The following is a 130,298-nucleotide window of genomic DNA, read 5'->3' as shown; positions in this document are numbered from 1 at the left end:
TTAAAGGTCAAAGGTCAAAGTGTAAAATATTTGCCTATTGTTTAATATGGAAGAAGCGAATTAACTTTCTCTTCATTTATTTTTTTTATTTCATTGCAAATAAATGAAAAGAAACATTTTCACCATATATTTCTGTCACTTATTGCAACAGTTTTAAATTTAAGTTGGCTCTATTCCTATATTCTAAGTCTTCTAATTTCCCCATAATTAAGGTCACTACTCACACAAACATACCTCATGGCAAATTATGTAAGGAAGAGAAAAAGGATCATAATTAGCTTATTTTCATGCTTAACATCAATATGAATGTACCATTTTATTCAGAACATCATACATAATTATATGAAAATAAAAAAAAAATAATTGCAAACATTTTTTTATTTTCTTTAAGGTGGCGCTATACAGTTTCGCATTTTGCATAGGGTTAGGATTTTAAAGAAAAAGAATGTCCCCGGCTTTCCTCACTGGTTATACTGGCTATTTAAAAAAGACCTTGTATATCTTAGGTCTAATGCAAAGAACCTTTAATTCCCTTTATTTTGGTGTATGATTGATGGGTGTACTATGGGTTATAGAGTATACAGCTTGGCCTTACTTCAAATGTGCACCTTTCAAAAAAGTGCTAGCTCTACTTGGTCATTTTCACTTCCTGAACTTCAGAGGTAAATTGTATAAAAAAGAGCCGATAACTTTTTTTACATTTTACATATTGGTATTTCATTCACTGCACTTTCAGAAGCTGGTATTGTCTAGTCCTGGCAAAATTCATTTTCCCTATTTTAATAGCTGCTATGTATAGTGTACTTTAGACTAATTCAGACTGATTTTTTAACACAAGGGAGCAGTCATTTTAGTTAGCAGTGTGCTTAAATCATGTAAAATTTCCAAAAGTGCAATATCCAAAAGAAATATCATCCACATTACATAATGTAGCATAGAGGTATGCAAACATTCTCTCCACTGTGCATGTTTTAAATGCGAACTACTTCACCTTACATACGTCACCCTCTCAAAAGTACATATTATCTGGTGAGCGCCACCATAAAGAAGATGTAGGTATTATTTTTGTATGATTTAATTATGTTTATATGGCTGAAACATTTAAGTCGCAAGCATCAAAACAATCCTTATGAATAATTCTCCTGCCTTTTTCCCCACAGAACAGTATTTATGAGTGTCAGAGTCTCTAACAAGTCCAGCCCTCCCCCCCCCCATGATAAAAGTGAGCTATTTTAAGAATGCACATTACATTTTGTAAACATAGCAACCAATGTTATGCTGAATGACAGGAACATGAAACTAGCCAGAATTATTTCTGAGATATCAACAATGAATTTTACAGTTAGAAAAGGGAGGTAACTCATCAGCTTCATAAAGGTCAAAGGTCAAAGTGTAAAATATTTGCCTATTGTTTAATATGGAAGAAGCGAATTAACTTTCTCTTCATTTATTTTTTATTTCATTGCAAATAAATGAAAAGAAACATTTTCACCATATATTTCTGTCACTTATTGCAACAGTTTTAAATTTAAGTTGGCTCTATTCCTATATTCTAAGTCTTCTAATTTCCCCATAATTAAGGTCACTACTCACACAAACATACCTCATGGCAAATTATGTAAGGAAGAGAAAAAGGATCATAATTAGCTTATTTTCATGCTTAACATCAATATGAATGTACCATTTTATTCAGAACATCATACATAATTATATGAAAATAAAAAAAAATAATTGCAAACATTTTTTTATTTTCTTTAAGGTGGCGCTATACAGTTTCGCATTTTGCATAGGGTTAGGATTTTAAAGAAAAAGAATGTCCCCGGCTTTCCTCACTGGTTATACTGGCTATTTAAAAAAGACCTTGTATATCTTAGGTCTAATGCAAAGAACCTTTAATTCCCTTTATTTTGGTGTATGATTGATGGGTGTACTATGGGTTATAGAGTATACAGCTTGGCCTTACTTCAAATGTGCACCTTTCAAAAAAGTGCTAGCTCTACTTGGTCATTTTCACTTCCTGAACTTCAGAGGTAAATTGTATAAAAAAGAGCCGATAACTTTTTTTACATTTTACATATTTGGTATTTCATTCACTGCACTTTCAGAAGCTGGTATTGTCTAGTCTGGCAAAATTCATTTTCCCTATTTTAATAGCTGCTATGTATAGTGTACTTTAGACTAATTCAGACTGATTTTTTAACACAAGGGAGCAGTCATTTTAGTTAGCAGTGTGCTTAAATCATGTAAAATTTCCAAAAGTGCAATATCCAAAAGAAATATCATCCACATTACATTAATGTAGCATAGAGGTATGCAAACATTCTCTCCACTGTGCATGTTTTAAATGCGAACTACTTCACCTTACATACGTCACCCTCTCAAAAGTACATATTATCTGGTGAGCGCCACCATAAAGAAGATGTAGGTATTATTTTTGTATGATTTAATTATGTTTATATGGCTGAAACATTTAAGTCGCAAGCATCAAAACAATCCTTATGAATAATTCTCCTGCCTTTTTCCCCACAGAACAGTATTTATGAGTGTCAGAGTCTCTAACAAGTCCAGCCTCCCCCCCCCCCATGATAAAAGTGAGCTATTTTAAGAATGCACATTACATTTTGTAAACATAGCAACCAATGTTATGCTGAATGACAGGAACATGAAACTAGCCAGAATTATTTCTGAGATATCAACAATGAATTTTACAGTTAGAAAAGGGAGGTAACTCATCAGCTTCATAAAGGTCAAAGGTCAAAGTGTAAAATATTTGCCTATTGTTTAATATGGAAGAAGCGAATTAACTTTCTCTTCATTTATTTTTTTATTTCATTGCAAATAAATGAAAAGAAACATTTTCACCATATATTTCTGTCACTTATTGCAACAGTTTTAAATTTAAGTTGGCTCTATTCCTATATTCTAAGTCTTCTAATTTCCCCATAATTAAGGTCACTACTCACACAAACATACCTCATGGCAAATTATGTAAGGAAGAGAAAAAGGATCATAATTAGCTTATTTTCATGCTTAACATCAATATGAATGTACCATTTTATTCAGAACATCATACATAATTATATGAAAATAAAAAAAATAATTGCAAACATTTTTTTATTTTCTTTAAGGTGGCGCTATACAGTTTCGCATTTTGCATAGGGTTAGGATTTTAAAGAAAAAGAATGTCCCCGGCTTTCCTCACTGGTTATACTGGCTATTTAAAAAAGACCTTGTATATCTTAGGTCTAATGCAAAGAACCTTTAATTCCCTTTATTTTGGTGTATGATTGATGGGTGTACTATGGGTTATAGAGTATACAGCTTGGCCTTACTTCAAATGTGCACCTTTCAAAAAAGTGCTAGCTCTACTTGGTCATTTTCACTTCCTGAACTTCAGAGGTAAATTGTATAAAAAAGAGCCGATAACTTTTTTTACATTTTACATATTTGGTATTTCATTCACTGCACTTTCAGAAGCTGGTATTGTCTAGTCTGGCAAAATTCATTTTCCCTATTTTAATAGCTGCTATGTATAGTGTACTTTAGACTAATTCAGACTGATTTTTTAACACAAGGGAGCAGTCATTTTAGTTAGCAGTGTGCTTAAATCATGTAAAATTTCCAAAAGTGCAATATCCAAAAGAAATATCATCCACATTACATTAATGTAGCATAGAGGTATGCAAACATTCTCTCCACTGTGCATGTTTTAAATGCGAACTACTTCACCTTACATACGTCACCCTCTCAAAAGTACATATTATCTGGTGAGCGCCACCATAAAGAAGATGTAGGTATTATTTTTGTATGATTTAATTATGTTTATATGGCTGAAACATTTAAGTCGCAAGCATCAAAACAATCCTTATGAATAATTCTCCTGCCTTTTTCCCCACAGAACAGTATTTATGAGTGTCAGAGTCTCTAACAAGTCCAGCCTCCCCCCCCCCATGATAAAAGTGAGCTATTTTAAGAATGCACATTACATTTTGTAAACATAGCAACCAATGTTATGCTGAATGACAGGAACATGAAACTAGCCAGAATTATTTCTGAGATATCAACAATGAATTTTACAGTTAGAAAAGGGAGGTAACTCATCAGCTTCATAAAGGTCAAAGGTCAAAGTGTAAAATATTTGCCTATTGTTTAATATGGAAGAAGCGAATTAACTTTCTCTTCATTTATTTTTTTATTTCATTGCAAATAAATGAAAAGAAACATTTTCACCATATATTTCTGTCACTTATTGCAACAGTTTTAAATTTAAGTTGGCTCTATTCCTATATTCTAAGTCTTCTAATTTCCCCATAATTAAGGTCACTACTCACACAAACATACCTCATGGCAAATTATGTAAGGAAGAGAAAAAGGATCATAATTAGCTTATTTTCATGCTTAACATCAATATGAATGTACCATTTTATTCAGAACATCATACATAATTATATGAAAATAAAAAAAAATAATTGCAAACATTTTTTTATTTTCTTTAAGGTGGCGCTATACAGTTTCGCATTTTGCATAGGGTTAGGATTTTAAAGAAAAAAGAATGTCCCCGGCTTTCCTCACTGGTTATACTGGCTATTTAAAAAAGACCTTGTATATCTTAGGTCTAATGCAAAGAACCTTTAATTCCCTTTATTTTGGTGTATGATTGATGGGTGTACTATGGGTTATAGAGTATACAGCTTGGCCTTACTTCAAATGTGCACCTTTCAAAAAAGTGCTAGCTCTACTTGGTCATTTTCACTTCCTGAACTTCAGAGGTAAATTGTATAAAAAAGAGCCGATAACTTTTTTTACATTTTACATATTTGGTATTTCATTCACTGCACTTTCAGAAGCTGGTATTGTCTAGTCTGGCAAAATTCATTTTCCCTATTTTAATAGCTGCTATGTATAGTGTACTTTAGACTAATTCAGACTGATTTTTTAACACAAGGGAGCAGTCATTTTAGTTAGCAGTGTGCTTAAATCATGTAAAATTTCCAAAAGTGCAATATCCAAAAGAAATATCATCCACATTACATTAATGTAGCATAGAGGTATGCAAACATTCTCTCCACTGTGCATGTTTTAAATGCGAACTACTTCACCTTACATACGTCACCCTCTCAAAAGTACATATTATCTGGTGAGCGCCACCATAAAGAAGATGTAGGTATTATTTTTGTATGATTTAATTATGTTTATATGGCTGAAACATTTAAGTCGCAAGCATCAAAACAATCCTTATGAATAATTCTCCTGCCTTTTTCCCCACAGAACAGTATTTATGAGTGTCAGAGTCTCTAACAAGTCCAGCCTCCCCCCCCCCCATGATAAAAGTGAGCTATTTTAAGAATGCACATTACATTTTGTAAACATAGCAACCAATGTTATGCTGAATGACAGGAACATGAAACTAGCCAGAATTATTTCTGAGATATCAACAATGAATTTTACAGTTAGAAAAGGGAGGTAACTCATCAGCTTCATAAAGGTCAAAGGTCAAAGTGTAAAATATTTGCCTATTGTTTAATATGGAAGAAGCGAATTAACTTTCTCTTCATTTATTTTTTTATTTCATTGCAAATAAATGAAAAGAAACATTTTCACCATATATTTCTGTCACTTATTGCAACAGTTTTAAATTTAAGTTGGCTCTATTCCTATATTCTAAGTCTTCTAATTTCCCCATAATTAAGGTCACTACTCACACAAACATACCTCATGGCAAATTATGTAAGGAAGAGAAAAAGGATCATAATTAGCTTATTTTCATGCTTAACATCAATATGAATGTACCATTTTATTCAGAACATCATACATAATTATATGAAAATAAAAAAAAATAATTGCAAACATTTTTTATTTTCTTTAAGGTGGCGCTATACAGTTTCGCATTTTGCATAGGGTTAGGATTTTAAAGAAAAAGAATGTCCCCGGCTTTCCTCACTGGTTATACTGGCTATTTAAAAAAGACCTTGTATATCTTAGGTCTAATGCAAAGAACCTTTAATTCCCTTTATTTTGGTGTATGATTGATGGGTGTACTATGGGTTATAGAGTATACAGCTTGGCCTTACTTCAAATGTGCACCTTTCAAAAAAGTGCTAGCTCTACTTGGTCATTTTCACTTCCTGAACTTCAGAGGTAAATTGTATAAAAAAGAGCCGATAACTTTTTTTACATTTTACATATTTGGTATTTCATTCACTGCACTTTCAGAAGCTGGTATTGTCTAGTCTGGCAAAATTCATTTTCCCTATTTTAATAGCTGCTATGTATAGTGTACTTTAGACTAATTCAGACTGATTTTTTAACACAAGGGAGCAGTCATTTTAGTTAGCAGTGTGCTTAAATCATGTAAAATTTCCAAAAGTGCAATATCCAAAAGAAATATCATCCACATTACATTAATGTAGCATAGAGGTATGCAAACATTCTCTCCACTGTGCATGTTTTAAATGCGAACTACTTCACCTTACATACGTCACCCTCTCAAAAGTACATATTATCTGGTGAGCGCCACCATAAAGAAGATGTAGGTATTATTTTTGTATGATTTAATTATGTTTATATGGCTGAAACATTTAAGTCGCAAGCATCAAAACAATCCTTATGAATAATTCTCCTGCCTTTTTCCCCACAGAACAGTATTTATGAGTGTCAGAGTCTCTAACAAGTCCAGCCTCCCCCCCCCCCCATGATAAAAGTGAGCTATTTTAAGAATGCACATTACATTTTGTAAACATAGCAACCAATGTTATGCTGAATGACAGGAACATGAAACTAGCCAGAATTATTTCTGAGATATCAACAATGAATTTTACAGTTAGAAAAGGGAGGTAACTCATCAGCTTCATAAAGGTCAAAGGTCAAAGTGTAAAATATTTGCCTATTGTTTAATATGGAAGAAGCGAATTAACTTTCTCTTCATTTATTTTTTTATTTCATTGCAAATAAATGAAAAGAAACATTTTCACCATATATTTCTGTCACTTATTGCAACAGTTTTAAATTTAAGTTGGCTCTATTCCTATATTCTAAGTCTTCTAATTTCCCCATAATTAAGGTCACTACTCACACAAACATACCTCATGGCAAATTATGTAAGGAAGAGAAAAAGGATCATAATTAGCTTATTTTCATGCTTAACATCAATATGAATGTACCATTTTATTCAGAACATCATACATAATTATATGAAAATAAAAAAAAATAATTGCAAACATTTTTTTATTTTCTTTAAGGTGGCGCTATACAGTTTCGCATTTTGCATAGGGTTAGGATTTTAAAGAAAAAGAATGTCCCCGGCTTTCCTCACTGGTTATACTGGCTATTTAAAAAAGACCTTGTATATCTTAGGTCTAATGCAAAGAACCTTTAATTCCCTTTATTTTGGTGTATGATTGATGGGTGTACTATGGGTTATAGAGTATACAGCTTGGCCTTACTTCAAATGTGCACCTTTCAAAAAAGTGCTAGCTCTACTTGGTCATTTTCACTTCCTGAACTTCAGAGGTAAATTGTATAAAAAAGAGCCGATAACTTTTTTTACATTTTACATATTTGGTATTTCATTCACTGCACTTTCAGAAGCTGGTATTGTCTAGTCTGGCAAAATTCATTTTCCCTATTTTAATAGCTGCTATGTATAGTGTACTTTAGACTAATTCAGACTGATTTTTTAACACAAGGGAGCAGTCATTTTAGTTAGCAGTGTGCTTAAATCATGTAAAATTTCCAAAAGTGCAATATCCAAAAGAAATATCATCCACATTACATTAATGTAGCATAGAGGTATGCAAACATTCTCTCCACTGTGCATGTTTTAAATGCGAACTACTTCACCTTACATACGTCACCCTCTCAAAAGTACATATTATCTGGTGAGCGCCACCATAAAGAAGATGTAGGTATTATTTTTGTATGATTTAATTATGTTTATATGGCTGAAACATTTAAGTCGCAAGCATCAAAACAATCCTTATGAATAATTCTCCTGCCTTTTTCCCCACAGAACAGTATTTATGAGTGTCAGAGTCTCTAACAAGTCCAGCCTCCCCCCCCCCATGATAAAAGTGAGCTATTTTAAGAATGCACATTACATTTTGTAAACATAGCAACCAATGTTATGCTGAATGACAGGAACATGAAACTAGCCAGAATTATTTCTGAGATATCAACAATGAATTTTACAGTTAGAAAAGGGAGGTAACTCATCAGCTTCATAAAGGTCAAAGGTCAAAGTGTAAAATATTTGCCTATTGTTTAATATGGAAGAAGCGAATTAACTTTCTCTTCATTTATTTTTTTATTTCATTGCAAATAAATGAAAAGAAACATTTTCACCATATATTTCTGTCACTTATTGCAACAGTTTTAAATTTAAGTTGGCTCTATTCCTATATTCTAAGTCTTCTAATTTCCCCATAATTAAGGTCACTACTCACACAAACATACCTCATGGCAAATTATGTAAGGAAGAGAAAAAGGATCATAATTAGCTTATTTTCATGCTTAACATCAATATGAATGTACCATTTTATTCAGAACATCATACATAATTATATGAAAATAAAAAAAAATAATTGCAAACATTTTTTTATTTTCTTTAAGGTGGCGCTATACAGTTTCGCATTTTGCATAGGGTTAGGATTTTAAAGAAAAAGAATGTCCCCGGCTTTCCTCACTGGTTATACTGGCTATTTAAAAAAGACCTTGTATATCTTAGGTCTAATGCAAAGAACCTTTAATTCCCTTTATTTTGGTGTATGATTGATGGGTGTACTATGGGTTATAGAGTATACAGCTTGGCCTTACTTCAAATGTGCACCTTTCAAAAAAGTGCTAGCTCTACTTGGTCATTTTCACTTCCTGAACTTCAGAGGTAAATTGTATAAAAAAGAGCCGATAACTTTTTTTACATTTTACATATTTGGTATTTCATTCACTGCACTTTCAGAAGCTGGTATTGTCTAGTCTGGCAAAATTCATTTTCCCTATTTTAATAGCTGCTATGTATAGTGTACTTTAGACTAATTCAGACTGATTTTTTAACACAAGGGAGCAGTCATTTTAGTTAGCAGTGTGCTTAAATCATGTAAAATTTCCAAAAGTGCAATATCCAAAAGAAATATCATCCACATTACATTAATGTAGCATAGAGGTATGCAAACATTCTCTCCACTGTGCATGTTTTAAATGCGAACTACTTCACCTTACATACGTCACCCTCTCAAAAGTACATATTATCTGGTGAGCGCCACCATAAAGAAGATGTAGGTATTATTTTTGTATGATTTAATTATGTTTATATGGCTGAAACATTTAAGTCGCAAGCATCAAAACAATCCTTATGAATAATTCTCCTGCCTTTTTCCCCACAGAACAGTATTTATGAGTGTCAGAGTCTCTAACAAGTCCAGCCTCCCCCCCCCCCATGATAAAAGTGAGCTATTTTAAGAATGCACATTACATTTTGTAAACATAGCAACCAATGTTATGCTGAATGACAGGAACATGAAACTAGCCAGAATTATTTCTGAGATATCAACAATGAATTTTACAGTTAGAAAAGGGAGGTAACTCATCAGCTTCATAAAGGTCAAAGGTCAAAGTGTAAAATATTTGCCTATTGTTTAATATGGAAGAAGCGAATTAACTTTCTCTTCATTTATTTTTTTATTTCATTGCAAATAAATGAAAAGAAACATTTTCACCATATATTTCTGTCACTTATTGCAACAGTTTTAAATTTAAGTTGGCTCTATTCCTATATTCTAAGTCTTCTAATTTCCCCATAATTAAGGTCACTACTCACACAAACATACCTCATGGCAAATTATGTAAGGAAGAGAAAAAGGATCATAATTAGCTTATTTTCATGCTTAACATCAATATGAATGTACCATTTTATTCAGAACATCATACATAATTATATGAAAATAAAAAAAAATAATTGCAAACATTTTTTTATTTTCTTTAAGGTGGCGCTATACAGTTTCGCATTTTGCATAGGGTTAGGATTTTAAAGAAAAAGAATGTCCCCGGCTTTCCTCACTGGTTATACTGGCTATTTAAAAAAGACCTTGTATATCTTAGGTCTAATGCAAAGAACCTTTAATTCCCTTTATTTTGGTGTATGATTGATGGGTGTACTATGGGTTATAGAGTATACAGCTTGGCCTTACTTCAAATGTGCACCTTTCAAAAAAGTGCTAGCTCTACTTGGTCATTTTCACTTCCTGAACTTCAGAGGTAAATTGTATAAAAAAGAGCCGATAACTTTTTTTACATTTTACATATTTGGTATTTCATTCACTGCACTTTCAGAAGCTGGTATTGTCTAGTCTGGCAAAATTCATTTTCCCTATTTTAATAGCTGCTATGTATAGTGTACTTTAGACTAATTCAGACTGATTTTTTAACACAAGGGAGCAGTCATTTTAGTTAGCAGTGTGCTTAAATCATGTAAAATTTCCAAAAGTGCAATATCCAAAAGAAATATCATCCACATTACATTAATGTAGCATAGAGGTATGCAAACATTCTCTCCACTGTGCATGTTTTAAATGCGAACTACTTCACCTTACATACGTCACCCTCTCAAAAGTACATATTATCTGGTGAGCGCCACCATAAAGAAGATGTAGGTATTATTTTTGTATGATTTAATTATGTTTATATGGCTGAAACATTTAAGTCGCAAGCATCAAAACAATCCTTATGAATAATTCTCCTGCCTTTTTCCCCACAGAACAGTATTTATGAGTGTCAGAGTCTCTAACAAGTCCAGCCTCCCCCCCCCCCCATGATAAAAGTGAGCTATTTTAAGAATGCACATTACATTTTGTAAACATAGCAACCAATGTTATGCTGAATGACAGGAACATGAAACTAGCCAGAATTATTTCTGAGATATCAACAATGAATTTTACAGTTAGAAAAGGGAGGTAACTCATCAGCTTCATAAAGGTCAAAGGTCAAAGTGTAAAATATTTGCCTATTGTTTAATATGGAAGAAGCGAATTAACTTTCTCTTCATTTATTTTTTTATTTCATTGCAAATAAATGAAAAGAAACATTTTCACCATATATTTCTGTCACTTATTGCAACAGTTTTAAATTTAAGTTGGCTCTATTCCTATATTCTAAGTCTTCTAATTTCCCCATAATTAAGGTCACTACTCACACAAACATACCTCATGGCAAATTATGTAAGGAAGAGAAAAAGGATCATAATTAGCTTATTTTCATGCTTAACATCAATATGAATGTACCATTTTATTCAGAACATCATACATAATTATATGAAAATAAAAAAAAATAATTGCAAACATTTTTTTATTTTCTTTAAGGTGGCGCTATACAGTTTCGCATTTTGCATAGGGTTAGGATTTTAAAGAAAAAGAATGTCCCCGGCTTTCCTCACTGGTTATACTGGCTATTTAAAAAAGACCTTGTATATCTTAGGTCTAATGCAAAGAACCTTTAATTCCCTTTATTTTGGTGTATGATTGATGGGTGTACTATGGGTTATAGAGTATACAGCTTGGCCTTACTTCAAATGTGCACCTTTCAAAAAAGTGCTAGCTCTACTTGGTCATTTTCACTTCCTGAACTTCAGAGGTAAATTGTATAAAAAAGAGCCGATAACTTTTTTTACATTTTACATATTTGGTATTTCATTCACTGCACTTTCAGAAGCTGGTATTGTCTAGTCTGGCAAAATTCATTTTCCCTATTTTAATAGCTGCTATGTATAGTGTACTTTAGACTAATTCAGACTGATTTTTTAACACAAGGGAGCAGTCATTTTAGTTAGCAGTGTGCTTAAATCATGTAAAATTTCCAAAAGTGCAATATCCAAAAGAAATATCATCCACATTACATTAATGTAGCATAGAGGTATGCAAACATTCTCTCCACTGTGCATGTTTTAAATGCGAACTACTTCACCTTACATACGTCACCCTCTCAAAAGTACATATTATCTGGTGAGCGCCACCATAAAGAAGATGTAGGTATTATTTTTGTATGATTTAATTATGTTTATATGGCTGAAACATTTAAGTCGCAAGCATCAAAACAATCCTTATGAATAATTCTCCTGCCTTTTTCCCCACAGAACAGTATTTATGAGTGTCAGAGTCTCTAACAAGTCCAGCCTCCCCCCCCCCCATGATAAAAGTGAGCTATTTTAAGAATGCACATTACATTTTGTAAACATAGCAACCAATGTTATGCTGAATGACAGGAACATGAAACTAGCCAGAATTATTTCTGAGATATCAACAATGAATTTTACAGTTAGAAAAGGGAGGTAACTCATCAGCTTCATAAAGGTCAAAGGTCAAAGTGTAAAATATTTGCCTATTGTTTAATATGGAAGAAGCGAATTAACTTTCTCTTCATTTATTTTTTTATTTCATTGCAAATAAATGAAAAGAAACATTTTCACCATATATTTCTGTCACTTATTGCAACAGTTTTAAATTTAAGTTGGCTCTATTCCTATATTCTAAGTCTTCTAATTTCCCCATAATTAAGGTCACTACTCACACAAACATACCTCATGGCAAATTATGTAAGGAAGAGAAAAAGGATCATAATTAGCTTATTTTCATGCTTAACATCAATATGAATGTACCATTTTATTCAGAACATCATACATAATTATATGAAAATAAAAAAAAATAATTGCAAACATTTTTTTATTTTCTTTAAGGTGGCGCTATACAGTTTCGCATTTTGCATAGGGTTAGGATTTTAAAGAAAAAGAATGTCCCCGGCTTTCCTCACTGGTTATACTGGCTATTTAAAAAAGACCTTGTATATCTTAGGTCTAATGCAAAGAACCTTTAATTCCCTTTATTTTGGTGTATGATTGATGGGTGTACTATGGGTTATAGAGTATACAGCTTGGCCTTACTTCAAATGTGCACCTTTCAAAAAAGTGCTAGCTCTACTTGGTCATTTTCACTTCCTGAACTTCAGAGGTAAATTGTATAAAAAAGAGCCGATAACTTTTTTTACATTTTACATATTTGGTATTTCATTCACTGCACTTTCAGAAGCTGGTATTGTCTAGTCTGGCAAAATTCATTTTCCCTATTTTAATAGCTGCTATGTATAGTGTACTTTAGACTAATTCAGACTGATTTTTTAACACAAGGGAGCAGTCATTTTAGTTAGCAGTGTGCTTAAATCATGTAAAATTTCCAAAAGTGCAATATCCAAAAGAAATATCATCCACATTACATTAATGTAGCATAGAGGTATGCAAACATTCTCTCCACTGTGCATGTTTTAAATGCGAACTACTTCACCTTACATACGTCACCCTCTCAAAAGTACATATTATCTGGTGAGCGCCACCATAAAGAAGATGTAGGTATTATTTTTGTATGATTTAATTATGTTTATATGGCTGAAACATTTAAGTCGCAAGCATCAAAACAATCCTTATGAATAATTCTCCTGCCTTTTTCCCCACAGAACAGTATTTATGAGTGTCAGAGTCTCTAACAAGTCCAGCCTCCCCCCCCCCCATGATAAAAGTGAGCTATTTTAAGAATGCACATTACATTTTGTAAACATAGCAACCAATGTTATGCTGAATGACAGGAACATGAAACTAGCCAGAATTATTTCTGAGATATCAACAATGAATTTTACAGTTAGAAAAGGGAGGTAACTCATCAGCTTCATAAAGGTCAAAGGTCAAAGTGTAAAATATTTGCCTATTGTTTAATATGGAAGAAGCGAATTAACTTTCTCTTCATTTATTTTTTTATTTCATTGCAAATAAATGAAAAGAAACATTTTCACCATATATTTCTGTCACTTATTGCAACAGTTTTAAATTTAAGTTGGCTCTATTCCTATATTCTAAGTCTTCTAATTTCCCCATAATTAAGGTCACTACTCACACAAACATACCTCATGGCAAATTATGTAAGGAAGAGAAAAAGGATCATAATTAGCTTATTTTCATGCTTAACATCAATATGAATGTACCATTTTATTCAGAACATCATACATAATTATATGAAAATAAAAAAAAATAATTGCAAACATTTTTTTATTTTCTTTAAGGTGGCGCTATACAGTTTCGCATTTTGCATAGGGTTAGGATTTTAAAGAAAAAGAATGTCCCCGGCTTTCCTCACTGGTTATACTGGCTATTTAAAAAAGACCTTGTATATCTTAGGTCTAATGCAAAGAACCTTTAATTCCCTTTATTTTGGTGTATGATTGATGGGTGTACTATGGGTTATAGAGTATACAGCTTGGCCTTACTTCAAATGTGCACCTTTCAAAAAAGTGCTAGCTCTACTTGGTCATTTTCACTTCCTGAACTTCAGAGGTAAATTGTATAAAAAAGAGCCGATAACTTTTTTTACATTTTACATATTTGGTATTTCATTCACTGCACTTTCAGAAGCTGGTATTGTCTAGTCTGGCAAAATTCATTTTCCCTATTTTAATAGCTGCTATGTATAGTGTACTTTAGACTAATTCAGACTGATTTTTTAACACAAGGGAGCAGTCATTTTAGTTAGCAGTGTGCTTAAATCATGTAAAATTTCCAAAAGTGCAATATCCAAAAGAAATATCATCCACATTACATTAATGTAGCATAGAGGTATGCAAACATTCTCTCCACTGTGCATGTTTTAAATGCGAACTACTTCACCTTACATACGTCACCCTCTCAAAAGTACATATTATCTGGTGAGCGCCACCATAAAGAAGATGTAGGTATTATTTTTGTATGATTTAATTATGTTTATATGGCTGAAACATTTAAGTCGCAAGCATCAAAACAATCCTTATGAATAATTCTCCTGCCTTTTTCCCCACAGAACAGTATTTATGAGTGTCAGAGTCTCTAACAAGTCCAGCCTCCCCCCCCCCCCATGATAAAAGTGAGCTATTTTAAGAATGCACATTACATTTTGTAAACATAGCAACCAATGTTATGCTGAATGACAGGAACATGAAACTAGCCAGAATTATTTCTGAGATATCAACAATGAATTTTACAGTTAGAAAAGGGAGGTAACTCATCAGCTTCATAAAGGTCAAAGGTCAAAGTGTAAAATATTTGCCTATTGTTTAATATGGAAGAAGCGAATTAACTTTCTCTTCATTTATTTTTTTATTTCATTGCAAATAAATGAAAAGAAACATTTTCACCATATATTTCTGTCACTTATTGCAACAGTTTTAAATTTAAGTTGGCTCTATTCCTATATTCTAAGTCTTCTAATTTCCCCATAATTAAGGTCACTACTCACACAAACATACCTCATGGCAAATTATGTAAGGAAGAGAAAAAGGATCATAATTAGCTTATTTTCATGCTTAACATCAATATGAATGTACCATTTTATTCAGAACATCATACATAATTATATGAAAATAAAAAAAAATAATTGCAAACATTTTTTTATTTTCTTTAAGGTGGCGCTATACAGTTTCGCATTTTGCATAGGGTTAGGATTTTAAAGAAAAAGAATGTCCCCGGCTTTCCTCACTGGTTATACTGGCTATTTAAAAAAGATCTTGTATATCTTAGGTCTAATGCAAAGAACCTTTAATTCCCTTTATTTTGGTGTATGATTGATGGGTGTACTATGGGTTATAGAGTATACAGCTTGGCCTTACTTCAAATGTGCACCTTTCAAAAAAGTGCTAGCTCTACTTGGTCATTTTCACTTCCTGAACTTCAGAGGTAAATTGTATAAAAAAGAGCCGATAACTTTTTTTACATTTTACATATTTGGTATTTCATTCACTGCACTTTCAGAAGCTGGTATTGTCTAGTCTGGCAAAATTCATTTTCCCTATTTTAATAGCTGCTATGTATAGTGTACTTTAGACTAATTCAGACTGATTTTTTAACACAAGGGAGCAGTCATTTTAGTTAGCAGTGTGCTTAAATCATGTAAAATTTCCAAAAGTGCAATATCCAAAAGAAATATCATCCACATTACATTAATGTAGCATAGAGGTATGCAAACATTCTCTCCACTGTGCATGTTTTAAATGCGAACTACTTCACCTTACATACGTCACCCTCTCAAAAGTACATATTATCTGGTGAGCGCCACCATAAAGAAGATGTAGGTATTATTTTTGTATGATTTAATTATGTTTATATGGCTGAAACATTTAAGTCGCAAGCATCAAAACAATCCTTATGAATAATTCTCCTGCCTTTTTCCCCACAGAACAGTATTTATGAGTGTCAGAGTCTCTAACAAGTCCAGCCTCCCCCCCCCCCATGATAAAAGTGAGCTATTTTAAGAATGCACATTACATTTTGTAAACATAGCAACCAATGTTATGCTGAATGACAGGAACATGAAACTAGCCAGAATTATTTCTGAGATATCAACAATGAATTTTACAGTTAGAAAAGGGAGGTAACTCATCAGCTTCATAAAGGTCAAAGGTCAAAGTGTAAAATATTTGCCTATTGTTTAATATGGAAGAAGCGAATTAACTTTCTCTTCATTTATTTTTTTATTTCATTGCAAATAAATGAAAAGAAACATTTTCACCATATATTTCTGTCACTTATTGCAACAGTTTTAAATTTAAGTTGGCTCTATTCCTATATTCTAAGTCTTCTAATTTCCCCATAATTAAGGTCACTACTCACACAAACATACCTCATGGCAAATTATGTAAGGAAGAGAAAAAGGATCATAATTAGCTTATTTTCATGCTTAACATCAATATGAATGTACCATTTTATTCAGAACATCATACATAATTATATGAAAATAAAAAAAAATAATTGCAAACATTTTTTTATTTTCTTTAAGGTGGCGCTATACAGTTTCGCATTTTGCATAGGGTTAGGATTTTAAAGAAAAAGAATGTCCCCGGCTTTCCTCACTGGTTATACTGGCTATTTAAAAAAGACCTTGTATATCTTAGGTCTAATGCAAAGAACCTTTAATTCCCTTTATTTTGGTGTATGATTGATGGGTGTACTATGGGTTATAGAGTATACAGCTTGGCCTTACTTCAAATGTGCACCTTTCAAAAAAGTGCTAGCTCTACTTGGTCATTTTCACTTCCTGAACTTCAGAGGTAAATTGTATAAAAAAGAGCCGATAACTTTTTTTACATTTTACATATTTGGTATTTCATTCACTGCACTTTCAGAAGCTGGTATTGTCTAGTCTGGCAAAATTCATTTTCCCTATTTTAATAGCTGCTATGTATAGTGTACTTTAGACTAATTCAGACTGATTTTTTAACACAAGGGAGCAGTCATTTTAGTTAGCAGTGTGCTTAAATCATGTAAAATTTCCAAAAGTGCAATATCCAAAAGAAATATCATCCACATTACATTAATGTAGCATAGAGGTATGCAAACATTCTCTCCACTGTGCATGTTTTAAATGCGAACTACTTCACCTTACATACGTCACCCTCTCAAAAGTACATATTATCTGGTGAGCGCCACCATAAAGAAGATGTAGGTATTATTTTTGTATGATTTAATTATGTTTATATGGCTGAAACATTTAAGTCGCAAGCATCAAAACAATCCTTATGAATAATTCTCCTGCCTTTTTCCCCACAGAACAGTATTTATGAGTGTCAGAGTCTCTAACAAGTCCAGCCTCCCCCCCCCCCATGATAAAAGTGAGCTATTTTAAGAATGCACATTACATTTTGTAAACATAGCAACCAATGTTATGCTGAATGACAGGAACATGAAACTAGCCAGAATTATTTCTGAGATATCAACAATGAATTTTACAGTTAGAAAAGGGAGGTAACTCATCAGCTTCATAAAGGTCAAAGGTCAAAGTGTAAAATATTTGCCTATTGTTTAATATGGAAGAAGCGAATTAACTTTCTCTTCATTTATTTTTTTATTTCATTGCAAATAAATGAAAAGAAACATTTTCACCATATATTTCTGTCACTTATTGCAACAGTTTTAAATTTAAGTTGGCTCTATTCCTATATTCTAAGTCTTCTAATTTCCCCATAATTAAGGTCACTACTCACACAAACATACCTCATGGCAAATTATGTAAGGAAGAGAAAAAGGATCATAATTAGCTTATTTTCATGCTTAACATCAATATGAATGTACCATTTTATTCAGAACATCATACATAATTATATGAAAATAAAAAAAAATAATTGCAAACATTTTTTTATTTTCTTTAAGGTGGCGCTATACAGTTTCGCATTTTGCATAGGGTTAGGATTTTAAAGAAAAAGAATGTCCCCGGCTTTCCTCACTGGTTATACTGGCTATTTAAAAAAGACCTTGTATATCTTAGGTCTAATGCAAAGAACCTTTAATTCCCTTTATTTTGGTGTATGATTGATGGGTGTACTATGGGTTATAGAGTATACAGCTTGGCCTTACTTCAAATGTGCACCTTTCAAAAAAGTGCTAGCTCTACTTGGTCATTTTCACTTCCTGAACTTCAGAGGTAAATTGTATAAAAAAGAGCCGATAACTTTTTTTACATTTTACATATTTGGTATTTCATTCACTGCACTTTCAGAAGCTGGTATTGTCTAGTCTGGCAAAATTCATTTTCCCTATTTTAATAGCTGCTATGTATAGTGTACTTTAGACTAATTCAGACTGATTTTTTAACACAAGGGAGCAGTCATTTTAGTTAGCAGTGTGCTTAAATCATGTAAAATTTCCAAAAGTGCAATATCCAAAAGAAATATCATCCACATTACATTAATGTAGCATAGAGGTATGCAAACATTCTCTCCACTGTGCATGTTTTAAATGCGAACTACTTCACCTTACATACGTCACCCTCTCAAAAGTACATATTATCTGGTGAGCGCCACCATAAAGAAGATGTAGGTATTATTTTTGTATGATTTAATTATGTTTATATGGCTGAAACATTTAAGTCGCAAGCATCAAAACAATCCTTATGAATAATTCTCCTGCCTTTTTCCCCACAGAACAGTATTTATGAGTGTCAGAGTCTCTAACAAGTCCAGCCTCCCCCCCCCCCCATGATAAAAGTGAGCTATTTTAAGAATGCACATTACATTTTGTAAACATAGCAACCAATGTTATGCTGAATGACAGGAACATGAAACTAGCCAGAATTATTTCTGAGATATCAACAATGAATTTTACAGTTAGAAAAGGGAGGTAACTCATCAGCTTCATAAAGGTCAAAGGTCAAAGTGTAAAATATTTGCCTATTGTTTAATATGGAAGAAGCGAATTAACTTTCTCTTCATTTATTTTTTTATTTCATTGCAAATAAATGAAAAGAAACATTTTCACCATATATTTCTGTCACTTATTGCAACAGTTTTAAATTTAAGTTGGCTCTATTCCTATATTCTAAGTCTTCTAATTTCCCCATAATTAAGGTCACTACTCACACAAACATACCTCATGGCAAATTATGTAAGGAAGAGAAAAAGGATCATAATTAGCTTATTTTCATGCTTAACATCAATATGAATGTACCATTTTATTCAGAACATCATACATAATTATATGAAAATAAAAAAAAATAATTGCAAACATTTTTTTATTTTCTTTAAGGTGGCGCTATACAGTTTCGCATTTTGCATAGGGTTAGGATTTTAAAGAAAAAGAATGTCCCCGGCTTTCCTCACTGGTTATACTGGCTATTTAAAAAAGATCTTGTATATCTTAGGTCTAATGCAAAGAACCTTTAATTCCCTTTATTTTGGTGTATGATTGATGGGTGTACTATGGGTTATAGAGTATACAGCTTGGCCTTACTTCAAATGTGCACCTTTCAAAAAAGTGCTAGCTCTACTTGGTCATTTTCACTTCCTGAACTTCAGAGGTAAATTGTATAAAAAAGAGCCGATAACTTTTTTTACATTTTACATATTTGGTATTTCATTCACTGCACTTTCAGAAGCTGGTATTGTCTAGTCTGGCAAAATTCATTTTCCCTATTTTAATAGCTGCTATGTATAGTGTACTTTAGACTAATTCAGACTGATTTTTTAACACAAGGGAGCAGTCATTTTAGTTAGCAGTGTGCTTAAATCATGTAAAATTTCCAAAAGTGCAATATCCAAAAGAAATATCATCCACATTACATTAATGTAGCATAGAGGTATGCAAACATTCTCTCCACTGTGCATGTTTTAAATGCGAACTACTTCACCTTACATACGTCACCCTCTCAAAAGTACATATTATCTGGTGAGCGCCACCATAAAGAAGATGTAGGTATTATTTTTGTATGATTTAATTATGTTTATATGGCTGAAACATTTAAGTCGCAAGCATCAAAACAATCCTTATGAATAATTCTCCTGCCTTTTTCCCCACAGAACAGTATTTATGAGTGTCAGAGTCTCTAACAAGTCCAGCCTCCCCCCCCCCCATGATAAAAGTGAGCTATTTTAAGAATGCACATTACATTTTGTAAACATAGCAACCAATGTTATGCTGAATGACAGGAACATGAAACTAGCCAGAATTATTTCTGAGATATCAACAATGAATTTTACAGTTAGAAAAGGGAGGTAACTCATCAGCTTCATAAAGGTCAAAGGTCAAAGTGTAAAATATTTGCCTATTGTTTAATATGGAAGAAGCGAATTAACTTTCTCTTCATTTATTTTTTTATTTCATTGCAAATAAATGAAAAGAAACATTTTCACCATATATTTCTGTCACTTATTGCAACAGTTTTAAATTTAAGTTGGCTCTATTCCTATATTCTAAGTCTTCTAATTTCCCCATAATTAAGGTCACTACTCACACAAACATACCTCATGGCAAATTATGTAAGGAAGAGAAAAAGGATCATAATTAGCTTATTTTCATGCTTAACATCAATATGAATGTACCATTTTATTCAGAACATCATACATAATTATATGAAAATAAAAAAAAATAATTGCAAACATTTTTTTATTTTCTTTAAGGTGGCGCTATACAGTTTCGCATTTTGCATAGGGTTAGGATTTTAAAGAAAAAGAATGTCCCCGGCTTTCCTCACTGGTTATACTGGCTATTTAAAAAAGACCTTGTATATCTTAGGTCTAATGCAAAGAACCTTTAATTCCCTTTATTTTGGTGTATGATTGATGGGTGTACTATGGGTTATAGAGTATACAGCTTGGCCTTACTTCAAATGTGCACCTTTCAAAAAAGTGCTAGCTCTACTTGGTCATTTTCACTTCCTGAACTTCAGAGGTAAATTGTATAAAAAAGAGCCGATAACTTTTTTTACATTTTACATATTTGGTATTTCATTCACTGCACTTTCAGAAGCTGGTATTGTCTAGTCTGGCAAAATTCATTTTCCCTATTTTAATAGCTGCTATGTATAGTGTACTTTAGACTAATTCAGACTGATTTTTTAACACAAGGGAGCAGTCATTTTAGTTAGCAGTGTGCTTAAATCATGTAAAATTTCCAAAAGTGCAATATCCAAAAGAAATATCATCCACATTACATTAATGTAGCATAGAGGTATGCAAACATTCTCTCCACTGTGCATGTTTTAAATGCGAACTACTTCACCTTACATACGTCACCCTCTCAAAAGTACATATTATCTGGTGAGCGCCACCATAAAGAAGATGTAGGTATTATTTTTGTATGATTTAATTATGTTTATATGGCTGAAACATTTAAGTCGCAAGCATCAAAACAATCCTTATGAATAATTCTCCTGCCTTTTTCCCCACAGAACAGTATTTATGAGTGTCAGAGTCTCTAACAAGTCCAGCCTCCCCCCCCCCCATGATAAAAGTGAGCTATTTTAAGAATGCACATTACATTTTGTAAACATAGCAACCAATGTTATGCTGAATGACAGGAACATGAAACTAGCCAGAATTATTTCTGAGATATCAACAATGAATTTTACAGTTAGAAAAGGGAGGTAACTCATCAGCTTCATAAAGGTCAAAGGTCAAAGTGTAAAATATTTGCCTATTGTTTAATATGGAAGAAGCGAATTAACTTTCTCTTCATTTATTTTTTTATTTCATTGCAAATAAATGAAAAGAAACATTTTCACCATATATTTCTGTCACTTATTGCAACAGTTTTAAATTTAAGTTGGCTCTATTCCTATATTCTAAGTCTTCTAATTTCCCCATAATTAAGGTCACTACTCACACAAACATACCTCATGGCAAATTATGTAAGGAAGAGAAAAAGGATCATAATTAGCTTATTTTCATGCTTAACATCAATATGAATGTACCATTTTATTCAGAACATCATACATAATTATATGAAAATAAAAAAAAATAATTGCAAACATTTTTTTATTTTCTTTAAGGTGGCGCTATACAGTTTCGCATTTTGCATAGGGTTAGGATTTTAAAGAAAAAGAATGTCCCCGGCTTTCCTCACTGGTTATACTGGCTATTTAAAAAAGACCTTGTATATCTTAGGTCTAATGCAAAGAACCTTTAATTCCCTTTATTTTGGTGTATGATTGATGGGTGTACTATGGGTTATAGAGTATACAGCTTGGCCTTACTTCAAATGTGCACCTTTCAAAAAAGTGCTAGCTCTACTTGGTCATTTTCACTTCCTGAACTTCAGAGGTAAATTGTATAAAAAAGAGCCGATAACTTTTTTTACATTTTACATATTTGGTATTTCATTCACTGCACTTTCAGAAGCTGGTATTGTCTAGTCTGGCAAAATTCATTTTCCCTATTTTAATAGCTGCTATGTATAGTGTACTTTAGACTAATTCAGACTGATTTTTTAACACAAGGGAGCAGTCATTTTAGTTAGCAGTGTGCTTAAATCATGTAAAATTTCCAAAAGTGCAATATCCAAAAGAAATATCATCCACATTACATTAATGTAGCATAGAGGTATGCAAACATTCTCTCCACTGTGCATGTTTTAAATGCGAACTACTTCACCTTACATACGTCACCCTCTCAAAAGTACATATTATCTGGTGAGCGCCACCATAAAGAAGATGTAGGTATTATTTTTGTATGATTTAATTATGTTTATATGGCTGAAACATTTAAGTCGCAAGCATCAAAACAATCCTTATGAATAATTCTCCTGCCTTTTTCCCCACAGAACAGTATTTATGAGTGTCAGAGTCTCTAACAAGTCCAGCCTCCCCCCCCCCATGATAAAAGTGAGCTATTTTAAGAATGCACATTACATTTTGTAAACATAGCAACCAATGTTATGCTGAATGACAGGAACATGAAACTAGCCAGAATTATTTCTGAGATATCAACAATGAATTTTACAGTTAGAAAAGGGAGGTAACTCATCAGCTTCATAAAGGTCAAAGGTCAAAGTGTAAAATATTTGCCTATTGTTTAATATGGAAGAAGCGAATTAACTTTCTCTTCATTTATTTTTTTATTTCATTGCAAATAAATGAAAAGAAACATTTTCACCATATATTTCTGTCACTTATTGCAACAGTTTTAAATTTAAGTTGGCTCTATTCCTATATTCTAAGTCTTCTAATTTCCCCATAATTAAGGTCACTACTCACACAAACATACCTCATGGCAAATTATGTAAGGAAGAGAAAAAGGATCATAATTAGCTTATTTTCATGCTTAACATCAATATGAATGTACCATTTTATTCAGAACATCATACATAATTATATGAAAATAAAAAAAAATAATTGCAAACATTTTTTTATTTTCTTTAAGGTGGCGCTATACAGTTTCGCATTTTGCATAGGGTTAGGATTTTAAAGAAAAAGAATGTCCCCGGCTTTCCTCACTGGTTATACTGGCTATTTAAAAAAGACCTTGTATATCTTAGGTCTAATGCAAAGAACCTTTAATTCCCTTTATTTTGGTGTATGATTGATGGGTGTACTATGGGTTATAGAGTATACAGCTTGGCCTTACTTCAAATGTGCACCTTTCAAAAAAGTGCTAGCTCTACTTGGTCATTTTCACTTCCTGAACTTCAGAGGTAAATTGTATAAAAAAGAGCCGATAACTTTTTTTACATTTTACATATTTGGTATTTCATTCACTGCACTTTCAGAAGCTGGTATTGTCTAGTCTGGCAAAATTCATTTTCCCTATTTTAATAGCTGCTATGTATAGTGTACTTTAGACTAATTCAGACTGATTTTTTAACACAAGGGAGCAGTCATTTTAGTTAGCAGTGTGCTTAAATCATGTAAAATTTCCAAAAGTGCAATATCCAAAAGAAATATCATCCACATTACATTAATGTAGCATAGAGGTATGCAAACATTCTCTCCACTGTGCATGTTTTAAATGCGAACTACTTCACCTTACATACGTCACCCTCTCAAAAGTACATATTATCTGGTGAGCGCCACCATAAAGAAGATGTAGGTATTATTTTTGTATGATTTAATTATGTTTATATGGCTGAAACATTTAAGTCGCAAGCATCAAAACAATCCTTATGAATAATTCTCCTGCCTTTTTCCCCACAGAACAGTATTTATGAGTGTCAGAGTCTCTAACAAGTCCAGCCTCCCCCCCCCCATGATAAAAGTGAGCTATTTTAAGAATGCACATTACATTTTGTAAACATAGCAACCAATGTTATGCTGAATGACAGGAACATGAAACTAGCCGGAATTATTTCTGAGATATCAACAATGAATTTTACAGTTAGAAAAGGGAGGTAACTCATCAGCTTCATAAAGGTCAAAGGTCAAAGTGTAAAATATTTGCCTATTGTTTAATATGGAAGAAGCGAATTAACTTTCTCTTCATTTATTTTTTTATTTCATTGCAAATAAGTGAAAAGAAACATTTTCACCATATATTTCTGTCACTTATTGCAACAGTTTTAAATTTAAGTTGGCTCTATTCCTATATTCTAAGTCTTCTAATTTCCCCATAATTAAGGTCACTACTCACACAAACATACCTCATGGCAAATTATGTAAGGAAGAGAAAAAGGATCATAATTAGCTTATTTTCATGCTTAATATCAATATGAATGTACCATTTTATTCAGAACATCATACATAATTATATGAAAATAAAAAAAAATAATTGCAAACATTTTTTTATTTTCTTTAAGGTGGCGCTATACAGTTTCGCATTTTGCATAGGGTTAGGATTTTAAAGAAAAAGAATGTCCCCGGCTTTCCTCACTGGTTATACTGGCTATTTAAAAAAGACCTTGTATATCTTAGGTCTAATGCAAAGAACCTTTAATTCCCTTTATTTTGGTGTATGATTGATGGGTGTACTATGGGTTATAGAGTATACAGCTTGGCCTTACTTCAAATGTGCACCTTTCAAAAAAGTGCTAGCTCTACTTGGTCATTTTCACTTCCTGAACTTCAGAGGTAAATTGTATAAAAAAGAGCCGATAACTTTTTTTACATTTTACATATTTGGTATTTCATTCACTGCACTTTCAGAAGCTGGTATTGTCTAGTCTGGCAAAATTCATTTTCCCTATTTTAATAGCTGCTATGTATAGTGTACTTTAGACTAATTCAGACTGATTTTTTAACACAAGGGAGCAGTCATTTTAGTTAGCAGTGTGCTTAAATCATGTAAAATTTCCAAAAGTGCAATATCCAAAAGAAATATCATCCACATTACATTAATGTAGCATAGAGGTATGCAAACATTCTCTCCACTGTGCATGTTTTAAATGCGAACTACTTCACCTTACATACGTCACCCTCTCAAAAGTACATATTATCTGGTGAGCGCCACCATAAAGAAGATGTAGGTATTATTTTTGTATGATTTAATTATGTTTATATGGCTGAAACATTTAAGTCGCAAGCATCAAAACAATCCTTATGAATAATTCTCCTGCCTTTTTCCCCACAGAACAGTATTTATGAGTGTCAGAGTCTCTAACAAGTCCAGCCTCCCCCCCCCCATGATAAAAGTGAGCTATTTTAAGAATGCACATTACATTTTGTAAACATAGCAACCAATGTTATGCTGAATGACAGGAACATGAAACTAGCCAGAATTATTTCTGAGATATCAACAATGAATTTTACAGTTAGAAAAGGGAGGTAACTCATCAGCTTCATAAAGGTCAAAGGTCAAAGTGTAAAATATTTGCCTATTGTTTAATATGGAAGAAGCGAATTAACTTTCTCTTCATTTATTTTTTTATTTCATTGCAAATAAATGAAAAGAAACATTTTCACCATATATTTCTGTCACTTATTGCAACAGTTTTAAATTTAAGTTGGCTCTATTCCTATATTCTAAGTCTTCTAATTTCCCCATAATTAAGGTCACTACTCACACAAACATACCTCATGGCAAATTATGTAAGGAAGAGAAAAAGGATCATAATTAGCTTATTTTCATGCTTAACATCAATATGAATGTACCATTTTATTCAGAACATCATACATAATTATATGAAAATAAAAAAAAATAATTGCAAACATTTTTTTATTTTCTTTAAGGTGGCGCTATACAGTTTCGCATTTTGCATAGGGTTAGGATTTTAAAGAAAAAGAATGTCCCCGGCTTTCCTCACTGGTTATACTGGCTATTTAAAAAAGACCTTGTATATCTTAGGTCTAATGCAAAGAACCTTTAATTCCCTTTATTTTGGTGTATGATTGATGGGTGTACTATGGGTTATAGAGTATACAGCTTGGCCTTACTTCAAATGTGCACCTTTCAAAAAAGTGCTAGCTCTACTTGGTCATTTTCACTTCCTGAACTTCAGAGGTAAATTGTATAAAAAAGAGCCGATAACTTTTTTTACATTTTACATATTTGGTATTTCATTCACTGCACTTTCAGAAGCTGGTATTGTCTAGTCTGGCAAAATTCATTTTCCCTATTTTAATAGCTGCTATGTATAGTGTACTTTAGACTAATTCAGACTGATTTTTTAACACAAGGGAGCAGTCATTTTAGTTAGCAGTGTGCTTAAATCATGTAAAATTTCCAAAAGTGCAATATCCAAAAGAAATATCATCCACATTACATTAATGTAGCATAGAGGTATGCAAACATTCTCTCCACTGTGCATGTTTTAAATGCGAACTACTTCACCTTACATACGTCACCCTCTCAAAAGTACATATTATCTGGTGAGCGCCACCATAAAGAAGATGTAGGTATTATTTTTGTATGATTTAATTATGTTTATATGGCTGAAACATTTAAGTCGCAAGCATCAAAACAATCCTTATGAATAATTCTCCTGCCTTTTTCCCCACAGAACAGTATTTATGAGTGTCAGAGTCTCTAACAAGTCCAGCCTCCCCCCCCCCATGATAAAAGTGAGCTATTTTAAGAATGCACATTACATTTTGTAAACATAGCAACCAATGTTATGCTGAATGACAGGAACATGAAACTAGCCAGAATTATTTCTGAGATATCAACAATGAATTTTACAGTTAGAAAAGGGAGGTAACTCATCAGCTTCATAAAGGTCAAAGGTCAAAGTGTAAAATATTTGCCTATTGTTTAATATGGAAGAAGCGAATTAACTTTCTCTTCATTTATTTTTTTATTTCATTGCAAATAAATGAAAAGAAACATTTTCACCATATATTTCTGTCACTTATTGCAACAGTTTTAAATTTAAGTTGGCTCTATTCCTATATTCTAAGTCTTCTAATTTCCCCATAATTAAGGTCACTACTCACACAAACATACCTCATGGCAAATTATGTAAGGAAGAGAAAAAGGATCATAATTAGCTTATTTTCATGCTTAACATCAATATGAATGTACCATTTTATTCAGAACATCATACATAATTATATGAAAATAAAAAAAAATAATTGCAAACATTTTTTTATTTTCTTTAAGGTGGCGCTATACAGTTTCGCATTTTGCATAGGGTTAGGATTTTAAAGAAAAAGAATGTCCCCGGCTTTCCTCACTGGTTATACTGGCTATTTAAAAAAGACCTTGTATATCTTAGGTCTAATGCAAAGAACCTTTAATTCCCTTTATTTTGGTGTATGATTGATGGGTGTACTATGGGTTATAGAGTATACAGCTTGGCCTTACTTCAAATGTGCACCTTTCAAAAAAGTGCTAGCTCTACTTGGTCATTTTCACTTCCTGAACTTCAGAGGTAAATTGTATAAAAAAGAGCCGATAACTTTTTTTACATTTTACATATTTGGTATTTCATTCACTGCACTTTCAGAAGCTGGTATTGTCTAGTCTGGCAAAATTCATTTTCCCTATTTTAATAGCTGCTATGTATAGTGTACTTTAGACTAATTCAGACTGATTTTTTAACACAAGGGAGCAGTCATTTTAGTTAGCAGTGTGCTTAAATCATGTAAAATTTCCAAAAGTGCAATATCCAAAAGAAATATCATCCACATTACATTAATGTAGCATAGAGGTATGCAAACATTCTCTCCACTGTGCATGTTTTAAATGCGAACTACTTCACCTTACATACGTCACCCTCTCAAAAGTACATATTATCTGGTGAGCGCCACCATAAAGAAGATGTAGGTATTATTTTTGTATGATTTAATTATGTTTATATGGCTGAAACATTTAAGTCGCAAGCATCAAAACAATCCTTATGAATAATTCTCCTGCCTTTTTCCCCACAGAACAGTATTTATGAGTGTCAGAGTCTCTAACAAGTCCAGCCTCCCCCCCCCCCATGATAAAAGTGAGCTATTTTAAGAATGCACATTACATTTTGTAAACATAGCAACCAATGTTATGCTGAATGACAGGAACATGAAACTAGCCAGAATTATTTCTGAGATATCAACAATGAATTTTACAGTTAGAAAAGGGAGGTAACTCATCAGCTTCATAAAGGTCAAAGGTCAAAGTGTAAAATATTTGCCTATTGTTTAATATGGAAGAAGCGAATTAACTTTCTCTTCATTTATTTTTTTATTTCATTGCAAATAAATGAAAAGAAACATTTTCACCATATATTTCTGTCACTTATTGCAACAGTTTTAAATTTAAGTTGGCTCTATTCCTATATTCTAAGTCTTCTAATTTCCCCATAATTAAGGTCACTACTCACACAAACATACCTCATGGCAAATTATGTAAGGAAGAGAAAAAGGATCATAATTAGCTTATTTTCATGCTTAACATCAATATGAATGTACCATTTTATTCAGAACATCATACATAATTATATGAAAATAAAAAAAAATAATTGCAAACATTTTTTTATTTTCTTTAAGGTGGCGCTATACAGTTTCGCATTTTGCATAGGGTTAGGATTTTAAAGAAAAAGAATGTCCCCGGCTTTCCTCACTGGTTATACTGGCTATTTAAAAAAGACCTTGTATATCTTAGGTCTAATGCAAAGAACCTTTAATTCCCTTTATTTTGGTGTATGATTGATGGGTGTACTATGGGTTATAGAGTATACAGCTTGGCCTTACTTCAAATGTGCACCTTTCAAAAAAGTGCTAGCTCTACTTGGTCATTTTCACTTCCTGAACTTCAGAGGTAAATTGTATAAAAAAGAGCCGATAACTTTTTTTACATTTTACATATTTGGTATTTCATTCACTGCACTTTCAGAAGCTGGTATTGTCTAGTCTGGCAAAATTCATTTTCCCTATTTTAATAGCTGCTATGTATAGTGTACTTTAGACTAATTCAGACTGATTTTTTAACACAAGGGAGCAGTCATTTTAGTTAGCAGTGTGCTTAAATCATGTAAAATTTCCAAAAGTGCAATATCCAAAAGAAATATCATCCACATTACATTAATGTAGCATAGAGGTATGCAAACATTCTCTCCACTGTGCATGTTTTAAATGCGAACTACTTCACCTTACATACGTCACCCTCTCAAAAGTACATATTATCTGGTGAGCGCCACCATAAAGAAGATGTAGGTATTATTTTTGTATGATTTAATTATGTTTATATGGCTGAAACATTTAAGTCGCAAGCATCAAAACAATCCTTATGAATAATTCTCCTGCCTTTTTCCCCACAGAACAGTATTTATGAGTGTCAGAGTCTCTAACAAGTCCAGCCTCCCCCCCCCCATGATAAAAGTGAGCTATTTTAAGAATGCACATTACATTTTGTAAACATAGCAACCAATGTTATGCTGAATGACAGGAACATGAAACTAGCCGGAATTATTTCTGAGATATCAACAATGAATTTTACAGTTAGAAAAGGGAGGTAACTCATCAGCTTCATAAAGGTCAAAGGTCAAAGTGTAAAATATTTGCCTATTGTTTAATATGGAAGAAGCGAATTAACTTTCTCTTCATTTATTTTTTTATTTCATTGCAAATAAGTGAAAAGAAACATTTTCACCATATATTTCTGTCACTTATTGCAACAGTTTTAAATTTAAGTTGGCTCTATTCCTATATTCTAAGTCTTCTAATTTCCCCATAATTAAGGTCACTACTCACACAAACATACCTCATGGCAAATTATGTAAGGAAGAGAAAAAGGATCATAATTAGCTTATTTTCATGCTTAACATCAATATGAATGTACCATTTTATTCAGAACATCATACATAATTATATGAAAATAAAAAAAAATAATTGCAAACATTTTTTTATTTTCTTTAAGGTGGCGCTATACAGTTTCGCATTTTGCATAGGGTTAGGATTTTAAAGAAAAAGAATGTCCCCGGCTTTCCTCACTGGTTATACTGGCTATTTAAAAAAGACCTTGTATATCTTAGGTCTAATGCAAAGAACCTTTAATTCCCTTTATTTTGGTGTATGATTGATGGGTGTACTATGGGTTATAGAGTATACAGCTTGGCCTTACTTCAAATGTGCACCTTTCAAAAAAGTGCTAGCTCTACTTGGTCATTTTCACTTCCTGAACTTCAGAGGTAAATTGTATAAAAAAGAGCCGATAACTTTTTTTACATTTTACATATTTGGTATTTCATTCACTGCACTTTCAGAAGCTGGTATTGTCTAGTCTGGCAAAATTCATTTTCCCTATTTTAATAGCTGCTATGTATAGTGTACTTTAGACTAATTCAGACTGATTTTTTAACACAAGGGAGCAGTCATTTTAGTTAGCAGTGTGCTTAAATCATGTAAAATTTCCAAAAGTGCAATATCCAAAAGAAATATCATCCACATTACATTAATGTAGCATAGAGGTATGCAAACATTCTCTCCACTGTGCATGTTTTAAATGCGAACTACTTCACCTTACATACGTCACCCTCTCAAAAGTACATATTATCTGGTGAGCGCCACCATAAAGAAGATGTAGGTATTATTTTTGTATGATTTAATTATGTTTATATGGCTGAAACATTTAAGTCGCAAGCATCAAAACAATCCTTATGAATAATTCTCCTGCCTTTTTCCCCACAGAACAGTATTTATGAGTGTCAGAGTCTCTAACAAGTCCAGCCTCCCCCCCCCCCATGATAAAAGTGAGCTATTTTAAGAATGCACATTACATTTTGTAAACATAGCAACCAATGTTATGCTGAATGACAGGAACATGAAACTAGCCAGAATTATTTCTGAGATATCAACAATGAATTTTACAGTTAGAAAAGGGAGGTAACTCATCAGCTTCATAAAGGTCAAAGGTCAAAGTGTAAAATATTTGCCTATTGTTTAATATGGAAGAAGCGAATTAACTTTCTCTTCATTTATTTTTTTATTTCATTGCAAATAAATGAAAAGAAACATTTTCACCATATATTTCTGTCACTTATTGCAACAGTTTTAAATTTAAGTTGGCTCTATTCCTATATTCTAAGTCTTCTAATTTCCCCATAATTAAGGTCACTACTCACACAAACATACCTCATGGCAAATTATGTAAGGAAGAGAAAAAGGATCATAATTAGCTTATTTTCATGCTTAACATCAATATGAATGTACCATTTTATTCAGAACATCATACATAATTATATGAAAATAAAAAAAAATAATTGCAAACATTTTTTTATTTTCTTTAAGGTGGCGCTATACAGTTTCGCATTTTGCATAGGGTTAGGATTTTAAAGAAAAAGAATGTCCCCGGCTTTCCTCACTGGTTATACTGGCTATTTAAAAAAGACCTTGTATATCTTAGGTCTAATGCAAAGAACCTTTAATTCCCTTTATTTTGGTGTATGATTGATGGGTGTACTATGGGTTATAGAGTATACAGCTTGGCCTTACTTCAAATGTGCACCTTTCAAAAAAGTGCTAGCTCTACTTGGTCATTTTCACTTCCTGAACTTCAGAGGTAAATTGTATAAAAAAGAGCCGATAACTTTTTTTACATTTTACATATTTGGTATTTCATTCACTGCACTTTCAGAAGCTGGTATTGTCTAGTCTGGCAAAATTCATTTTCCCTATTTTAATAGCTGCTATGTATAGTGTACTTTAGACTAATTCAGACTGATTTTTTAACACAAGGGAGCAGTCATTTTAGTTAGCAGTGTGCTTAAATCATGTAAAATTTCCAAAAGTGCAATATCCAAAAGAAATATCATCCACATTACATTAATGTAGCATAGAGGTATGCAAACATTCTCTCCACTGTGCATGTTTTAAATGCGAACTACTTCACCTTACATACGTCACCCTCTCAAAAGTACATATTATCTGGTGAGCGCCACCATAAAGAAGATGTAGGTATTATTTTTGTATGATTTAATTATGTTTATATGGCTGAAACATTTAAGTCGCAAGCATCAAAACAATCCTTATGAATAATTCTCCTGCCTTTTTCCCCACAGAACAGTATTTATGAGTGTCAGAGTCTCTAACAAGTCCAGCCTCCCCCCCCCCCATGATAAAAGTGAGCTATTTTAAGAATGCACATTACATTTTGTAAACATAGCAACCAATGTTATGCTGAATGACAGGAACATGAAACTAGCCAGAATTATTTCTGAGATATCAACAATGAATTTTACAGTTAGAAAAGGGAGGTAACTCATCAGCTTCATAAAGGTCAAAGGTCAAAGTGTAAAATATTTGCCTATTGTTTAATATGGAAGAAGCGAATTAACTTTCTCTTCATTTATTTTTTTATTTCATTGCAAATAAATGAAAAGAAACATTTTCACCATATATTTCTGTCACTTATTGCAACAGTTTTAAATTTAAGTTGGCTCTATTCCTATATTCTAAGTCTTCTAATTTCCCCATAATTAAGGTCACTACTCACACAAACATACCTCATGGCAAATTATGTAAGGAAGAGAAAAAGGATCATAATTAGCTTATTTTCATGCTTAACATCAATATGAATGTACCATTTTATTCAGAACATCATACATAATTATATGAAAATAAAAAAAAATAATTGCAAACATTTTTTTATTTTCTTTAAGGTGGCGCTATACAGTTTCGCATTTTGCATAGGGTTAGGATTTTAAAGAAAAAGAATGTCCCCGGCTTTCCTCACTGGTTATACTGGCTATTTAAAAAAGACCTTGTATATCTTAGGTCTAATGCAAAGAACCTTTAATTCCCTTTATTTTGGTGTATGATTGATGGGTGTACTATGGGTTATAGAGTATACAGCTTGGCCTTACTTCAAATGTGCACCTTTCAAAAAAGTGCTAGCTCTACTTGGTCATTTTCACTTCCTGAACTTCAGAGGTAAATTGTATAAAAAAGAGCCGATAACTTTTTTTACATTTTACATATTTGGTATTTCATTCACTGCACTTTCAGAAGCTGGTATTGTCTAGTCTGGCAAAATTCATTTTCCCTATTTTAATAGCTGCTATGTATAGTGTACTTTAGACTAATTCAGACTGATTTTTTAACACAAGGGAGCAGTCATTTTAGTTAGCAGTGTGCTTAAATCATGTAAAATTTCCAAAAGTGCAATATCCAAAAGAAATATCATCCACATTACATTAATGTAGCATAGAGGTATGCAAACATTCTCTCCACTGTGCATGTTTTAAATGCGAACTACTTCACCTTACATACGTCACCCTCTCAAAAGTACATATTATCTGGTGAGCGCCACCATAAAGAAGATGTAGGTATTATTTTTGTATGATTTAATTATGTTTATATGGCTGAAACATTTAAGTCGCAAGCATCAAAACAATCCTTATGAATAATTCTCCTGCCTTTTTCCCCACAGAACAGTATTTATGAGTGTCAGAGTCTCTAACAAGTCCAGCCTCCCCCCCCCCCATGATAAAAGTGAGCTATTTTAAGAATGCACATTACATTTTGTAAACATAGCAACCAATGTTATGCTGAATGACAGGAACATGAAACTAGCCAGAATTATTTCTGAGATATCAACAATGAATTTTACAGTTAGAAAAGGGAGGTAACTCATCAGCTTCATAAAGGTCAAAGGTCAAAGTGTAAAATATTTGCCTATTGTTTAATATGGAAGAAGCGAATTAACTTTCTCTTCATTTATTTTTTTATTTCATTGCAAATAAATGAAAAGAAACATTTTCACCATATATTTCTGTCACTTATTGCAACAGTTTTAAATTTAAGTTGGCTCTATTCCTATATTCTAAGTCTTCTAATTTCCCCATAATTAAGGTCACTACTCACACAAACATACCTCATGGCAAATTATGTAAGGAAGAGAAAAAGGATCATAATTAGCTTATTTTCATGCTTAACATCAATATGAATGTACCATTTTATTCAGAACATCATACATAATTATATGAAAATAAAAAAAAATAATTGCAAACATTTTTTTATTTTCTTTAAGGTGGCGCTATACAGTTTCGCATTTTGCATAGGGTTAGGATTTTAAAGAAAAAGAATGTCCCCGGCTTTCCTCACTGGTTATACTGGCTATTTAAAAAAGACCTTGTATATCTTAGGTCTAATGCAAAGAACCTTTAATTCCCTTTATTTTGGTGTATGATTGATGGGTGTACTATGGGTTATAGAGTATACAGCTTGGCCTTACTTCAAATGTGCACCTTTCAAAAAAGTGCTAGCTCTACTTGGTCATTTTCACTTCCTGAACTTCAGAGGTAAATTGTATAAAAAAGAGCCGATAACTTTTTTTACATTTTACATATTTGGTATTTCATTCACTGCACTTTCAGAAGCTGGTATTGTCTAGTCTGGCAAAATTCATTTTCCCTATTTTAATAGCTGCTATGTATAGTGTACTTTAGACTAATTCAGACTGATTTTTTAACACAAGGGAGCAGTCATTTTAGTTAGCAGTGTGCTTAAATCATGTAAAATTTCCAAAAGTGCAATATCCAAAAGAAATATCATCCACATTACATTAATGTAGCATAGAGGTATGCAAACATTCTCTCCACTGTGCATGTTTTAAATGCGAACTACTTCACCTTACATACGTCACCCTCTCAAAAGTACATATTATCTGGTGAGCGCCACCTTTCTGACCCGTTACCGTACGTTAGGGACAGCCAATCAAGCATGCCTCCAGTCTGCTCGCATTTGACGCGCTTTAAGACGTGATTTTTCAATAGCTTAAAGCCTAAAGGGAACGTAGGTCCATGTATTGCGGAATCAAACATTGTTCGATAAATTAGGTAGGTGCTAGATGACACGTGCATTTGGGTAAATATATAAATATGTGTACCTTTCTAATGAAATTTAACTGCTTAAATTGTATTGCTTTATCATGTTTAGCAGACACACACATAACTTGTACTGTACAGTATATATTTGCTTTTTTGTAAGTCTTCAACCCGTATAATTTGGATTATGGACGTTTCGCCCCATGGACGTTTCGGCCCAGGACGTTTCGCCCCACTTCAATGGACATTTCGCCCCACTTCAATGGACATTTCGCCCCACATGGTACATGGACGTTTCGCCCCATGGACGTTTCGGCCCATGGACGTTTCGCCCCACATCATTGGAAATATCGGACATTTATAGAAATTCACAAGCATTACACCATTATCTTCATTTTACTTTAGGGGCCTGCCGTTATGATTTTAATTTCATGCCCCATAATCCCATCACTCTCATCCATTTCAATTACATTCAGCGTGCCGTTATATCAGACAATATTTTCCTTTTTTTTTTCTTCATTTATGTAATAAGATCTATCGTTAAACTTTTTTTAAATGTTGAACTTTACTCATTTTTTTTCAAGCTCGGGTTAATTAACTTTTTATCTCCTGCCATTTATTGGCATTGTTACTTTGAATTTTGTAAAACTAGCTATAAATCGGGTCCTAATTACTCGACTGAATTGCTGACAGAAACAGTCCAAATTAATGTATTTCATTTCTATAGCCCGATCGTTATACATTACGTCTTTTCAAAGCTGTGCACAGAATAGCCCGACATATCGCGAGCAATGAAAAGACAGGAGGAGGGGCGAGGAATGTTAATTGTAATTAACAATAAAGAGATATAAAAATGGTTTCAGAGATTTATATTTTTGAAATACGAAGCATGTATTTGCATTTTTAAATAAAAACACATCACTAATCAAAATTACATCTCATGACAAGGTATAGGTGTCAAATTATGATGTGCAAAAGTATACTTCTAAACAGCAACTATCTATGATTTCTTTTTTAATGCATGAAGTTACCTGGATGTAATTAAGTCATATTAACACTTGCTGGGAGCAATAGTGAACGCCAGAACATTTGTTTTCTTTATGGCACCAGACAGATACACCCCTACTTATAAAAAAAAAATAAAGTTGTTTTATATGTGTATGTTTTCCCCAAAGGTATGAGATTTGTTTGCTTTATAAAAGATTTCTGAACAAAAAAATTCAAAATTTTGTCGGGGTATTTATGTATTTCCCTAGTGTAATATATAGGGTTGTTAATCCTAGTCCGGTTTTTATTTTAAATTTAGTTTAGAATTTGGGTGAATAAATAGTGTATTATATTTAAACGACAAATAAACCATATTGTTTTGTATGATTGATGATGTGTGTCGTTTCTCGCATTACCATTATACTGAGACAGGCTGTACTCGAGTGAGGGTTCATACTTTATTTAATGTGGGGCGAAACGTCCATGGTTCGAAAAGGCCATGTACCATGTGGGGCGAAATGTCCATTGAAGTGGGGCGAAATGTCCATTGAAGTGGGGCGAAATGTCTTGGGCCGAAATGTCCATAGGGCGAAACGTCCAGGTACCGTATAATTTAATTTTTAAAATACAAATTAGCGTTTGAACATTAACACGTCGAGCAACTGTGGGAATGCTTCGATTTTCAAAGTTTTAATTATACCTACTATTTTAGAATATTGTACAGTTTGTGACTACAGGAACTTGATTTCGTTTTTATTTAATGTGTACTGTACACTCACACATTAGTTAAAGGTCCGTCCATTAAGTACGTACACAAAAATCTGGCAAAGCTTGACCCCTCCCTGTACACATGCATGCTTTTTTTTTACACACACCCTTTACTGGTCCTACAATGTAAGACATAGAACATGTTGGTTTTGTTTTAGTGCCAAAACATAAATATCAGTGTCAAGGTCTTACAAGTTACATGTAGGACTAAATATCAGTGTCAAGGTCTTACAAGTTACATGTAGGACTAAATGCCCCCACCTGCGTACATACGCTTGACGCACACACCCACCCCGTTCTATAGAACGGCCTATATGTAATCCACGCAAAAACGATAAAGGATTATTAGTATTAACGTGTTTAATAGTCAACAAATAGTCCACAAACATTGACTGTCTGGCTGCATCAAAGAACTAAGCTGCGTAACTTTAAATGTGTCTAGTGTCTGCTAAAATTTAAACGCTGACTAAACCAGTCTAACAGGTTACATATTGAACAAATTATTATTGAGGTTTCACCCCTCCGTATCCTATGTGTACGTACATTATCAGTAGCCCCCCCCCCCCCATACACAAACGTATGCATTTGGGTTAACCCCCCTCCATGTGTACATACTAAATGGATGGCTCCATACCCTGGAATCAAATGCCTGTGTTTGGAACCCCCATTCCCAGGTTTTAGAAATTGAAAAAATCAGTAGTGAACAGCTAGATTTGTTTCTCTAATTATGACTAGGGCCTACACCATAGTCCAATGTTAATCTTAAAGACGTATCAAACAATATTAAGATAAGCCTTCCATGAGAGAGTTGTTATCTATTGCATGTAAAAATGGTCTGAGGATGCAGGTCATAAGATCATTTTTATTCTTTTGAAAGAAGCGTTCCACACTCATATTTATTGTGATGTCATGTTTCTTCAACACCCCCTCCCCCTCGTTACACTTTGTCCCAAAATTTTGATCCCCTCCTCCATCAATGTGTGACATCATATGTGAACAACCCCTATGCGCCAGTAAGTACAAGTTTAATACGTTGTAGTGGAAACCATTATAAAATAATGGTGACTGGAAAATAGATTCATACAATTTCAAACAAACATTTAGAAAAGAAAGCAAAAATACCTTATCGCAATTTAATCAAACCAAAACAAATTCAATATATATATATATATATATATATATATATATACACACACACACACACAGTGTGACCCCGCTATAACATGGTAGCTCGGATCATATGACCCGACTGTATTTTAGACCGGTCCATGTTTTAAGCAATCAGGTCAGTTAGCTGAAGAAAATGATGCATGTACCCAAAAAAAATTGCAATGAGGGGGGTAGGTAATAAACATGAAAGTATAATGCGCACTTTATTGGCATAGTTACCATCTTAAATCAATGCATATTAAATGGGAAATACACCTGTAGTTAAAATAGAGAAGGCATGTATAATATTTTACTTTATTTAGATAACCACGGATTGGTACATGTATGTGTATACTGTTTATATATACATGTCTAATGGAGTATCAACACCGTGTACTCACCTGCGAATCTCATCACATACATTGAATCCACAACACAGGTACATGTAATTCCACAAAAAATATGCACACATTTAAAATATTCAATAATTTGTTCACAGATCATATAGGTCTGAATTTAGTGGATAAACATAGCACAATCACGTAACGAATGATGAAGCACATTTACTTTTCAGTACATTCCATGATGGTAAAAGTTTGTTTGTGTTTAAAGCCGCCATTGGTAGTGTTCGTAAGCATAGCTTTTTCCCTGCAAAAAAAAAACATTCACAGCACAGTAAACTCGTTCCAGTCACATTGGAAAATGAAAAAATCCATCAGATTCCATTGCTTTTATTTAAGTTTGGTACTGACTTCCTTTGATGAAAAGTTCTTTGTTTTTACTGAAGATTGTAGTCTGCATTCTTTGATGAAGGGTGCCTACATTATTGAAGTCACTGCTAAAGGGAAGCTTTGGAAAACCAAACAAATGTCCATTTCTTTTTGTGGCAGCAACATCAAAACATTTTATTGCATGATTGAGACAGATTTTTTTTCATTTGCTTTGTACATTTTCATAACAATTGGTGGTTCGAATTTAATCTGTTTTCATGCAGTTTATTATGTTTACATGTTTAAAACTTTTAATCTGCACTTCATATTCATTATTGTTCTGATGAAACATTAAACCGATAAACATAAATAAATAACGATACATATCAGAGGTGGAATTTTTTGGGCTGGGCGCATCATGACTTGACAAAACTTTCTCTATTGTTGCATGTTTTTCTAGTTTCAATATGTTTCAGCAGGCCCCCAAGTGGCTAAGTGGTCTAAAGTGCTCACCGCTCTAGATCACTGCCATCTCACCTCAGTTTGCGTGGCTTTGAATCTTGGGCTCTGTTAGGTACATGAGAAAGACTGTCATTAGTTTCTTGTGGTTCTTCCTCTACCAGTTATACTGGCTGCCATATATAGCCTATCATGTGCTGAAAAATGGCATTAAACCCCACTACAACAATGACAACAACAGTTGTTTCTTCAAGGGTATGATAATGGGGCTGGACTGGAATTGAATTTTGGTACTGCCATTCTGTAGACAAACTACCTTTACAGCCAGTGCTGAACCTAAGTGTGTATTTCCACCAGTGATTGCTCTTACGTACTGTATGTCTGGTAAGTTAGAGGTAACCTTCAAGACATAGTTTAGAACTGCCATTTTTTATATTTGTGTGGACACCTCAAGACTTCTAATAGTTGAGAAACTAGTGGGACTGTGAGGAATTTATATTGGTTTCTCCTCACCCCTCCATCTGTTTTTGTGGGCTTAGTTCAAACAAATCAACAAGAATATTGATACAAAATTTGAAAATTATTTACTTGGATTTGTTCCTTTTCATTAGGGACAAGCAGCAGAGGGGCTGTACAGACCGAAACTTTTTGCACAATAAACCCCTCCAGGAAACTATTCCTCGATAGAGGGCTTATTTCGACGAAATAAACCCTTCTATTCAGAATACAGGACAAAAAAAAATGTCCCCCGAAAACTCGAAGAGTTTCCAGGGACAAACTCGTTGAGTTTGCACTGACAACTTGGGTTACTTCAATAAATCTGAAACAGTTTCCGTGGCGGGGTCGTTATTGAAAAATCCATGGGTCGGGTCCATCCCCTCTGCTGCTCTGGGAAATGAGTTTCCAAGGAAAAACATTTTTATGTTAGCGGAATTAAATCATTGACAAATAAATAATGGCAAATATTGGAGAAGCACATACGACTAGATTAGCTCGAGAATGTCTCGAAGCAATTCAGAAATTTCTTCCTGTCCGTGATAGTGTCAGACAAAAATTACAACTAAGACAGCAAGCACGGGAAGGCTTTGCAGAGACTACGGAGGAATTATTTAAACCCGTGACCAAAGCTACTGAAAAATCCGCAGCTGTTACCAAAGAGGCTTTAATAGAGCAAAGGAAAATTTTACAGGATATTTCAGCTGGACTTAAACCCCCGCCTCCACCCGATGAAGTTGTTGTGTCAGTACCTGCTGGTAAGCGAGTAACAGGGAGAATTACTGACCCCGCCAAAAGATTTACGCCGGATTATATTGAACTTCTTAAAAATGTACCAGAAGAGAAATTACCTGAGACAATACTGTTAGGATTGATTAGAAGAGATGTGTCTTTAAACCCAGAACACGGTTCTATGACAGATGATAATTTTATCAAATATTCGTATCGTATACGTGAAAATAAAAAACAAATCAGCAGGGACGATACAAAATACGATAGACTTGTAGATGCTATACGTAAACTTGAAATTCCACCATCGCAACCTCAAGAAGAAAAATCACCGTTGCAACACACAGAACGACAACAATATCCTTCACGGCGAAGAGCAATAGATCCTGACCTAACTCCGTTAAGTGAATACGAGGCTGCATCTGAAGGAAGTCCGCGGGGCCAAAAATTCAAACAAACTAGGTCGCCGATAATTAGCTTAACAACATCTTCTGAAAGTTTGCCTCAAGACATTTTATCCCCAAGAATTGTACCATCAACAGGGGAGGGTTTAGGATCCGGTTTTATTGCCTGCCCTAATAATATCATCGATGATGTATCACGGTTGGAAGTTCTCATCGGAGGAAGACGTGCCGGAAACAATTCTCCGGAAATTATAAATGAAGCCGCAGATATCTGTCAGAGACTATTTCAGCGTGGCATCATGGATATCAGCATCTACCGGGGGCTCATTGATGAACTCGCAGACGGTTACCACAGCGACTAATAATTAAATTTGCTAGCAAATTCAGTTAGATAAACAATAATTAAATAAAATGATACTACACGATTCTTTTCGCAGACCAAGAAGTGTCAGAGTAGTAAACTCACGATTACCAGTATACGAGGTTGTTTACGGAGATGGAGTTGGTGATGTTGTTAGGGATTTAGTCACAAGAATCGCTCCGAAAGCTGGACCGTTAGCAAAACAATTCGCGATGAAAGCCGCTGATGTTGTCAAGGATAAAGCCATTGGCACTGTTGGTAGTCTTGCCGGGAAAGCATTTCAATCAATCAAGGATCGACTAGCACAGCTGATACGAAAAAAAAACCCAGTCGAGAGGTTGGTGCCAGTAAAACTACCATCCACTGAAGCTATGCCGGCAAATGTTAGTAGCGTAGTAAATAAGGCCGTAAATCAGAAATTAGCTGAGATCGCAACAGCAGGAATTACCTCCAAAGCGTTGCAAGATAGTGTAACTGCTAATTTGATAGCTGGTAGTGGTTTCCGGTGACGATAACATTTTAATTAGATCATCACAAATAATAATAATGTTTGCACGAAAATCCAATGACGCGTTTGATATGTCCAAACCAGTACTTAAAGATGATTCTGTACGTGATTTTCAATATTATTCTTATGAAGCACGTGATCCTAACCAACGCGGAAGAATTGAACTACAGGTCCAGGATACAAGTAGATACTTCTTGCCCGCTGAGGCCTTCATCGAAGTTGAAGGTAGGCTTTTAAAGAATGATAACACTAACTACGGAATCGGCGACCGAGTTGGATTTGTTAACAACGGCATCATGGCGTTATTTAAATCCGCTATTTACATGATAGATGGAAAAGAAATTGAAACAATTCATGATAACGTCGACGTTGCCACAACAATTCTCGGGTTGGCGAGATACTCGGATGATTACACCAGATCAGCCGGACCATCAATGATGTTTGCAAAGGATATAACCGACAGCCCCGAGAACAGGAATGTAACAATGAATAATGCCGGTGACGCAGTTGCATCGATGAACGAAAATTTTAATTTGGGTTTTGCAACACGTAGATCGATGTTAAGTGGAGATGAAGAGTTCTCAGGTGTGATTCCATTGTCTCACATCTTTGGATTCTGCAGAGATGTCCACAAGGTCATATTCGGTGCCAAACACACAGTTGTACTTGTGCGAAAACCTGATGATAATGACGCTATCTGGTGAGATGCTGCTGTTGCCCCTGGTCAGGTAATACTAACTAAACTGTGGTTGTGGATGCCAGTGTTGTCTCCGTCAATCACCGAAGAACAACGACTGTTGTCTTTCATGGACACGGGCGGTAAATCACTGCTATCCTGGAAAACAACAACCACAGACGTTATTCAGGGTGATAATGGTGGGTTGTTTACATGGCATATATCATCGCAACAAGGAGTATCAGCACCACGACATATTTTCATTGCATTTCAATACCGTGCTAGAACAGATAGCCAGGAAAGAAATCCAATGGTATTTGATACACTTGGAGTTTCTGAAGTTTCGTTGAGAATAAATGGGCATCAGGAGCCATCTGAGGATATATTAATAGATTTCGAACATCATCGTGTCGCACGCGCATATCATCGTCTGATGTCATTTATGGGGCGCAACCTTAATGTAGACACTGGCCTGCAAATATCACAGCGAGACTTTATGAGTTTATATCCGATTTATTACTTTTCGCTGGAACATCTTGATCTGGTTAAACAATCTGTTGTCGACCTACATTTCCGAGCTCGTGTAGGTGTTCCTGCTGGTGGTTACAGAGCGATTGCTGTCATACTCTCCGATAAAGCAATGCTGCTTGAAGGTGTTGGCGGACGAATGAGGGTCATCGACGCTCCAATCGAGAATATGTAACGCAATTAAAATCAAACTTAGGATATAATGTCATACAGTCATGTTAATGTCACCTTGACTTCCGGTCAAACGAAGAAATTGCAATCAAAGAACGCAAGCACGTGCGGGACATCAATAACACTAAAACGAGATCAGATTACTGGTGGTCCAAACAAATTGTCGTTGACTAATACTCAGCTTAAACATTTTAATAAGGCACTAACAGCAAAAACCGGTGTCCGACTTGATTTCTCTGCTGCAGCTATCAAGGACATGACTAAAACCGGTGGAATATTTCCTCTTCTCGCAGCAATACCGGCGTTGATTGCCGCGGCAGCACCAGCCGTAGCAAAAGCCGCAGCACTCGGTGCAGTTGGAACTGCAGCTGGAATGGCACTAAAAAAGGCAACGGGAAAAGGATACAAGAAAAAAAAGGGACGCGGTCTAAGACTACCAGGAACTCCACCATCATGGTATCCAAAAAAATTCTAACGCATATCACCAACATCGTATTCACGGTATCATCGGGATTCGCAACATGGTCACGACAAAATAACACTATCAAATATACAGCAACAGCCACCGGTGTTTACAGGTTGTCTGTGTTTTCAGCCGCTAAATTTGAAATCTTCACAACATATCCTTGGAGACATTCCACCGATAAGTATTCCGGGGTTTGCACTGTAATACTAAACAGCGGAACCGAGGAAACATTTATGCTTGAAGCCGAGGACGATAGTTTAACAGCAACATCTTACTGGTTTTGTTTGGAATTCGTCGCTGCAACGCCTCAATTGGTTACCGCGTAATTGAATAATGTCAACGATGCCAGATGCTCAACAATATCGATACAATCAAGTCCGTGAGTGGCAATCTGAGTTAAAAACTGTCATCGAAGTAACTAGTCAAAAAGTAAAAAAATACAAGCGCCGCATAACAGTGCTGGATATTATGGTTTATTCAGTATCTGCCGTTGTTGCATCTGCCGGAGCAATACTATCAGCGGTCACTCCAGTAACTGCAGCAGTCGCCGCCACGATCTGTGTTTCCGCGGCCACAACAACAGCTGGAGTTTTCGGCATCATAGCAAAAAAAATATCATCATGTGCTAACACAAAATTACACGATTACACGACAAAATTAAATACAGCCACGACCGCATATCAGAAATTATCATCGCTGATATCATCATCGTTAGACGTGCAAAGTAGCGACGCTACGATATCAGATTCTGAATTCAAACTAATGTCAGATGCGTACAATGACTATTTGAAAACTAAACAAATAAATAATGTCAATAGAACTGCTTCAACAAATAGTCACAAACACAACACCGGTAAGGACCACAATGATCTCAGTGTCCTCGACGACACCAGAATTCGGTATTAATTTTCGAACTCCAATTCCAGTGAGTGAAATCGCGTTAGCAAAGCTCAGTGTGTATCACAGCTGGCCCAATGTTAGGTCGGCATCATTTGGTGGTCTGCAGCCAAATAATTCATTCGTGTTCGGGAAAAGCAAAGCCGACTCCGGCGAACAGGGTGAACTTGACTGGAATACAATTACACTTCCCACTGGGAGTTATCAGATCGAAGAAATCAATAATGAGATACAACGCCAAATAAAACGAATCACCGGCAAGGAAGCCAAAATATCTATAACAGCTCATGAACCAACGCTGTCTGCGGTCATTGAAATCTCAACGCCAGGATACGCCGTGGATATTTATAACAGCTCAATCCGAACATTATTAGGATGGCCAAAGGCCCCCGAGGTTAAACCTCGTCCACCAAAACCTGAAAAATCGGATTTTATGACCTATAAAGAAGCACTACACGACCTCGAGTACAATTATTATTTACTCCTTGCAGATCAATTACTAGCAAGAAAAAGTACTTTAATGCCCGATACTTGGAGTATAGAAGCTCCACGTGTTAAGGGGGGGCAGGAGCTCCGTGTTTACCGTCTAGATGATATAGAATCTGAATTATTTATTCCGATCAATCTAGTACATAAACAACAGCTACAACTCCTGCGAGTATATTTCCAAGATTATATTTCTGATTTAACAAGTCCGCGTGATAATATTATCACAACCGTAGAAAAACTAAACAAACTCGCATCGGCCATGGAAACTATAAATCTAAGAATAATTCAGGCTTTACTGGATCTTAAAGACTATATCGATGATAATTATAGACAGATAGCCAGAGCAGATTTTGCAATTAAATATGGTATTCAAGTGAATGATATTTCAGATTTTAAATTTCCTGGATATAACGTGCCCGAGCTGAGAAAATCAGTCTCTGATCTCATCGATCAATCTTTCGAAGATATTCTTGCCGCGTACGAACGAATAAAACCACAACCTGTTATTCTCAAGCACGACAACAGTACAGCATCCGATGGCAGACACATCTCACCCGGGATCGTAAATATCACAGATGTTATTGCGGTCAATCTTGTATGTGACGTCATCGATGGCAGTTACAGCGCATCAGATACTACGACGGCACAACAGGGGTTTATCCTGTATACGTTCACACCAAGAGACCCCCCTGGTTTTCTGATTGTGCAAGAACCAATCAATCCGGTCTATCTACGGTGTCATAACCCGTGGTTGTCAACGATAAATTTCAAACTCACCGACCAGAGGGGGAATTTGTTGGACCTGCGTGACGAGACTGTTAGTATAAACTTACTGGTGAAGTCCTAAGTCAAGGGATCCATAATATTTATAATAGGTTTTTTTTCTGCACTGATCCATTTTCGTCATTTTATCGTGCAAATACCCTATCAAAACCAGCATAAGTTATCGTTGAAAGTGCTAGCACGCATTTAAAAAAAAACGGTTGTGTATAATGTATCAACCCGAGTACATTCATGCACGAGTTCATATTCATGATAAGCAAATTCTTTACGAGGCAATAAAAACCGCATTTCAAATACAGACATTCCCAGAACAGTATTTCCCCGTTAAAATAGTTATTGACGTGTATGGTGACGAAGACTTCTTGTTAACTCCGTCACAATTAACAGAGCTACAGCAAAATCATATGATCATAGTTTGGTGTCAACGAGAACAGATTATGAACTATTCTCATTCCTGTATTGATGTTGAAACGCTTAAGCAAATCCTGAAAATCTGAAAGCGCCCTTCACTTGAGAAACTCTTTGAGTTTCCAAGGGCAAAAAAAATAATACACTTTTTTTTTTACCCGTGGAAATGTGCTTTACACTCCAAGCGGGGGGGGGGGGCGCTAGCGTTCTCAGGTTCTACTTTCACTTTGTGCTGTGAGTCACACGCTATGCGGTTTATACTTCCTTGTCGGCCTCGTAGTCAGAAACACTAGTATTTTTGTCAGAAATGCAAGGCATTTCCGTGTCTAGATTTTTTATATAACCTTTTAACCGTCTCACCCTGGTGCTAATTAATTTTCGAGTCTCATACTCTTGTGACAATCCAAGACGAATCTTCTCAACTGCACGGCACAGTGGAATAAATTCAGATACCTGATTTTCAGTTATCCCGGCAAGTGATCTGTAAACACGATCTTGCAAACCCTTAATGAACCTATAACGAGCAGGGAGATTGTTCTTCCCCAAGCGTGATAGCTCATTCAAGGATTCAAAATCTGACATAATTGTTTCAGTGTCTAGTAAAATATTAAAACCTCGCTGTTGTAATTCTTTAATTTCAACAAGTATGGTATTTATATTTTCGTGATTCATATTATTATATATTTTTATATTTTTAATAGAAACACTTTGCATGAGAAACGCTAGCTTTCCAAAACAAAACGAGACAGTCGGAAACATTTATCCCCTGCAAGGGCCTAGATCGTCAAATAACGTTCTAGAACCCCACGAGGACTGCTTCCGACATGACAATACAACATGTAACACGAAACACTTTATCCCCTGCAAGAGCCTCTAGATCGTCAAATAACGTTCTATAGGCTCAAGAGGACGTGTTTAGTGAATTGACAAGGACAAACATATAACACGTAACTTATCCTAAGGACGGACCCCTCTGACTGCCAAGTGACTCAGAGGCACATTTATTTACAAGACGAGACAGCCCTGGCTTCTAGGATCGAGTTCTCTAGCAGGCCCGGCAAACATTTATTTGACAACACAAACAACCTTTACCTCTGATTCGAGTATCACAGCAAGCAAAGGTACAATGAACATGTAATCTTATCCTAAGAGACGGTACAGAACAGACAACCTTTACCTCTGATTCGAGTATCACAGCAAGCAAAGGTACAATGAACATGTAATCTTATCCTAAGAGACGGTACAGAACAGACAACCTTTAACCTCTGATTCGAGTATGACAGCAAGTAAAGGCACAATGAACATGTAATCTTATCCTAACTTATCCTAAGACCTTATCCTATGACGACACAAACATACACAGGTGGGTCATTTTCTACGGTCAGCAGCAGAGCAAAACCATCCATTGAATCGACCATTGGATGGTGCACAAAAGACACCCGCCATTGGCGGATTAAATTTATGGTTTTGCTTGCGCGTGCTGACTTTCGATCGACCCAAAGGTCTTAGGGAGCGATTTCGTATATAACCCAACTGTTACTTGCGAGTTGGAAATTCGCTCTAGCAGTGGGCGGGACTTGTTTAAAATATTTTAATTGTATGTTTTCTTAAGCGCGGTCATATAACAAGCACAGAAGAGCAAAACAGTCGGATATATTCAGTAAAACGAGGATATTGTTTGTAAAAAAATATATATTCTACGGTAAATAAATGATTACATGTTATGAACTCGATAAAATATTTTATCAAGGTGGCTTTCTTAGGGGGAGCAAATCCTCTGACCAGCAACGACAACTCTGCAAAGCGTTACACACTCTCGGAGGAGTTATCGTCGTTTGTGTCAACGATAAGAGTTATATAACAGAATGAAATCTTCTGTTTGAGCTTCTTTGAAAATGCTGTTTTGTAGATCCCATCTGCGACATGCTGTACAGAAGGTGGACAAATACCGAAATACCTACCGGCTGCGCTCATTGATTGAAATATTATTTCTTCACGAGTCTCAACATTCACAGATTTCACTGCTCTTCTTATAGCTGTTTTACATTTAACTCTTCCTCGTATGGTATTCTTGCTCTGAGTGATCGCTTGAAGGTTTTCAATACTGTTATCAAGTCTGTTCCCGTTAATATGATCAATGACAAGGCCTTTAGGGATCTCTCCGTTAAAAACCTCATAGACGAAACGATGACATAAATACCTCCCTTTCCTAACAGTAAATCTTAAATAACCAGCATTATCAACTGTACCAACTTGTTTCCTCAGCCTGTAGTTTCTCACTATGCCATCTCGGTTTGCCTCATAATTTGGAATAGTTGGATGTCGGACGAATTCTTGATTCATTATACTATAAGCAAATCATTGTCTAATTCATAATTTGTCTGAAAACTTATTTATGTAATCACGCTCGCATTTGAGAGCGTTATCACAGTCTGGATTTTTTTTATCATAATACCGTTTTAGTTCTCGATAGCGTTTTCCACCACACGCTGAACATAATTGCGTTTTTCCTCGTACTCCAATGCCGCATCTGATACACGGTATCGGTCCTAGACTCCCACCGCGGACCTGTTGAGCATGTTGTCCACAGTATTCGCCTCTGCAGGGTTTGCTACACGGCGCTGATGAATTTAGTTTGATCCACTTGCATTGGTTCATCATATAATATATTTGTCTATTTAAATATTTGTCTTAATTATAATAATGGGTTTTGAAAGACTATCCAGAATAAAACCCATATCAGGTTCTAGATTCGATCTTGACCGGTTAACCGCTGATCCACGACGAAGAGAGTTAGCAGAGGTAATTGGTGTTATCAAGAATGCCAAAGAAGAGTTTCGTCGTGATGGTGCCGCACACACGTGGTCTTCGTATAAAATTATCCTCGGAAACGCGAGCATTTCTCGTGACCGTATCATTGATGCTACCATGAACGATACAATCGCGCGTAACATAATTGGGTATCTCGACGATAGAAGATATTTCGTACAGATAAAATTTATTGTTGGAGTCGGCGAGGGAACGTGGATTATCAGAGACAAACTAGACCCTGTTCTTGATGCCAGAGGCGTTCGTGGAAAAACCGTTCTGTTAAGTAAAGACTCAAAACCGGGAGTACTTGTTGGGATTGATATACCATATTATGCCAGAGCGTATCCTGTGACCGCAGTTGTTTATGGAATTTATCCGATGAAGAAACCACGCGTTGATAAACTCAAACCGATGAAGGTGTCGGTGTTGAATTGTGTAGCTGAGCGAGTAATGGAACATTTTAAAAATGCAATGCGAGGAAACGGCCTAACACCGCTAAGACAAACTAAAATAACAGCGTGGGCGACACGAGTAGCGGATAAAGGAGCGTCAATAAATGATGTTGCTGAGCTAGAGCGATTACTAAAATTTCCTATAACGGTTTCATCGTTAACCGGTGAGGTATTGTATGAGTGTAAATACAATTCCCGTGGAACACCAATAACTATTATCGATCATAACAGTCACGCCTGGACTGACTCGGTTAGGATATTTCCGCAAGACCGTGTTGTGAAGTATTATCCGGAATTGCAAAGCAATTCTGGGAGCATGTTTGATTTTATTTATCAGATAAGTAAAACCGATCCAGTGTCTGTGTGGTTATTCAGAAGTAGCGAAGATGGAGAATATGATCAGTTTGTGAGACCCAACGGGGAAATATACAGAACAATGGCGTTACAGCAGGAAATGAAAAAACTCGCAGAAAAATATCATGCTGGCAACACTGATACGTTACTGACACACTGTTTTACTGTCCCGGGTGTTGTCGCGCATGTAGCCCGGGAACGAAATTCATGGAGACCAACTCCGAAAAGTTTTCTTGCTGATATCCAGCAGAGCTGTGTCGAATACGGACACGGCGGTTTGTGGAATACTCAGTATGATCACCGCGGTATGATATCCGTGGACATGACGGCGTGTTATCCAGGAAGTTTCCTTGGGCGTGGAGAATGCAGCGAATATTTTAAACGGTTTGGCCACGCTGGCAATACCATGACAAGAGTAGCTGTCAACGGTGTTTTACCCGATTTTGACTTGACCGGATTTGCTTGTGTGTCGTCGTTTAAATTCGCTAAGGATTTACATCCTGTGTGTTATGTTTGGTTTGGCAGACATTTCGTTGAGAAGCGATGGGCACCGATAGTGTTATTGCGATACATGCTTGACAGTCGAATACTGTTGTCGCTGACGGTCAGCGAAGCGATTATATGTTATTGTCGTCAAACCGAAGTTTGGTTGCCAACTCCAACGCCGGTTACGTTAGAAGAAGTCATCGAAGATTGGTCACGAGAATATCCAGAAACTTCTATCGACGCTATCATCAAGAAAGCTCCTGAAGTACTTAAAAGCAAACTCAGAAATGATGAAAGCACAGCAAAAGATCTAGGACGAAGAATAATAGGGAAATTCACTCAAGGTGGAGCGTATGATCATAAACAACATCACAGTCGATTAATCATGGACAAGACTGAATTGGATCTTATTGTCGCTGATGCAGCCACGAACAACATGTTCTGTAACCGCAAAGATGTGTTTCTGTCAAACGGGGAAAAACTAGGGACTGTTTTTAGTTATATTGACGGAGAATCATCTCAGTACATACATTTGAGATCTTCGATGCTGGCTTATGTATCCATAAATTTGTTGTCGATGATCAATAGATTCCCTGTTGCCGCAGTGAGAGTTGCAACGGATTCATTTTATATTGATAAAAAACACTCAGCGCTGTTGGATAATGTTATATCGGATGATCCATCGTGGGGCTCGTGGAGAATAAAGAATGAAATGTTACACGGATATTGTAAATCGGCTGATGTTGAAATCGAGGATGAGTATCGCAGCGCAGAAATATCTTCGATGGTTTCGTCGGGGGCAACTTCGTTGTTGCCGCCGGTGCACGATCCTGTTACAAGACACAAAACAGTTTATCTGAACGGTCCTGGTGGTTCTGGTAAAACAACTCGAGCGATTGAATTATTTAGAAACTCTGACATGATTGTGCTAACACCCACACACAGACTTGCCAGGGAGATGAGACAACGGGATGTTAACGCGTGCACGTATCACAGTTTTTTCAAATACAGCGGCGGCACGTGGACACCTGAACGAATGGGAACGAAATATATTCCCGAGAAAATCATCTGGGATGAGATAGACACTGTGCCGTTGGATACATTAAAACAGTTTCTGGATTGGCTGCTAAAGAAAAATACCGCAGTGGTGATGTGCGGCGATCATGGTCAACCACCCCCATTTACAGGTGAATCTCCACACGAGTGGCTGAAAACTTTTGTAGATCATTATGAGGAAATAACTAACGATGTTAGAGCACTCGATGAAACGCTGAAAGAGTTTAAGGCACTGATCAGGCTACAAACCAATAAAGTCCAGTGTGAGATAATGCGTGAAATAATTCCAGAGACTTCGCTGAGCGACTTTTGGGAAACGTGGAAACCAGGTGATTTAATTGTGGCAAGTAGAAAGATAGTCAGGGACACACTTCAGCAGCGGTTATTTCAGTTACATCAGAAGAAATTTCCCATGTTGCCAGTGCCGTTGTGTTATAGACCAGCTGATACGCGATTGCAGAATATTGATGTTGATATTCCAGGGCGCCTGACTGCGTCGGGTCCGGAGAAACAGAATTTAGTATTAAATGATATTGTCACAGTTGATGTTGATGCTGTTGAACAGGCACTGAAAATGAGCAAATCCCCGTGGACGCTAGGATACGCTATGACCATCCACAGTTCGCAGGGACTAACTATTTCAGATACAACAGTTTGGATTGTTGATGATCGCATCGAGTGGTCAAATTTAGTTTATTTAGCCGTGTCAAGAGTAAGAAGGATAGGTCAGTTACGAAGAATTGTATTAGATGATGTTGTCAACGACAGCTCAATCGCTGATGACACAATAAGAAAGAAATTAGCCGGTTACAAACAGAGCGACAAAAAAAATGGTAGAGAGTTTGATCCCAAACAAAGTTTGGATGTTGAATTTGTAATACAATTACAACAACAGCAGAATAATCACTGTGCGAGTTGTAATTGTTTATTGCTGTGGCAGTATTCGAAAAACGACCCAAGGCAATTCACCGTAGATAGAATAGATAGCAGTCGCGGTCATACACGTGAAAATGTGATGTTGACCTGTCTTGAGTGTAACCGACGCAGAGGTGTTGCTGCAGTTATTTAAATGATTGAATCACTTCAGTGCGGATCACTTTAGTGATCGGGGTGGTAATTGTGTATCCTCGGGAATCACCTGAAGTTGCTCGCGTTTAAATCCGCGTTGAGGAGCAGTCGAATCTAATCTGTAGATTGCGTTTCTCCCAGTTGATCTGGTTATGCTGGATATCTTATGTGTAGTAACACTCCATGTGGGATCGGTTGCTCTTTTTTTTCCTCCTTCTAGTTCGCCTGGTTCGTATAAATACCTAACGGTGACATTACCCAGCAGTGGGGACGCTAGCGTCCCTGGCTGCGTTGAAACATTTTGTTGCTGTTGTCCGCGTTCACTGACGCGGGGTATATATTTTTTTGTGATTGCATTTACAGGTCTCATGTTTGTTGTTCTGGTAATTTCATTATTCAGTGCGGCTATCACGTTTGGCAGTCTTGCAACCCATTCACGAGATCTCGTATCGTAAATGAATTCCCTCGCGTACTGGTATCCGAATAATCTCTCAGCGAGTGTTCTATTAAATCGCTCAACAATTGCCTGATCCCGATGAATTTCAGTATGTCCTCGTCGTATGGTAACGTTATGCTGCTTTGTCAGTGATGACACCGCGCCCTGAAATTCCTTGCCAGGATCAACTTGTAATAATCGTGGCCAGTTTAGAGGTCCTCGTTGATAAATTCGTTTAAACGCAGAGGCGACTTCGGACGCTGTTTTAGTCGCTAACGGTTCTGCTTCTTTGTATCTACTGGCAACATCAACTACTGTTAGCGCGTATTTGTATATTTTTCTACGGACAGTATCATGAGGCAGGAATAGTATGTCAGCCTGATGAACTTCATTGGGCACACTAACATCAAAATGTGCAAAGTTGATTTGTCGAGGTGGTGGTAAGTAGATTTGCCATATTGCTTGTTTTGATAGCCAATTTTTGGCAACCTCGCGTGTTACTGATGCCGCGTTGGCGAGTTTATTAATTGCTGAGTTACCTCTCCAGTATCCGATTGGGGAATAATAAATCGCTTGCATTTTTATTTAATTATCCAGCGCCTAATACTAATTTAGATTTCATCGCTGATCTTACTAACCAATTAGCGAGTGACTCCTTAAATGATTTATTTTTTATGGCGCTTAGTGCATGAATTAATTTCACATCCGCGATATGCCTGTCTTGTAGATCTTTACTTCGATAAGCAACATCATGTATGTGACACGCTGCGTCGATAGCGTTTATCGGATACTCTCCCGGTTTTGGTTTAGATTGTTCATCAAGTCTGATATCTAGTCGGGTCCCTGGACCGCAGTAATTGTATCCTGGGAGATGTTTTTCTCCGGGATACTTTGCCCAGGGAGTTCCGGGGAGCTTTCCAAGTTTGGCTGCAATGTCACCTCCGCTAAATTCTCGCTTTTTTTTTGAAATCTAAATTTTTTTGTGCCACATCGCGTACACTTACCAGAAAGTGCTTGTCTGTTATTTTTTGTTGTAATGGTTGTTAGATCATTCGTAGGGGTTCGTGCCTTACACTTCACACAATATAGATCCATAATTATTATTCTTTATATACAAATGGAAATTACAGATTTTTCTGCGACAAAAAAGAAAGAGCCAGTTAAGCATAATTCAGTGCTACCAAACTCTATCCGCGCGATTATAATTGGGCCATCCGGTTCAGGTAAAACACAGCTGTTGCTGAACTTGATAATGAAGTGGATGAAATGGGATAAACTGTATTTGATAGCTCCATCTGTAGATGATCAACGATGCTATAACGTTATAAAAGATTTTAATGAGAGTGCAAGCGCGCTGAGTAAAGACGGTGAGGATGTTGTTGAATTTATCACTGATATCGAAGAAGCCCCCAGCGTCGAGGATCTTGATGAATCAATTAACAACCTAGTAGTGTATGATGATGTTATGTTGGACAAGCAAAAAAATCCCGCAAGAATATTTTCCCGGGGACGTCACAAAAACACTGATGTGATTTATGTTACTCAGCGTTATACACAAATTCCTAAAGTAATCAGGGATAATTGTAATCTTCTTGCGATATTCAATGGAGTTGATACACATACACTGAGAAATATTCATCAAACCTGGTGTGGTGGCGATATGGATTTAAATAAATTTAAAAATTTCTTCAGTCATGCTCAAAGAAAACCTCACGGATTTGTGACAATAAATTTACACGATCCCAGAACAAGATACCGTATTGGACTTGATACACTATTTGCAACATAAAAATGTTTTTCCTTGGAAACTCATTTCCCAGAGCAGCAGAGGGGATGGACCCGACCCATGGATTTTTCAATAACGACCCCGCCACGGAAACTGTTTCAGATTTATTGAAGTAACCCAAGTTGTCAGTGCAAACTCAACGAGTTTGTCCCTGGAAACTCTTCGAGTTTTCGGGGGACATTTTTTTTTGTCCTGTATTCTGAATAGAAGGGTTTATTTCGTCGAAATAAGCCCTCTATCGAGGAATAGTTTCCTGGAGGGGTTTATTGTGCAAAAAGTTTCGGTCTGTACAGCCCCTCTGCTGCTGGACATACTAATTCAGATTCCCATCTCAAGAATTCCAATGTAATTTTAAGCATAACTTTATTTTTATTTTTAATTGCTCCCAAGTTTTGTGATATTTCTGGCCATTTTAAGTTTGGCATTTTAATTTCTGTTTTGTTCTTTTGTGTATGTATGTTTTAATGATTTTATTAATCTCTTGAATTTTATTTCCATATCACCTTATTATGCCTGATATCTATTATAACTTCTTTGTATTTTATGTATATTGTGGGCATTTGTAATAAATTAGATTTCTGTTCTTATTTATAAACAGTAATCAAACCAGTATATAAATAATTTGGCTCATGTATAATCAATATTTTCTTCAATTTTGTTTACACTATATAGTAAAATTGTTTGGATTTTAGTTTTATATCCCATAGTTTAAAGCCTCCATTTTTCTCTTTCACAAATATTTATTTCTTGATACAGTGAAGTTCCTCCCTAAAAGTTACAACACAATATGTTCCGTTTCGTTTGACATTGCATATTTCTTACTTGTAATTGCCATGACAAAGGCCTTGTACTTTAACTGTATTTTTATATATATATTTATGTGGAAGGCCTGGATGATTCCCTGTCCAGTTCTTTTTTTCAAAGGATCTCTTGTTTAGATTAGTTTGTGTGTGAGCCTAAAGCTTTTCCAGACACTTCATACTATTTTTGTAGATGTATAAATTAAAATTTATCTTATATCAAGTTTTTGCAGTCATGTGCATGTTGCAACATTTTTATCTCCTCTGCTATATTCGATATTCTGTTTTCATGGATGTTTTTATTATTTCTTATTTTAATACTTAGAACTTCTATTACAATCACACATAGTATTGTTGATAGTGCACATTCTTTACTGATTCTTCTATATTAGATGCTTTAGGATTTTAATCCACTTTTTTTGCAAAACCAAATCATTTAAAATCTTTATATAATTTTGTTCCATCTTATCAAAAACTTTTCCTTATCAATTAAAATCACAACCTTTTATTCCTTGGTTGTTTCGGTTAAGTTCAATATACATTTTATTGATAGGGTATTATTGACCAATTTTCTCCATATTTCTCCATCAGTATTTAATAATGATATTGGTCTCAGATTTTTTAAATTGTCATGTTCCCCTTTGCATTTGTATATGATTGTTACAATTCCTGTTATTGAATTTGTCTTTCTTTGTAAAGAAAGATATGCCATTTCAAGTCTAGGAATCTGATCTGATTCCAGTTTTTTGTAGAAATTTGACAATATACCAATAAAATATGGAGGATTTTCCTTGTTTTAGTTGTTAATAGCTTTTTAATTTCTTCCTATTTGATGAAGGATTCACACTAGTTTTGTTTCTCTATTTTTATCATAAATTTGTGGGAATTTTACATCCTCACAATATTTGCTACCTTTTTCAGCATTTATATTGTGTGTGTGTACAGTTCATGATAATGGTAATTTTTTTCTATAATTCTCTCTTTGCTCAGTATTTTGATCCCATTTATAATATGTTCATTTTATTCCCTAGCTTCTCACTTCTCTTTTTTATCCACCTTCCACCTTGTCCATTTAGCCAATCAAATCTCCCTGATCTTATAATTATGTTCTTCTGTTTCCTTAAATTATTTTTTTTGCACGTTTTCTTTGCTGTCTTTTTTATCTTCATTACTTGCTTACATTCTTTTTCAAGCATTTTGCTCCATTGATGTTCATTGGTACCAAAATTTTGGGTTATTTTACTATTTTCAATTTTGTTTTTCCCCAGTCTTATTACTATGCTTTTTTTAATTGTTTATTATGCTCCTAATATTCCCTTGATATAATCTGTTTTCTGGTATTATTCATTTTACACTTTCTTCTTTCCCCGTCTTGGTCTCTCTTTCGTGGATAAGATTAATTCTACTAAGAAATGATCAGATTATGTTTAATCTAGTATATTATGGAAATTATTTTCTTTTTCAGCTGTTTTACTAGTATAAAATTTATCTGGTTTACTTCCCTATTCTTACCATAATTATATTTATATTTTCTTTTGTTTGGATTTGATTTTCTAAAGATGTCACATATCTTGTATTTTTCCATGATTGGCTCAGTTGTTTTTAAGTCTTGTTTATCTTTTCATTGACTACCTGCAGTCTTATGAGATTTAAGTCCCCTGTGCTAAAATTGTGTGTTTCTAATGTTTCTAAATATTTTTTGAAATTGGCCCAAAAACTTCTTTTTCAGATTGTAAAGTTGGTTCATATACACATGTATATCCATAAAATATTAAACATGATACAGTTGTCAGGGGTTTCTCTTCTTTCATTGTACAAATTGTATATGACAACAGTTGTAAAGTTCAGGTTACTCATCTGTATCATTAGTGACCACTGTGGTTTAATGGATGACCACTGTGCCTCTGTGGTGTAAGACACCTGTACATGTGTACATGTACTCTTATGTACATGTTATAGGGGTCAAACTATTTTAAAATATTTTTGACTGCCATTTTCAAGTTTTTTTTTTATATAACAACTCCCCCAAAAATTAAATCATTTAAGTGGCAGCATATTAAGTACTGTAATGTTGTAGGGTTTAATGCCATTTTTCAGCACATGATAGGCTATAAATGACAGCCAGTAAACCCCAGAAAGAACCACCGACACACGAGAAGCTACTGGTAAGCTTTCTCACAAATCCACATTGGCTGAATCTGAGACTCGAAATCACACAGGCAGAGGTGAGATGTCAGTGATTCGTAGTGATGAGCACTTTAGACCACTCTGCTACTCAGGGGCCCCATACTGTAATGTAGATACCTCTTTTAATTAAAATTAATTACAATGTATAGTTTCTGCTGTATTCTTTTTAAGTCGTATGGACAACATATATTGACAGTGCACATTGCATAATATCTCTCCATTCAGACAGACACACGTTCAAGTAAGAATACACTGCAAATGCATATGATACATTTGTTAAATGTTTAGACTCTTACAAAACGTAACAACAAAAAAGCGAAGACAACAAGCTTTATAAAATTTAGCAAATAATATATTTCCCAAGAAAAGCAAGTTAAAAATGAGGAAAAGAACTTAAGTTTTATGAATCAAATCCAAAAATAATCCAAGAATTATAAAATTGAAATCTAGAAACAAAAAGTCCTCACGAAACTGAGTTTGAATCCCGATGAAATCCAAAATGGAAGGCTATGGCGTGTTGTGGTCAGCATCATACTGGTGTGTCAACAGTTCTTTGTTGAATCACAAAAAATAATATTCTAATTTGAATTCTTTGTAAATTTTGATAAATGTCTTTGTCCAAGAATTAATTTAGAGCACTAGTATTTCCAGGGAAAACAAACTTGAAATCCAAATAAATTGGAGAAGACAATATTTAGGCCAAAACTGGTCACAACATAAAACATTTTAACTTCTCAAGTGTTAAGGCAAGAATAACTATCATTTCTCAAAACATCAGTAACAAATCTAACTACAATGTAAAACAGATGCCTAGATGTGGGTCACTCCTCTAGAAAAACCAGAGTTTGTAACAATGTCTACATGTTATTTGTCATGTACTCCAAGTATGGCCTTGATTCCACTTTATGAATCTTACTCTGTGAAATGATTTTTTTAAAAAGTTGTTCAGTACAAGTCTTACTGGTTCTGAATCAAGGTCAGGAACTAGGTCAGCATTAGTTGCAGTGTTTATATAAAGTTGTTTACATTCAAAATTTTAAAAAATCAGAACTGAACTCTATTCCTGTAAATAAAGTTACATTACAGTGGCAAGTACCGTATTTTCCCGCATATATCCCGCAGACGCAGATAATCCACACCCTCATATAGCCCGCGGGTTTTGGGGTTTTGTGTAAAAAATTGTTGGCATAACCCGCACCTTTGTATAACCCGCAACCATAGATTGATGAACATTGTCTACCATTACTGTTTTTAGAAGGACTGAATTCGTCAATGCTGACACGTGGATGACGAACGATACTACAACTACTACATTTTCACTCACCCACCCAACATGCAAATTTGTATTTACGCTATCAAGTCAGTTGGCCCCGGTCCATATTCATCCCTCTGCATCAGTTCAAGTTAGTCACCCTGCCTCCACTATATTCCAGCTGGCAGCCGGCAGATTTGAATTTTGAAGCCAGGTACTTGTGAGCCGGATATGCAATGGTGTGAGGTCCTGAGGCCTAATGCCACAATTGTCAATTTCGAATGTAGCTCGCTTGACGTCAATTAACTACCGGTATTCAGGCTCGGTACACAGTGCTTGTGCGCGTAGGCTGTGTATAGGAGCTGTGCCTCAACTACAGGCTACATAAACGCGGACATTTCTAAATAATCTTGTATTCTTTTTAATTGTAGATTCGAGTTTAAATAATTTCTTTCTGTTTAATTTAAAAAATGCCGAAACGAAAGTCTTACACAGCCGACTTCAAGCTAACTGCCATTGCGTATGCTGAAGTGTATGGCAATAGAGCCACAGGCAGAAAATTTGATATTGATGAGAGTGTAATCCGAGGTTGGAGAAAAGAAAAAGGAACGTTGGAGAAGATGAATCCACAAAAACGTGCTCGTTGCGGACCTAAAGCAAAATGGCCTCACCTTGAAGCTGACCTGAAGCAGTGGATCGTGGCCCAGCGGGAAAACAACCGACCAGTCTCTGCAGTTGCCATCAAACTGAAGGCCAAACTCATGGCGGCAGAGAAGCACATTGATGATTTTAAAAGAGGAGTGCATTGGGTATATAAATTTATGAAGAGGAACCAATTGTCAGTCAGAACACGAACGACCGTCGGCCAACGTCTACCCGAGAATTGGGAGAAGAAGATGGATGATTTTCGTGAATTTGTCGCCAGGGAAATTCGGAAGCTTGACCTTCCCCATTCTGCCATTATTAATATGGACGAAGTACCGATGTGTTTCGACATTCCGGCAACAAGGTCGGTGGACGAAGTCGGCGTTAAAACCGTTAAAGTGGCAACAACCGGGCACGAGCGAACCTCTTTCACGGTTGTACTGGCTTGTGCTGCAAATGGAGTGAAAATTAAACCTATGGTGATTTTCAAGCGGGTGACAATGCCTCGTGAGAAACTACCTTCAGGCATTGTTGTCCATTGCAACAAAAAAGGATGGATGAACTGTGATGTAATGAAAATCTGGATCGATAAATGTTATCGAGTCAGGCCTGGGGGATTTTTCTCCCCGAGATCTCTGTTGATTTTTGATTTGATGGCGGCACACAAAGAAACAGAAGTTCAAGCAGTTATAAACTCATGTGGTGCGCATATTGCCGTAATCCCTGGAAGTCTAACGTGCAAGTTGCAGCCCCTGGATATTGCTGTCAACCATCCCTTCAAAACTTACGTGCGGGCGGAATGGGAAAATTGGATGGCGAATGGGGAACATTCATTCACCCCAGCAGGCAGACAACGCAGGGCAACATATGTAGAAGTGTGCAAGTGGATTGTGACAGCTTGGAACAAAATAAAACTGGAAACGATGCGAAATGGATTCGTCAAAGCTGGATTGATCCCTCCTCCTGTTGAAGCTCCAGCAAGTTCCGACGATACTGACGAAGAAGAAGAGGATCAACATGTCACTGAGCTGCGCCTTCAGAATGCTCTTGACATTCTGGACAACGACAGTGACATTAATGAGGATTTTGAGGGTTTCAGTGATGCCGCCAGTGATGAAGATGAACCAGATAATTAATTATGATATTATTAGTTTTAAATTTTATTATCAAGATTCAAGTTATTACTCATTAGTCTACCCATAGTTTATAGTAAAATAATATCAACCAAAGAAAATAAAGTTTGATTCTTTGTCTTCATCTTTGCTATTTATAATGTCTTTGTTTTCAATTATCGGAAGCGGTCTTTTTGAGACGAGTCGGCAAGATAAACAACAAAACACGTGTTTTTAATTTTATCATTAAAATATGTAAAATTAGGTAGTTATTTCAATTGAAAACAGAAAATATTGATTATGAAAACATGACGGATACGAAATTTTAAGTTTTTATCCCAAAATGTTGATTTGGTCCCGATACCGTAAGTTGTTGTGAAGTCACCGTAGTAGCCATAATATCCAACCCTAGCAAAACAAAACTAGAACAATATATAAGTTATGTAGTTATGTTTTTCAAACAATATATTGAAATATTTTTACGTGTAAAAAATTTGTGATATAGCCCGCACCCTTATATAACCTGCACACACACACACTGACACACACACCCGCGGGGTTTGTAAAATCTGGTATAACCTGCGGGATATATGTGGGAAAATACGGTAATGGAATAAAAAAAATTAAAACTTACAAACAAATAAATTAAATCAAATATACACAACACGTTCACACACTTGAAAATTATGCTTTTGGTATACATACAACATGGAGAATTTCCTGCCTGAAGTCGAAGTATTGCTTAAAACCAGTGTTAAATGAAAAATTGCATAAAGAGAAATAGGACACAGTTTAAATGAGACAACCAAAGAACACCAGGGTTCCTGCAGTTAAGGAAATCCTGGAAAAGTTTGTAAATTACTGTAAAATGTCTCAAGGGTCTTGAAGGGTTTAGAAATATTCATAAGTCATTCAGAGTTTGGGAAAAGTCATGTAATTTGGTTATTTTTCGATATCTGGTCACATTTTCGTTGGCCAATGCAAAAGTTTTACCAATGTATCTAACTTCGATAATATCCCCTAAAACTTAAGTCAGGTTTCATCCAGGGATCTTACCACCATTCAGAAATATGTACTTATGGCACTCAAAAGAGAATGACCTATCCAATAGGATAATTGTGCCCAAAGCCAGCTGTAAAATGTTTTTGTGTTAAATTTACATTTTAATTAAGCATTAAAGGTCATACATTTATGTAATATATACTCTTAACATTTGTAAAAAGGTCTTGGAAAAGTCGTGGAATTACATTTTTAGACTATAGCACCTGTAGCACCTATATATGCCCCTGTTCTGCTCACTCCTTCCTAGTATGTCCAAAAGGGGAAGTCACTTCCCCCTAAAATTCAGGTCTATCTGGACTGCTGATAGTCGATGGTTACACTGAGCAGGTGATCACTATATGCAAACTATACAGGAAATTTTGAGCAGACTGATAAATATTGGTCTTTATTGACAAGTGGTCACTATATGCATGTTGTCGTTGGACCAAGTTTCTATATAATTTACATTGAGCATGAAACAAATTTGACCCAGATGTGATATCACTGATGTGGTAGCAGATCAAGGACCCAGATGTGATATCACTGATGTGGTAGCAGATCAAGGACCCAGATGTGATATCACTGATGTGGTAGCAGATCAAGGACCCAGATGTGATATCACTGATGTGGTAGCAGATCAAGACCCAGATGTGATATCACTGATGTGGTAGCAGATCAAGGACCCATATGTGATATCACTGATGTGGTAGCAGATCAAGGACCCAGATGTGATATCACTGATGTGGTAGCAGATAAAGGACCCAGATGTGATATCACTGATGTGGTAGCAGATCAAGACCCAGATGTGATATCACTGATGTGGTAGCAGATCAAGGTCTGGTTGGATTCAAGTAGAACATGTTCAGTTGTTACAATATATACTCACTTACAGTTCATGTCCTAGATCATGATCTGCCATTGCATAATGCACCAGCAGACCAGAGACTATGTTGTTTGTTCTGCTTCTTAGTTTTTACAAACTACATAGACCCAGACAATATGCCAACAGATCTGGGTCTTTGTAGTTTGTGGTTGGATCTGACTTTAAAACGAGGGTAGACAGGAGCTGATTGAGAGTACCAATTGCTGAAATTTAACAGAAAATATTCTGTGAAAGCTGAGTAAATTTTCTTTATCTCCATATTCATCGATTTAGAATGCTTAAAACAAAAAAAAAATCCTTGGAGTTCACTGTCGCCATATGTTGCTAAGTGAAAGATTGTGTGGAACATGTACACAGTCAGGACTATAATGATACTCCTTAAGTTTTATTTACATGTTTACTCAGTTGCAAGATTTAATTTATCACCATCGACAAACATGAATATAGCCTATCAGGAAGTTTATATTCTGTGAAAAATTGAACTCCAGATGTAAAACAGATGATCCAAACTTCCTTGAGATATTTCCTTGCACTGAGAGTGACAGGTGTGCAAACAGCATAGACCCTAGTGACAGGTGTGCAAACAGCATAGACCCTAGTGACAGGTGTGCAAACAGCATACACCCTGATATGCCAGCTCGTTGTGCATTTATATATCTGAGTCTGTGTTGTTTGCTTTTGAGTGGATGTAACCTGAAGAGGTAAGGGTGGACATGGATGTGAATGAGGTGGTGGTTGACATTACCACATTTGTTCAGTCGGAATGATGTGTGCATATGAAAATAAATGCATCCATAATAAGCACATTTATTGTGTACATTTAAAATAAAACTTTCAGACGTCATAACTCATCGACTGATCCATCTTATTTATAATTAAGTGATAATAATGGCTGTTTATCAATTTATTTCAATCTAATTGTGCATGTTCTTTCATGCTCTCCTTCCTTTCAATAATCAACCTTGTTAGTAAGTTCATATATCTAAATTTTACAAACACAAATACACAGTGTAATTTACAAATACACATCGTAAATGAATTTTAATAAATTTTACAGTAGATAAGTAAATATGAAAAAAATAAGCACATGGATCCTCCACTAACCTTAAAACACAATTATGTATGCCTGTTATTTATATTTTGCAATATCTTTATTGGGTATAACTTTTACCTCAACCATTAATCAAGGTGTTGTTCTATTTACAAGTCTGCTATCCCCCCAAAAACTGGTTTCTTTGACATAATAGAGAGAGCACCTGACATTCAGAAATCAAGATTTGCTGGTGACCCCAGGTTCTGAAATGTGTGGAACACTGACTCGGGTGTTCTCAGTACTGAAGTACCAATATAAACCCTAAATTTTTATTAATAATTACCTATTTTCTGTCATCCGTTGTTTGTTCATTGTTGTATATGGGAAAGTCCATTAGTCTTGTTAGATTTAAAAGGATATTATAAAGCTTTTAGGTCAAGATCATTTGTAATGATATTTATACATGTTCATATAATTGACAGTAATGGCCTCTTCTCAGACTGGGAACTACTGAGGCAGAAATATCTTATAAAGCTTTGCATGTCTCAACCCTGGAGACCTATAATAATTGACAATACTGTTACTGCTTTTTAATTTTTATCTGCTCACATTAGTCCACAATGAGAAAATCATGCTTTGTTGCTTACAAATTACATATTGGTGGTCCATTTACTTTATACGGTGATAATCATATGCATTCCATACTTGTGTGTATTGTGCATCAAATGGCATAAACTCTGATTTCCTGATACATGCTTGATGTGGATACCCAATAATTATACTTTATTTGACTTCAGATCATACTCACCTTTGTTCCAGTCAATCAGAAAGTGTCATTTATACATTTTGAGTAAGAGTTTTGAATTTGGAGTAATATGTACCTGCTACTCAATGGTGGGTCAAGTTTTATGAGGGCAAGGTCAGGGGTTTTGCTCTTGGTTATACTTATGATTTTAAATGTTTGATCTTATGCTGCTGGTGTATCATGTGACAGCATATTTTGGTCTGTGTTGTATGTACCTGAGTGTGCATTATGCTCACCCAAAAAAATAAAGTAATTGGTTGTTTTATCAGTTGCTGTATTTAAACTACCTCCAAAGCAATAGGAACCATTGTTGACTTCTTCTACATTATAACACAGCAAATAGTGCTTGTGTAAGTCAAAATCAGTCTTACTGCATAAAATGTTTTCATGTCAGTATCAGTCACATGGCACATATATGTACCAGTAGTTTCTGTTTCCATTCCTGTTTTTAATCATTTCATCTTTTCTTCCAGGTATTACATGTAGCTTCCCATGTCATAACTTGCCAGCATTTTTGTGACAAGCCCTTCATTGATGTGATAGGAAAGACCTTTTCACTGGGATATAGAATAAAGCCATATTCATCATGGATTACAGACAGATGAGACAGAAGAGATACCTAATAGCAGCATGGGCTTTCATGGAGTGTCTGATTTTTGGAGGACTTTTATATGGTTGGGGATCACTTATGTTTGTATTCAAGCAGGAGGGAATCTATGAAGAGCTGTGTAATAATAAGGATCAAGCTGCTATGTCAGCCATAACCAACAATTCAGTTTCCTATGAAGTGACATCTGGCGTGACAAGTATGTTAATTGTATTCCCAGTCACTGATGTCACATCGACTAATTCTAGTGAAAATAAAACTTTATCAGACTCAAAACCTAAAGGCTGCCCCGAGCAGGATAGCAAGTTCACGCTGTGTTTCACAGTTGCGTCTGCTCTTTTTTGTGCCAGCAGTGCCGTACTTGGGCAGATCAATTTCATGTTCGGAACAAGAGTCACCAGGATCATCTCAATGTAAGTTTTATCAGAGTGTATACAGAACTCCCTTATTGTTAAGGCCCCTTATTAAAAAGCAGTGCCTGTTTAAAGGTGTGTGGTCATGGATCCCATTCAGTATTCAGTATAGCAGAGTTTGTTATAAGGTGGCCTGATTATATGGTTGTATACATCATGACTCCCTTGGGCCATTTGGTTTTGTGGAGTTTAATGGTGTTTTTAGCACATGATAGGCTGTACATGGCAGCCAACATATTTTGGTGGAGAAAGAACAAGATTAGATCCACTGACCTGCAGGAAGCTACTGGCAAGCTTTCTTGCATACCCACATTGGTTGAAGCCAGACAGTAAACTCACATGGATAGAGGTGAGAAGTGCAAGTGATATGTAAAGGTTTTGTGCCTCCACTTCCAAAGATTTTCCCCACAGAGTTTTCCATTGATTGGTTTAGCCAGTGTTTATTTGCTGAATTGTTCCATACAGAAGAACAAAGAAATAGTTCCAGGTTTAGGAAGCAAGTGGACAGCATATGTATATTCCCTCATTAACTCCATTTTGAAGAGTTATAGATCCTGACAATTTAATATATTTTTGTGGGCTGATTGAAACCAGCATAGCTGGACAAGTCGTGCATATAATTGGATGCCATTTGCTAGGTTAATTGCATATTACACGTAGATGTGCCTTTTTAAGATTTCACCATTATATATCCAATTTTGACATAGTTATCATCTTTTTCCATCATTATTAAATCTCCACTACAACATATCTTTGTAACCAGCATAGTACAGACACAGTGCAACATTTTCTGAACCCATTGGGAATGTACACTGTCTCAAGACCTAGGCATTTCTGTTACGAGTTTTGTCACATCAACTCTATTTTGGATAGAGTAATGGCCCAATGAAATTTAATTGTACATCTTCACATAGGCTCTGTCATGTAACTGATAAATATCCAGAATTATTTAGTATTAACTGATGAAGTTGAAAATAAGTATTGTGTCAGACATGTAAATGTGCCTTACATCGGTTCATTCCATTTAGAAGAGTTATTACCCTATGATGGTCATCATCATGACCTTCCACGAGATTTTAACCAAATTTAGCATGCAAGTTTTTATGGCTGACACCTTGAATAGTTCTCATTTCAAGTATTCCACATTAGCATTGATAAAAGCTATGGCTTCTGATTGCATTGCCTCCTAACTTTGCTTTCTGTAGCATAACTTTGTTAAGGAATATTGCATTTCAAAGTAATTTTTCATTCTTTTATTGATGAGACCTGGAATAAGTTGGATTTGAAGTATTTTGCATTGTCGTTTAGAATAGTTATTGCCCCAGAATGATCATGATCTCAGTACACCACTCCCTCGACAACTCCCCTGATAATTTGCACCCACTTATAATGTGGGATCATGAATGGATCTCATGTTTTTTAACCAGAAAAAATAAAAATTGTTGAACTTGAAGAAAATCAGGATCAAAATTGGTAACTGAAGCTTTGATATATCACTCATTTTATCGTTGAAAATGGTAGATATGACTTGGAAATTTTAATCAGCATTAGGAAATTATCAAATTTTAATAAGAAATAATTTGTTACATTTTCTTTCCAAATGACATTCTATGTACACCATTTTTAACATTGTTCAAGGAAATTTTGATCAATGAAAAGGTCACTTACGCTGATGGAGACAGAACTTTCATATATAAATACCAATTAAATAATTTTTATCAAGTGAAATTTGCGTTTTAGTTCTATCTTTTAGTTTCTTTTAAGTGTAGTCATCATAGTGCAGTCTATTTCTGGACCCCGTTGTGCATGAATTATCAAGGGAGAGGTGTACTTTATTCATTTTATATACAGTATGTCTTGACAAAAGGCAAAAGTCTATTAAAAGTTATTCCAAAACATTACCTGTTTAGTCAATAATTTGGTCATAAGAACTCAAGGTTAGCAGCATTTTTGCATATTTAGGCAGACAAATTGACTAAAAGTTATATGCTGATTATGTATAATAATAATTCTTTTGCCTTTTTATAGTCTACTGGTCATAGGTGGTCATATCCATATTGTGCTTTCACCAAGAGACTTCTTTTGGCTAGTTGGTCCTAAATGAAAAGGTACCAACCTGATACCTGGCTGCCAACCCTCATGATTTTGGTCTGAATTTCAGCGATTCACAGATTCATGCCGCACACAAAAAAAATCACGAATTCTCCAATTCTCAATTATTTTAAATCTTTAATGAAATAACCAATTTCCCATTAAGCGCTATTCATGATATTGGCAGTTGCCGAAATGGTCCGGAACTGCTGGTTGCTATATTAGTGGAACTCTGGCTGATTGGTACAGTTGGCCCGGTAGCAAGCATTTTAGCATGTTTTAATATATATGTATCAGAGTAGTTTTATAAATGCTTTGAGAGAAACTGGGGCATAGCCAGAATTTTGCTCTGCGCATGCGTCACAAACACTGATTTGAATTACCATTCGGCATTGCATCTTGAAAATGTCTTCACCAGCAAGGAAAAAGAAATGTATTGCACAAAAAGTGAAGTTTCGTTTGGAATATACCAAGAATTGGCCATGCATTCAGCCATTAAACACTGATATACATCATGCTTTTTGCATGCAGTGTGCCACAAATTTTAGCATTGGGCATGTGGCAGAGATGATGTGAGGAAGCACATTGGTAGCAAAAAGCACATAGAGGTTGGGAAAATTAAGAACTCGCAGCAGATTTCAGCTCTGAAATATTTTAAGCCATCAACGGAAGACCTGCAAGCTACCAATGCTGAAGCATTGTTTGTGAGTTTTCTTGTTGAACACAACCTACCTTTATCATCTGTAGAACATGCTAAAACTTTTGTTCCAACAATATTCCTGGACTCGAAGATATCGCTTCACAAATTCGTGTCAAAATTCACTAATTTTTATCATTATTTCCACTAATTGCGAGCCTGGAGGGTTGGCAGCTATGCTGACATTCCAGTATGGCTACAGTGGATGTCATCTTGAAAATCTTCTTATCCTAAACAGAAAGTCATGTCAACATGGGCATCCCACTAGATGATTTGTGATACCTTGTTGATCCCAAGTGATGTTTTATTGGTCCTGAATGAAAATGGAGTCAATCTAACATCCACAGAAGATTGAGCTAGTTTGAAAATCTTGTTATTACAGAAGAATATAAGAGATGGTTCAACACTCAGCAGTTAAAGGAAGAAATGGTATTATCTTAAAGTCTTCAAATTCTTTTCAGCCAATATAACCTTAGTTCCTTGGAGGGAGGGACTTGGTCATAATTGTGGATGAATAATGAAAAAGTGTTAAATTCTGTTTCAAAATGTTTCTGGGGCCCCGAGTGGCCGAGTGGTCTAAAGTGCTCTTCATTACGGATCACTGCCATCTCACCTCTGTCTGCGGCAGTTCGAGTCTAAGATTCAGCCAATGTGGGTATGTGAGAAAGCTTGCCAGTAGCTTCTCATGGGTTGGTGGTTCTTTCTGGGGTTTTCCCGGGTTCTTCCACCACCATTAATACTGGCCGCCATATATAGCCTATCGTGTACTGAAAAATGGCGTTAAACCCCACAACAAAAACAACATCAAAATGTTTCTAGTGATTTAAAGAATCACAATCTGTAGGGGTGAATTGTAGAAAACACAATGAAAAATACATTTACCTTACTTACAGCTATACACCACAAAATGTATATATATCTAAAAAAAATTATAACTACCATTTTCCCAGTGATATTTTTGTCTCATAACTACGACAAAAGATATTTTTTTGGGAAAAAATTGTTGAAATCAACCAGAAATATTCAGAGAAGTTTTCAGTTTGTCATATTTCCTGTGTGTATGTTTTTTCAAATTTTTAACATAGCTTTAACAGTTTGAGTCATATTGCTATGATGTCTGTATTGTGGCAGTTTAAAGTGATGTCTAGCACTGGGGCATTGTGTCCCACCTAGTCACATTATCCTGACACCAGGCCAACAAATCCTAACAGTAACCTCTTAAGCTGAGTGCCAAACAAGGTAGCTGTTAGTACCATTTTCATAAGTCTTTTGTATGAAAGGGGGGGGGGTTGAACCCATGACCTCCTGCCTCTGAGGTGGATGCTCTAACCACTTAGGCCATCAGAGCGGTTGGTATATTTCTTGTCTACATGACTTATTTGTTTTATTTGTTTTCAGGATTGTCTTTGTAGCTGGGTCTCTGATGCTGGCATTTGTGAGTAAAGGTGAGATGTTCAGTAATGTCAGTCATATACAACTCCTCTGTGGTCAAAATTGTATGTATCAGTTGTGTACTTTAGGAAGACATTAAAATGGTAATGAAAAAATACACACATTTTAACCTGATATTCACTGGTCCACTGCCAAACATTTTGCTTTGTGTGAAAATATTTTTGTTAAATAAAAAGAGTGCAAGGCAAGTTAATCTTCTCAAAAGATTTCATTTTAGATACAGCCTAGTATTATTGACCTGTACAGTCTATATATAAATCAAATCTTGTTGTTGTTGTTGTTGTAGGGTTTAACGCCATTTTTCAGCACACGATAGGCTATACATGGCGGCCAGTATTAATGGTGGAGGAAGAACCCGGGAAAACCCCAGAAAGAACCACCAACCCACGAGAAGCTACTGGCCAGCTTTCTCACATACCCACATTGGTTGAATAAATCAAATCTAACCACCAGGATCCAAAATTTTCATATATATTGACCAAGAACACTTAGATTATGACCAGAAAAATATGCAGTTTGCTGCATGACATTACAACTACCAATATGTTAAAATTCTGGCTGGCAGAAGGATCTGCAGTTGTGATCATCCTAAAGACAATTTCTTATTTACTAGAGATAACCGGATGCGTTATCTGATATGCTGACACTTGGTATAACAGGAGGGCATTGCAAATTCCTCTACTATCAGTCCTGGTGGAAGATCAAACATTGGCCCAATGTTGGGTGAAGGAGGGTTGGTTTGTTCAAGCAGTTCCTGCAGCAGAAGTTTACCCAAACATCATATTTGATTGGGGCCGATATCCTGTGTGGCTTGTTTTGATCATAGTATCATTCAGCATTTGCTTCTATATTCCAGTATTCCTACTACTGGCTAGATATTTTTCAGCCTTAAAGGAGAAACCTGAGGGAAATTAATCACACAAACTCATAAAATGTTCTTTCGTAAAAGATTTAGTAGTTATATATTCAATTATCAATGTAAGATGTCCACACCAGGTCCATGAATTTGGAGTCGTCCTTTAGTTCTATTCATTTTTTTACATAGTTTTATTACTAGAATAATGTACTTCATTATAAGATGACCTCACATTTATAAGATGGTGTACTCTTTGGTACCTGTAGTCAGCATTAGAATAAATGGAATTGTATCAGGGTTTTCAATAGACACATACCCTAGAGTTTTGACACATGGAATTTTAAAATAACCCATTTTTGGCACTCATAAATTTCAACTTCTTCATCTTTTGAAGCTCATAGATTTGGGCTGGAACATGAATCTTAATTACCCATGATTCACTTCCAGCTTAGTTTTTCTACCAAGAATGCGCTGTTCATAGCAATTTTACTGTAGGAGGCACTGATTGACATCTGCTTGACAATAGTATAGACCTTGATGGCCATAACACATTTACTGTAGGAGGCATTGATTGACATCTGCTTGACAATAGTATAGACCTTGATGGCCATAACACATTTACTGTAGGAGGCATTGACTGACATCTGCTTGACAATAGTATAGACCTTGATGGCCATAATACATTTACTGTAGGAGGCATTGATTGACATCTGCTTGACAATAGTATAGACCTTGATGGCCAGTAATATTGCACCAATGGAAGATGTATGAACTTGGTGGAGCTAACAGTTCACTCAATTCAGGCTTAGATTCAACTGACTTAGGTTGGATTGTTTTGAGATATCGTTTGAAGTTTATGACCTAGGAAGAGGAAACAATTATGACATCAGTGGACTGCCTTTTAATGATATCAGCATTGGAATATTTGGACATCAAATTATAATCAACTGGTCAGAAATGGAGCACATCATTATGGCGGCTCACGAAGTCAGTTGTCAAAGGAAGTGGACCAACTTTAATTGTTTTATTGGCAATTTGCTTCATTTAGCGGAATGTTTAAAAGTTCTGAATCATTACGACTTCGCTCGATTCATTTCTGATAAAATATCAGCATTTGTTTGATTGCACTTTAAATTATAATCAGTTAGACAAAACAGGAATATTTGGTTTCTCGCTAAGCCAGTTTTCAGCATGGGATTGCGTCTTATTGGCAATTAATTACATGCTTGAATCAGCAAAATGTTTTAATTAATGGCTCATTCAGAAAAAATTGAATGGGCATAACACTCAGTGCATACATCTGAACTTGAAAATCACAATGACACGAAGAAGTATATTTTCTTTTCTGTCTCTGTCTCAGAAACGACATGCGAGTGATGAATTTTCTGACCCTGAGACTCCAAAGAAACAGAAAGATAGAGTCAATCTCTGAAATTTGTCAGAAAATTTAAGGGCATTGGAAAAATGAACTGACAATTCTGCAATGTACATCCTTGATATTTGAACAATATATAATCTTCATAGATGTATGGGTATATTTTTGCATAAAAAATTATTTGAGCAGTTGATAATAGAATATGTTCAAAAGTTGAAAATATAATAAAGTATAAATTAATTCTGTCTGTTTCATATACAAAATATACACACATTAACATTTAGTTAGAAAGAGAAACACTTTTACAAAAATTAGATTTTATATTTCTTACAAAATACTGTTCAAGGATTTCTCATTATTCAGTACAAGACAAGAAATCTTAAACATGATTTGTTTCCATCAGGAATGAAGAATCACAGCTATGGGCTCATGACTTCAAAATAATTGACTCTTGAGATTTTCATTTTGACTCCTGAGATTTTGGGGTCAAGGGTCAACTGACTCTTCAGTTTGGAAATCTGTTGAGAACCCAGTGCATGCTGCCACCTCATTGATGCTCTGTGCACAGGGGACATTTAAGTGACCTATGTTATAAGTGTGACACCCTCATATTGTTGTAACTATGTTTCACAAAGGCTGTGCAGTTATACAGTGAATTTTGAGTACTGAAACAATTTTGTCTGCTATTTGTTAGTCAGAAGCTTCATTTCATATAGAAATGTTATAGCTTTATGTACAAATTTGGAGGTAATCTTGGATGCCAAACAAGGCAGAATATATACTTACCAGTCATTGCTCAGTGATTTAAATGGAAAATTAGACCAACTTGGCCCTAGCTATATATCTATATCTATATATATATATATATATATATATATATATATATATATATATATATATACACACACACACACACCAGTCCTTGATTAGTGTTTCAGCAAACGAATTAGAGCAGTATTTTGTTTTTCTTTAGGAAAGGCTCAATGGAATATGGAAGTTCCTAATTTAGAATTGGATGGGCCCCAGGTATTCAGTTATCTGATGTTCCTGAACAATGGCTTTTGGAAGGATTTAGGTCATTTGAGGGGCTTTATAATGAGGAAGCTTGTGGCTATATGATAGGCTGGAATTAAGTTTGAATTTATTGAAGTACAATTTCCAGTCAGGTTTTAATAAGGCTGTTGCATAACCAAACTTAAATCAGGAATCAATCTAATTGAACACTTCTAACTTTCCAACGTACACCACCTTTTCACAGCTATTATATAAAGCATAACCTGATGTCATTCATCAAACAGAATCCGAGAAATACAAATGTTGCGATTGTTTGTCTTTTGTCCACAGAGAATCCTTGGCTGATGTTTCCTGGTCTGTCATTCCTTGGTGCTGGAGGATTGCCATTGCTTGTAACTAATACACAGGTACATATTTTTCGTCTGTTGGCAGTATTATATTTTTGATAAATACCTCTCAAAATACTAGACAATCGCTGAGATTTACATTAGCAGTATATTTTTTACATGTCTTAAATGGAACTCCCAAGCATTAACCTCCTTTACCAACCGCTCTGATGGCCTTTTGGTTAGAGTGTCCACCTCAGAGGTCACTTGCTCAAACCCTGGCTGAGTCATACCAGAGACGTATAAAAATGGTACCTGCAGCTGCCCCACTAGATGCTGAACATTAGGAGGTTAGTGTTATGACTGGTCGGCTTGGTATCGGGAGAATGTGACCGGGTGGAACATCATGCTACATGTCTGCAGCATGATGCCCCAGTGCTAGTCATCACCATAAACTGCCTGATTGCAGACATCGTAGCAATGTGACTGAATTTTTTAAAGCTACATTAAAAACCCACATTACATACACACACCTACTTCACCAGTTATCTCTCGTATATGGCTAATTGCAGCTCCTACCTACTTTTCTTTATATATTTTACCATGCTTTAGCTTCCTCCTCCCTACAGGGAGCAAATTTAACCAATGGTTAAGACACATTGCAACTTATTCATCCATAGCCTTAATTTTGAGTAACATTCAAGATAGTTGCCTTTGTGCAACGGAGTATTTTTTACTTTTGTTCTACACTAATATATTCCTACCCATTCTGCTCACACAATTATGAGTTTATGAGTTCTTTATTGGCAAGAGACAATTACAGTTGGAACAATTACATTCAGTAACAGAAATGTCATTCCTAACCTAATGGTAAGAGCCCTGAGTGGTCTAAAGCGCTCTCCGTTACATCTGTGTGGGTTCGAGTGTAAGATTCGGCCAATGTGGGTATGTGAGAAAGCTTGTCAGTAGCTTCTCGTGGGTCGGTGGTTCTTTCCGGAGTTTTCCCTGTTTCTTCCTCCAACATTAATATTGGCTGCCATGCATAGCTTATCATGTGCTGAAAAATGGCGTTAAACCCCTCAACAACAACAACAACCTAATGGTACACTTTACTTGGTGGTCACCTGGTCACAAGAGCCATTCTAATTGGTTTCTTCCTGCCTTGAGCAGTTGCTGGAGTGTATCTAAAGTGACTGCTTCATCTATGCAAACTAATTTGCCAACACCACACAACAGGGCATTTCATGGATCAGTCAGTGCACAGAGTGCCCAGTTTCGTGCCCCAGTACATACAGGATATGGAATCACTGCATCCTCATTTCTATGTCACTAAAAGAGAACACTTAGTTTGGTGATCTGATCCCAGTCAGGTTGTCCTGCAAGCAATGTGGGCTGATCCTTTTGACAATTTTTTCCAGTTTCATTTCAGATTGCACAGGAGGCATCAGCGTTGCCACATTCACCTAGACATGCTCACAAGCTCCATCATCTTTGTTTGATCTCACTGATAAGAGAAGACTGCCTTCTGAGCATCAATCAAGGAAGTCTTTCACTTGTTTCTGTCTAATCCTTCTCCATCTACATGCTTGGTCCAAAGTTTCAGCATTTGTTGACATACTAATCAACAAAGACCAACCAGCATTCAATTGTTATCACTATTGGTTTGAGTGACTGACTTTGAGACCATTACAGACACATAGGGAATATTGAAGCCTTCATCAGTGAGCATCTCACATGCCATCTTGCATGATGCAGAGGGACTGGTTTTGTACAGTAAATATCCTGTAACCTGTACCAAGGTAAAGAATTTGACTTTATGGAGGATACAGTGGCCTGTTCCATCACTATTGGACTCTGCCATCTGAATATGACCAAATGAGGCCAAGAATAAAACTGATTCAGCCTATTATGTTGAATTATGGGCCAACTTACATTAATCCACTATGCCATCCTGGCATCAGTTCACAGGCACTGATGAGGCTTTCTACCCATAGTGCCACAGTGCACTCAACTCACTCTATGGCCATTTGTTCCAGAGTACCTAATGTGGGCACTTTCTGGGGGAATACCACTCCTGTGGCCTTGTGGCTAGAGCATCTGTCTCGGAAGCGGTAGGTCATGGGTACGATCCCTGGCTGAGTCATACCAAAGCCTTACAAAAATGGTATTAACAACTGCTGTGCCAGGCGCTCAGCATTAAGAGGTTAGTGTTAGGACTGGTCGGCCTGGTATCAGGATAAAGTGACTGGGTGGGACATCATGCTACATGTCTGCGGTATGATGCCCCAGTGCTAGACATCACTATAAACTGCCACACTGCAGATTTCATAGCAATATGACTGAAAATTGTTAAAGCTACATTAAAAATCATAATCACACACACACTCAAGGGGGAAACAGTCCCAAAGGTCCATTGCAAGTTAAAAGCCAGAGTTCTCAAGAATCATTGTGGATAAAAAAAGCAGATGGGGATCATTCCACCCCAAATTCTATCCATGCCGTCACTCAATCTATCTTTTAAAAATATGCTAGAGGGGACTGCTTTCAGTGATCTAATATCATGTTTTCCATCCACTTATCAATGCACAACCCAGCACTGTTGAAAGACATCCAGTTGGTGGAGAAATACTATTTAGTACCATGACAGTTCCTTGCCACTCTATCGTCAGTTAATGCCTTTGTTTCAAGTTCCTGTTACAGACCCAGGGCAGCAGATGTTTCATTTTTTTAATTAAAAAAACCCATCTCTCAACCCAAGAGTCCTTCTTCTCTAGTTTTACTCAAAATATTACATTGGACATCAATGTCCTAGGTTGTCTATTTATGTGGCCATTGTAATTATTCTGTTGTCCCAATGTCAGTGCATGCAAGTTCCCATCTCAAGAATGGGAGAACCTCACTTGGCTTACATCAGGTGGTTCCTTGCAGTTACAACCTTTTTGTTGACTGTTTGTTTGGACGTGAGCACAGTGGGCTGGGATGCACATCTCCATCATTCCAGGAGCCCAGTGGACAGTGGTTTATTGCATATTAATAAATATCCTGCAGATGAAAGCCAAACAAAGCATTCCATTATTGGCAGGAAGGGCATTCTGTGTGACATCTCCACTGTGGTGAGTTATATCAGAAGGCAAGGGGGAATAAAGACCTTTGTATTCCTTTTTGGGAATTTCTAAGCTGGTGCCTTCAATGACAAGTCCATGGACAAGTTTGTCATATTTTAGGATTACTACTGGTATTAGCAGACTTGTCCCATAAGAAGCTACTAATTCAAGTAGAAGAGTCACTTCATCCCTTTCAGATGCATGTGTAACCATTAGGATAGGCCACAGGCAGATCTGTTGACAACAGGGGGACTGCACAACTCGCAACCTTTGTATTGCCAGCCCCAGATCTGAATGCTTGGCCAGTCAGTGATCTTTCCATGGATTGGATGCATATGCTTACTCACCAACACACCTGTTTCCAAATGTGATACAAAAAGCAAGAGAAATGGAGTGTTGCCTTATCCTGAATGTTCCACTCAAGTAGGAAAAGTCATGAATCAGTGAGTCACGAATCAGTGACCTATTCCATTCCAATCCAGAATTGTTGAACCTGCACATCTGGATCATATTAAACAAACCCTCACATGCAAATAGTTCTCTCATAAAGTGGTGGAGAGTGAGACAGCCCTCCATCAGAAGTGTAAAAGGAAAAAAGAATTTTTACACAATGGTGTGAGCACAAATACATTGCACAGCTGATCGCATCAACACCTTAATAGCTAACTTGAGCTCTTTGATGAGAAACAGCACCAATCATGATAAAAGGCTACTGTTGCAAGATCTCTGATACACTGAATCATCATGGAAGATAGGATATCTAACAAAGATCTCTGATATACTGAATCATCATGGAAGATAGGATATCTAACAAGATCTCTGATACACTGAATCATCATGGAAGATTGGATACCTAACAAGATCTCTGATACATGAATCATCATGGAAGATAGGATATCAAACAAGATCTCTGATACACTGAATCATCATGGAAGATAGGATACCTAACAAGATCTCTGATACATGAATCATCATGGAAGATAGGATATCTAACAAGATCTCTGATACACTGAATCATCATGGAAGATAGGATACCTAAGAAGATCTCTGATACACTGAATCATCATGGAAGATAGGATATCTAACAAGTTCTCTGATACACTGAATCATCATGGAAGATAGGATATCTAACAAGATCTCTGATACACTGAATCATCATGGAAGATAGGATATCTAACAAGATCTCTGATACACTGAATCATCATGGAAGATAGGATATCTAACAAGATCTCTGATCACTGAATCATCATGGAAGATAGGATACCTAACAAGATCTCTGATACACTGAATCATCATGGAAGATAGGATATCTAACAAGTTCTCTGATACACTGAATCATCATGGAAGATGGGATATCTAACAAGATCTCTGATACACTGAATCATCATGGAAGATAGGATATCTAACAAGATCTCTGATACACTGAATCATCATGGAAGATAGGATATCTAACAAGATCTCTGATCACTGAATCATCATGGAAGATAGGATACCTAACAAGATCTCTGATACACTGAATCATCATGGAAGATAGGATACCTAACAAGATCTCTGATACACTGAATCATCATGGAAGATAGGATATCTAACAAGATCTCTGATACACTGAATCATCATGGAAGATAGGATATCTAACAAGATCTCTGATAAACTGAATCATCATGGAAGATAGGATATCTAACAAGATCTCTGATCACTGAATCATCATGGAAGATAGGATACCTAACAAGATCTCTGATACACTGAATCATCATGGAAGATAAGAAATCTAACAAGATCTCTGATACACTGAATCATCATGGAAGATGGGATATTTAACAAGATCTGTCTGATATGCTGTAAAATTTCGAGTTCAACCTTCCAAGGCATTGCTCTGTACCTAAAGTGAATTTGTCATGGGTGCTAACCTGGCTGAATAAGACACCATTTGAACTGCTTTCAAGAGATTCATTGATTCACCTCAAATAAGTCTTGCTTCATACTCATACTAGTGACAGTGGAGAGAATTAGCGAGACACATGCTTTATCTGTTGACCAGAACTACTTGTAATTTCATCAGGATGAGACACCCCCTGCTTTCATTGACAAGAACAAGCTCCTGTTCATAGGAATTCAGACTCTTTTGCTAATCTGAACACTTCAATTCAAGGTCATCTACAGGACCCAGTGCAGGCTCTGAAGTGGTATTTAAAAAGGTCTAAGCCAGTGCATCAAGGACGATTACACCTTTTACTCTTTCATCCTGGAGAAAATGGGTTATTCTTTCTGCATATCGGAAAATAATACCAAATCAATTGAATTTGGTACGTATTTCAACTCACGAGGTTAGGGCAATCGCTACAAGCATTGCATTTGAGCCAAACTAATACCTAACTGACTTTATCCATGTTGTAGTATGGAATTCAGTGTCCACTTTCTCCAGCTTTTATCTCTCATCCCGAAAGGCTTGCACTGACCTGGTATGACCTATAGCCATGTTGCAAGAGGTTACCTTCTGGGTCAGTTGAAAGCTTCATAAGGATACGGCTTCATGACCTCTGCTGGATTTGTGGTAGGGAAAAAAATTTCCTTTCAAAGCTGCTCCCAATAGATGGAGTTGATACAGTCTATTCTCCACTCTGGTTATCTAGAGGATGTCTCACATACTCTAGGGGACTGGAGATCCCTCTCTGGTGTAAGAGGATGTAACTCCCTCCTCTTATTCTCATAAGCTTATTATAATCGGGTAATGTATTTGAAGAAACCTGTTTTTTCTAGTAAAAAGTATTTCATCAGTAATAATTACCGGATTATAATACATATAATACATCCTCTCAGCCTCCTCCCCCTCCCCCCCCCCCCCCCGTTACAGTCTTATGGAGAGCATGCCATCTGCTCCAGTAATTGAAGTATTTATATCATAGGCTCCAACCCTGTGTCAAAGGGAGATCACTATCTGCCAGCTAGGTGGGCAGATAACTATAAACCTTTCAGCTAAAATGTTTTAACCTGCAAGGGCGGGATTTACTAAATAGTAGTTCTCCCTGTTATAATTTGGTAAGTATTATTGAAGAAACATTGTACTAGAAAAAAAAAAGTTTTCTTATCTTACTTGAACTTGCTATCATTGAGAGGAGCAATTGGATAATTCACATATTGTTTCTGAAAACATGATCAGCTGTTTCAAAGCCTAATTTATACAACATGACTGACCAAAAGAATCATTCTTTCTGTCGTATGTCAGTTGTGAATCCGTAATGAAATCAGTATTTTGTCATGGTGCACAAAACAAACTAAGGTTGGTGATTATTTTAAGTCAGTGATAATCTGATTCATAGGATGGATTAACATAAGCAGGATACAATAATCTTGCGTGGAACATAACTTTGGGCGAGAACAACATATACCAGTATTTTATGAATTTGTTCAATAGTGCACACAAAACAGTCTTGATAATGTAATAATAATAATGATAATGATAACAATAATGATATTTGGGGGATGGTATTTGTTCAAAACCAAATTTTAAAAGATGAATATGTGTACAGCAGTTGACTGTTTACAAAGGCCAGTTTTGCCTTCTCCCATGAGCTGCTGCTATAGACAAGTTTGATTATGTATGGATGTGTCTTATTTAAGAAATAATTACTTTAACATTAATGTCAATTTTGATAGATAATTACTTGTTTTGAATATAATTTCTTTTTAATAATCCCCAAGCCCCATATTTTTCTGCTACTAATTAAACTTTAGTTCTGATATAGATGGAACTTACTCATTTTGTGTTGCAAAAATATCACAGCTTCGTCATAATTAATCTTTATCAGTTGTATTATTTGGATCAATTATTTGACAATTTCTGTTTAATGTGGGAGAGAGAGGAAAACAAACACACGTAGAGCTGACAACTTTAATTATTGAATAACATGTTTGATGTATGGGATATCTTGTAGATAACTCTTTGGGTCCAATGACAGCTTCAAGAGTCCTGTGAACATCTGGAGGTCTACAATGCTTAAATCATGAGCAGTCAAGAATTTATTCTCAACATGGATGCAGATTCTTTATATTAAATGAACACAATATGCAAATGGTATCAAAATGAATGTACCTCATCTTTTATAATTTGTATTTTCAGGTATCCAACTTGTTTGGAAAGGAAAGTTCATCCATTGTGGGTCTTTTGTGTGGAGGCTTTGATATGTCCTCAGCTGTACAGTTGCTTGTCAAGGTAGTTACCTAGAACACCTGAGTCAGTGTTAATTAAATTTCTGCTTTCTTCCTTGAGGTCTGAAATTTGTTCAGAAATGGCATTTTGTATATGATTACTTTGCATTGTGTTGGGTCATTTTTCTATGATTGTTAAAAATTTAGTCCCGGTAATGAAGTTATCAGCTTGTATGACTATATGATTTATGATTCTTCTTCTGCTTTACTTGAAAGCATGGAAATAAATCTGCATTAATGTTTATTCACCTGACATATCTAATCCCTATTTTCTACATAGATATTTAGATAAGAGCTTCCAAACTATTTGGCTCTTGCTTGACATGTCTCCCGAAATATTATGCTTCACTACTTCACTCTTACATCAGAAGGTCACTGAGACCTTCATTTCACATTTTATTCACTTAGGTTACGTTGTGTGTTCAGAGAGTAACCAAAGAGGTTTTTCTGCACCATATACTGTTATTTCTAGAGTCATGAAACTGGTGAGAATATGTATCTTGAGGAATACTACACAAAAATGGTTCATTCTGACCTATATTTCATGCTTCACTACTTTGGTTACATTTCTGTTTGGGTTTTTTCTTCTTCTGAAGCTCTGTTCATGCTTGTACCATTAAATTAGATGATTATATCCATCTTTATCGCACCCTTACAACAAAACAAGGTCAATATGACCTTCATTTCACATTTTACTGCTTAGGTGTGCAATTAGCTTGTGACCAAAACAAATTTCTGCACCCTGTATATATGCTGTTATGCATAGATTCATGAAACTTGGTGAGGAAATGCATCTTGAGGAATACTTTACCCTCATAACAAAATATGTCACTGTGACCTGTTTTTCAGACTTAACTGACTTAATTGTTTTCAGTTTATCTCAAGCTGTGTTCATGCTAGAATCATCAACTAGATGATTGTATCCATCTCTTTTAATAGCACACCCATACAGCAAAGAAAGGTTACAATGACCTACCTTTAATATTTTACTTCCTTATATTAATCTTTTTTCTTCATGTAGCTCATAACCAAATAGATTTTTTTGGCATCCTGATTACAGACAATCCTATTTATATCATGAAATGTTGGTGAGGGGATGCATCATGATGAGCTCTACTGCTCAGTTTGAGTAATATAGGTCATTGTGGCCCACATTTTATTCTTCACTTGCTTGGGTTACATTTTGTCTTTGATGGTCATTTCTCAGGTGAGGTGCTAAGGTGGCTGAGTGGTTAGCATGCTAGACCCGTTACAAAATGGATGCAGGTTGAAATCCTATCATCTGATCAGCCTGTGTCAGATGCCTTGGTGTGTCCTTGGGTAAGGCACTTTGCTCCAGCTGCCTTTCTTATGTCACTACAAAGTTACTTAAAGCCCAATGATCACACATTAAAATCTGGCTTCTTTTGTCTGGACATTGCAAATATCAGGATTTTTACATACTCCCATTAACTCCACCTAACATATTGTTTTTGGTTTTGTACATAATTGTTGAAAAGTCCAGATGTCACAGTCTGTATTAATAGATGCAAATACAAATTCTTTCTTTCTCTCTCTTTTACAGACTCAGACACACACAATCAGCCACAAAGAAAAAATATACACGTGTGCTAATGCTCATCAAGAATATTATGGTGTTACTGAGATATTGCATAAAAGTACAGAACACTATCAGATACAATGATTTGGATGTAGTATTAGGGTCTGCTTTTTCTCAAATGCTTTGCTAAATATTTTTCCTTGTTTTTGTAGTATATAACATCACTTTTTTGTCGTGTAAATTTTGGTCATTTTGAAACACAGCAAGACTTATAAAGTAGATATTTGCAATCAAAATGAAAAAAATTAATTAGATCACCAAACTTGTCATTTGCAGAGAAATCATCTCTTTTTGAAATCATAATATTTGGTATTCTGGTTTGATCACTTGTCTAGTACCTTAATCTTCATCAGTGACCAGTTATTTTTGAAATAATTATAAAATAGTCATTAAAATTATTAGTGAGTGCTCTTTAACATAATGCTTCAAAATTTCATAATGATTCATAATTATCAAAAAGATTTTTGACATGTTATTCCATTTGATCACCATATATCCTGAGACAAGAATTCTTCCACTGGCAAGGAATCTTTTCCATCATGCTGAGGCAAGGATATCTTCAGTATTCTAGGGGTGTACATTAATAACAGCTTCTGAAGCAGATTTTAAGCATATGATTACTAAAGACTTACAATAACCTTGGATATCCTAGAAAAGAATGTTTTTTTAATCTTTTATGCCCTGTCATGATGTTTATGCATGCTGTTTAATGGTATGTTGTCACAATATTGGCTATCCATTTTCACATGATGTCTCAAAACGTGTGAACTTCCATATCCACCATTTTGATTCCTTTTCCATGCAAACTAGCACCTAACATCGTTGTTCTTTCCACATAATAATGAAGGCATGTCTCATTTTGTGCTTAAGGATATCCTAATGCATCACATTTTGTTGCACATGTCAATCACATGAGACTGAATTCCTGACATTTCTCCTTTCTTCTTCAAATAAAACATTAGAAATTTCAACCATCTGTTTTGTTGTTTCATAAATTATTAGATCCATCGATAAACAGAGGCAAAACAAATGGACACACAAACAAGTTGAAACATAATGATTTTCAGTTTTCATGGGATGCAATCAATCATTTGGTTATCATTAAAAAAAGCCAATCATTAATATATAATTTCACATTTCCAAAAGCATTTTGAGAATACTCACTTTTGACATTTGACACGGTGTCATGTTAAACACACAATTCATTTTAATACACTGAAGATGAAAATATCTTTGAACAGTTCACGCTTTCATTTAGTATCATCTTCCGTCAATCGTCTCCACCACAAATACAATATATTTGACCATTCTAATTAAAATTTGTCATTTGTCTATGGCATTAGCAGTTGGTTTTGCAAAATGTATTTGTACATAAAAGTCCTGACATAATAATACACATGCTATGAAAGTTTAATTCCATAACTGATATTGTGTCCCGTAGATCATTATCCAGAAATGCTCGTTCAAGATTACAATCTTGGGGACATATACAAAAAAAAAAAATCACTGACTTTGATTAAATTTATTATTTTGTTGTTGTTTTGTGTTTAATGCCATTTCTTAACACAAGATAGGCCATACATGGCAGCCAGTATAACAGGTGGAGGAAGAACATAGGGAAAACCCCTGTAAGAACCACTGACCCACAGTAAGCTACTGGCAGCTTTCTCAAATACGCACATTGGCTGAACCTGAGACTTGTACCCACATGGATAAAGGTGAGATGGCAGTGATTGGTAAAGGTGAATGCTTTAGACCACTCTGCCACCTGGGGCCCAGATTTTTTTATAATCTCTTTTGGGGGAACTGCATGTGCCCGTCTTTGAAATTTTGTAAAATTGTGTGTGTGTGAAGGGGTGTGCTGGCCTTGTTAATTGTGTAAAAGTGGATGACTGTGTCAGCCAGGTAGACTGTAGAAGTGTGTGTGGGTGGTTACCAGCCTTAAAGATTTTGTACTAGTGCAAGCATGTGGAGTTAGGGATGCTTATTATTGAAGGAAATGTGATTTAATAGTTTTGTTATGTATGTTTTAATATAAAAGTGGACATTTATTTGATTTTTCTTTTTTTGTGTGACCTTTTCAATGCTGAAAATCAGATTGGTGAAATGAAAATCTTTTTCATTTGCAAGTTTGGAAATCAAATTTGATCTTTGAAGCAGATTGACTGTTATTCAGTGAAGAATGAAAGATTTCAAAATCTTTTTTAGCTGTAAGTTTATATATATTGATTACTTTATTATTGCAGATAGCATACGAATCTGGAATCGCTCGTCATCACTCATACTACTTCCTCGCAGCCTTGCATTCTTTGGTCCTTGTCAGCACCTTTGTCTTCCTTCCTAAAGATTTCATCCCCAAAGAGGAGGCTACCAGGACAAACCCAGAAGTAGCAGATGAGAAAGATGTCACTATAGAGCTGCTGAAAAGGTCGATGGAAGGAGGTACATTCATTTCACAGAGGCGTATCTAGACATACTCAGTTACGTGAAAAACACACTGCTAGATTCCATGTTAACAGCTTTGCAGGTGAAATTCAATAGAGATAAGCCATAGATGACTCTTTTTACATTCAAATGCGTATGTGTACTCTCTCCCTAAATGGAAATTTAAGTAAGCAGTGCCTCAGATGTATGTACATTAACATATAAGACATATTGTAGATGTCATTTTCTTGGCATTATTGCAAGATTAATTTTGTTAACAATGTATAAAGAGAACACTCCAGTGGCCTGGTGGTTAGAGCATCTGCCTTGGATGACAGAAGTCATGGGTTTGAACCCAAATACCAATGCCAAATACTTATAAAAATGGTCCTTACAGCTGCCATGCTAGTCACTCAGCAGTAAGAGGTTAGTGTTAGGACTGGTCAGCCTGGTGTCAGAATAATGTGACTTGATGGGACATGATGCTACATGGCATGATGCCCGTGTTAGACATCACTATAAACTGCCACGCTGCAGACATCGTAGTGATATGACTGCAAAATTGTTAAAGCTATGTTAAAAATCCAAATCTCACACACACACACTCACACAGAGTGTATAAAGATTTTATATTTAAAAAGTAATCCAACATATCATAGCATGGTCAACAGGTGAGACAGAATGAGAAATATATTATAGTTCATCAGTTTGATTGCTATCGCTTACCTTGGTAAGAGGTAAATACTATGATTTCTGGAAATTTACACTTTATTACCTGAATCATTGTGTGTCTGTGTTTGCATACATGCATGTGTGTGTGTGTGTTTGCATGTGCATTTAAACATAATACTTGTTTCAAGCAAACCTGGAAATTTCTGGGCTATGCATTATTTTCTAACTAGTGTTAATTCATTGTTATTGAAAGGGTAAATGGAACCAGCTGACCTTTTGGCTCTTGTTGAACTTCTCTCCAGAAGGGGCCCTGGGTAGCCAAGTGGTCTAAGGTGCCCGCCTTTATGAATCACTTGCATCTCACTTCAGTCTGCATGAAATCCTTTGCTTTGTCTAGTCATAGATATAAGATTGCTCAACCAACACAGTGCAAGTTGAGAATAAGAATGCAAACTTGGTTCTCAACACCAGTAAGTATAGACCTCCAAGATGTATACCTTCATAATTCCATTCCATCCTAGAAACTCCTAAGTTTGCATGCAGGACCACACTTTACCAGTTAATTTAGCCTCAGTCTCAGTTCTTAAGATTCAAGGATATTCTTGTCAGTATTCAGAACAACCTCCAAATCCTTGATATTGGACTACTTGGACGACAGTGTACAAAAACATCAGGTGATTATCAAGACATGTTATCCCATGTTTTGTTCTTGATTCACCTTGGATTCCTTGTCAACACTGACAGATTTGTTATCATTCCATCCCATCACTTCATTCATGTGGACAGGTATTTCAGAACCTTTCTGAACAGTGTTTGTGTCTTATAGAAATACACTGTCAGAAATCACAGTCTGTCCAGATGACAGCATAAGTGTCTTGGGTGCCCAATTCCTGTCCTACTTTCCAGAAATGGGTGGGATTTGGCCTTTAGAGGTGTGTTTTTGCACATTGGTTTCCTGGAGATGAAGGCCATAATGAATGCCTTTCATTGTGGCGGGTGATGTTATCTGGAAAAGCTGCTGTCATTCTGTTTGACAACTCAGCTGTCATTTAATGCATCAGAACACATTGGGAAACAAGTCCAGAGACCTTTCCTCATGGGTTTAGTGTTTTCTCAGATGGTGTCATCAGATTCATATTTGAATCCACCACATCCTCGGCAGGCTTAATGTCTTGGCAGGCCCACTGTCCCACCTTAATCAGCTATTCCCCATGGAATTGTCTCATCACCACTCACACTTAAGTCTTATCTGCACCCCCTGGTGTCAACATCTTGTGGATCTCAGTGCAGTGAACATTTGCCTCACTGGTCCCAGATTTTGAAGCCTTTGCCGACAATGACCTTTCCCTGAACTGGAAAGGTCCTAACACATACACATTTCACATTACCCCCCCCCCATTCCATAAATGATGCAGAAAGTGAAGGTATCCATGTGCCAACCAAACCTGATAGTTCCTCACAGGTGGAAAGAATAAAGAATCAAGCACCTCTTGCACCTGATGGAGGAGATTTCCAAGAAAACCGTGCCTTCTTGCCTGCTGAAACATTTCAACTTGCATGCATGGTATATTAATGAAGAAAGAAAAGGTTTTCCAAACAGGTGGTGGACTGCAATGCTTATGCAGAAAGGTCCATTACCTTAAATAATTACATTTGATGGTACGAGCAAATATACATATCTCCCAACACAACCAAGGTGACTCAGATAGCTAACTTCCTTTAGCTTTTGGAGGCTACATTTTCTTTCTGTGGCATTCATGTGACATTTCTACAATCTCACATATTTTCATATATGGAATAGAGAACTTAGGCCAGAACAAACACCACGGACCTTGCAAAATATTCACCATTCTTGACCCAAGCCCTTGGTCCTTTGCGCTGAATGCAATGGGTTTTGATGTTGCTGAACAAAGCACCCTTTGAACCGATGTCTCACGTCTCACTGACCCACCTATTATACAAGATCTGCTCACTAGACACTCCTGTTACAGCAGGCAGAACTAGTGAGATAGACTCCATATTAATCAATCCGTGTTTTTTGCCACAATATTAATCAACCCATACTATTTGCTTCAAAGTTAATTAACCCATACTATTTGCCTCCATATTCATCAACTCGTACAGTTTGCCACAAAGTTAATCAAACCATACTATTTGCCTATATATTTATCAACTCATACTATTTGCCTTCATGTTAATCAACCCATACTTTTGCTGGATCTGTGGAAGCAATATTTTTTTCGTTAAACTGCATCCTTTCTTTAACCGCATCCTAACCCTTGCCCATATCTTATTTGAGACTAGAATCTACTTCAGGTGTGTTAGGAGGTTGTAACCAGGAACTCTTGGGAGACAGGATTAACTCCGTCCATTTCTTACCTATTCTCCTCATTTATTATGATCAGGTAAGGTATTTAAAGAAGAAATTATTTTATTTAAACAATACCTACCAGATCATAATACACAGATCACAGATCATAATATGGGAACACCCCTTCCAAGCCATCTACACAGTTACATCCCTGTATGAACATGCACATCTGCTCCATGAGGAGTTGCCAATCCCTCTTTTCAAGGGGAGACCACTCTCATCTGACTTTTATCTTTTGTTGCTGTGAAAACAAGGCAGATAACGTCGTGAGTGTCTTTCTGTTCTTGAGACAGCTGGATTTGTGATGTAGTGGATGTACTTATAATGCATTGTGATAGGGTAAGTATTATTTTTTAAAAAAATATTTACTCTTTAAAAGCTGTTTTCTTGACTTCTTATATACATGTATTTGACAGCCCAATGCAGGTGATAATTGTTTGCAAATTCTGTTTCATTATGTTTCTGGGCAGTTAAAGTAACAGTTATGAGTAAAATTCAAACGTAGAATGGTGTTCTCTCATACATGTACAAAAAGTTAGCAGATGTTTTAAATATTAATCAGGAACCCTACAAACCACTTTATTCACTCAAAATACATATTTTGCATTTTATTTTCTGACAGTATTGATTTAATTGCATTTCATAGGTGATGTAGTAGATGAGAAGACAGGAGTCCTCAAAGAAAACAACTATGAGAAGAAAGAATTACCCACTTTGATGAGCTGTGTTAGACAACCACTCTATATTATCCACTTAGTCTGGCTATGTATTCTACAGCTGAGGTTCTACTATGTGATAGGGACACTCAATCCATACCTGAACAGGGTCCTGAATAAAGACGAAAAAATGGGTATTAATTTTTAAATGCATGAAGTAGGAGCACATCATCTAAATTAAGTTTTGCATTACACACCTCACTGTTATAGTTATCTTAATTGTCACCATCGTTATCATCTTGTTGCCTTAACGTCTGTTTTATCAGCAAAGCATAGGCATTACTTTGTCAGCAGTGGTGGTACCAGCCAGTAGCAGTATGGACACTTTGTACTGAGTTTTTAAACGTTGTATCACATTTTGAAAAGAGCAATAGGTGACCTGTTGATATGAATCACTCCTTGAATGCCAGTAGATTTCTCAGGTGTATAAATACCTGTTAATTGTAGGTCCTCTTGTCGTAAAATATTTAAACTTGATATGTAGATCACAGCTCAAACCTCACATGCTGATCATTTGTAAAGCACAGTAGAATAATTGCAATGGAATCTTAGATTTCAAAAGAGCATGTGAATTTGAGACTATACGTTAAGATAAATACCTTAAACTTGATATTAGTAGGAATCTTGAGGGGTATGCAATTTTGAGTTTAGTACATTTACGGGTAAAGAATGTTTATTAATGTCAAGCCAGGTGTGATTTCATTTTCTGGAACAGTCTTCACATTGGGTTCTGATCATGTGTTTCTTGACTGATTGGCTTGATATATTTGCAACCCAATTACACCAATATTTGCCATAGCACGAAATTCTTTTTAGTAGACTCTTTCATTTAAAAGACACCAGATCAGTACACTTGTCTGAAATGATAACTTCCATAAACATGACACCTGATCGCAAAGGACACATCCATATACAGTACACCTGATCACAAAATATACTTTCATATACAAGATGCATGATCACAAAGGACGCTGCCATGTACATAGAACCTGATTACAAATAACACTCCCATATATAGGACACCCAGTCACAGATGAAACATCAACAGTAAACTGGATCACAAAAGATGCTTCTATACATGAGACACCTGATCACAACAACACCTTGTACGAAGTAGCAACCTGTTAAAATTTTTTCCACATATTTCATCTTTGTAAATAGAATGTCTCTTATTTAGCAGTTATATACAGATTTCAGTGGATATGTTGTGCCTTAATGAATACAATTTGCATATTTTAAAAATATTTTCAATGGCTGCCTATAGATATTAGAAAAGAAATTTAAAAAGAAAAACTAAGGTGCTACAAAATAGGAAATCATGGAATCTTATTTGATATGGTTTGCATGTCCTTACCTTTCAGTGAGCCACTTCACCAACATTTGTTTCTACATCATGATGGGTGGTCTTCTGTCCTCCTTCCTCACTGGAGTTGTCTATGACTGGCAGAAGAGATGCTTTGCAAGTATGAATCCATCTTTATGATCCCCTGTCTTAGTCTTGTCTGTGCAACATATGCATCAGATGGACCCTCACTTTTTGACATCATCTTTGTAATCATCATTAGAGTATGCATTAAAATCGATATTCTTGTTTTTAGTGTAGGCATTAACATTTTGTTCTCACCTTAGAGTTGGCATTAACATCTTTGTTCTCATACAGTAGGCATTAGGATCTTCTCATCATTAAAGTAGGCATTCAATATTCTTGTCATTGGTGTATGCATTAACATCTTGTTCTCACCATAGAGTAGGCATTAACATCTTTGTTCTCATCATACATTAGGCATTAACATCTTTGTTCTCATACAGTAGGCATTAACATCTCATCATTAAAGTAGGCATTCTATATTCTTGTCATTAGTGTATGCATTAACATTTTGTTCTCACCATAGAGTAGGCATTAACATCTTTGTTCTCATCATAGAGTAGGCATTAACATCTTTGTTCTCATACAGTAGGCATTAAGATCTTCTCATCATTAAAGTAGGCATTCTATATTCTTGTTATTAGTGTATGCATTAACATTTTGTTCTCACCATAGAGTAGGCATTAACATCTTTGTTCTCTTCATTAAAGTAGGCATAGGCATCTTTTTTTTTCATCATAGAAAAGGCATATAAATCTTGGTTCTCATCATTAGAGAGCACATTAACATCTTTGTTCTTATAGAGTAGGCATTAACATCATTGTTCTCATCACAGAGTAGGCATTCATATCTTTGTTCTCCTCAGAGGTGTGAAAATAGGCCACAATGACATATCTGTCTTAATAGGTGTGTAGTTAGGATTAGGATTGGATTAGAAGTAGGATCACACAATAATGGAGCTGGTCGGACACAGCAATCCAGAAATATCATTTTATCACAAAATTGATGGAATGGTAAAGTTTTTGTAATGTAATTAAATTCAAAATACAAGTTTAATATTCTTTGTTTTTGAATATTTGACACTGTGGCATAAATTTAGATTATTTAATGTCCCATCGAAATACCAGTTTAAATTTCCAGTTGTATACTTATTATATCCTATTACGTTTCTTGGGTAAGAATACGATAGTCAACCTGTTCAGCAACATCAGTGATTGTTGTCATGACGATTCCCATAAGCACTTGCTTCAGTCACATGATATTTGCAAACTCTGCAGTGTTTTGCTAAGAGGTAGATATTGAATGACAAATAATGCCTTTGCCCCAATATCATTTACAGATTGTGAATTTAGAAACAAATTACATGAATATGTTGATTCTAGTGAACAAACTGATAAAACCCAGAAAAACCAAGAAGAAGGTAAAAAAAAAATTGAAACTTCCAATGAAGAATTAGATTTTTTTGGAAAAAAATGAACATCATTGTCACACCTTCAAAAAATCGCTTGAAGCAGAACCTTTGCAAAGACTTGACTACAGTGTTGAAGGGACATATAATTGTAAACTTCATCTTCTCCCACACTGTTCAAGTATGGTTGGAAGAATCAAAGAGGAGAATCCTTTAGTAGAGAGTGTTATTGTTTGGTTTATCATAAAACTCCAAACATAAGAACTTTATTTCCTATTTCATAACATTCATCTGCATATACGTATACATGCATACACACACACACACACACATGCCTTGAAATCATCAAGATAAGGAAGATATTATAAAATGTCATGAAAAGTTTTGAATTTAAAAGCCCTTTTTGATATATGACTAAATTTGGATAGTCTTTTCCTTACAGATAGCCGATCAAGCCTGCGACAAAATCTGATGCCTGCTGTGTTGCCTCTAGCAATAGCCAGTTCCCTGGCTGTCCTGTTATCAGTTTTGGTTTTAATTCCAGTGCAGGGTCTGCTGTACTTGATTTTTATCATCATGACACTCTTCAGGTCCTTCCTGTACAGCATGGCAGCTGCTTTCCTCAGTGCTATGTAGGTCATATATGTATTTATTTATTTTTTGTCTAGAGCTGTATCTCACTGCAGTAACCACATCCTTCTGTCAAGATATCTATCAATCAGACCATCTCTGAGCTTATCTGTTCATCTGTCTGATTATATATGTGTATCTATCCATCTATTTATAAATCTACTTACCTACCTATATGTCTGTTCATCCCTCTATCAGAAGAGGAAAATAACAGGAAAAAGATGAATCTGGCAGATCTTTGTATGATGTTTAACAGTGACATATTTATATCAATTATCTGTAGAAATATACAGTGATGTCAGGTAAATTTGGATTGCATATCTAAGTGCAGAACTGCCAACCCTTACAATTTGCCATATGTCTTGCAGAAATTTCTCTATAAATACAGACTTGCGAAATAAAAACACAAATAAAGGAAATGATTCTTAGCTGCAAAATCTGGCTACTGGATTGACCATGTTGATTATGATCTGAATTTCACATTAGATTCAGTGGAATATTTCACGAAACCCAACTAGCTTTACCTCTGAGTACCTCAGATGCTTTAAACTGCACATATTTTATGCAGCAAAATGTCTGCATGATCAAGCCATTGTTTTTGTTTTAATGGCATCCAACATGCAAGCGTTCAGGACAAAAAGTCGAATGACATCTTAAAAAGTTTTCATAGTACAGAAGAATAAAATGGAATATTCAGATTCTTGGGGGGAAAAGCAGGAAGGGGAACAATTATGTTTAGTGGACATCATACGTTGATATGAGTATGTCACATGGTGGGAAAGATGTTTGTCATCACCACACCATTCTGTTTTAAAGGATTATATCAGGTTGGGAGATATCAAGTAGCCATTGAGCTCTGTAGGGTTAGGAACAGCAGTTTGTGAAACTACTGGAGGTAATTAAGGCTAAAGTAAACTTTACAAACTTTTGAGTTGAACACGATGTTTACCATTATTACAGCAGTCTTGAATATCACTTCTGGACTTTTAAATGCATTTTTTCCAGTTTAACAATAGCAGTACATGATATTTTGTTACACCTTACTGAAAACTGGCCCAGCTTTTGGAAAAAAATCAACTGCATTACTGAGAAGACAGGTCTGTAAATGTTTTAAAGTACAAATGATCTTTTGGATGAATTTTTTATAGCACTTCCAGAATTTTATAGCCTTATATGCAAATGGGATGTAAGTCTTTCCAAGAAAACACACAGCAAAATAGAACAATTATTGGGATGGGGCTTTGTCCAGAATTCTTTAAGCAATTTCTTAAAATATAATCCCTGTTAATTCACAAGAAAACAGGGAAGAGAAATGTCTAGATTAACAGGGTTCACTATTCAATTTTGATTTGTCTTTTTGACAGCAGAAATACAGACTTTTTCACAATATTACTTATTCATATATCATTTTGTTCATTTATGGAGTCCAACTGTGGCTGTTATGGCTGTGCTGTTACTGTTATTTCCCATTTCATTATGGATTTTGAACATATAAGTTTGTTTCTTAAAATATCAAGTATGTGCACACAAAATAATGAATCCTGTTCTACTTTGTTTTTATGTGTGTATATATAGTATGTATAATTTATTCCAGGTTTCCAAGTGAGTATTTTGGCCTGCTTTATGGGATCATGATTATTTCTGGAGGTGTGTTTGGGTTTTTACAGTTTGCATTCTTCACATGGGCTGAAACCTATGTGGAAGCCCCTCTCCATGTGAGTATTCTTCTAGACATTTTATGTGCAATGGTATTGCTATTTACTTACTGCATTTACTAATGTTGCATAATGAAACTGGCAGATATGGGTCTATACAGTTTGTCAAAACTGTTCAGAAGAACAAAGGCCCTGGTCTGCCAGTGCATTATGCATTGAAAGATCTGGATCTTTGTTGTTTGTGGTTGAACTCTACTTGTAAGCAAATGCATGTTTTGTAAGAAAGTTTCAAAACATAATTCATCCCTCCTTGCTATTGTCTTAGCTGCATCATGTTTGTTTTTGTATATCTGGTTTTGATATGAAATTGCAGTTAAATATGTCTTATTTATGTATATATTTAAACAAGAAAAATCTAATTTGATGACACATGATTGCTGAATGTTTATTTTTACAATAAACTGGTTTAAAAGACAATCAGAATATCTTTTTTGTGAAATAAAAAAAAGTTGAAGCATGTACAGTTCTCCCTGTCTATAATGATGTTAATTGGAAATGTAAAAGTGACTTTTGTTACAAGTAAAGCTATGTCAAGTGATTTTTATTACAAGTAAAGCTATGTCAAGTGACATTTGTTGTAAGTAAAGCTATGTTATATTGAGGTGTGGTCTGATAAGGCTGTGTCATATTGAAAAACAAGGGTATTTAAAAATGATAAATCTTATTTTAATTGTTTCTGAAAATTCAAGATCTAAAACTATAAGGGAAATAAATTAGAAATTATAAAACAAATCTGAAACATTTTAATTGGATCCAAAACTATATCAGTGTTCTATGAGGGACTGCTTTATACTCAGGGATTTTACAGTAAGGTATGGCTATACAAGACATTCAGCTAGACGGAGTTGTCATTTGTCAGATGGATCAGAAATATGGTGGCTTATTTCCATATATGTGACAGCCTCAAATTAAAATAGGGAAATGTACACAATTTTATCAGGAGATTTTACCCCAAATCAGGAGGAATCTCACTGACTTAAGTTTTAGCTATCCTGGTTGCAGGTCATGTAAGCCTATGGCATGACCCTTTGTCCAGCCATCCACATTAATTATTGTTTACTTGTTTTCAAAACAATGCTGATTCTTTTGGATCAAACTTGGTAGGAAATTCGTTAGGACTTGCTCTGCCACAGTTGTGTTTAAAGTGGCTAATGCATGCTTCCGAAGCAGCCATATGGAGAACTTATTTTAACTTCTCCAAAATGGCTGAGCCTGTTTTTATCACACTTGTTACAAATGTTTTATCAGAAATGTTCTTTCATCTATCAAAATTTTGACTCCGATGAGCATCTAACAGTTTTGTGGCTTTCATAACAACCATAAGGAAAACTTAATTTCAACTTCTTTTCCATTACAGCTGATCTATTTTTGATGTAGATTTTGTAAGGAATAAGGATGTTTCTTAAGACACACTGTCAGAATTATATCTGCTTTGACTTCCATAGCATTGTCAGGAAAATGTATCTTCTACTTATTCTCCAGAATGGGCCAGTTTTTTTTATCAAACCAGGTAGAAGAACTGTTTTTAACTTCCTGTTCAAAACTGCTTAGCCATTTTTATCAGACTTGGTAGGAACAATTCTTTGGACTCGTTCTACCAGATTTTTGTCAAGAGTGGCTTTTCCAGCAATTACGTGACTTCCATAGCATCTAGATAGAAACCCTCTTTTTGACTTGGCTGGTTTTGATGAAACTTGAGGGGAATATTCCTTAGAATATGCTGTGCCAAATTTGTGTTGATCTCTTATTGGTTGTGGCTTCAATAGCAACCAGGGGGAAAACCTACAAATGGTACTCATCGTCTATCAAAAGATAGCCATATTTAAAACCTTGTTATGGCTATTTCACCTGCACAGAAAGTCATATTGACACGGGGTTTGAGAGAAAGACTTCTTTGGATGTCTAGTTGGTCCTTATGAAAATGGTGCTGCACTGACCTCTAGTATAGCTGCCAAAGTGACCATCTTGAAAATCTTCTTATTGCTATTCCTCCTTGATGGATGGTCAAATCAATATGGATTATACTCAAAGATCCTGTTGGACATGAATGAAAATTGTGCTGATCTGACAAAATACATTTGCCATGGCAGCTGTCTTGAAAATCATGTTATGGCTAATTCACATCAATGGAAAGACATTGAAATGGGGTTTTCACCAGAAGAATTCTTATGGTATATAGTTTGTTCTAAAGTAAACTTGTGCTGATCTGTTCTCCAGTATAGTCACAATGGTGGACATTTTCAGAATCTTGTTACTTCTGCTTCGTCAAGATGGATGGTCATATAGACATGGGGTTTTCACCAAAAGACTTTTTATTGTGTTTACTTGGTCCATAATGAAAACAGTGCTGATCAGAAATCCACAGTGGCAGCCGTCTTGAAAATGTTATCACTGCTCCTGAATGGTTGGTCCGTCAAATGGGGTTTTCACCAAAAGATATTATGTATATCTGTTGTGTTTTAACATTTTTTTGTCATGATTGTAGACTATATTTTAAGATCATTATTACCACTAGGTAAACATGTTTACATGGTTCTGAGTTCAGAACATTGGTTTTCCCCTTTAGAAATAACCTAGTCTACTTGATGTTTATCAAGTTCTTTACAAAATTTTTAGTAAAAGATGTGGCCTTGTTCACAACTTTGAATGTTCTGGAAATGAACTTTTGACCTCAACCTGGTCCTCTTATTGTGTCTTGGTAGTGGATTCATTCTTGTTGTGTACAGTTCTAATTTGAGGATTTATTTATTTAAATTGTACATTGGAATTACAGAGTGTTCATTGATTCTTTTTGGACTTAATCACTGCTTTGGGGATTATTTTTGAATTCATTTAAAGACATTCTTGTTTATATCATTGTGATACATCAAGATTGTTAGCACAACAAATCATTCCATGTTTTTGGCAAATGAGCACATTCAAGATTGGAATTCATTTGGAACATGAACACCACTGAAACTCATTTGGAATACCCTATACTTTTGACATGAGATAGAACTTTTGGGACTGTTTTTGATTTAATTCACAATACTGTAATTTCTTTTTAAATTTTCACTTTGTATTCTAGGGAAATGCATTATTTGTAGAAATTTACTAAACTTGTTGCTTTTTGCTCTTTTCTGTTTCTTTGTTTAAGACCATAGTGTCGTAACAATATATAATGCTGTTTAGTATGTCCTAAATTAAAATGGTGCTAATCTTGTATCGAGTATTTGTATTTGAATTTTTTGTACAAGCACAAATACTTTATGCCATCTGATCTTGAAAATTCATATCATAATATTTTTACTTGAAAACAGTTTTTTAGACATTGATGGGAGGAAAGAGAAGCATTGTTGATACCATTAATATCATCCTCCCATTCATACGATTCACATGTATGACTTTTAGTTTATGTAAATTTCCATATACAAGTCAAACCCATGGCATAATATGGGAAAAGTTGAAAGAAAAATTTTCAGTATACACAGAATAATATGGTATAGACTGTGGATAGCTGATTTAAACAAAAATATAACACTCAAAAACCATTGTCACACTTTAAAACTGCTATTATATAACAAAAGGTTAATCACAGCATTACACAAGTTGTCATGGTTTTCTATATTTACATAATGCCACATTGATGTGACCATAATAATATACCGGTAGCCCTCATTTTATTTGTGAAGATAATGTGTTATCTCAAGATAATTTCATTTTATACCTAGAAATATAGTATGAGATTTCATTGTATCTCGTGTTTCCAAGGTAAGATTTGAACCAGTAAAATTTCTCTCATTTCTGAAACAAAAGGTGCATTGGTCAAGGGAGGTAACCAATAGATAGGATGGCATTTTTTTATAGCTAAACATGGAATGTCTGATATGCATTTATAGTTCCTATCAGTCCTGCATTTTCATACTGATATTTATCACTGCACCTAACATGTAAATTTTCATTTTCAGAATTTACTATGTCTAATAGGATATGTTCTCTGTCTTACAGACTGACCTCTTCCTTCTGTGTTTGGTTCTGTTCTCCTTCATCCATCCTCTGTACCAGTGGTACAGGTGCTCCAGAGCTGAAAAGGAATTTACAATATAGAAAGTGTTTTTCATAGAAATATGCCATTTTGCCAAAAGCTTTCCTCAAGCAGTTTATAGCATTTATAATCTAGGAAGATACGACTACTTGACAGTCAGTTGTATTCATGAAAGATTAGTGAAAATATATTATCATGGTTAAAGAAATTGTTTACTTTGAAATGATTTGCAGATTTCCTTGCATTGATCCCTGGCTTTATAGTCATGTAACTTGTTTTTTCATCAAATATTGAATATTTAGAAATGGTCATATCTGACTTTGTTAGGAATATGGCTAGAGTCACAGTTTTTCTTTTGTACTGCCACATACTTGCGAAATATCACTGATATTGAGAAACTTGTAATACTTTACAAATGCCTGCCATCATGTGAAGTGTATTTAATATGTTATTTTCCATGTGTCCATCCATTGGATACCAGTTTGGTTCATGTCCAATAACTTCAGTTGTCCACCATCTACAGTGAACATACTTTGTGGATGACATGCACTTGGTTTAAGGAAGAAGCCTGTCTTTTTAAGGGTCAAAAGGTCAGAGGTCAATTTTACTGTGAATGAAAGAAAGAAAACAGTTTCTGCATGATAAACTGAGTTTTATACCAAAGGTTCTGACCAATAAATGTTGAATTATAAGAATTTGTTATGCAGATGGATTATAAATGAAATACAGATTATAAGAGCAAATCGATCTTGGCATTTGTAGGCATTGGGCGTGGTGTGTTAAGTAGTGTGTATGTCTGTGTATGTGTAGATCCTAATGGTCACCTGAGTTCAGTGGTCATCTGGTTATAACATTCATTTGAATTTTCCCCTGGGAAATTTGTTATATAAATGTCATGTAATCAGGCGTAACCTGTCCACTGCAGTCGGTGGCCACATGTTTCTTAACCAAGCAGTGGTTTCACCCTGCCTTCTGCTGTCACTGGAACATAGGAGCAGTGACTACGAGTATGAAAATTAAACTTCTTTTGTTTTATGAGCTTGATATGGTATATATAAAGGCATACTGTTAATTGATATTTAAATGTTTCATATTTTGATTGTACTTAATATAATCCAGTGACTCTCAAAGGTATTGACATGTAGTTTCGAAAGCAAGGCAGTTTTTCCTTACAGGAAAGGCTCGAAGCAATTCTATTTTAAATTGATTTTCTTTGTTTTTTCCTGTCAATATGATGAATCTGTTAATTGTTATTTATATTATTTTGAATTGAAGCTGTCTCTGATGAAAAAATAATACATGAAAAATAATGCATGCAATCTGCAAGTAGAGGTACAGTGTACTAGTGATACCCCATACGGTTTAGGTGCTAATAACAATAGCCCCAGGAAGCTTCTTTTCATTCACTAATCATCAAAGGTTGCAAAGTCAAGCCAAATAACTGTCTTTTGATCTCAGTGACTTTGAGCAACAGCTTAATCCATCAATGTTTAAAGTGTAAACACTTGTTTTCAAGCCCAATTATACAAACTGTCCTAAGATATTTAGATAAATGGATGTGGACTTTACACAAAGTACAGGAATGCATACATAAACTGAAGTGGTTTATGATTCATCATGGACAATCAAACATGCTGATATCAGTGATAGAAGTTTCATACAGTGCACATGAAATGGGGATGGAGATTGTGCAAAACAAGGATCAGTGACTTTTTTAAGGCGTAGTTATGACTTAATGTACTTGATGCACGTGTAGAGTAGAACTTGTTTTGTTTTTTTTAGAATTCTTTTTGCTAAATAACCAGACTAAATATATCTTGGTAGTGTACTTCTACTGCAAATAATAATGCATGTGAAATAATAATAATAATACTGATAATAATGCTAATGCTATTTGGTACATAGTACATAACTTTTTCCTGAACCAAATTTGATAAAATTTGATAGCTGAATTTGCCTTTGGAGACCACATGTCTACAAAGGCCACTTTTGCCTTTTTCCATGGGTGGCTGCTGTAGACAGGTTTTATTCTGTGTGTGTGTGTATATATATATATATATATATATATATATATATATATATATATATATATACACTTTTAGTCTTTTTTAAGAAATCCATGCTTTAGTTAATTATTACATAATGTAGTTTTTGGAAAGTTATTTTAGTATTATTTTTGCAGTGTGTACATGTATTGACTTTTCTATTGTGTAAAACAATCTCATGAAAGAGATATGAAAACAGTTACAAACATGACACAGTGCAGAGTTGTTATTGGAAGCTAATTGATGGATTTTTTTCAATCCAAGGAGCTTTTTTGCAGTTATTAACTCTGTTTTCAACCATATACAGTTAGGAATTTTTAATTGATTTACATTTTGTCCTGTAACCCATTGTTGTTATTTTGCTTGAAATCTTCACATATGTTTTTAATTCTATTGTTTTTTTTAATTTTATAATCCCTTTACACATTAGGGAATGACAAGTTTTGAAACTACTGTAAAACATACCCCCAGCTATAGACAGAAAAGACCATGATCTACTGTAACATTATGTGCTAACAGTTCAGGGTCAGTGCTATTTGAAATCATGTGCGGAACTATCAGTGAAGACACAGATATGCCTGTGCATTATGCAATATCAGATTCAAATTTGCATTTTCCATAGCTGTTCAATATTTGAATAAACTAAGTAATTATCAGTTGATTTTTACGGTCAGTTTAAAGTATTTTGTATAATGCCCACTTTATTAGGTCAGTGACATCACCTATGAATTACAAAATGAAATTATTTAACAGATAATGGTTCAAGATTAGGCACAAGTGTAATACATGTTTTTGCTTTTTGTGAGCAGTTATGAACATTAATAGTTTGTTTTGCTAGTTGTATAGAATACATATTAATGTATCAAAGTATTCAAGAATGTACACAAGTTCTTTTATGTGTTTTTTTTTGTATTTAAAATATGTGTATACAGTTCATGTACATCTGCTTTAGTCTTGGTCACTTCTGAATCTAAAATAAAATTTCCCAGAAAGGTACTGTTTATTTTCCATCAGTCAGTATTTTTTTCTCTCCATCTAGCAAAAGATTGCAGTGTTTCTTTGCTTTTTTCATCTCGTAAATTGTATTTAGATTGTTTATTTGTCACTTTGTAAAGTAGATTTAATTGAAATACTTTTTCTTGAAGATTCTGGATTTGCAGAGTAAAGTGACATTGTTTTGGTGTAGCTCTATTTTGCAATTATATGCCAAGTGTTTCAACTCCAGGTCGGAAACTATGTAACAGAAAGAAGCAAAACCAGCAAGTTTAATGTTCCCTCGAATACATAGTGAAAATTCAAATGACTCAGTATTGTGAATTAAATCCGAAATAATCCTCAATGTCCTTCAAATAAAAAAATATTGAATGTCCGCAATGAATGCCAAAAGTCTTGAATGTCTTGATTTGTCACAGTGATATGATCCAGAGTATCTTTGAGTGAGCCCATAATCCCAAGGTAGTTTATTCAGTCCAAGACATCAATGAGTACTTTGTAATTCCAGTGAATAATTTAAATAATTCCTCATTGTATATGAACACAGCTGTAAGTTATTCCACAGACTCATCATAAAACAGGAGTGAAGACTTTGTTTACAGAACTTCTGTTTATATACAGCTGTAACCTGACCAATGTTGCAACATAATTTTATAGAAAACTGATCATTTCTAATGAAAAAATTCAATAATTTATAAACAAGCTCAGGTCTTCAACTTAAATTCAGGTAAATGTTTTGTTTATTACTTAGAATCATGACAGAACTCAGATTCATGACAAAAATCAGGTAGGCAAACCATGACAGTAATGTAGGCAGAGACTACCCTCAATCTTGGACAACGGTCAAGTACAAAGTATAAATTAAACATATATGACACAAGAAACTTGTATGTTCATTTGAAGTGTTTAGTAGAATATTAGTGTCCTTAAGGATTATGGAAATATTCTAACTTCAGAGAGGCATATACGAAATGTTTTCATTTACTTTACTAGATTTTCTGTATATAGTAAGAAGTGGAAAATTATGATCGTTAAACCGAACAAATGAAATAAACTTTTTGATTGTTCTTTAAATTTATGAATATTGTATGTTGGGTTTTTTCCTTCAGAAATTGCCTTTTTAGAGGGATAAGTGTTTGGAAGTGATAATGTACAAAGTACTTCATTTTGATTTTCTATGAAAGTGTTCAAAGGTTTTATTACTTGACATACCTACCTGTTCATCTGTCTCATTTAGCTGAATATCTTAAGTTTTTGCATCTTGTTTGTTTCCTTTTAGGACTTTTGCTTATTTTAAATTTAAAGCACTTATATTTTCACAAGTGTTTCTGTCACGCGTATATCGTATATATTCTGTTATCTGCCTTTTTATTTTTATTGTGCCATCTGTTCATTGCACTTTTGTTTCCACTTTATAATTTTAAAGCTATTACGATATTAAGGGGGTAAAGTTGTGTACTTTGATGACCTCATCACAGTAGGCAGGGGACACATTTTCCCTGGACAGGTGAAGCATTGAATTCCTGTTTATTTTACATCTAATTTTTTATGTTTAATTGTATGTATCACACATAGACATGCTTTTACATGCAACAATGCTTTGATAAACTAATTCATTTTATTTTTCTTTCCCTTTCTTTCCCTTCCCAGCAGATAGTGAAATAATATACTTTTATACACTTCTTTAAAGTGAGAGGGCAGAGTTTTATATTAAGTTGATCTCCAAATGTTCTTTTCAGTTTTTTTCTTTCTGCATGATAACTTGAGTTCTGCTTCATGTACTTTCACAACAATTTGTATGTAAACTTTGCAGGTAAGTTGTCCTGAATGATACAAAAAAGGCTATTGGTTTTAGGGTCCAAAGGTCTTTGGTAAAGGTCAATGACCCAAGAAATTGCAATGGTTTCTATGCAATATTTCTACTGAACATCCTTTCCCAACTTTGACAATACAAAGAATCCTGTTGGTTGTGGAATCAAAAGGTCAAAGATCAAGGTCACTGCAGTCTGAATCACAACGGGAATTGGTGTCAGGACAGTGACTTGAGTTCTGCCTTCATGAAACTTCACCCTGGTGATAGAATAAAGGTCATTGATTACATTATCAAAGTTGTACAGGTAACCATGACAGACTAGAGGGGGGACATACTATATAATATGATATATTCTGGAAAACTCTCATTAATCAGCAGTGGTTTACTTGTTGTTGTCATGAAGTTATCCAGAATCCCTATTTTATATTTCAAGTTCAATACTAACCATGAGAAGTTCTGAAGAACATAGTCAGTAAAGAAACATCTTTTTAGTTGTTGTCATATTGCTTGCCAGTATCATCTAAGTTTTTTTTTTGGGTGGGGGCCAAGTGAACCTGAGAACTAAGTTCTAGTTCCTCATGAGTAATACTGTTCAATCATGAATCTATGTTAAAAAGTGTATTTCCTAAGTTCAGCGCAAAAAGTCTTCCTTTGATTTGAATTTGTACAATTTTTAGTCAGTGATTTACAGAGTTATGTCATTTTTGTAACATGTGCAGAAATTAAGTTGCACTTGATTTAATATCACTAAGTGTTATGGCTGTAGTTTTAGATTTGTGTTAATTGTTTATTAGTTCATTTTTTATCATTCAAGTGTTAGGTCTATTATCGAGTATTCTAATATATGAAATTTACAGATACACCGTGTTTTTCTTACTTTATCATCAACTGTTTTTAATATCATGATGGTCATTATTTTTGTATTTGATCTATTATGCATACATGAAACTTAGATCTCAGGGCACAGTAAGTGTGTGTGTGCATGCATGCATGTTTGTGTGTGTTGAAACCTAAACATGACTACCAAGAAGTCTTTATTTTGAACAATTATCCTGATTCAACACTGATATAAAGTGATTGTTGACAATATCTATATATAAAAAAAACAATCTTGATTAGCCTCAGGGAGATTTCTGGTTTTTCTCACTTTTTAAACCAAATTTTAAGGTAAGAATCAGTGTTTATTCCCGATAATCAGGGAGATCTCACATTTATGTGAGTGCATTTATGAACAGTGCTACTAGGGCTGCTCTGTTTAAATCATCCTGGAGAGATGTATACTTACACTCTGTGTGTGTGTGTGTGTGTGTGTTTGATGCCACTACTAGAAGATAATTAAAGTTGTACAGGAAAATTAACAGACAAAAAATATAAAGGTACATCCCCATCCCACTGGAATAGCCGTTGCTGTGCTGATAATTGAGATCGTGCATTAAGTACATATAGAGATCTCTGATGTTTTATGTTTATGTGGGATTTGATATTGATAAACCTTGCCACAATTTCATACAACTTCTCAATCTGAGTATGTATTAAACAAAACAATTTTCTGCTTTCTAACAATTTGGTGAAATAATATTTGTAGACTACACCTTAAAATTAGAATAGATGATGATTACGCTTGCTTTGTTGAATGCAACCTAACTGTAGTGAATATCCCCAAAATTGTATGATACCAGAATATTAGCCAAGCTCATACTCCAAGCAGAGGAGTTCATTGCAGGAGATGCCTGGTTTGTTTAGAGTTTCAGCAGGAGTTTCTTTAATCTCTCAGCTCTTTGTATTTTTTTAATTATTTTTCATTTCTTGATAGCTGTATAATTGTAAGTGGTATGTTCTGAATACATTTTTTTTAAATTGCTGTGCACATTTTTCTTAAAAAATTAAATGCTCTTTGAGTGCAAAAAAGAAAATAAATGTGGCGTAAAAGACTTTATAAACCCATATTGAGTATGGGGTCAGGATGTTTCTTTTTTTTAAATGTCTTTGTATAGTTTGGTGCACAATAACATCTTAAACTGCAGTCATGCATGTTCGTGTACAGTTGATGTTTTTTTTCACGCCATTCTGATGTGTAATGTGAATAACCCTTTTTTATACCTCAGCAAACATTTTTTATTTATTTTGTTTGTGTATCTGTCCATCAGTCAAACCTTTGTTCATCTATGATCTTCTGAATATTTTCAGATACCTTCAACAAAAGTTTTGGAATGCTTTTGTGTTATGACTAGATAACTGTTCTGTACAAATTTGAATCTGTCTAATTAGCATTATAACGGTCTCTTTTTCACACTAGTCTCTGGGTAATATCTCCAGAACTTTGTGATATATCTTGATTAAGCTTGGTATTTATTTAAATTGTGATGAGTTTGTGTCCCATATTAGAGTCAGCTTTATGAAACCAGTAATTTTGTGGTCATCTCTCCATCTTTGAAAATTGTATTTTTTTACTTTATTTCTCTTCAAGCATGAGAGGTATCTTCACGATATTTGGTAGGATCTTGTATCATGACTAGAAACTATATATTGTAAAAGAAGGGATTCGGTCCAATCAGCATTTTAAGAATTGTTTCATTTCTTTTGAAAATTGTGAACATCTCTTGGTCACTCTTGAGAGTTAACATCTTCCCAACTGTTTGAGATGTTTTCATGAAAATTGGTATGCGTTTGTGTCTAGACAACAGTTTATGTGACATTTAAGAAATGCAGTGTCAGATTATTATTTTTACAAAAGTGTGGAGGGTATTCTGTTTATACATGTTTATGGATAGATCTTATTTGGTTTGGTGTTTTATGGTACAGCAACACAAGTAGGTTATTTGGTGCTAAGGCAATTGGGGGAAAAGTACCTTGCCCAAAGAGACACCGCAGTAGCTGACCCAGGCTGATTCAATGGTTAGATTTGCTCTAGCACCCTGTAGGTATCAAGTTCGGCATACTACCCACCGAGTCACCACAGCTGCTATTGTCACATCTAATTTTGTATTGTATGGAATAGTGTTTCAGTTCGAGGCATTGTTTATATCATACCCCCATTGTATCAGGATCACATAGCATTAATCTTGTCTGTCTATTCGTCTGTCCATTTTTTGGTCCAACACAACTCAAAGCATGGGGCAGGTGAAAACTTTTGACCATGTGCTACTCCATCAGGCTAATTCATCATAAATTCTTTAAACTATCCCTTATTTGTCACATTTTGTTTTTCATTAAAGGTACATTGTGAGTTGTAGCTTTGATTTGGTTTTCTTTACAGAGCACAGAGTTTGTAGTGACATTCACCTTCAGTTTCGCTTTAATGACATTTTCCCTTTTTTGCCATGACCTTCACTTGTGATGCAGTAACTTTGTACATGTTCACACCTTGAAATGAACCTCAACATTAAATTTTACAGTCAGTATTTTGCTGTAAGAAAATTGTTTTAAATTGGCATTTATAAAGGTTTTTTTTTTACCTGTGTAAAAACAAGGACATATACATGCAGTTTATTGTCGCATATCATATTTTTATAAACGCTTAGCCTATTGATCTGACAGTACCTCAGACGTTTCAGCCATTACCTTTTAGAGTACAGTAACATTATATCTGAATCATTGATCTTTATTAATGACATGATCTACATACTAGACTACTTAATGACATAATCTACATACTAGACTACTTAATGACATGGTCTACATACTAGACTACTTAATGACATGGTCTACACACTAAACTACTTAATGACATGATCTACATATTAGACTACTTAATGACATGGTCTACATACTAGACTACTTAATGACATGGTCTACATACTAGACTACTTAATGACATGGTCTACATACTAGACTACTTAATGACATGATCTACATATTAGACTACTTAATGACATGGTCTACATACTAGACTACTTAATGACATGATCTACATATTAGACTACTTAATGACATGGTCTACATACTAGACTACTTAATGACATAATCTACATACTAGACTACTTAATGACATGGTCTACATACTAGACTACTTAATGACATGGTCTACACACTAAACTACTTATGACATGGTTTACACACTAAACTACTTATGACATGGTTTACATACTAGACTACTTAGTGACATGGTCTACATATTAGACTACTTAATGACATGGTCTACATACTAAACTACTTAATGGCATGGTCTACATACTAGACTACTTAATGACATGGTCTACATACTAGACTACTTAGTGACATGGTCTACATACTAGACAACTTAATGATGTGGTCTACATACTAGACTACTTAGTGACATGGTCTACATACTAGACAACTTAATGATGTGGTCTACATACTAGACTACTTAATGACATGGTCTACATACTAAACTACTTAATGACCGTGGTTTACATAATAAACTATGTAGTGACATGGTCTACATACTAGACTACTTAATGACATGGTCTACATACTAGACTACTTAACGACCATGGTTTACATACTAGACTACTTAGTGACATTGTCTACATACTAGACTGGGGCCCCCGAGTGGTCTAAAGCGCTCTCCATTCCGGATCACTGCCATCTCACCTCTGTCTGCGTGGGTTCGAGTCCAAGGCTCGGCTAGCGTTGGTATGTGGGAAAGCCTACCAGTAGCTTCTTGTGGGTTGGTGGTTCTTCCCTGGGTTTTCCAGGGTTCTTCCTCCACCAGTTATACTGGCTGCCATGTATCCTATCTTGTGCTGAAAAATGGCGTTAATCCCTAGAACAACAACAACAACATACTAGACTACTTAATGACATGGTCTACATACTAGATGACCTAATGACATGGTTTGCATACTAAACTACTTAATGACATGGTCTACATACTAGACTAGTTAATGACATGGTCTACATACTAGACTTCTTAATGACATGGTCTACATACTAGGCTACTTAATGGCATTGCCTACATACTAGACTACTTAATGACATTGTCTACATATTAGACTACTTATGACTGTCTACTTACTATACTAGACTACTTAATGACATGGTCTACATACTAAACTACTTAATGACACTGTCTACATACTAGACTACTTAATGACCATGGTTTACATGCTAAACTACTTAATGACATGGTCTACATACTAGACTACTTAATGACATGGTCTACATACTAGACTACTTAATGACACTGTCTACATACTAGACTACTTAATGACCATGGTTTACATGCTAAACTACTTAGTGACATGGTCTACATACTAGACAACTTAATGATGTGGTCTACATACTAGACTACTTAATGACATAGTCTACATACTAGACTACTTAATGACATGGTCTACATGCTAGACTTCTTAATGACATGGTCTACATACTAGACTACTTAATGACATGGTCTACATACTAGACTACTTAATGACACTGTCTACATACCAGACTACTTAATGACCATGGTTTACATGCTAAACTACTTAATGACATGGTCTACATACTAGACTACTTAATGACATGGTCTGCATACTAGACTTCTTAATGACATGATCTACATACTAGACTACTTAATGACATCGTCTACATACTAGACTACTTAATGACATGATCTACATACTAAACTACTTAATGACATGATCTACATACTAGACTACTTAATGACATGGTCTACATACTAGACTACTTAATGACATGGTCCACACACTAGACTACTTAATGACATGGTCTACATACTAGACTACTTAATGACATGGTCTACATACTAGACTACTTAATGACATGGTCCACACACTAGACTACTTAATGACATGGTCTACATACTAGACTACTTAATGACATGGTCTACATACTAGACTACTTAATGACATGGTCTACATACTAGACTACTTAATGACATGGTCTACATACTAGACTACTTAATGACATGGTCCACACACTAGACTACTTAATGACATGGTCTGCATACTAGACTTCTTAATGGCATGGTATACACACTAGACTACTTAATGACATGATCTACATGCTAAACTACTTAATGACATGGTCTACATGCTAGACTACTTAATGGCATGGTATACACACTAGACTACTTAATGACATGGTCTTCATACTAGACTTCTTAATGGCATGGTATACACACTAGACTACTTAATGACATGATCTACATGCTAAACTACTTAATGACATGGTCTACATACTAGACTACTTAATGGCATGGTATACACACTAGACTACTTAATGACATGATCTACATACTAGACTACTTAATGACATGATCTACGTATTAGACTATACTATAATGTTTGATATAAGAAGCTGATCTTTTGTCTTGCATCCAAGTCACCGATCATTCCATTATACTAAAGTGTTCTAAATATAACTCCATTGAACATTGCTATTCTTGTAATAAACATACACAAAACAATTTAGAAATCTGAGAGTGATGGCTGCAAACTTTTGTTTCAGGTTTTGTCCTTTTGAGTTTTGGAAGTGGCAGGTAGGATTATGTTTTACACTGAGTGGGTTCTTTGCGTGATGCTGAATATTTGAGTAACTTATGTTCAAATTATTCAAGTCTTACTGTACTTTAATAAATTTTAATTTTTTACAATACCTGACCAAGTGTATTTCATGTGTGCATGCTCTTTAACATTTAATTTATTGACATAAGGTCTTGTAAAATATTCCAGATGGTATCACGGTACCAATTGTTTTTCCATATACCTCAATGCTAATGTTTTGTGAAATAAATATACTTTCTGTCCTACTTGGGCATGCATGTCACACACTGTCATATAGAACAATGCTAGATTGTCAATTTGACAATGACATAACCAGGTACTCCATTGCATTTAAGAGAGATAACTCTACTGGAACTAGACAGGGGTAAGAGTTATCTAGTCACAACAAGCACATTTTTCAGCCATGTGTACCATATTTTAAAAAAATCATAAAAAATACAAAATATGATCTAGATAGAAATTAACACAAACTCACATGTTGCCAAGAGGCTCAACTTTTTTTTAAGCCAAACAGAAAGTACAGCTCTTACATAATGCACCAGTCACAGCTAGTGTTGTTCTTTAATTCTGAATACAATGTTCCATACACCTTAAGCTCCGCCCACCTGGACTTGCACAATTGGTACCGTTATACCTATAGCAAACCTTAATTTTTCCAATAATCTGTGAAATAGTTCGGGACTGTATAAGTAACAAATATACTTAGTCTCACTTGTGAAAAACAATTTGATGAGGTACTAACCTATGTCTTATATGAATGTGTATAGAAATGTCATTGAGCTGTTTGAACTATTGTTTTCTAACTTTTGCTTCACCATCAAAATCATCTTTTGAAATAAAATGAATTCTTTCAACTATGAGTTGTATCTTAATCATATCAGCACTTATTGAACTTCACATGGGTGATATGGGATAAATCACATTATGTCATATTATGTAATAACTAGGTCAAAGGTCAATGTACCAAATAGTATGTACCTGTCCTACTTCAAAATGTACAATTCACCTAAAAGAAAGGAATTTATATTTGTTTGGTAGGTGCAGAACTTAACATCAGAGACAGGTGGACATGACCCAATCTTATTATAAAGTATAAGTTTTGACCACTTTACACTATCTGCAGATACAAGAGGTCACTAACCACCAGTCCTCACACAAAGGTCCACCTACCCATCCTCTTTGTAACACAAATAGTAAGCTTTCCTCCTTTGTAATGTGAATAAAATTGTTTCAGTAAGCCAATCAGTCACCAAATATAGTAAATCACAGCTTCTAAGTGGTTATGTTGGATTGGGGGGTGAAATAGGGGAATAAAATACAGAAAAATGCCAAATATAAACACTAAGTATAGCATATCAAATGGAGTTAAAAACAGGAGGAAAGTGTTTATCTAAAAGGGAGAGGTAGCTTATGATAAAGGAATTAAAGGAGGCAAAATCAGCAATGCAAAAAATGAGAAGTGAAAGTTTGATGACCTTACCTTGGACAAATATATGGGGCAGGGCCCAACAGGTCCAAGGACAGCCTAAAGGCAACTGTGCTATAACATCCCTTACAGGTACTCAAATTTCAAGTGAAGTTGTGTTCATTTCCATCTAATATAAAAGGGTGAATAATTTAGATAATATAGATACATATAAAGTATATTTCTTCTACATAAGAATTTAATAATAATTGGCATAAGATAGAGAGAAACTTATCTCAGATCCAAGCAGAACATACCTTATCAGTTTTTAAACTTGTAAACTTTACTGTGAGAAACTATTAAATTGATTCTACTTACATTTGCATCAAGATTGAGGGCTAATATAATACTTCCCAAATCTTCTCTTTATTTTCATAACCAGTCACTGAAAATGTGAGATTTTATTTCCTTGAAATGTTATGACTGGTGTAAGGGAGATAACTGAATGATATACATAAGGTGTGGTAACCTCTAATACATTATCCATGTAATATAGATGAGTTCATCAACAACCTGTATTAACTTCATTGCAATTAAATTATCTCAAAATACATTACTGATAAAGTGAGAACCTAACATTTAGACTCCTATATTTAGTGGAGACCTCAAGAGTCCTGTAATTTTAATTTCTAAGATGACGCAGCTCTTTCATATCACATAGTTCATATTTTCTACAATGCTGGCATGTAGAGTGCAGCCTTCCATAACCATGCAGATATCATCTCATGCCAGTTTGGATTCTTGCGATGGGATGCAAAGTTTCAAGAACTGTGGATTTTAATGGAATGAATACACACTGTGTGACTAAAATGGTTATCATTCTGTAATGTTGGACCAAACATGGAAATTCCACAAGAGCAGCTTGACAGAAAGAAATAGGATTAATTGAAATTCAATAGTAGATTATAATTGGGCTTATACAAGTGCCAATGGGAAATGCTGACTTAAGGAAACTGTTCTTGTTTGTTGGTGTTCACTGCTACTTCAACAAAAGGGAATGCAAGAGAACTGAACTAACTACATGAACAATTTCAAAGCAGGAAAGTGTATAATAAAAAAAAGGACAATTAGAGCAGGACAATTCAAATCGAAGTGGGAATGGATACCATATCCTTAATAAATTACCTAAAAATTACTCATGCCAGAACAAACATCCCACATGGTACAAGTGATCTATCTACAAGTGTACTTAGAGTGTTCTCTATCCTTGTTTATGGCATGCCTTACAAGAACAAGATAGCTGTTTTTGTAAACATGATTTTTCATCTTTTGCAGGTAAAATAGCCAATATTTGGCCAAAATCAACTATATTATGTTTACATAACTTATTTTGTTGCATGCATTCCAATCTAGGAGGTAACAGCACATACATAAAGGCATCAGGTAACACAAGTCTATATCTATCATAGCTATAGTTATCAAAAGTCCCCATCCAAAGCCATCTTGTGCTATTTTCTGAAGATTTCATACATTTTATTCTTAAAAAACTTTCAATATTTGACCAAAACTGTTCAGCACACATTTGTTTTCCTACATCAAACTCGTATAGTTCATAAATGCCGCCCACATGTATGCATTTCTATGGATACACTGTGAGGCTATTCTTTCCTTTAGGTATCACGGTACCAATTGTTTTTCCATATACCTCAATGCTAATGTTTTGTGAAATAAATATAGTTTCTGTCCTACTTGGGCATGCATGTCACACACTGTCATATAGAACAATGCTAGATTGTCAATTTGACAATGACATAACCAGGTACTCCATTGCATTTAAGAGAGATAACTCTACTGGAACTAGACAGGGGTAAGAGTTATCTAGTCACAACAAGCACATTTTTCAGCCATGTGTACCATATTTTAAAAAAATCATAAAAAATACAAAATATGATCTAGATAGAAATTAACACAAACTCACATGTTGCCAAGAGGCTCAACTTTTTTTTAAGCCAAACAGAAAGTACAGCTCTTACATAATGCACCAATCACAGCTAGTGTTGTTCTTTAATTCTGAATACAATGTTCCATACACCTTAAGCTCCGCCCACCTGGACTTGCACAATTGGTACCGTTATACCAGATGGAATGGGGGGGGCTACATTTCACATTCATCTTTTAGTCTAGTTGGTCCCAAATGAAATGGTGCTACTCACACATCCAGTATGGCCACAACAGCAGCATCCTGAATGGATGGTCATATCAACATGTGACTTTCACTACAAGACTTCTTATTATGTCTGATTGGCCCCACCTGAAAATGGCACAAATCTTACATTCAGTATGGCTGCCACAAAGGCCATCTTGAAAATCTTGCTATAACTACCTCTTGAATGGATGATCATACTTTAACATGGGATTTTAACCAAAAGACTTCAAATGATATCTTGTTGGCCGTGAATAAAATTGGTGCTGATGTTACATTCAGTATGGCTACCACAATTTGGAAAGTGGGACATTAGTCATTGAGGAACTTCTGTTTAATCTCTGCTGATATTTTCACAATGTTTGGACCCATCATGTTTTTATCTAGACTGAGATATAGAGGGGACATTTTCATTACCTTTATTTGCTTATATTGGTTGAGATCTGGGGATTGCTTTCAAAATTTTGAGCGACAGGATTCTGGGCAAATTCCCACAGGGTGCACAAACTGCTGAATATAATTCTGCTAACCTCAGAAAGTTTAATTCAGTAATAATTGGATATATTGAGATGTCTTCATGGTTATATGTGTGCTTTTCACTAGTTTAATCTGATTACCTTGCTTTCTTTTAGTGAATCTGTGCTTTACAAGCTATTTTGTACTCTTGTTGCATTGCCATGCCAGGACATTTGTTACTGTGTCCCATATAATAGTCTTTTCGTAATGAACTTCATATTTTTTAGCTTCTTTAGTCATAGGCTAGAAGAACTTATGAAATGGTCTGTTGTCTTTTGTCTGTCCCTCCGTCAGCACATGTTTGTTATCGCTAGGCCTAAACTACCAGAAGATTGCTATGAAATTTTACACACACATTCATTCCATGGTCTAGTTGGTTCTAAATGAAAACGGTAATTCTCAGACATCTTGTCCATTGCTACTAATTATAAATGGATGGACATATTAATGTGGTGTTTTCACTAAAAGACTTCCTATAATGACTTGTTTCCTAAATTAAAATGGTGTCCATCTGATAGCGACTATAGCCATGATGGCAGCCATATTGAAAATCTTGTCACTAATCACTACACCTGTACAGAAAGTCATGTCTGTGGGGTTTTCATCAGAAGACAAAAACATTTTTGATGTCTAGTTGGTCCTTAATTAAAAATGGTGGTGCTTGGACATCCATTATAACCAGCACATTGGCCAGCTTGACAACGATGTCACTGCAGCACCTCCTAAATCAGAGGTGGGCAAACTTTCCAGTGCAAGTGCTGCATACACAAATTTACACTTAGTCGCGGGCCGCATAGTTCATTAAGTAAAATAATTAATATTTGAAATAGAAAAAACAAAAGGTTTTTCTAAATAACATCATAATTAATTTTCAGTTGTTAATATGTTGTTAATATTTGAAAACTTAAACTTAAACTTCAAAAGAAGCACATTTATTTGATAAACAGAGTAACATAAACGGAGTCAGTGCGAATGATGACTTGTTCCTAGGTCGCATGCCGCCCGCGGGCCGTAGTTTGCCCACACCTGTTCTAAATAGATAATCATATCAAAATTAGTTAGTCCTAAAGACAATAGTGCAGATCTGACATCCAGTTTGGCCATCGTGGCAGCCATCTTGAATATCTTGTTATTGCTACTCCAGAACAGTCACATCAACATGGGGTTTCATCAGAAGACTTTTTTTTATTTATGCCTAGTTGGGCCTAAACAAAAATGATGCTGAGCTGACATCCAGTATGGCCACCAAACATCCATCTTGAAAATGTTATTCCTTTTACTCCTGAATGAGAAGTCATATCAGTAAGTTGTTTTCACCAGAAGTCTTATAATGTCTAGTTAGTCCCAGATGAAAATAGAGACCTGACCTCCAATATGCCTGCCACAGTATCCATCTTGGATGGACATATTGATGGGTTTTCACCAAAACACTTCTTGTGATATAATTTTAGACCTGAATTAAAATAGTCTACAATCTGGGTGTTTGAAAAATCTTGTTATTGCTACTCCTTCTGATTTGTCGGCACTGTTGAGATGGGTTCTCACCAAAAGGCTTTTTGTAATGTTTGCTTGGTCCTTAATGAAAACAGTGCTGAGCTGAAATCCAATATAACCACCATGGCAGCCATTTTGAAAATCTTGCTAATACTACTTCTGAATGGTGAATGGATGGTCATATCACTAATTTTAAAAAAAATCTTGCTCATTATGTAGTAGTTCTGTACATTTATCAGAGGCTCACTGCAGGATGAACAAGGAAGAATCATGGACATTTTTAAACCAACAGTTTCTGTTACTGTGTATTTAAAGTTTGTTATCGCAACTACTTCCAAAGTACCAGGAGAACTGCCATGAAACTTTTCATTGACCTGCTGTGATGGCCATCTTGTAAAGTTTGTTATTGCTACTCCTACTGGCTGGATGGTCATACCAATATTGCTTTTTCATGAAAAGTTTTTTTGATGGTCCTAAAGGTAAACAGTGCTTATCTGATGTCTAATATGGCAACCACATTGGTCTTAAATGAAAATGGTGTTGATCTGACATCCCAAATCCGCAAAATAGTTGCTATCTTTAATTTTTGTATTGCTACTCTTTACAGGATTATCTCTTGATAAGAATTCATATGATCTCTACATGTAGTTGGTTCTAAATGAAACTGGTACCCAATGAACATCCAGTATGACCGCCTTGTTGGTCATTTTTATCACTACACATAAATGAATGGTCTTATTCATTTCTGGTTTTCACTAAAAGACTTATTGTGATGTTTAGTGGGTCCTCTTGCATGAATGGTGCTGCCAAGCTGGGGATTGGACTTAGGTACTTGCAATATCTAATTGGCTGTGAACGAAATGTTGCAGATATTACTGCCATTGTATCCATTTTTTGTGAAGGAGTTTTGAAAATCTTACCTAAATAACCATGAAGTCTTGTCAGGTCACTGCTTACTTTTGTGTACTTAAGTGAATTATGAACACAGTGACTAATACATGTACATATACAAGGAATGTAGATAAGCTTTGTTTCTAGTTTCATTTATGCGAACACACATAGCACACTGACATGGTTTTAAAGTCAGAGGTCTTGACTTAGGTTTTTAGTTGTACTGACATGTGAGCATGATGACACAAAAAAATATGAATTGATTTTTGTCACACCCAGTTTGTTGATATATTTGAATACTTTGAATGATGCAACTTAAATATTGGTGGTGGGTGGTAAAAATAATAGTTACAGATTAAACCAAACTTGGCATGTGGCATAGTTTGACATTGTCTAAGACAAGTTCGCAGATTTTTTTATCCTTGATATCAGGTTAAAGGTCAAAGGCCATGACAAAGAATTTGGCACTGTACTTGTGAACATGTTAACTCAGACATGTAAGAAAATAGATTCTATACTCAGCAGTTAAAATGGATAAAAGGACAGAAGAAATGGTCTTCTTTTTAGCCAGTAGAACATCAGTCACTTGAGGGTCTTATGTTTTAAAATATATACATTTTTTAAATGGGAGCTTACTTTTGACCATATGATAGATATGAAATGACAAGCACACTTCGGTCATTGTCTCATTTGATTGGGTGCACAGAAATGTTCATGTACATGTATGTATTTGGATTGTTGTTAGTGACTCTAATATTAAAGTTGCATGGACAGTTAAAAAGTTATTTTGCAACCATTGCTATTGTGTTTCCAGTAATCTGTGTGTTGCATGATATAAGATGCACAATCACTATGAAACTTGAATAAATTTTTCTTCAATTGTTTTTCATTTTTAAGCAGCAACACAACTGCCAATACTCCAAAATTCAATTATTTTTCCTGGTACTGCATGGAATTTGCAAATGGTGTTCTTTCTGAAGAGAGAGTAGGACCTCTTTGGAGCTCTACTGTTCATAAACCAGAAGAGCTTATGGAATGGTCTGTCTTCCATCATCTGACATCTGTCCATCCATTAACGTAAGATTGTTAACAATACTCCTTCAAAACTAATTATGGGTTGGCATGTCAGTTTCTTGTCTGCCATTAGTTGTCCCATGTCTATCTGTCTGTTGGCATGAATTTATTGGATTGCCAAGAAACTTTGTGCACACATTCGTCCAGTGGTGTAGTTGGTCCTAGTACAGATCTGTCACATAAATCTTGTTCTTGCTATTCCATCTGTTACTACTAGTACCCACCTCGGATACAGGAGGTTGTGGGTTCGAAGCCAAGGTTGAGTCATACCAAAGACTTAAAAAAATGGTACTTATATCTGCCTTGCTTGGCGCTAGTGTTCAGAGGTTAGTATTAGGACTGGTCGGCCTGGTGTCAGGATAATGTGACTGGGTGGGACATCATGCTACATGTCTGCGGCATGATGCCCCAGTGCTAGACATCACGATAAACTGTCACACTTACTGCAGACATAACACACACGCACTACTAGTACAGATCTGTCACATAAATATTGTTTTCATAATTCCATCTGTTACTACTATTACAGATCTGTCACGTATATCTTGTTCTTGCTATTCCATCTGTTACTACTATTACAGATCTGTCACATAAATCTTGTTCTTGTTATTCCAGATATTCAGGTTTCATTAAGAAAACTTATGATGTTTAGTTGATGTTAAATGAAGGTGACCCTCTGATATCCCATTGCTATGTTTAAAAATTCCATCACTACTCCTCCTGAACAGATGGACATATCTATGTGTGGTTTTTCAATGAGTTATGATTTCTGCTTGGTACTACTTGAAAATGGTACTGCTCTAACATTCAACATGGCCACCACATATTTTTCTCACTGCTTCTCCTAAATGGATAAGCCTTGCATAGGGTTTTTTCCACCAGCAGACATTTATCATGTTTGGTTGGTTCTAAATGAAAATAATGCTGTTATGACGTTAGAATATGGCAGTATAGTGTCAGTTTTGAAATCTTTGTTATGTCTACTGCTTAACAGATGGCAGTAGTGACATGGGGTTTTCAAATACATGTATATAATGTATTTAATCAATGATTTTTTTAATTTAGAAATTGTGAGGGAAGGAGCGATATGTGATCACCCACCTGTTATGGTACTTTGGTTATCGTTATCTGGGAGGTGATCAACCGCAGTGTTATTGCCCAGATCCAGCAAAAAGTAATTAGTGGATGGAATAACAGAGATCTGAGCAAAGATATGGAATAGAACAACATGAGCCCCCATATATAAAATATAACAATTTAATCAATTACATAAACAAAATAAAATTGTCCATGGCATTTGACAGATACACTTTCTCTTAGAAATAGAATTACAAAACGTCTGAAAAAGGCAGTTGTTCTGTTATACCAATAAAACAAATTCATATAACTGAGTGAATGATCAAACTCAAATTGATGGCGATTGCACCAGTGGCCAAGTGATTGGTGTCCACTTTGGATGCAGAAGGTCACAGGTCCCCCCCCCCCACCGAGTCATACCAAAAACTTTTAAAATGGTACTAACAGCTACCTCGCTGGGCACTCAGCATTAAGAGGTTAGTGTTAGGTCTGATCGGCCTGGTGTCAGGATAATGTGACTGGGTGGAACATCATGCTACATGTCTGCAGCATGATGCCCCAGTGCTAGTCATCATTATAAACTGACACATTGCAGACATGGTAGCGATATGACTGACAAATTGTAAAAGGTAAGTTAAAAATCTTAATCACACACACACAAACTGATGGCATGTCAGCATAACCTGGTTGCTTCGGGCCCTTTCCAAATCTCTGATGTATTGCTATATTTCTTTTCCTTCTCTCACTCTCCAACCTCTTCAGGTCATCAACCATAACTTGGTTGAAGTCTACACTCTTTCCCACTGTGTAGCACAGTTATGGAGCTATTTTTCCCCCTTCAAATAAATATAATACACAACCTAAATATTTGTCTGGTTTTTCTTCTGGGATTGAACAATATTCCCTCTCTTTTTACGTCAGATATCGTCTTAATGTAATTCAACAGAACTTAGCTAACATGGTCAGTTCACAACCTGACGCTGATACACAGTTGTATTAACATGAAATTAATGTCCTTTCCTAGCTGCTAACCACATTCCTAACTGGAACCATGACATAACTAGACCTCTTAGATAAGCTTTTACATCCCACTGTGAGATGTAAATTACTAGCTGAATGTTCGAGGTAGATACTCGCCAATTCACCTCAGTTAAAAGAATTAGCAGCTTAATTACACAAATTAATTAATGGACTTTATGTCTTGTTTTAACTACGTTACTTGCTAACCAGCAATTCATTGAATAGTGAAATCAATTCTAAGTACATCTGCTATATATCATTCAAAGTAGATAAATTAATTTTGATACCAGAATAATGCTTGAAATTCCTACAATATATGATTTCTGTTACATACAAACCACTAAATCCAAAGACACTTGTATCAATTAAATAATGTATGACATTCTTAAAATACATTAATCTATAACATTCGAGATATATTTATGCACAATTAACTTATAAACTCAAGGAAAATTGAAATATGAATTTAAAATTAATAAATTCAACAAATAATTACAAACTTACATCAGTGAATATATTGTATGCAACTAAGGCATTACCTTTGTGCCCTTTCAACACTGCTCTTTCCATGTAACTGAGTCTCTCTCTGGTTCCAAGTCTCTCAAATTCTTCCAGAAATCCATCCCTTTGACGATTTATTTAACTTGAAAAATTACTTGTTAACTTCCTCAGAGTCTCTCAGATTTCCTTTTTGAGAGAAAAATTTGGACTGATGATTTTTGCAAGGGAACTTTAAAAAATATTTAATTTTATCTGGGAAACAAACACCATCGTTTATCTTAGCCAATCAGGCTTAGCTTTCTCTAACCATCAAAATTTTAACATTCTTATCGAAGTCAGAATAATTTTCTCTAGTTTGCCTGTATTAACTATTTCCTGGACAATTTAATTTTATGACTCCTGTTTTCAGTGGCTCAAGATTGTTTCTGGCTTGTTTCAATTTTGTCATTTTCCATTACTTGACGGTAGTATAAGGGGTGAGATTAGCGACAATGGGAATTAGCATTAAAAACACCCCCTGGGTAAGATTAGCGACAATGGAAATTTAACATTAACCACCCTGGGTAAGATTAGCGACAATGGAAATTTAACATGGGCAAAAAACCCTGGGTAAGATTAGCGACAATGGAATTTAACATTGGAGAAAGGAAAAAAAAGGAAATATTGAGATTAGCGACAAAGGCATTCGAACAGTGGAAAAAAAATATCGATTCTAGGGACAAAGGCAATTGAACATGGGGAATAGAGTTTGGGTCTGTCTAGGGACAAGGGGAATTGAACATGGGAATAGAGTTTGGGTTTGTCTAGGGACAAAGGGGAATTGAACATGTTAGAAAAAAAAACTACTTTAGGGACAAGGGGAATTGAACATGGGATTTTTTTTTTTTAAATTTTTATAAAGGGGTAGGCAATCGAAAGGCTATCTCTTTTCGAGAAATGTGGGGGGCCTTTGGATTTATGTTAATATTAATATTAACATAGACGGCATCTGTCACATCTTCTTCTTCTTAAACTCCTTCTAACTGCAGGTCCATACGCAAGTACCCTCTTGAGGCATCCTTGTCTTTCTATGTAAACTCTTCTCATCCATAGACTAGTATCTGTCCTATCAACAACAGTCCACTTGGACCGGACATACATGAGCATGTCCATCCTAAACATCATTGAAGACACAAGGGTGGATGATTCAACTGTGGTCCACATCGTGAGGCGACGAGAACAGGTGAATCAATGCAGTGAACTGCGCTTATTTATAGGTAGAGGAAGGATTGAAACGGATTGAGTTCATTCACCAATCCGAACACGCGTTACAAAATTCAGTCAGTCCGCATCCAATCCGAAGAGAACAGTCTGTGACGCCATGTGGTCTATATAGATTCGCTAGCGTCTGTGTTCTGTCAATCTATGCGACAGTGATTCAACATGACGGAAACTCAGAAAACGATCCATTGGGGTGCACCAGCAGTGGAGACCGCCCAAGGGAACCCGGACTTACTTTCAGAAGAGGTACATTGGGATTTTGTGGATTTTCTTACCTCGCAAGAATTTGTTCCGGAACCTTCGTCTCATTCTTCATTACCGCAAGTGGAGAATTTTAGACAGAGACAGAAAGAAGAATTGGAGAAATTTATGCAACGACAAAAGGAAGCGGAACAAGCTTTTCTCCTACAGCAACAGCAACAGCAACAAGAAGAGGTAAGAAAAAAACAACAACAAGAAGAAGTAGCAGCAAAGAAACAAGAGGGTGAAAATCAAACGGCTACGGTACTGTTGGACATTTTAGCGGAGTTAAGAAGTCTGAAACAAATGTATCAGACTTCTTTATCACGACCGAAGAGAATACGACCTTCCCGAGCTAAACACGCCAACCCTGTGACTAAGCCTATCGTACCACCCTTAGTGATTTCAACCCAATCATCATCAGAAGTAGGCCTCGGCCGTGGCAAAGGCTTAAGACAGTTAAAGTTGATTGCTTAAACTCACCCCTACACCAAAAAAGGCCTTTCAGGGCCACCCACTTCTCTCGAAAAGAGATAGCCTTTCAATTTGCCAATAACTCAAAAATCAACAAAAAAAAAAAACATTTTACCCTTATAGTACATGTCTGTGTATGAGTGCGTGAGTGTAGCTTCTTATTTTAAAATCAAAACTCAAAGACACTTACCTTATATAATTAATGTATTCTTTTCTCCATAGTTACAATCCAATTCACAACTCACAACAGAACACTTTATAAATTACATTCACGTCTTCGGTTTCTTTTTTTACTCTCTTTTTTTTCAATTTCTTCACCGTCACAGTCTTTTCCTCCTCTTTCTCCTCACTTTCTTCCCTTCTTCTTTTCTTCACCTGGCTGCTTTCTTCTCTGAAGAATCTCTCTCTTCTTCTGAAGAATCCTCTTTTCTTCCGACTCCTCTTGTTTCTTTTTTGGGCAATCTGGAGACCAATGTCCTTTTTCTTTACAATAATAACAGGTATCTTGACTTTTGTCTTTTCTAGCCCCTGTTTTTTGTTCTTTTTTTGACGGTCTGGACACTCTGAAGACCAACGCCCTTTCTTTCTGACAGATATAGCAAGTATCTTGACTTTTATCTCGAAAGGAAGGAGAGTAGTCCGTCGGCTGGTCTGAAGAGAAATTTTCTAATGACCCCTCGCAAAGCTCTGATGAAACGTTCCATCTGGGTAGTCTCTTCCATCGTTGTGCTCGGTTTGAGAGTGAAATGAATAGTGAAAGGACAAGACACACACCTTTTTTATATACGCTGGTTTGCCATGACTATAAACTAGTCTATGGTGTTTTAAACTTGAGTCATTTGACGTTTTGCACTCAAGATGAAACGATCCTATTCATTCGAGAAAGAAAGAAGAAGAAAGTAAGAGGCAGAAACGTGATCTATCGCCTCGTACCAGAGCTGAAGTCTTGCACCAAATTCATGCCCGTGATTTTGAAGAGGACATGAGTGAACCAGAATCCCGAACCCTCTAAACAAAGTTCACCACTCTTAGTCAACCCCTGAAAAGTACTATTCCATTCGAGAGACCGGAAAAAGCGCTCCTCTAGAAAATTTAGAACCACGGCTTACACCTACACAGTGAAGTTTAAAGGTTTCAAGTCCGACGTACCATTGGAGAAAGCAGAAGGGTTTATTCACCGAGATGTGGGATTCTTTGCTCACCGCACTCAGGCGACAATGTCAACCCAAAGAAGACGATCGCTTGACACTATCCATAGATCACGACAGCTTGAAATCCCCTGTTTGGATCGAGTTTAGCAGACCCGCAAAAACTAACCCCTTCCAAAAGTCATGGACAAGATCAACACGTACAACAATCTAATGACCAGTTTGCCATCACCGATGGTAAAGCCACACTGAAAAATGGCCCACGTCTCTCTTCCTCAAGGGACCGGACAACGCAATAAGGTGTTATTGGTGAACGACCTTCGCAACACCAAAAAGAGTCTCGTCCAAATTCCACAATTCTCAAGAACCAGATGTGTTTAGCCCGAGCCATCGTGGTGGGACGAACCTATGCCAACAGAACGACACGGTAAGAATGGAAAAGAGCCTGGAAAACTATTCAACGATCCGACCGAGCCAAACAACGAAACGAAGCAGAACTCCCTGTTACAACCAAGCCGGACTGTCCAAAGACACACCCTGTGGCATTCCTGAGATGCAGAAATTGCAAGATGTCCCTAGCTCCACTCTACACCTTGAAAGTGCACCCTCAAGAAATGCGCGAACCTCTGTTGTTTCGAGGGAAAGACTTTAAGGACGGTAAATACATTCATGTTTATTATCACGATGACCATTCGATACCATTACCACTATCACTGGATTCCTGGGATACAGTTATTACTGTGAGAAATGTGACTATGGCTATAACAATCGAGAGCAACCACAAACATTGCGGATGGAAATGGCCCAGGATGTTTGGCCTCTCCACCCTGTCTGAGCGAAGGACAAGAAAGAGTACAATGTCCAGCTTGTCTACGCCACGTTTGTCAGCCCTGCCTGTTACCAACAACATTTGAAGACGCAAGGTTCACAGCAGAAATGTGCTTGTCAACTGCTGAGATTGTGCCCTACGTGTCGAAAAGGCCTACGTATCAATAATACCAAGGCACACGTATGTTCAGGAAAGAAAAATGTCACATTTGTCACCACATCGTGGACTTGGAACACCAATGCTACGTGCAAAAATACCAACCCCCACCAGAGAAAGAGGACGGTCACAAGAAGAAAGGCAATTTCATCTTTTTCGATTTCGAATGCATGCAAGAGACAGGCATTCACATTCCTAATTTCTGCGTGGCTCATCGAGCGTGTGAGAAGTGCATTCAAGAACCTATCTTCAGTCATTGCCCTCACTGCAGAAAGATTCCCGGAGGGCGTGAAAAAAATCTTTCGAGGACCGAACACGTTAGCCGATTTTGCCCAATGGGTCTTAGATCCCACCGACAAGACGTGGAGCCAAGAGGACATCCAACGTTACGGAGATTGTCATCGTCATGCCACGGTGATGGCTCACAATTTCTCCGGATACGATGGACGGTTTCTTTTGAGGTACTATACGGAATATGGCACCGAACGTCCTAAAGTCACTTTGAACGGAGCCAAAATCATTTTCATGCAAGTGGGACAAGTGCAGTTTAAAGATTCGATGAGTTACTTGGCCATGCCTTTGAGTCGAATGCCTTAAAACGTTTGGAATTACAGAAATGCTAAAGGGTATTTTCCTCACTTTTTCAATACGGAAGCCAATCAACACGCCGTTCTACCCCATTTGCCTGAGGCTCACTATTACGACCCCGACAACATGCGTACCGAACAACGAGAAGCTTTCTACGCTTGGTACCAGACTCACGCCTCCGACCCTTTCGACTTTCAAGAAGAAATGCTAAAGTATTGTCGTTCTGACGTGGACATTTTACGGCGTTGCTGTGGAAAATTTGGAGAACTGTTCATGGAACACGGAGGGGTCGATCCTTTGAAAGAAGCTTGCACCATTGCCAAAGCGTGTTCCTTAGTGTATCGATAACGATTCATGCCTGAAAACACCGTGGCTGTCATCAGTCCTCAAACGACCCACTATGTCAAACGTCAATACTCGGTCAAAGCCCTACGTTGGTTACATTACTTGTGCGACAAGGAAGACAAATGGATTCAGCATGCCCGCAACGGAGGAGGCGAAAAAGACCATCGGAAACGTATTCTGTCGATGGCTGGGACTTAGAAAACCCGAAGATCGTGTACGAGTTTAACGGTTGCTTATTTCACGGATGTCCCGTCTGTTACCCTGATCGTAGCACTAAAAATCCAGTTTTTGCAACGAACCATGGAAGACTTGTACGAGGACACATGTCAGCGACGCCTAAAGTTAGAAACAGCAAGGATACCAAGTGGTGGAAATGTGGAACACGAGTACGATCACCGTATGAAAACCGATCCCGAGTTTAAACGTGCCGTGGAAAGTTACAAGCTGATGGACCCCCTAAACCCGAGGGATAGTTTGTACGGAGGAAGGACCAATGCCACCTGTTTGCTGTACCAAGCCGACGAAGAGAAAGGAGAAGAAATCAAATACTTGGACGTGTGTTCGCTGTATCCTTACGTGTTCAAATATTGTCCCTTTCCTGCAGGGCACCCACAATTGTTCACAGAACACATCGACCTGAAAAACATTCGACAATACGAAGGCTTGATCAAGTGTCAAGTTTTGCCTCCCACGAACCTATACCATCCCGTCTTACCTCACCATTGTCAAGGCAAACTGATGTTTCCATTGTGCCGTACTTCTGCCGAAACGTGCAACCAAGACCAACCTTGTCAGCACACCCAGGAAGAACGTGCCTTGACGGGAACCTGGATCAGCGTAGAATTGTTCAAAGCTCTGGACATGGGATACCAACTGTTAGAAGTGTACGAAATTTGCCACTTTCCCAAGACACAACAATACCACAAGGGTGACCCCAGTCAGAAAGGCATTTTCGCCGACTACGTGGATGCCTTTTTGAAACTGAAGCAAGAAGCCAGCGGCTCCTTCCTAGTGTCACACTTCCGAAGACGAAAAGACATTCAAAGAGAAATACTATGAACAAGAAGCCATCTCTTTAGACCACATCGAGAAAAACGAAGGCAGGCGGTCGTTTGCCAAAGTGATGTTAATTTGCTTGTGGGGTAAAATGGCACAACGACCGTGTTTACCCAAGACGGAATATTTGACAGAACCTTCCCGCTACTTTCAGATGATTCACGACAAAACCAAATACATGAAACACGTGGACGTCGTTCGCGAGGATTTGATCTTGGTCAATTACGAAGAAGATCTGGACTTTGTACAAGACGACCCTTTTGGAAATGTCATCATTGCGGCTTACGTGACAGCTCATGCTCGCTTAAAATTGTACGAAGCTTTAGAACTGTTAGGGGAACGCGTCCTGTACTTTGACGCGGACAGTTGCATTTACATCCATCACCCGAGTCAACAGCACCCTGACATCGAAAGAGACCGTTTAGGAGCCTGGACAGACGAACATTCCGACGACAAGATTCTAAGTTTCGTCAGTGGTGGTCCCAAAAATTACGGCTACGAATACCGGGACCCACAAGATGAATTGCACACGACGTGTAAAGTGAAAGGATTGACTCTGAATTATCGTACCAGTCGTGTGGTGAACTTTGGGGTATTGAAAGAAGCCTTGCAATCGGGAGAGGATGCAAACTTTAAAGTGACCACCTATCAACCGAACAAAATTGTACGTTTACCCACTCACCACATCGTCAGTCGACCCTTGGAAAAAGTCTATCAAATCATGTACCAGAAGCGAGTGCGACTTCCCAATCATTTCACCTTACCGTATGGACACGTCGGTATTGGTCTGTATATAAAAAGAAACCCTAGGCAAGATCGATAGTTCATTGTGACTACCAAGACCGAGCGAACAAGATGAATACTTTCAGAGAAACACAAAACAAGTTTAGACAGGCACAATTCAAGTGTAGGGATTCTGAAGTGGAATGCGATTGTGAGCCTTGCGACTTTTCAACCTGTGTTAGTGACGGTGCCAGAAGAACCCGTCACCCAGGACGGGACTGTCGTGGACAGGCCTGAAAGACCCTTTCGGGAGGACACTTGTGTGACCTTACCCCCTACTATAGAACTGGTTAGAACATTACCCAAAACATGTTGTACAGACATTTGTGTTTATTCCACGTTCATGGTTATCATGTGCCTTTTATCCTTATACTTAAGCCTTTGGCTTTTATGTATTTTTGTCTTTCGTATTCATGTTTGAAACATTCAATAAACGTGTTCTGAAAAAAGTATATAAACTCTTGTCTTGTTTGTTTTCGTGTCACAAGTGAGATTTCTCACACTATGGCTACCTCTGCTGTCTCTGCTCCCTCTTCCTCTACTGTCAAAGTCATCGACGAACACTTAGATCGTGCCAGTTGGGAGGCTTTGTATCTTCGCCATCCCTTTAACATGCTCATTGCTGGACCTAGCGGTTCAGGCAAAACCGAATTCGTCAAACGTTTGATCGAACATAAACATCATTTGATCGATCGGCCATCTCAACGGATCGTGTGGTGTTACAAAGAGTGGCAATCGGCGTACAGCCTCTTGCGAGAAAGTCAAGGCGATTCCATCGTGTTTGTGGAAGGCATTCCTAAAGAAGACGACGGCATCGTCTCTGACTCCCGTCAGACCCATTTGGTCATTTTTGACGACATGTTAGGAGAATACGAAGAAGAAATTAAACTGTGGTTCACGCGCAAAGGGCATCACCGTAATGCCAGTGTCGTTTACATCACCCAAAATTTGTTTCAACAAAGTAAAGCCCATCGCACCATCAGTCTCAATGCGCATTGCGTGGTCTTGTTTAAAAGCCCTCGAGATAAATAGCAAGTGCAAGTCTTAGCCAAACAGTTAGGAACGCCTTGGCTGACTCAGGCGTACGACGATGCCACTCAAACTCCACACGCCTATTTACTCGTCGATTTGAAACCTACGACCCCCGATGATTTGCGATTTCGTACCCACTTGTTTCACCACTGGTGCCAAGACGGAGGGCCTGTCCTGTACACGTCTCCGTCCTCGACATAATTTCACTCCACAAAAAAAATCTATAAAAACCTCAGACCCTTTTCGTCTGTCTCACACAGCGTCAACATGACGTCCCTTCAGTCGCATCTTCCCGTCAAATTGATTCGTGCCTTGTATGGCATCAGTCGAGAAAAAAATCCACAAATACGAGCTCGTGTCTTAGAAGCTAGTCTCAAAGAAGTCTTACGATGGTTCACGGTGACGGCACGTCAAATACTCGAAGGAATCATTCAGATTCCTCATCAAACCAAACGCTTTTTCGATCGAAACAAAGTCGCTTTGGTCCAACTGGCCGATCCCCGCATGGACACTCAAACCAAAAAACAAATCATTTTGAAACCTGGAGGGAGCGGTACTCTAGGAGGTGTCATCATTCGCTCTCTCTTAAGATGGGATCCTAATGCCCCCAAACTTCTCCCCAAGAAAAAAGTCCAACGAAGCCCCAAGAAGAAGAAAAAGACCAGGTCCCCAAGAAGAATTTCTCCAGTGGCGGGACCCTCCTCTGACCAGACACCACCCCAGAAAAAGAAAAGAAGCCTCCCCCCCCCCGAGAAAGAAACAGAGAAAAAGTCCCCAGAAAAAGAAAACTCCACAGAAGAAAACTAGTCGCAAGAGAGGCACTTCGGCCAGGACGCAACTTTACACTCGCAAACCACGACCTGCCACGGCGGTGACCGCATCTCCGGCAGCCTCACGTTCATCCACTTCTCCGTTGATGACACCAAGAACTGAAGAGTACTTGGAGACGTTGATCACACCAAGAACTTCTCCGTTGATGACCCCAAAAATTACTTCCTCAGTGGCAGGACCCTCCAATTTAGTGGCAGTGGCTGCTGCTCACAAAGTACCTTCTCCCAAAATCAAAGTTCAAGAAAGATCGGGCATGTTACAAGGTTTACTGGATTTGTCCAAGCAAGAACTGGCTCGATTTAGTCCGTTACGTACCCCTGCACGACGTGTCATGCCTGTCCTCAAATTGATACGACGTAAAGACAATCAGTGGCGACGCGTTCCAGTATAAAAAAAGGTGTGTGACCAAGTAGGGTATCAGTGTTTTTTGGTGCTCCTGAAGACTCAAAGATATCACCCTCCAGAAAACCCCAAGGAAAGAAAAGAAAAGGACTACCACCACGTTTAATCAAACATGGGGACATGTTATCTGTCCTGTCCAAAGCTTCTCCACCTCTACGAAAAAAACTCATTCAATCGGCCTCCAAAGAGGTCATCGATACCGTGTGCGAATGTTGTTTGAACGTCTTGAAAGGCACGATCCCTTTGTCCAAACACCAGAAACAATGCTTAAGCAAACATCGTCACGTTCATCGCCAAATGATTCAAAAGAAAATTCCGATTCGTCAAAAAAAGAAGATGTTGGTCCAACGTGGAGGCATTTTATCTCTCTTGTTAGGCCCCTTACTGAAAGGAGTCTTGGGAACCATGTTGGGAGGACTGGTGGGAGCAAGATAAAAAGGCCCTCGGAAGTCCCAAGATTTCAGAATCGACCCCTGACAACCCCATGGAAGGACGAAAACTAGCTTTAGTGCCTTACAAACGATGGATGGAATACCATCAGTGGCAAGAACAACGCACCCCGCATTTACCTCCCAATCCCCATTTGAGCGAGATGTCCCAGTTACAACACGAATTGCAGTCCTTGATGGATCGCCAAGATTTGTCCGAAACAAAAAAATCGCAAAAGTACGGTCAACTCTTGCAACGACTGCAAGTCTTTCACCAGAAAGCTTTAGACGAAACAGCTCTACCCACTCTGAAAGATTTTAAGACCTTGATGAAAAGTCCAACACCATCACCAGTACCAGTACCAGTACCAGTACCACCACTACCAGTGACCAAGACAGAAAAAGGAGAAGAAGAAGAAGGGGTTCAAACTCCACCAGAAAAAGTACGCAAGTTAACAACACGACCTACCTCCAGAATTGGATGGATTAAAAAGATGATGGCCACCCCTTCTTCATCACAAGAGAAAAAGAAAGTGAAGACAGAAGTGAAGACAGAAGTGAAACAAGAACCGATATCCCCCGCTCAGACATCCTCCTCTTCGACACCTATTGCCGGTCGCACACGCAAAGCATTGCAATCCAAGAAAGTACCCCAAGAGAAAAAGAGTAGCATCCTCCAAGAGTGGGTGTCTTATTAACACACCAATCAACACAAAAAAATAAAAAATGGAAAAAGTCTTAGCCAGCATTTACTATGATCCCTCGCATCCTGCAGGTTACGCAGGAGTTCAAAAGTTGTATCGTGCTGCCAAAACACGACTGAAAAGTCTCCGTTTACCTCAAGTGCAACGATGGTTACAAGAACAAGCTACCTACACTTTACACAAACCCATTCGACGCAAGTTTGCCAGAAGTCGCACCCGAGTGGAAGGCATCGATCATCAATGGCAAGCCGATTTAGCCGATGTCTCTCATTTGGCCAGCTACAATCGTGGCTACAAATATTTGTTTTGTGTCATCGACGTCTTTTCCAAATTTGCCTGGGTCGTGCCCTTGACTTCCAAATCGAGCAGCGAGTTAGTGCGAGCCCTGCAACGGGTGTTGAAACAAAGTGGTCGTCACCCTCTTCGATGGCAAACGGACAAAGGCACCGAATTTCTGAACCAAGCTTTCCAAAAAGAATTAAAGAAACGTGACATTCATTTTTTTACCACCGAGAATCCCGAAACCAAACCCAGCATCGTGGAACGTTTTCAACGCACTTTGAAAGAACGCATGTGGAAATATTTTACGCATCACCACACTCTGAAGTACATCGACATCTTACCGCACCTGGTGCAAGCGTACAATCAATCTTACCATCGAGGCATCGGACGTGCCCCGCAAGACGTGACTCCCGACAACGAAATGTTGGTTTTTGAGCGTCTGTTTGGTACGTCCCCGACGAGGGCTGTCCCCAAGAAAAGTGGAGAGTTGGCCGTAGGAGATTGGGTGCGCATTGGCAAAACCAAACGCACTTTCGACAAAGGTT

The 130,298-nt window shown here is 36.1% G+C and overlaps 1 protein-coding gene across 1 annotated transcript; it reads left to right on the top strand.

Annotated features, from left to right (window-relative positions):
- The first annotated feature begins 35,338 nt into the window (after positions 1 to 35,338).
- On the top strand, positions 35,339 to 99,714 carry LOC149802972 (equilibrative nucleobase transporter 1-like). Its single transcript, XM_089952511.1, has 11 exons — positions 35,339 to 35,443; positions 65,100 to 65,646; positions 69,833 to 69,879; positions 73,462 to 73,538; positions 80,679 to 80,771; positions 84,614 to 84,809; positions 88,481 to 88,684; positions 89,912 to 90,013; positions 91,767 to 91,956; positions 93,549 to 93,669; positions 97,657 to 99,714. The coding sequence occupies exons 2-11, from the start codon at positions 65,213 to 65,215 to the stop codon at positions 97,753 to 97,755; spliced, it is 1,563 nt and encodes a 520-aa protein (XP_089808637.1). The 5' UTR covers positions 35,339 to 35,443; positions 65,100 to 65,212; the 3' UTR covers positions 97,756 to 99,714.
- The last annotated feature ends 30,584 nt before the right edge of the window (positions 99,715 to 130,298 follow it).

This window comes from Sinohyriopsis cumingii, chromosome 3 (genome assembly GCF_028554795.1).
Source record: "Sinohyriopsis cumingii isolate HCF-2022 chromosome 3, ASM2855479v2, whole genome shotgun sequence".
In the NCBI taxonomy this organism is placed as follows: domain Eukaryota; kingdom Metazoa; phylum Mollusca; class Bivalvia; order Unionida; family Unionidae; genus Sinohyriopsis; species Sinohyriopsis cumingii.
Note: the sequence above shows the minus strand (reverse complement) of the source record. Positions and strands in the feature narration are given on the sequence as shown.

What these genes read in the sequence shown, in the direction of transcription:
- LOC149802972 (XM_089952511.1), top strand. Translation starts at nt 65,213, where the DNA reads ATGGATTACAGACAGATGAGACAGAAGAGATACCTAATAGCAGCATGG. An exon ending in GAAAAGGTCGATGGAAGGAG is followed by an intron (nt 84,810 to 88,480) that starts GTACATTCATTT and finishes TGCATTTCATAG; the next exon opens with GTGATGTAGTAGATGAGAAG. An exon ending in GCAGAAGAGATGCTTTGCAA is followed by an intron (nt 90,014 to 91,766) that starts GTATGAATCCAT and finishes TTTTCCTTACAG; the next exon opens with ATAGCCGATCAAGCCTGCGA.